At 51.4% G+C, this 142,584-nt stretch overlaps 1 protein-coding gene across 1 annotated transcript; it reads left to right on the plus strand.

Annotated features, from left to right (window-relative positions):
* Nucleotides 1-2,342: 2,342 nt before the first annotated feature.
* LOC147100949 (cyclin-dependent kinase 12-like) lies at nt 2,343-86,909 on the plus strand. The gene is made up of 14 exons (XM_085966054.1): nt 2,343-3,938; nt 27,230-28,219; nt 48,581-48,757; nt 50,013-50,152; nt 54,029-54,199; nt 60,801-60,990; nt 61,328-61,384; nt 67,558-67,659; nt 71,213-71,290; nt 71,862-71,978; nt 73,454-73,585; nt 74,812-75,014; nt 81,488-82,042; nt 84,051-86,909. Exons 1-14 carry the CDS (start codon nt 2,881-2,883, stop codon nt 84,803-84,805), a joined length of 4,725 nt encoding a protein of 1,574 aa, XP_085822180.1. The 5' UTR covers nt 2,343-2,880; the 3' UTR covers nt 84,806-86,909.
* Nucleotides 86,910-142,584: the final 55,675 nt, after the last annotated feature.

Here is a 142,584-nt window from a genome sequence, read left to right on the forward strand (position 1 = left end):
AATTCAGCTCCACTCTCGGGCCGCTCTTTATCCTCTCGCCGCTGTCACCGCTTTAATTCAGGTCCACTCTCGGGCCGCTCTTTATCCTCTCGCCGCTGTCACTGCTTTAATTCAGCTCCACTCTCGGGCCGCTCTTTACCCTCTCGCCGCTGTCACCGCTTTAATTCAGGTCCGCTCTCGGGCCGCTCTTTATCCTCTCGCCGCTCCCGCTGCTTTAATTCAGGTCCACTCTCGGGCCGCTCTTTATCCTCTCGCCGCTGTCACTGCTTTAATTCAGGTCCACTCTCGGGCCGCTCTTTATCCTCTCGCCGCTGTCACTGCTTTAATTCAGCTCCACTCTCGGGCCGCTCTTTATCCTCTCGCCGCTGTCACTGCTTTAATTCAGCTCCACTCTCGGGCCGCTCTTTATCCTCTCGCCGCTGTCACTGCTTTAATTCAGCTCCACTCTCGGGCCGCTCTTTATCCTCTCGCCGCTGCTTTAATTCAGCTCCGCTCTCGGGCCGCTCTTTATCCTCTCACCGCTGTCGCTGCTTTAATTCAGGTCCACTCTCGGGCCGCTCTTTACCCTCTCGCCGCTGCTTTAATTCAGGTCCACTCTCGGGCCGCTCTTTATCCTCTCACCGCTGTCGCTGCTTTAATTCAGGTCCACTCTCGGGCCGCTCTTTACCCTCTCGCCGCTGCTTTAATTCAGGTCCACTCTCGGGCCGCTCTTTACCCTCTCGCCGCTGCTTTAATTCAGCTCCGCTCTCGGGCCGCTCTTTATCCTCTCGCCGCTGTCACTGCTTTAATTCAGGTCCACTCTCGGGCCGCTCTTTATCCTCTCGCCGCTACCTCTGCCCCGGTGACCCTGTGTCTGTGTTTTGTGTGTTGGGGGGGGGGGTGAGTGTGTCTGTGTCTGAGTCATCCCATCCCCCTTCCCTTTCTCCTGTTCCTTTTTAAATACTGTTCATCTATAATTTGTCCAGTTCTGATGAAGGATCCACGCCTGAAATGTCAACTTGTCTCAGCCTCTGTTTGACCTGCTGAATGTTTCTTTGTGTTTCAGATTTGCAGTATCTGATTTTTTTTTGCCTTTTTCTCTTTGACGAAGTTTGTGGCCGTGTCTCCTTTGTCTGCTCACTCTTCCTTCACTCCAATATGAAGTGTTTGGGAATATTTAAGTGTTCAAGGTGTTTTATAAATAAAAGTTGTTGTTCAGACTCCTGGTGTATTTCCAGCCAATTCTGGTTTCTTTTTTGTCTTTTTTTGTTATTATATACTTATAGTTTGATTGACACAGAAATCCTATTTATAAAATCGAAAATCTGGCCTGTGCTGTTTAGCACTGACTGACCAGCGGCGCCAATCGGCCAGACTGCGGCATTGCAGCCGGCAGCGCCATCCTGTGCCAACAAAGAGGTACTGCAGCGCGTCTAAGTGCGGACATCGCCACCGGGTGTGTGGGATGAGTTACTGCAGCGGGTCTAAGGGCGGACAGCGCCACTGGGTGTGCGGGAAGAGGTACTGCAGCGCGTCTAAGTGCGGACATTGCCACCGGGTGTGCGGTATGAGGTACTGCAGCGGGCCTAAGAGCGGACAGCGCCACCGGGTGTGCGGGAAGAGGTACTGCAGCGCGTCTAAGTGCGGACATCGCCACCGGGTGTGCGGTATGAGGTACTGCAGCGGGTCTAAGGGCGGACAGCGCCACCGGGTGTGCGGGATGAGGTACTGCACCGTGTCTAAGCGCGGACACCGCCACCCGGTGTGCGGGAAGAGGTACTGCAGCGTGTCTAAGTGCGGACAGCGTCACCTGGTGTACGGGATGAGGTACTGCAGCGGATCTAAGGACGGACACCGCCACCTGGTGTACCGGATGAGGTACTGCAGCGGATCTGAGGGCGGACAGCGCCACCCGGTGTGCAGGATGAGGTAGTGCAGCGGATCTAATGACGGACAGCGTCACCTGGTGTGCGGGATGAGGTACTGCAGCGGATCTAAGGACGGACACCGCCACCTGGTGTACCGGATGAGGTACTGCAGCGGATCTGAGGGCGGACAGCGCCACCTGGTGTGCGGCATGAGGTACTGCAGCGTGCCTAAGGACGGACAGCGTCACCTGGTGTGCGGGATGAGGTACTGCAGCGTGCCTAAGGACGGACTGCGTCATCTGGTGTGCGGGATGAGGTACTGCAGCGTGCCTAAGGACGGACAGCGTCACCTGCTGTGCGGGATGAGGTACTGCAGCGTGTCTAAGCGCGGACATCGCCACCCGGTGTACCGGATGAGGTACTGCAGCGGGCGGACAGCGCCACCTTGCGGTTTTGTGAGAAAGGAGGCGGTCCGGAAGTAGATCTTTGACCCCTGCAGGATCTGGATTTCCGGTACTGAAGCCGCAATGGCGTCGGTGTTTCCAAAGCTGAAGGCAGGCTGCTGCCAGCAATCCGCCTCCATCGGCCTGAGTAGCGGCCAGAGAGGGGTCCAGGGCTTCTAACCCCATTGCAGAATGCCCTATATACACGCTGATAGAGCCATTTGCTGAGAATCAAAGCGATATTATTGATAAAAACTTAAATACCAGATACAAGTTTTTTTGCGTTCGTTAATCCAATTTGCCGGACTCCAACTCAACTCAAAACGAAATAAAATAAGTTTTTAATGTTTGGAAACGGCGCCCATTCTGTAAAAAATCTTCAGGAGCCAAAACATTGCCAAGAAAATCCAAGCCCCAGGCGCCAGTTCCTGTGCCTTAAAGTAAAGCCCGAAGTTGCTGCCAGTGGCAGCCCCGCAGAGTAAAGATTATGGAAGAAAAGGAACACTTGGGGTGAATGTTCAGACAGAGGATCAGGATCAGGGCCGCCGCCAGCACACTTTCACTCTCCTTTCCTTGCTGTTTTCTGTGGGATGCCGGGCTCGGAGCGAGCTGGGACTAAGGTGGACGGAGGCAGTGGCTCGGGCTCCCTGCAGCCCGGCCCCAGCAGCGGCAGAGAGCGGCGCAAAGCAGCGTCCAGGCACAAGCGACACCGAGCCAAGCACAGCCGGGACTCGCCAGGGGCGGCTGCGCAGCCTCCGCTCACCAAGGTGAAGTCTCTGGTGGAGTACGATGACATCAGCTCGGACTCCGACACTTTTTCTGAGGTCACCGAGCGGAGGGAGAAGGAAGAACGGACGAGCTCGGACAGAGCGCTTAAAGTTCACAAGCATCACCACCACCATCCGCATAAACGGGTTAAGGAGCACCACAAGTCGAAGGAGATGGAAAGGGTTAAAGAGCGGGCCAGGAGGCCGGAGTCTGGCAAATCCAGTACCAGCAGAGAAAGGACTTCTTCCAAAAGGCAGGTGATGGAGGACGAGGATGGCGGGAAGAAGGAGCAAACATCGCCATTCTTGAAACATGGCAGCAAGGAGACAAAGTCTGCCAAATCGTACAAAGAGAGGGGTAAGAGAGAGAAAGAGGAGCGATCAACGCACAAGGAGCGAGTGAAGAGCCAGAAGAAAAGCAAGGAAACGCCGCGAGGTTATCGAACGTCCCCCAGCCCGAAAAAGAAAAGCGGGAGCCCGAGGCGCAAGCGGTCATCGAGCCCCAATAGAGAAGACAGCCCCTTTGGGACATACAGCAAAGGATACGATGCCAGCCCTGTTTATAGGTCCCGGACTTCAAGTAATTACGATGGTTATCGGCGAAGTCCTGGTGATTCCAGCCGGAAACAGTCAGTGAGTCCACCCTACTACGGTTCCAGGGAGCCCGCTGCCTACCAAATCGGTTATAACGTGCGATCACCAAGTCCTTACGCCAGGAGGCAACGGTCTTCGAGCCCCTACAGCAGACACCGATCGCCCAGCTATGACAGACACAGCAGCTCGTACGAATACAGCGGGAGATCACCAAGTCCGTACGGCAGGAGGCGGTCACTCAGCCCGTACAGCACCAGACGGTCATTCAGCCAAAGCCCGGTGGCCAGGTACAGTCTGAACTTTACTAACCTATTACGATACAATTAACTGAAACAGATTTGTGTCAGTCCGTAGCTGTGAGTTGCATGCCCTGTTTATAGTGCGAGATGGTTGGGGGTAGTTAGGAGGTCTTAGTTCGGGGTCGGGTGAGACTTGCACCTACAGAATCTCAGATCTGGTGTTGTAGTCTCAGCCCCTAGAGTCACGGCCGGGGAATGAGGCAGTACCACACTGCCTTGCTGGCGGGTCTTGGGCCTAGTGCTAACTCTTGCGTCACTACTGTGACCCTGTTGTTGGCGGGGCGACGGGTTCAGTGTTTGAGGGGCGCCCTCTCCCCGCTCTGACTGGACTGGGGCAGCTTGAAGTGGCAGGAGGTTTATCGTCGCTTGAGGCCTGTATTGAGTTTCAGGCAATGTGTGTAATAATTTAGTTTCTTTTAGAGAGTGACAAAGAGAAGCGAGTGGCTGAGATGTCATCTTCACATCTTCAGAGCTCTGGTGTCAGGTTCCAAAAGTGACCTCCTTGTCTCTGTTGCTGCAGCACCTCCCACCACTCAAAACACTGGCTGGCCGAAGGCAGGTGGGGGAGGGGTGTGGAAGTGTCTGGATAACTGGAGCAGGAAGGCCGGGTCCTGGGCTTTACAGACCGAGCTCGTCACACAAATGTTATAAATTGGGGCTGGAAGTCGGATTGTGAGGGGCACTAGTGAGACCGCCATGTTAAAGGATCGTGTAGTGAGGTCACACCACGGCCGAGTGCTAATGCCCGGGTGTGGGCACATGGTGCCAGGGCATGGGTAGCCTTGAACCTCACTGACGTGATACCTGGTGCTGGACCAGGATACCCACAAGGGGGTCGCTGTGCACGAGGGAGTCGCTGGGCACAAAGGGGTCGCTGTGCGTGAGGGGGTCGCGGTGCGGGAGGGGGTCGCTGGGCGCGAGGAGGTCGCTGGGCGCGAGGGGGGACGCTGGGCGCGAGGGGGTCGCTGTGCGGGAGGGGGTCGCTGTGCGGGAGGGGGTCGCTGGGCGCGAGGGGAGTCGCTGGGCGCGAGGGGGACGCTGGGCGCGAGGGGGACGCTGGGCGCGAGGGGGACGCTGGGCGCGAGGGGGTCGCTGGGCGCGAGGGGGACGCTGGGCGCGAGGGGGCCGCTGGGCGGGAGGGGGTCGCTGGGCGGGAGGGGGGTCGCGGTGCGGGAGGGGAGTCGCTGTGCGGGAGGGGGTCGCTGTGCGGGAGGGGTCGCTGTGCGGGAGGGGGTCGCTGTGCGGGAGGGGGTCGCTGTGCGGGAGGGGTCGCTGTGCGGGAGGGGAGTCGCTGTGCGGGAGGGGTCGCTGTGCGGGAGGGGGTCGCTGTGCGGGAGGGGTCGCTGTGCGGGAGGGGGTCGCGGTGCGGGAGGTGGTCGCGGTGCGGGAGGGGGGTCGCGGTGCGGGAGGGGGGTCGCGGTGCGGGAGGGGGGTCGCGGTGCGGGAGGGGGTCGCTGTGCGGGAGGGGAGTCGCGGTGCGGGAGGGGGTCGCTGTGCGGGAGGGGTCGCTGTGCGGGAGGGGGTCGCTGTGCGGGAGGGGGTCGCTGTGCGGGAGGGGTCGCTGTGCGGGAGGGGTCGCTGTGCGGGAGGGGAGTCGCTGTGCGGGAGGGGTCGCTGTGCGGGAGGGGGTCGCTGTGCGGGAGGGGTCGCTGTGCGGGAGGGGGTCGCGGTGCGGGAGGTGGTCGCGGTGCGGGAGGGGGGTCGCGGTGCGGGAGGGGGGTCGCGGTGCGGGAGGGGGGTCACTGTGCACGAGGGGGTCATTGTGCACGATCAGGGTTACTACCTAACTGGACAATGGTGTTAATCCGTGACTCTGCCCAGTGTGTGGGTTTTAAACACGGTGATGAGATTTTTAAATTGGAGGCATTGTGAGCCTGAGAGCCAGGGTAGGTCAGCAAGGACGGGGTGATGGGAGAGCAGGACTTGGTGCGAGTTAGGATACGGGCAGCAGAGTTCTGGGTGTGCTGAAGTTTACGGAGGGTTGATGATGGGAGGCCAGGCAGGAGACTACTGGTTCCTTTGCTTTTTGTGGTCATTTGGACTTGGATGTAAGAAGTATGATTAAGAAGTTTGCAGATGATACAAAAATAGGCCGTGTGGTTGATAGTGAAGAAGAAAGCTGCAGACTGAGGAAAATAGCAATGGATTGGTCAGGTGGGTAGAACAGTAGCAAATGGAATTCAATCTGGAGAAGTGTGAGGTAATGCATTTGGGGAGGGCTAACAAGGAAAGGGAATACACTATAAATGGTAAGACACTGAGTAGTGCAGAAGATCAGAGGGACCTTGGAGTGCATGTCCACAGATCCCTGAAGGTAGCAGGCCAGGAAGATAAGGTGGTTAAGAAGCCATACAGAATGCTTGCCTTTATTAGCTGAGGTATAGAATATAAGAGCAGGGGGGTTGTGCTTGAACTGTATAAAACACTAGTTAGGCCTCAGCTAGAGTACTGCGTGCAGTTCTGGTCACCACATTACAGGAAGGATGTGATTGCACTGGAGAGGGTACAGAGGAGATTTATGAGGATGTTGCCTGTGCTGGGGAATTTTAGCTATGAGGAAAGATTGGATAGGCTGGGGTTGTTTTCTTTAGAACAGAGGAGGCTGAGGGGAGACTTAATTGAGGTGTATAAAATGATGAGGAGCCTAGATAGAGTTGATAGAAGGACCTGTTTCCCTTAGCAGAGGGGTCGATAACCAGGGGGACATAGATTTAAGTAATTGGCAGGAGGTTCAGAGGGGAGTTGAGGAGAAATTTCTTTCACCCGGATGGGGTGGGGTCTGGAACTCACTGCCTGAAAGGGTGGTAGAGGCAGAAACCCTCATCACATTTAAAAAGTACTTGGATATGTACCTGAAGTGCCGGAACCCACAGGGCTACGGACCAAGAGCTGGACAGTGGGATTAGGCTGGAGAGCTCTTTTTCGGCTGGCGCGGACAAGATGGGCCGAATGGCCTCCTTCTGTGCGGTAAACGTCTATGATTCTATGAGAGCCCTGGAATAGTTGAGTCTGGAATAGTGACGTCTGGAGGTAACAAAAGCATGGATGAGGGTTTCAGTGGCAGATGGTCTGAGGTGGGGCGGAGACGGTCGATGTTACGGAGTATACAGTGGTGTCCCCCAGGGGTCGGTGTTGGGACCACTGCTCATTTTGATAGAGATCAAAAGATTTTGGGATATTAAGGGAATCAAGGGATATGGGGACCGTGCAGGAAGTGGAGTTGAGGTAGAAGATCGGCCATGATCTTATTGAATGGCGGAGCAGGCTCGAGGGGCCGAATGGCGGAGCAGGCTCGAGGGGCCGAATGGCGGAGCAGACTCGAGGGGCCGAATGGCGGAGCAGGCTCGAGGGGCCGAATGGCGGAGCAGGCTCGAGGGGCCGAATGGCGGAGCAGACTCGAGGGGCCGAATGGCGGAGCAGGCTCGAGGGGCCGAATGGCGGAGCAGGCTCGAGGGGCCAGATGGCCGACTCCTGCTCCTAATACTTATGTTCTTACGTTTGCAGATGACAAGAAACTCAGAAATGTAGTAAACAGTGAGGAGGATAGTAACAGACTTCAGGAGGACACAGACAGACTGGGGAAGTGGGCAGACGCGTGGTGGATGTAAGAGAAGTGTGAATTGATGCATTTTGGAAGGAAGACTGAGGAGAGGCAATATAAACTAAAGGGTGAAATTATAAAGGGGGTGCAGGAACAGGAACCTGGGGGTATATGTAGACAAATCTTTGAAGATGGCAGGACAAGTTGTGTCAGATTCTGGGCACCACACTTTCGGAAGGATGTCAAGGCCTTGGAGAGGGTACAGAGGAGATTTACTAGAATGGTTCCAGGGATGAAGGATTTCAGTGATGTGGAGAAGCTGGGATTGTTCTCCTTAGAGCAGAGAAGATTAAGAGGAGATTTAATAGAGGTGTTCAAAATCATGTAGGGTTTTGATAGACTAAATAAGGAGAAACTGTTTCCAGTGGCAGAAGAGTCAGTAACCAGAGGACACAGATTTAAAGTAATTGACAAACGAACCAGAGGTGACAGGAGGGAAAACTCATTACACAGCGAGTTATTGTGATCTGGAAAGCGCCGAAAAAAGAGACTCCCATTTCTCCCGCGCCTTTCACGACCACCAGACGTCCAAAGCGCTTTACAGCCAATGAAGTACTTTTTTTTTTGCTGGTATTGTCACTGTTGTAATGTAGGAAACGCAGCAGCCAATTTGCACACAGCAAGCTCCCACAAACAGCAATGTGATAATGACCAGATCATCTGTTTAGTGATCTTGATTGAGGGATGAATATTGGCCCAGGACACCGGGGAGAACTCCCCAGCTCTTCTTCAAAATAGTGCCGTGGGATTTACGTCCACCTGAGAGAGCAGACGGGGCTTCGGTTTAATGCCTCATCTGAAAGACAGCATCCCCGACAGTGCAGCGCTCCCTCAGTACTGCCCCAACGACAGTGCAGCACTCCCTCAGTACTGCCCCTCCGACAGTGCAGCACTCCCTCAGTACTGCCCCTCCGACAGTGCAGTGCTCCCTCAGTACTGCCCCTCCGACAGTGCAGCGCTCCCACAGTACTGCCCCTCCGACAGTGCAGCGCTCCCTCAGTACTGCCCCTCCGACAGTGCGGCGCTCCCGCAGTACTGCCCCTCCGACAGTGCAGCGCTCCCTCAGTACTGCCACTCCGACAGTGCGGCACTCCCTCAGTACTGCCCCTCCGACAGTGCAGCGCTACCTCAGTACTGCCCCTTTGACAGTGCAGCGCTACCTCAGTACTGCCCCTCCGACAGTGCAGCATTCCCTCAGTACTGCCCCTCCGACAGTGCGGCGCTCCCTCAGTACTGCCCCTCCGACAGTGCGGCACTCCCTCAGTACAGCCCCAACGACAGTGCAGCGCTCCCTCAGTACTGCCCCTCCGACAGTGCGGCACTCCCTCAGTACAGCCCCAACGACAGTGCAGCGCTCCCTCAGTACTACCCCTCTGACAGTGCAGCGCTCCCTCAGTACTGCCCCTTCGACAGTGCAGCGCTCCCTCAGTACTTCTCCTCCGACAATGCAGCACTCCCTCAGTACTGCCCCTCCGACAGTGCTGCGCTCCCGCAGTACTGCCCCTCCGACAGTGCGGCACTCCCTCAGTACTGCCCCAATGACAGTGCAGCGCTCCCTCAGTACTGCCCCTCCGACATTGCGGCGCTCCCTCAGTACTGCCCCTCCGACAGTGCGGCGCTCCCTCAGTACTGCCCCTCCGACAGTGCGGCGCTCCCTCAGTACTGACCCAACGACAGTGCAGCGCTCCCTCAGTGCTGCCCCTCCGACCGACAGTGCAGCGCTCCCGCAGTACTACCCCTCCGACAGTGCAGCGCTCCCTCAGTACTGCCCCTTTGACAGTGCAGCGCTCCCTCAGTACTGCCCCTCCGACAGTGCAGCACTCCCTCGGTACTGCCCCTCCGACAGTGCAGCACTCCCTCGGTACTGCCCCTCCGACAGTGCGGCACTCCGACAGTGCGGCACTCCCTCAGTACTGCCCCTCCGACAGTGCAGCGCTCCCTCAGTACTGCCCCTCCAACAGTGCAGCGCTCCCGCAGTACTGCCCCTCCGACAGTGCAGCGCTCCCTCAGTACTGCCCCTTTGACAGTGCAGCGCTCCCTCAGTACTGCCCCTTTGACAGTGCAGCGCTCCCGCAGTACTGCCCCTCCGACAGTGCGGCACTCCCAGTGCGGCAGTCCCTCAGTACTGCCCCAACGACAGTGCAGCGCTCCCTCAGTACTGCCCCTCCGACAGTGCAGCGCTCCCTCAGTACTGCCCCTTCGACAGTGCAGCGCTCCCTCAGTACTGCCCCTTCGACAGTGCAGCGCTCCCTCAGTACTGCCCCTCTGACAGTGCAGCGCTCCCTCAGTACTGCCCCTCTGACAGTGCAGTGCTCCCACAGTACAGCCCCTCCGACAGTGCAGCGCTCCCTCAGTACTGCCCCTCCGACAGTGCAGCGCTCCCGCAGTACTGCCCCTCCGACAGTGCGGCACTCCCTCAGTACTGCCCCAACGACAGTGCAGCGCTCCCGCAGTACTGCCCCTCCGACAGTGCAGCGCTACCTCAGTACTGCCCCTCCGACAGTGCAGCGCTCCCTCAGTACTGCCCCTCCGACAGTGCAGCACTCTCTCAGTACTGCCCCTCCGACAGTGCAGCGCTCCCGCAGTACTGCCCCTCCGACAGTGCAGCGCTCCCTCAGTACTGCCCCTCTTGACAGTGCAGCGCTCCCTCAGTACTGCCCCTCCAACAGTGCAGCGCTCCTGCAGTACTGCCCCTCCGACAGTGCAGCGCTCCTGCAGTACTGCCCCTCCGACATTGCAGCGCTCCCGCAGTACTGCCCCTCCGACAGTGCAGCGCTCCCTCAGTACTGCCCCTTTGACAGTGCAGCGCTCCCTCAGTACTGCCGCTCCGACAGAGCAGCACTCCCTCAGTACTGCCCCTCCGACAGTACAGCGCTCCCGCAGTACTGCCCCTCCGACAGTGCGGCACTCCCTCAGTACTGCCCCTCCGACAGTGCAGCGCTACCTCAGTACTGCCCCTTTGACAGTGCAGCGCTCCCTCAGTACTGCCCCTCCGACAGTGCAGCACTCCCTCAGTACTGCCCCTCCGACAGTGCAGCGCTCCCGCAGTACTGCCCCTTTGACAGTGCAGCGCTCCCTCAGTACTTCTCCTCCGACAATGCAGCACTCCCTCAGTACTGCCCCTCCGACAGTGCTGCGCTCCCGCAGTACAGCCCCAACGACAGTGCAGTGCTCCCTCAGTACTGCCCCTCTGACAGTGCAGCGCTCCCTCAGTACTGCCCCTCCGACAGTGCTGCGCTCCCGCAGTACAGCCCCAACGACAGTGCAGCGCTCCCTCAGTACTGCCCCTCCGACAGTGCTGCGCTCCCGAAGTACTGCCCCTCCGACAGTGCGGTACTCCGACAGTGCGGCACTCCCTCAGCACTGCCCCAATGACAGTGCAGCGCTCCCTCAGTACTGCCCCTCCGACAGTGCGGCGCTCCCTCAGTACTGCCCCTCCGACAGTGCGGCACTCCCTCAGTACTGCCCCTCCGACAGTGCAGCGCTCCCTCAGTACTGCCCCTCCGACAGTGCAGCGCTCCCTCAGTACTGCCCCTTTGACAGTACAGCGCTCCCTCAGTACTGCCCCTCCGACAGTGCAGCGCTCCCGCAGTACTGCCCCTCTGACAGTGCAGCACTCCCTCAGTACTGCCCCTCCGACAGTGCAGTGCTCCCGCAGTACTGCCCCAACGACAGTGCGGCACTCCCACAGTACTGCCCCTTCGATAGTGGAGTGCTCCCGCAGTACTGCCCCTCTGACAGTGCAGCACTCCCTCAGTACTGCCCCTCCGACAGTGCAGTGCTCCCGCAGTACTGCCCCTCCAACAGTGCAGCGCTCCCTCAGTACTGCCCCTTTGACAGTGCAGCGCTCCCTCAGTACTGCCCCTCCGACAGTGCAGCGCTCCCTCAGTATTGCCCCTCCGACAGTGCAGCGCTCCCGCAGTACTGCCCCTCCGACAGTGCAGCACTCCCTCGGTACTGCCCCTCCGACAGTGCAGCGCTCCCTCGGTCCTGCCCCTCCGACAGTGCGGCACTCCGACAGTGCGGCACTCCCTCAGTACTGCCCCGCCGACAGTGCAGCGCTCCCTCAGTACTGCCCCTCTGACAGTGCAGCACTCCGACAGTGCGGCACTCCCTCAGTACTGCCCCTCCGACAGTGCAGCGCTCCCTCAGTGCTGCCCCTCCGACAGTGCGGCGCTCCCTCAGTATTGCACTGGAGTGTCAGCCTAGATTTTTGTGCTCAAGTCTCTGGAGTGGGACTTGAACCCACGACCTTCTGACTCAGAGGCGAGGGTGCTGCCCACTGAGCCACGGCTGACACTGCCTGAAAGGGCAGTGGAAACAGATTCAATAATTAACTTTCAAAAGGGAATTAGACAAATACTTGAAGGGGAAGTATTTGCAGGGCTATGGGGATAGGGAAGTGGGACTAATTGGAGCGCTCTTTCAAAGAGCTGGCACAGGCACAATGGACCGAATGGCCTCCTTTTCAGCATCGTTCTATGATTCTCTGTGGACGTAGGCAGTCTTGGTGATAGAGAGGATCTGAGGTTGGAAGCTCAGCTCCGGGTTGGAAAGGATGCAGAGGTTGCAAACAATCTGGCTTAGTTTGAGAGTGGCCAGGAAGGGGGACGGAATTGGTTGCTAGAATAGGGAGTTGTGGGAGCTGAGATAGACTTTTCTCTTGTAAATAGACATTTACAGTACAGAAGGAGGCCTACGCTATGAAGCCACGCTACATACTATCACCATCCCAGAGAAGGGTATGGGTGAAATCAGAGACCTCTGCCTGAGAGTAACACAGGCTCCTGAGTGGCTCACTCTGTCACCTCAGTTATTTTACAGCAGAAACTGTGAGCTGGCTGTTCAGTCAATGTGTTTGGGCAATGCAGGCTTTGCAAAGAAGTTTCTAATCCACTGTACAACATTTTGCAAACATTGACCCTGGCTGTTACTCATCCTTTAGCTGCACGGGTTATATCTGTTGTGTGTACACTATTGCACGGGTTATATCTGCTGTGTGTACACTATTACATGGGTTATATCTGCTGTGTGTACACTATTACACGGGTTATATCTGCTGTTTGTACACTATTACACGGGTTACATCTGTGTGTACACTATTACACAGGTTATATCTGCTGTGTGTACACTATTGCACGGGTTATATCTGCTGTGTGTACACTATTACACGGGTTATATCTGCTGTGTGTACACTATTGCACGGGTTATATCTGCTGTTTGTACACTATTACATGGGTTATATCTGCTGTGTGTACACTATTACACGGGTTATATCTGCTGTGTGTACACTATTACACAGGTTATATCTGCTGTTTGTACACTATTGCACGGGTTATATCTGCTGTGTGTACACTATTGCACGGGTTATATCTGCTGTGTGTACACTATTACACGGGTTATATCTGTGTGTACACTATTGCACAGGTTATATCTGCTGTGTGTACACTTACACGGGTTATATCTGTTGTGTGTACACTATTGCACGGGTTATATCTGCTGTGTGTACACTATTACACAGGTTATATCTGCTGTGTGTACACTATTGCACGGGTTATAGCTGTTGTGTGTACACTTGCACGGGTTATATCTGCTGTTTGTACACTAATACACAGGTTATATCTGTTGTGTGTACACTATTACACAGGTTATATCTGCTGTGTGTACACTATTACACGGGTTATATCTGCTGTGTGTACACTATTACACGGGTTATATCTGCTGTGTGTACACTATTACACGGGTTATATCTGCTGTGTGTACACTATTACACGGGTTATATCTGCTGTGTGTACACTATTACACGGGTTATATCTGCTGTGTGTACACTATTACACGGGTTATATCTGCTGTGTGTACACTATTACACGGGTTATATCTGCTGTGTGTACACTATTACACAGATGATCTCTGCCGGCAGTATAGTTTGTTTTGGGTTGGGTATGATTTTGCTGGAGTATTCTGCGTGTTCAGGTTATCTCTGTTGCACCAAGTTGCTCCAAGGTTTTCATAGAATCGTAGAAACGAACAGGAACATCGGAGCCCCTCGAGCCTGTTCCACCATTCAGTGAAATCATGGCTGATCTGTGACCTAACTCCATATACCCGCTTTTGCCCCATATCCCTTAATACCTTTGGTTAACAGAAATCTATCAATCTCAGATTTAAAATGAACAATTGATCTCGCATCAATTGCCGTTTGCGGAAGAGAGTTCTAAACCTCTCCCACCCTTTGTGTGTAGAAGTGTTTCCTAATTTCACTCCTGAAAGGTCTGACTCTAATTTTTAGACTCTGCCCCCCAGTCCTAGACTCCCCAACCAGCGGAAATAGTTTCTCTCTCTCCACCCTATCTCTTCCCCTTAATATCTTGAAAACTTCGATCACATCACCCCTTAACCTTCTAAATTCCAGGGAATACAACCCTAATTCGTGTAATCTCTCCTCGTAACTTAACCCTTGGAGCCCTGGTATCATTCTGGTAAACCTACGCTGCACTCCCTCCAAGGCCAATATATCCTTCCTAAGGTGTGGTGCCCAGAACTGCTCCCAGTGCTCCAGGTGTGGTCTAACCAGGGTTTCGTATACCTGGAGCATAACTTCTACCCCCTTGGATTCTAATCCTCTCGATATAAAGGCCAGCATTCCATTAGCCTCTTTGTTCATTTTCTGTAGCTGTTCCTGACATTTTAATGATCGATGTACCTGGACCCCCAAGTCTCTTTGGACATCCACTGTTTTTAGTTTTTCACCATTTAGAAAGTACCCTGTTCTATCCTTTTTAGTTCCAAAGTGGGTGACCCCACATTTGCCACAATTTTGCCCATTCACTTAATCTATCAATATCCCTTGCGATTTTAATAGCAAAGAAGGCGGCCATTCGGCCCCTCGTGCCTGTGCCAGCTCTTTGAACGAGTTCTCCAATTAGTCCCACTCCCTGCTCTTTCTCCTTAGCCCTGCAAATTTTTCCCCCTTCAAGTATTTATCTAATTCCCCTTTGAAAGTTACCATTGAATCTGCCCCCACCGCCCTTTCAGGCAGCGTGTTCCAGATCACAACAACTCGTTGCATAAAAAAAAATCTCCTCATCTCCCCCCTGTTTATTTTTTGCCAATCACCTTAAATCATGTTGTCTGGCTACTGACCCTTCTTCCAAGATTACCTTCCTTGCATCAAATTGTAGTTCAGACTGAGATGAGGTTGACAGTGAAGTAGAACTGCCCTTTGACCTGGTTTAGTGACCATTTATTGCACTGAATATCTGCTGCTGAAACCCTCCTCCTTGCCTTTATTACCTCGAGACTCGACTATTCCAACACACTCCTGGCAGTCCGCCCATCTTCCACCCGACATAAACTTGTGCTCTTCCAAAACTCTGCTGCCCTTCTCTTCACTCGCATCAAGTCCCGTTCACCCATCACCCCTGTGCTCGCTGACCTACATTGACTCCCGGTTGAGCAATGCCTCAATTTTAAAATCCTCAGCCTTGTTTTCAAATCCCTCCATGGCCTCGCCCCTCCCTATCTCTGTAACCTCCTCCAAGACTTCGAGATCTCTGCGCTCCTCCAGTTCTGGCCTCTTGTGCATCCCCGATTTTAATCGCTCCACCATTGGCGGCTGTGCCTTCAGCTGCCTGGGCCCTGAGCTCTGGAATTCCCTCCCTAAACCTCTCCGCCTCTCTCCTCCTTTAAAATGCTCCTTAAAACTGACCTCTTTGACCGAGCTTTTGGTCACCTGTTCTGATTCTCCTTATGTGGCTCGGTGTCAAAAATATTTTTATTGATCTCGCTCTTATTCAGCTCCTTGGGACGTTTTGCTACGTTAAATGCACTCCATAAATGTAAGTTGTTGAATTCGCATGGCCAGGGTTGGAGAGTGAACCAGGCTGAAGAGCTTCCTGTTTCTTGGGAAAACTGATTTAAGAAGGAGATAGATTTCTAGACACAAAAGACATCAAGGGGTATGGGGAGAGAGCGGGAATCTGGTATTGAGATCGAGGATCAGCCAGGATCACACTGAATGGCGGAGCAGGCTCGAAGGGCCAAATGGCCGACTCCTGCTCCTATTTTTCTATGTTTCTATATTTCTATTTGTTGATTTTCACACAGGAAATTCCAGGAGATCACTATTGGTTCAGGTTCAAAGCATAACCCTTGAGCAGAAGATTCTGGATATTGGTTCTGAGCAAAGGTTCAGGAAGTCAGGATCATTTTCTTTGAAAAAGCCGAGGTTTTGAGGTGGCCAAACTGACAGGTCTAACAGACTGATCCAGGGAAATGTTTCTTGTGGGGAGGGTCATAGAGTCATAATGGCACAGACGAACATAAGAAATAAGAGCAGGAGTCGGCCATACGGCCCCTCGAGCCAGCTCCACCATTCAATAAGATCATGGCTGATCATCGACCTCGACTCCACTTTCCTGCCCGATCTCCATATCCCTTGATTCCCCTAGAGTCCAAAAATCTATCGATCTCAGCCTTGAATATACTCAACGACTCAGCATTCACAGCCCTCTGGGGCAGAGAATTCCAAAGATTCACAACCCTCTGAGTGAAGAAATTCCTCCTCATCTCAGTCTTAAATTACCTACCCCTTATCCTGAGACTATGACCCCTGGTTCTAGACACTCCAGCCAGGGGGAACAGCCTCTCAGCATCTACCCTGTCAATCCCCCTCAGAATCTTGTGTGTTTCAATGAGATCACCTCTCATTCTTCTAAACTCCAGAGAGTATCGGCCCATTCTACACAATCTCTCCTCACAGGACAACCCTCTCATCCCAGGAATCAATCTAGTGAACCTTCGTTGCACCGCCTCCAAGGCAAGTATATCCTTCCTTAGATAAGGAGACCAGAACTGTGCCCAGTACTCCAGGTGTGGTCTCACCAAGGTCCTGTACAATTGGAGCAAGACTTCCTTACTCTTATACTCCAACCCCCTGCAATAAAGGCCAACATGCCATTTGCCTTCCTTATTGCTTGCTGTACCTGCAGGCTAGCTTTCTGTGTTTCTTGCACTAAGACACCCAAATCTCTCTGAACACCAACATTTGAAAGTTTCTCACCATTTAGAAAATATTCTGTTTTTCTATTCCTCCTACCAAAGTGAATAACCTCACATTTCCCCACATTATACTCCATCTGCCACCTTACTGCCACTCACTCAGTCTATCTATATCCCTTTGCAGACTCTTTGTGTTCTCCTCACAGCTTATTGTCCCACCTAGCTTTGTATCATCAGCAAACTTGGATACATTGCACTCGGTCCCTTCATCTAGGTCATTAATATAGATTGTAAATAGCTGAGGCCCCAACACTGATCCTTGCGGCACCCCGCTAGTTACAACCTGCCAACCTGAAAAAGATCCGTTTATCCCTGATCTCTGTTTTCTGTCCGTTAATCAATCCTCTATCCATGCTACTATATTACCCCAACCCCATGAGCCCTAATCTTGTGTAATAACCTTTTTATGTGACACCTTATCGAATGCCTTTTGGAAATCCAAATATACTACATCCACTGGTTCCCCTTTATCTACCCTGCTAGTTACATCCTCAAAAAACTCTAATAAATTTGTCAAACATGATTTCCCTTTTATAAAACCATGCTGACTCTGCCTGTTATGATTTTCTAAGTGTCCTGATACCACTTCCTTAACAATGGATTCCAGCATTTTCCCGATGACTGATGTCAGGCTAACTGGCCTGTAGTTCCCTGTTTTTTCTCTCCCTCCTTTCTTGAATAGCGGGGTTACATTTGCGACCTTCCAATCCGCTGGGACCATTCTAGCATCTAGGGAATTTTGGAAGATCAAAACCAATGCATCCATTATTTCTTGAGCCACCTCTTTTAGAACGCATTCGGCCCATCGAGTCGGTGCCGGCTCTCTGTAGAGCAATCCAGTCAGTCCCATTCCCCCGCTCTATCCCCGTAGTCCTGCAAGTTTATTTCCCCCAAGTGCCTATCCAGTCTCCCCTTGAAAACATTGAGTGTCTCCGCTTCCACCACTTCCGTCGGCAGCGAGTTCCAGACCCTCACCACTCGCTGCGTAAAAAGGTTTTTCCTCACATCCCCCCCTGTATCTCTTGCCCAAAACCTTAAATCTGTGTCCCCAGTCCTTGTACCATCAACTAGTTGGAACAGCCTTTCCCCGTCTAGCCTATCCAAACCCGTCATAATCTTGTACACCTCTATCAAATCAGCCCTCAACCTCCTTTGCTCTACTGAGAACAAATCCAGCTTCTCCAACCTGTCCTTGTAGCGAACATCCCCCATCCCCGGAACCATTTTGGTAAATCTCCTCTGCACTCTGTCAAGGGCCTTCACATCCTTCCTAAAGTGTGGTGACAAGAACTGGACGCAATACTCCAGTTGTGGCCTAACCAGCGCTTTATAAAGGTTCAGCATAACTTCTCTACTTTTGTACTCAATACCTCTATTTATGAAGCCTAAGATCCCATATGCTTTGTTAACCACTCTCTCAATATGTCCTGCCACCTTCAGGGACATATGCACATTAACTCCCAGGGACTTGTAATAATCCAGGGAAGGACATTGAAACAGGCAGTATAAATGGGATTGAGACAATTAGACATTTCTGGAGAGAGAAGAGATTGAGGAATATAGGGAAAAGGTGGGTAGATGGTGTTGAGAGATATGGGGAGAAGGTGGGTAAGTGGTGTTGAGAGATATGGGGAGAAGGTGGGTAAGTGGTGTTGAGAGATATGGGGAGAAGGTGGGTAAGTGGATTGAGGGGTATGGGGAATAGGTGGGGCTGAGGGATATGGAGAGAAGGTGGGTTGAGGGGTATGAGAAGAAGGTGGGGTTGAGGGATATGGGGAATAGGTGGGGTTAAAGGATATGGGGAGAAGATGGGTAGGTGGGGTTGAGGGATATGGTGAGTGGGTGGGTGGGGTTTAGGGATATGGTGAGTGGGTGGGTGGGGTTGAGGGATTTGTGGAGAAGGTGGGTAGGTGGGGTTTAGGGATATGGTGAGTGGGTGGGTGGGGTTGAGGGATATGGTGAGTGGGTGGGGTTGAGGGATTTGTGGAGAAGGTGGGTAGGTGGGGTTGTGGGATATGGTGAGTGGGTGGGTGGGGTTGAGGGATATGGTGAGTGGATAGGTGGGGTTTAGGGATATGGTGAGTGGGTGGGTGGGGTTGAGGGATATGGTGAGTGAGTGGGTGGGGTTGAGGGATATGGTGAGTGGATAGGTGGGGTTTAGGGATATGGTGGGTGGGTGGGGTTGAGGGATATGGTGAGTGGGTGGGTGGGGTTGAGGGATATGGTGAGTGGGTGGGGTTGAGGGATATGGTGAGTGGGTGGGTGGGGTTGAGGGATATGGTGAGTGGGTGGGTGGGGTTGAGGGATATGGTGAGTGGGTGGGTGGGGTTTAGGGATATGGTGGGTGGGTGGGGTTGAGGGATATGGTGAGTGGGTGGGGTTGAGGGATATGGTGAGTGGGTGGGTGGGGTTGAGGGATATGGTGAGTGGGTGGGTGGGGTTGAGGGATATGGTGAGTGGGTGGGTGGGGTTGAGGGATATGGTGAGTGGGTGGGTGGGGTTGAGGGATATGGTGAGTGGGTGGGTGGGGTTGAGGGATATGGTGAGTGGGTGGGTGGGGTTGAGGGATATGGTGAGTGGGTGGGGTTGAGGGATATGGTGAGTGGGTGGGTGGGGTTGAGGGATATGGTGAGTGGGTGGGTGGGTGGGGTTGAGGGATATGGTGAGTGGGTGGGTGGGGTTGAGGGATATGGTGAGTGGGTGGGTGGGGTTGAGGGATATGGTGAGTGGGTGGGGTTGAGGGATATGGTGAGTGGGTGGGTGGGGTTGAGGGATATGGTGAGTGGGTGGGTGGGGTTGAGGGATATGGTGAGTGGGTGGGGTTGAGGGATATGGTGAGTGGGTGGGTGGGGTTGAGGGATATGGTGAGTGGGTGGGTGGGGTTGAGGGATATGGTGAGTGGGTGGGGTTGAGGGATATGGTGAGTGGGTGGGTGGGGTTGAGGGATATGGAGAGAAGGTGGGTGGGGTTGAGGGATTTGTGGAGTAGGTGGGGTTGTGGGATATGGGGAGAAGGTGGGGGTTGAGTGATTGTTACCTCCTTGGGTTCAGTAGTGTCAGTTTCTCCCAATCTGAGCATATAACATTTCTGAGAGTTGACTCATAACCCAGGGATATAACAATAGCATTCCTTGTGATTAGGACATGATACTTGTGAATTTCACACGTGGATTTCTTCAATCTTTCTGATGGTGGACACTTGGATTCTTGGTGAGATCCCGCCACTGCCTCTGATTTGTCACACTGCCTGTCCGACATCCAGTTCTGGATTAGCAGAAATGTCCTCCAATTAAATATTGGAAAAACCGAAGCCATTGCCTTCGATCCCCACCACAAACTCTGTTCTCTAGCCACTAACTCCATCCCCCTCCCTGGACATTGTCTGAGGCTGAACCAGACCGTTTGCAACCTCAGTGCCCTACTTGACCCTGACCTGAGCTTCCGACCCCATATCCTCTCCATCACCAAGACCGCCTATTTCCACCTTCGTAACCTCGCCCGTCTCTGCCCCTGCCTCAGCTCATCTGCTGCAGAAACCCTCCTCCATGCCTTTGTTACCTCCAGACTCGACTATTCCAACACACTCCTGGCTGGCCTCCCACTTTGCATCCTCGTAGAATCATAGAATGATAGAGCACAGAACGAGCTCTCCAATTAGACACAACCCCCTGCTCTTTCCCCAGAGTCCTGCAAATTTACCCCCTTCAGGTATTTATCCAATTGCCTTTTGAAAGTTACTATTGAATCTGCTTCCACCGCCCTTTCAGGCAGCGCGTTCCAGATCACAACAACTTGCAGCGTAAACATTTTTTCCTCATCTCGCCTCTGGTACTTTTGCCAATTCCCTTCAATCTGTGTCCTCTGGTTACTGACCCTCCTGCCACTGGAAACAGTTTCTCCTTATTTACTCGATCAAAACCCATCATGAATTTGAACACCTCTATTAAATCTCCTCCTAGCCTTGTATGCTCTAAGGAGAACAAACCTAGCTACTCTAGTCTCTCCACATAACTAAAATCCCTCAACCCTGGTACCATTCTAGTAAATCTCCTCTCCAAGGTCTTGACATCCTTCGTGATGCCCAGAATTGAAGACAATACTCCAGCTGAGGCCTAACCAGTGATTTTTGAATGTTTAGCATCACTTCCTTCCTTTTGTAAAATGCCTCTGTTTATAAAGCCAAGGATCCCGTGTACTTTTTTAACAGCCTTCTCAACTTGTCCTGACCCCTTCAAAGATTTGCGTACATACATACACCCACAGGTCTCTCTGTTCTTGCATTCTTTTAAAATTGTACCATTGAGTTTATATTGCCACTCCTCATTCTTCCTTCCGCAATGAATCACTTCACTGTGTTAAATTGCATCTGCCATGTGTCTGCCCATTTCACCGGTCTGTCTACGTCCTCATTGGTCACTACATTTCTGAGTTTCGTGTCATCTGCAAACTTTGAAGTTATACCCTGTATACCCAAATCCAGATCATTAATGTATATCAAAATATTCCATAAACTTCAACTCATCCAAAGCTCTGCTGCCCGTATCCTAACTTGCACCTGTTCACCCATCACCCCCTGTGCTCACTGCCCCGTGTCCTAACTCACACCCAGTCCCGTTCACCCATCACCCCCTGTGCTCACTGCCCCGTGTCCTAACTCACACCCAGTCCCGTTCACCCATCACCCCCTGTGCTCACTGCCCAGTGTCCTAACTCGCACCCAGTCCCGTTCACCCAGCACCCCCTGTGCTCACTGCCCCGTGTCCTAACTCACACCCAGTCCCGTTCACCCATCACCCCCTGTGCTCACTGCCCCGTATCCTAACTCACACCCAGTCCCGTTCACCCATCACCCCCTGTACTCACTGCCCCGTGTCCGAACTCACACCCAGTCCCATTCACCCATCACCCCTGTGCTCACTGCCCCGTGTCCTAACTCACACCCAGTCCCGTTCACCATCACCCCCTGTGCTCACTGCCCCGTGTCCTAACTCACACCCAGTCCCATTCACCCATCACCCCCTGTGCTCACTGCCCCGTGTCCTAACTCGCACCCAGTCCCGTTCACCCATCACCCCCTGTGCTCACTGCCCCGTGTCCTAACTCACACCCAGTCCCGTTCACCCATCACCCCCTGTGCTCACTGCCCCGTGTCCTAACTCACACCCAGTCCCGTTCACCCATCGCCCCCTGTGCTCACTGCCTGTGTCCTAACTCACACCCAGTCCCGTTCACCCATCACCCCCTGTGCTCACTGCCCCGTGTCCTAACTCACACCCAGTCCCGTTCAGCCATCACCCCCTGTGCTCACTGCCCCGTGTCCTAACTCACACCCAGTCCCGTTCACCATCACCCCCTGTGCTCACTGCCCCGTGTCCTAACTCACACCCAGTCCCATTCACCCATCACCCCCTGTGCTCACTGCCCCGTGTCCTAACTCGCACCCAGTCCCGTTCACCCATCACCCCCTGTGCTCACTGCCCCGTGTCCTAACTCACACCCAGTCCCGTTCACCCATCACCCCCTGTGCTCACTGCCCCGTGTCCTAACTCACACCCAGTCCCGTTCACCCATCGCCCCCTGTGCTCACTGCCTGTGTCCTAACTCACACCCAGTCCCGTTCACCCATCACCCCCTGTGCTCACTGCCCCGTGTCCTAACTCACACCCAGTCCCGTTCAGCCATCACCCCCTGTGCTCACTGCCCCGTGTCCTAACTCACACCCAGTCCCGTTCACCCATCACCCACTGTGCTCACTGCCCCGTGTCCTAACTCACACCCAGTCCCGTTCACCCATCACCCCCTGTGCTCACTGCCCCGTGTCCTAACTCACACCCAGTCCCGTTCACCCATCGCCCCCTGTGCTCACTGCCTGTGTCCTAACTCACACCCAGTCCCGTTCACCCATCACCCGCTGTGCTCACTGCCCCGTGTCCTAACTCACACCCAGTCCCGTTCAGCCATCACCCCCTGTGCTCACTGCCCCGTGTCCTAACTCACACCCAGTCCCGTTCACCCATCACCCACTGTGCTCACTGCCCCGTGTCCTAACTCACACCCAGTCCCGTTCACCCATCGCCCCCTGTGCTCACTGCCCCGTGTCCTAACTCACACCCAGTCCTGTTCACCCATCACCCCCTGTGCTCACTGGCCCGTGTCCTAACTCACACCCAGTCCCGTTCAGCCATCACCCCCTGTGCTCACTGCCCCGTGTCCTAACTCACACCCAGTCCCGTTCACCCATCACCCCCTGTGCTCACTGCCCCGTGTCCTAACTCACACCCAGTCCCGTTCAGCCATCACCCCCTGTGCTCACTGCCCCGTGTCCTAACTCACACCCAGTCCCGTTCACCCATCACCCCCTGTGCTCACTGCCCCGTGTCCTAACTCACACCCAGTCCCGTTCAGCCATCACCCCCTGAGCTCACTGCCCGTGTCCTGACTCACACCCAGTCCCGTTCACCCATCACCCTCTGTGCTCACTGCCCCGTGTCCTAACTCACACCCAGTCCCGTTCACCCATCACCCCTGTGCTCACTGCCCCGTGTCCTAACTCACACCCAGTCCCGTTCACCCATCACACCCTGTGCTCACTGCCCCGTGTCCTAACTCACACCCAGTCCCGTTCACCCATCACCCCCTGTGCTCACTGCCCCGTGTCCTCTAGCACCCAGTCCCGTTCACCCATCACCCCCTGTGCTCACTGCCCCGTGTCCTCTCACACCCAGTCCCGTTCACCCATCACCCCCTGTGCTCACTGCCCCGTGTCCTCTCGCACCCAGTCCCGCAGTCCCGTTCACCCATCACCCCCTGTGCTCACTGCCCCGTGTCCTAACTCACACCCAGTCCCGTTCACCCATCACCCCTGTGCTCACTGCCCCATGTCCTAACTCACACCCAGTCCCGTTCACCCATCACACCCTGTGCTCACTGCCCCGTGTCCTAACTCACACCCAGTCCCGTTCACCCATCACCCCCTGTGCTCACTGCCCCGTGTCCTCTCGCACCCAGTCCCGTTCACCCATCACCCCCTGTGCTCACTGCCCCGTGTCCTCTCACACCCAGTCCCGTTCACCCATCACCCCCTGTGCTCACTGCCCCGTGTCCTCTCGCACCCAGTCCCGTTCACCCATCACCCCCTGTGCTCACTGCCCCGTGTCCTCTCACACCCAGTCCCGTTCACCCATCACCCCCTGTGCTCGCTGCCCCGTGTCCTAACTCACACCCAGTCCCGTTCACCCATCACCCCCTGTGCTCGCTGCCCCGTGTCCTAACTCACACCCAGTCCCGTTCACCCATCACCCCCTGTGCTCACTGCCCCGTGTCCTCTCACACCCAGTCCCGTTCACCCATCACCCCTGTGCTCACTGCCCCGTGTCCTCTCGCACCCAGTCCCGTTCCCCCATCACCCCCTGTGCTCACTGCCCCGTGTCCTCTCACACCCAGTCCCGTTCACCCATCGCCCCCTGTGCTCACTGCCCCGTGTCCTCTCACACCCAGTCCCGTTCACCCATCGCCCCCTGTGCTCACTGCCCCGTGTCCTCTCACACCCAGTCCCGTTCACCCATCACCCCCTGTGCTCACTGCCCCGTGTCCTGACTCACACCCAGTCCCGTTCACCCATCACCCCCTGTGCTCACTGCCCCGTGTCCTGACTCACACCCAGTCCCGTTCACCCATCACCCCCTGTGCTCACTGCCCCGTGTCCTGACTCACACCCAGTCCCGTTCACCCATCACCCCCTGTGCTCACTGCCCCGTGTCCTCTCACACCCAGTCCCGTTCACCCATCACCCCCTGTGCTCACTGCCCCGTGTCCTAACTCACACCCAGTCCCGTTCACCCATCACCCCCTGTGCTCACTGCCCCGTGTCCTCTCACACCCAGTCCCGTTCACCCATCACCCCTGTGCTCACTGCCCCGTGTCCTCTCGCACCCAGTCCCGTTCCCCCATCACCCCCTGTGCTCACTGCCCCGTGTCCTCTCACACCCAGTCCCGTTCACCCATCGCCCCCTGTGCTCACTGCCCCGTGTCCTCTCACACCCGGTCCCGTTCACCCATCGCCCCCTGTGCTCACTGCCCCGTGTCCTCTCACACCCAGTCCCGTTCACCCATCACCCCCTGTGCTCACTGCCCCGTGTCCTGACTCACACCCAGTCCCGTTCACCCATCACCCCCTGTGCTCACTGCCCCGTGTCCTGACTCACACCCAGTCCCGTTCACCCATCACCCCCTGTGCTCACTGCCCCGTGTCCTGACTCACACCCAGTCCCGTTCACCCATCACCCCCTGTGCTCACTGCCCCGTGTCCTCTCACACCCAGTCCCGTTCACCCATCACCCCCTGTGCTCACTGCCCCGTGTCCTAACTCACACCCAGTCCCATTCACCCATCACCCCCTGTGCTCACTGCCCCGTGTCCTCTCACACCCAGTCCCGTTCACCCATCACCCCCTGTGCTCACTGCCCCGTGTCCTCTCACACCCAGTCCCGTTCACCCATCACCCCTGTGCTCACTGCCCCGTGTCCTCTCACACCCAGTCCCGTTCACCCATCACCCCTGTGCTCACTGACCTACATTGGCTCCTGGTCCGGCAACGCCTTGAATTTAAAATTCTCAATCCCTCCGTGGCCTCACCCCTCCCTATCTCTGTAACCTCCTGAAGCCCTACAACCCTTCGAGATCTCTGCGCTCCTCCAATTCTGCCCACTTGAGCATCCTCGATTTTCATCGCTGCACCATTGACGGCCGTGCCTTCAGCTGCTGAGGCCCTAATGTCTAGAATTGCTTCCCTAAACCTATCCACCCCTCTCGCCTCCTTTAAGACGCTCCTTAAAACTCTTTACATTGAGTCTACAGCACAGAAACAGGCCATTCGGCCCATCTGGTCCGTGCCAGTGTTTCTGCTCCACACCAGCCTCCTCCCACCCTAGTTCACTCACCCTGTCACCATATCCTTCTATTCCTTTCTCCCTCATGTGTTTATCTAGCTTCCTCTTAACGGGCATCTGTACTCTTCACCTCAACCACCCCGTGTCCTAATTATCCCTTCTTTGGCTCGGTGCCAAATTTTGCTTTATAACGCTCCTGTGAAGCGCCTTGGGACATTTTACTATGTTAAAGGCACTATATAAATGAAAGTTGTGTTTATTTCTTCTCGGCTCCCTGATTTTGAAACATGGCTGCCCCGTTGAGTGTGTCCCGCAGACTCTGGTATTCTCTGTCCAAGGTGGGAGCAGATCGTGCAAGCAGAACACTGCCTGCAAATGTGCGCTGACAGTCCAGTTGGCACTCGGTTACGGTAACCAACCACCCCACGCCACTCAGAGCGCGTTAGAATACATAGCTCTCAGTTACAGTTCCATTGTAAGTAAATGAGAAGGGCACTAGGACCATGTGGAAGCTCCTTCTCAGTTGGCCAGGAATTGTCAGCGGGCTCACTCACATCTGAGCCTTGGCCTTGCTGCTGCGACGGTGAGTCTGCACTGCTGCTGCGACGGTGAGTCTGCACTGCTGCTGCGATATTTAGGGTCATTGTTGTTCGGACTCTGCGCGTCGAGAAGAAAATGAGACAAGGAGGCAAAAGCAGCAGGAGACGGGAGCAGGAGAGTTGTAAAGGGATGGAGAGGATCTGCAAGTGCAGGCATATTGGGAATATTCTGATTGGAGTACGCTCTGAGATGATGTAGGGGTTTTACAGGCAGAGAGGCAGAGGTCGCTAATGTAGCAGTGAACACAGCACTCCACGAGGTTGGATATTTCCATTCCGGCGGCAGTGTGTCAGTTATCTCCCTTTAAGAAGGAGCAGGATTGATATCTGGTGAAATCACAAACTGCAGGTTTGATGAATACAGGCCCATGGTCAAAGAGGCTCTAGAACACAGGCTCCAGTGCTGGCAGGGCCCAATGCAACCAGGTAGGATGTAGCATAGGACTAGGCATGCCTGGCCGAGAGGGGTGGGGCAAAAGCAAAGCTGCCCAGGTGGGGGGTGGCACGGTGAGTGTGAGGAGTTTAATCATTGTGTGTGTGTGTGAGTGTGTGTCAGTCAGTCAGTCACCTGGATTCAGCCTATAGACTGTGTGGCCACTCTCCTGTGCTCTGTGATGTTGCTTTATTGATCGTACTTTATAGTGTGCCTGTCGCTGGAGAACAAGAAGCGCGGGAACTTCACTGAGTCGCAGTGTGATCAGCAACTCTCGGCTGGGCCGGCTGTGAATGGAGACACAGAGTAATAATGTGTATAATGAAGTACAAGTGAAGTAGAAATGGGATGTAAATGGCCAAGGGGCTGTATTGGTGATGCCACAGGTCCAAACTGTTCCAAAGCCCCTGCGTTGCATTACTGTGAAGCAGTACATACCTCAGGTAGTGCGCGATGCACTTGTTTAAGCTGACTGAGAGGGGTGTATTGTGGAGATGTACTGTTTGGTTCGGCCTAGAATTGAATTTGCGATGGCAGAATTTGTGCACTGTCTATTAACCTGTTGAAGATTGTGAGTGCATACCCGTGTGTGCGCGGGCGTGCACACGCGTGTCTCGGTTCCCGGTTGTTATTTGACACATGCTGTTACGGAGGTGACTCGAATTGTTCAGATTTTAATGAGCCTTTTTCTCTTTGCAGGAGGTCGGCAAAGTCGAGGAGCCGGAGCCCGTTATACTCGAGGCACTCGCGGTCGCATAGCAAACACCGGCAGTCCCGATCGCGAAGTCGGCATTCGAGTATTTCACCGAGCCGATTTACCCTCAAGTCGAGCCTCGGCGCTGAGCTGAGCAAAACCAAGAGGGCGAGAGCTGCCGTTGCTGCCAAGACTGGTGCGAAAGACTCAAAAGAGCCTAAAGTGTCGGCTGGGAGTGTTTGTAAAACGAGCGCACACGGTGCTGGTTCCAGCAGCACGGCCTCTGTGACATCACTTAAAGACGTGAAGAAATCGACTAAAATAATTAAGAGCGAGAAGCCACTGTCACCCATTGAAACCTCAAACTCAGTGACTGTGAAGAAAGAGAAAGACATTGCTGAGGAGATGGTCCCAGAGATAAAAGTCATGACTGAAATAGCAGAGGATAAACCAGTGCTGTCCCCATTGGCAGTGGTGGTGAAAGAGGCGGTGAAATGTGAGTTGGGAACGCCGAAGGAGAAGAGTCTGCCGCCGTTACCAAACGAAAGCGATCCGGAAAAGCCTCCGCTTCCTCCTTCAGGTTCCGCTCCTCCGCCGTTACCTCCACCGTCTCCCCCGGTAACGCTGCCTCCAGCCCCAGTACAACCACCACCACCTCCCCTACCACCGGTGACTCTTAACCAATCACAGCCTCCGCCAGAGATTCTGACTGAACAGCCACCACCGATAACTGCGGTGCAGCTACCGCTGCTCCCAGTAACCTTGTCGTTACCATTACCGCTTCCACCTGTACCGGTACCTGTACCCATATTAGCTCCGGTACCGGTCTTGACACACTCACCGACCATCTCACAGCAACCGCCACCGCGGACCACAGTGTTGGGCAGTGCGCTCCCCATGCCACCGATGCTGAACTCAGTAATGCCCTTACTGACTTCAACACTGCCACCACTGCCCCTGCCTCCGCTCCTGCCCGGGGAGGATGAGATAGAAAGGTAAGAAATTTGTGTCGGGAAACATTGGCTACTGCATCAGCAGTCAGTACAAGCAGGGATTTATTCTCAAAGTTTTTGCAGATTGTCATCCCAGAACTAGCCTCCATTCTATGATTGTTCTTTTCTATCAGTCACTGTCAACACAGCTGCAATAAGTTCTTGTCTGGGACAGCAGAAAAGTTAAGTGAAAGAGATTGATTAAGAGGGGAAAAATAGAGTATGAGAGTAAACTTGCACGGAACATAAAAGCAGATTGTAAAAGCTTCTACAAGTATGTAAAAAGAAAAAGGTTAGCGAAGACAAATGTAGGTCCCTTACAGTCAGAAATGGGAGAATTTATAATGGGGAACAAGGAAATGGCATGGCAATTAAACAAATATTTTGGTTCTGTCTTCACGGAAGAGGACACAAATAACTTCCCAGAAATGCTAAGGAACCAAGGGTCTAGTGAGAAGGAGGAATTAAAGGAAATTAATATTATTAAAAAAGTAGTGCTGGAGAAATTAAATGGACTGAAAGCCGATAAATCCCCAGGGCCTGATAATCTGCATCCCAGAGTACTAAAAGAGGTAGCCATGGAAATAGTGGATGCATTGGTTGTCATCTTCCAAAATTCTATAGATTATGGAACAGTTCCTGCAGATTGGAGGGCGGCAAATGTAACCCCACTATTTAAAAAAGGAGAGAGGGAAAACAGGGAACTACAGACTGGTTAGCCTAACATTAGTAGTAGGGAAAATGCTAGAATCTATTATAAAGGATGTGTAACAGGACACTTAGAAAATATCAACGGGATTAGACAAAGTCAACATGGATTTATGAAAGGGAAATCGTGTTTGACAAACCTACTGGAGTTTTTTGAGGATGTAACTGGTAGAATAGATAAGGGAGAACCAGTGGATGTGGTGTATTTGGATTTTCAGAAGGCCTTTGATAAAGTCCCACATAAGAGGTTAGTGTGCAAAATTAAAGCACATGGGATTGGGGGTAATATACTGGCATAGATTGAAACTTGGTTAACAGACAGGAAACAGAGTAGGAATAAATGGGTCTTTTTCGGGGTGGCAGGCGGTGACTAGTGGGGTACCGCAGGGATCAGTGCTTGGGCCCCAGCTATTCACAATATATATCAATGATTTGGATGAGGGAACCAAATGTAATATTTCTAAGTTTGCTGACGACACAAAACTAGGTGGGATTGTGAGTTGTGAGGAGGATGCAAAGAGGCTTCAAGGCGATTTAGACAAGTTGAGTGAGTGGGCAAATACATGGCAGATGTAGTATAACGTGGATAAATGTGAAGTTATCCACTTCGGTAGGAAAAACAGAAAGGTAGAGTATTATTTAAATGGTGATAGATTGGGAAATGTTGATGTACAAAGGGACCTGGGTGTCCTTGTACACCAGTCACTGAAAGCAAACATGCAGGTGCAGCAAGCAGTTAGGAAGGCAAATGGTATGTTGGCCTTCATTGCAAGAGGATTTGAGTACAGGAGCAAGGATGTCTTACTACAGTTGTACAGGGCCTTGGTGAGACCACACCTGGAGTACTGTGTGCAGTTTTGGTCTCCTTAGCTAAGAAAGGATATACTTGCCATAGAGGGAGTGCAGCGAAGGTTCACCAGACTGATTCCTGGGATGGCAGGACTGTCGTATGAGGAGAGATTGGGTCGACTAGGCCTGTATTCACTAGAGTTTAGAAGAATGAGAGGGGATCTCATTGAAACGTATAAAATTCTGACAGGGCTAGACAGACTGGCTAGGAAGGGAGGATGTTTCCCCTGGCTGGGAGGTCTAGAACGAGGGGTCACAGTCTCAGGATAGGGGTAGGATATTTAGGACTGAGATGAGGAGAAATTCTTCACTCAGCGGATGGTGAACCTGTGGAATTCTCTACCACAGAAGGCTGTGGCCAAGTCATTGAATATATTTAAGAAGGAGATAAGATAGATTTCTAGATGCAAAAGGCGCCAAGGGGTATGGGGAGAGAGCAGGAATATGGTATTGAGATAGAGGATCAGCCATGGTCATATTGAATGGCGGAGCAGGCTCAAAGGGCCGAATGGCCTACTCCTGCTCCTATATTTCTGTGTTTCTATTCTATGAAAGGCAGAAGGTGGCATCTTTATTAATGGAGACTGTTGACAGTAATGGGGGAAACAGCGCAATTGTCTGACCATCACTGTGAACTCTCTGGGACCTAGCGACAGTAAAACCTCGCAAAGAAACATGATGGGGCGACATCAGATGAAACGAGTTTTATTGAATTGAAATGACAGAATTCTTCATGAACACCAGGTTGTTTGGGCCAGTGACACAGGTTTGCACTGAATGGGGAGGAGGGCAGGAGACAACACAGCTCCAAGGGCAAACAGATGGTCGGTACTAGGACCACTGCTTTTCTTGATCTATATTAATGACTTGGACATGGGTGTACAGGGCACAGTTTCAAAATTTGCAGATGACACAAGACTTTAAAATATAGTGAACAGTGAGGAGGAACGTGATAGATTTCAGGAAGACATAGACAGGCTGGTGAAATGGGCGGACACGTGGCAGATTAAATTTAATGCAGTAAAGTGCGAAGTGATACATTTTGGTAGGAAGAATGAGGAGAGGAAATATAAACTAAAAGGTACAATTCTAAAGGGGGTGCACAAACAGAGAGACCTGGGGTATGTGTGCACAAATTGTTGAAGGTGGCAGGACAGGTTGAGAAAGCAGTTAAAAAGGCTTACAGGATCCTGGGCTTCATAAATAGAGGTATAGAGTACAAAAGTGTGGAAATTATGATGAACCTGTATAAAACACTGGTTCGGCTCCAACTGGAGTGCTGTGTCAAATTCTGGGCAGCACACTTTAGGAAGGATGTGAAGGCCTTAGAGAGGGTGCAGAAAAGATTTACGAGAATGATTCCCGGGATGAGGGACTTCAGTAATGTTGATAGACTGGAAAAGCTGGGGTTGTGCTCCTTGGAACTGAGAAGATTGAGAAGAGATTTGATAGAGGTGTTCAAAATCATGAGGGGTCTGGACAAAGTAGATAGAGCGAAACTGTTCCCATTGGTGGAAGGGTCGAGAACCAGAGGACACAGATTTAAGGTGATTGGCAGAAGAACTAAAGGCGACGTAAGAAAAAACTTTTTTACACAGCGAGTGGTGAGGATCTGGAATGCACTGCCTGAAAGGGTGGTGGAGGCAGATTCAATCGTGGCTTTCAAAAGGGAGTTGGATAAGTACCTGAAGGAAAACAATTTGCAGGGCTACAGGGGAAGGGCAGGGGAGTGGGACTAGCTGAAGTGCTGTTGCAGAGAGCTGGCACAGGCTCGACAGGCTGAATGGCTTTCGTCTGTGCTGTAACCATTCTATGGTTCTAGAGGCCATAGTGCAGGGTACCGCCAAGAATGAAATGGTGAATCAAAGCATGGCAATTTGCTGGCACCAAACTTGGGTTTTAAAAGCTGAAGGAATATCTAGGATGGAGGAGGGGAAGGGGGTGGGAGAGATGGGGAGGGAGGGGAGGTGCCATGGGGAGTGGGAAGGAGGAAAGGGGGGGGGAGAAGGAGGGATGGGGCGGGGTTGGGAGAGGAGGGGCGGAGGCAGGGAGAGGAGAGGAGGGATGCGGGAGGGAGAGGAAAGGAGGGATGCAGGAGGGAGAGGAGAGGAGGGATGCGGGAGGGAGAGGAGAGGAGGGATGCGGGAGGGAGAGGAGAGCAGGGATGTGGGAGGGAGAGGAGAGGAGGGATGCGGGAAGGAGAGGAGGGGCGAGGCTGGTTGGAGGGGGAGGGAGGGTGCCACGTATTTCAGGTCCGCGGAGAGAATGAGTTGGATTGGGCGAAGATGAGACGTGATTTGGAGAACATTTATTAAATGGCCAAAAATAAATTGCATTATGACATTTAGAATGGAAACCTGTACACACACCTGGAAAAACCTGTACATGCTCCCGGGATGTTCTCTACACTCCCGGAATGGTCCGTGCTCACTCCCGGAATGGTCCGTGCTCACTCCCGGAATGGTCCGTGCTCACTCCCGGAATGGTCCGTGCTCACTCCCGGAATGGTCCGTGCTCACTCCCGGAATGGTCCGTGCTCACTCCCGGAATGTTCTCTACACTCCCGGAATGGTCCGTGCTCACTCCCGGAATGGTCCGTGCTCACTCCCGGAATGGTCCGCGCTCACTCCCGGAATGGTCCGCGCTCACTCCCGGAATGGTCCGCGCTCACTCCCGGAATGGTCCGCGCTCACTCCCGGAATGGTCCGCGCTCACTCCCGGAATGGTCCGCGCTCACTCCCGGAATGGTCCGCGCTCACTCCCGGAATGGTCCGCTCTCACTCCCGGAATGGTCCGCGCTCACTCCCGGAATGGTCCGCGCTCACTCCCGGAATGGTCCGCGCTCACTCCCGGAATGGTCCGCGCTCACTCCCGGAATGGCCCGAGCTCACTCCCGGAATGGCCCGAGCTCACTCCCGGAATGGCCCGAGCTCACTCCCGGAATGGCCCGAGCTCACTCCCGGAATGGCCCGCGCTCACTCCCGGAATGGCCCGCGCTCACTCCCGGAATGGCCCGCGCTCACTCCCGGAATGGTCCGCGCTCACTCCCGGAATGGTCACGGTTCACTCCCGGAATAGTCACGGTTCACTCCCGGAATGGTCCGTGCTCACTCCCGGAATGTTCTCTACACTCCCGGAATGGTCCGTGCTCACTCCCGGAATGTTCTCTACACTCCCGGAATGGTCCGCGCTCACTCCCGGAATGGTCCGCGCTCACTCCCGGAATGGTCCGCGCTCACTCCCGGAATGGTCCGCGCTCACTCCCGGAATGGTCCGCGCTCACTCCCGGAATGGTCCGCGCTCACTCCCGGAATGGTCCGCGCTCACTCCCGGAATGTTCTCTACACTCCCGAAATGGTCCTTGCTCACTCCCGGAATGTTCTCTACACTCCCGGAATGGTCCGCGCTCACTCCCGGAATGGTCCGCGCTCACTCCCGGGATGTTCTCTACACTCCCGGAATGGTCCGCGCTCACTCCCGGAATGGTCCGCGCTCACTCCCGGAATAGAAACATAGAAACATAGAGATAGGAACAGGAGTAGGCCATTCGGCCCTTCGAGCCTGCTCCGCCATTCAATGAGATCATGGCTGATCTTCGTCTGAGATCATAGCTGATCTTACCAGTTCAGTACCCCGTCCCCGCCTTTTCTCCGTAACCCTTAATCCCCTTAGCCTTCAGAAATATATCCAATTCTCTCTTGAAAATATTTATTGAATTAGCCTTCACAGCCCTCTGTGGCAGGGAATTCCACAGGCTCACCACTCTTTGAGTGAAGAAATTCTTCCTCATCTCTGTTTTAAATGATTTGCCCGCTATTTTTAGACTGTGGCCCCTGGTTCTGTGCTCCCCTGCCATTGGAAACATTCTCTCTGAATTCAGCCTGTCCAGGCCTGCCATAATTTTATATGTTTCGATGAGATCCCCTCTCAATCTTCTAAACTCCAGTGAGTACAAGCCCAAACTATTCAATCTCTCCTCGTAGGTCATTCCCGCCATTCCAGGTATCAGCCTGGTGAATCGCCGCTGCACTCTTTCCATGGCAAGAACATCCTTCCGCAGATGGGGCGACCAAAACTGTACACAATACTCCAGATGCGGTCTCACCAGCACCTTGTACAGCTGTAGTAAGGTATCACTATTCCTATACTCGAACCCCCTTATAATGAAGGCCAACATACCATTTGCCGCCTTAATCGCCTGTTGCACCTGCATGCTCTCCTTCAGTGACTGGTGCACAAGAACACCCAGGTCCCTCTGCACTTCCCCATCTCCCAATCTATTGCCATTTAGATAATAATCCACCCTCCTGTTTTTACCCCCAAAGTGGATAACCTCGCATTTATCCACATTATAGTGCATCTGCCACGTATCCGCCCATTCCCCCAACCTGTCCAAATCGCACTGTAGCCTCCTGACATCCTCATCAGAGCCCACCCCTCTTCCTAGTTTAGTGTCGTCAGCGAATTTGGAAATATTGCATCCAATTCCCTGATCCAGATCATTTATATATATTGTGAACAGCTGGGGTCCCAGGACAGATCCTTGCGGCACCCCGCTGGTCACTGCCTGCCACTCCGAAAACGAGCCGTTTATTCCAACTCTCTGTTTTCTATCCGCCAGCCAGTTCTCTATCCACGTTAATACTTTGCCCCCAATCCCATGAGCCTTAATTTTGCATGATAATCTTTTGTGTGGAACCTTATCGAAGGCTTTCTGGAAGTCAAGGTACACCACATCCACTGGCTCTCCCCCATCTATTTTACCAGTTACTTCCTCAAAAAATTCCAGCAGATTAGTCAAACACGATTTACCCTTTGTAAATCCATGTTGACTCTGTCCGATCCTTTCCCCATTTGTCAAGTGCTCCGCTATTTTATCCTTAATAATGGACTCTAGCATTTTGCCCACAACCGATGTAAGGCTTACTGGTCTATAATTCCCTGCTTTCTCTCTACCCCCCTTTTTAAATATTGGGGTAACATTAGCTACCCTCCAATCCACGGGTACTGTTCCCGAGTCAATGGAGTTCCGGAAGATGATCCTTAGAGCATCTGCTATCTCCAGGGCCACCTCCTTAAGTACCCTAGGATGTAGTTTATCAGGCCCCGGGGATTTGTCGGCCTTCAGTCCCCTCAACTTACCCAACACCATATCCCTAGAGATACTAATTTCTGTCAGCTCCTCCCTCTCATTAGTCCCTATGTTTGTCGATATTCCTGGGAGGTTATTTGTGTCCTCCTTTGTGAATACAGAACCAAAGTATGAGTTTAATTGGTCTGCCATTTCCTTATTCTCCATTATATATTCTCCCGAATCGGACTGCAAGGGACCGACTTGGGATTTTACCAGTCTTTTCCTCCTGATATACCGATAAAAGCTTTTGCAGTCTGTCTTTATGTTTGCTGCAAGTTTACTTTCGTATTCTATTTTCCCCTTCCTGATTAATCCCTTTGTCCTCTTTTGCTGTATCCTGTACTGCCCCCAATCTTCCGGTCTGGTGCTTTTTTTTGCCAGTTGATATGCCCTTTTTTTTGATTTTATGCTGTCCCTAATTTCCCTCGTTATCCACGGTTGAGTCACCTTTTTAGGTTTATTTTTATGCCAAACCGGTATAAACATGTTCTGGAATTCTTCCATTCTATCTTTGAATGCTTGCCATTGTCTATCCACTGTCAATCCCCCCAGAAACACCACCCAATCAATCTTACCCAATTCCCGTCTCATACCCTCGTAATTCCCTTTATTTAAGTTCTGGACCTTAGTCTCTGATTCAATTTCCTCACTCTCCATCTCGACTGAGAGCTCGATCATATTGTGATCGCTCTGACCCAAGGGGCCTCGTACAAGAAGATTGCTGATAAGTCCCTTCTCATTGCACAATACCCAGTCTAAAATGGCCTGATCTCGAGTCGGCTCCTCGACATATTGGTCCAGATAACCGTCCCGAAAACATTCCAGGAATTCCTCCTCCTCAGAATTTTTACTAATTTGGGTAGTCCAATCAATATGTAAATTAAAGTCACCCATGATGACAGCTGTGCTCTTATCGCACGCTTCTCTAATTTCCCTTTTTATGCCTTCCCTCACCTCCATATTACTATTTGGAGGCCTATATATCACACCCACTAACGTTTTCCTCCCCTTGCTATTTCTCATTTCTACCCATACAGATTCCGTTTCATCCGAGTTAATATCCTTCCTTTCCATTGCATTAATCCCCTCCTTTACCAGCAATGCTACCCCACCTCCCCTACCTTTTTGCCGATCCTTCCTAAATATTGTATATCCCTGGATGTTAAGTTCCCAGCCTTGCCCACCCTGCAGCCACGTTTCTGTAATCCCAATCAAATCATACTTGTTTACCTCTATTTCCACAACTAATTCATCCACCTTGTTCCTAATGCTTCTAGCATTAAGATACAAAGCCTTCAGGCTTGCTTTTTTCACACTCTCATTATGAATTAGTTTGGCCCTTTGTGTTTCTCTCCTTTGCTTATTGCTTCTCACCTTTCTACCATCTATTTCTAACTTCATATGACTTCCCTCTTTTCCACTACCTAGGTTCCCATCCCCCTGCCAAATTAGTTTAAATCCTCCCGAACCGCCCTAGAAAATATTACCCCGAGGACATCGGCTCCCTCACAGTTCAGGTGTAGACCGTCCCCTTGGTACAGGTCACTCCTCCCCAAGAACTGGTTCCAATGCCTCAAGAATTTAAATCCCTCTCCCTTGCACCACTGCTCAAGCCACGTATTTAGCTTATCTATCTTACTCTCTCTAAACTTATTAGCTCGTGGCACTGGTAGCAATCCAGAGATTACTACCTTTGAGGTCCTACTTTTCAATTTAGCTCCTAACTCCCTAAATTCAGCTTGTAGGACCTCCTCCCTCTTTTTACCTACATCGTTGGTACCTACATGTACCACGACAACTGGCTGATCCCCCTCCCCCTTCAGAATGCTCTGCACCCACTCCGAGACATCCTTGACCCTTGCACCAGGGAGGCAACATACCATCTTGGAGTCTCGGTCTCGGCCACAAAAACTCCTATCTATCCCCCTTACAATTGAATCCCCTATCACTATAGCCCTATCCCTCTTTTTCCCGCCCTTCTGCGCTCACTCCCGGAATGGTCCGCGCTCACTCCCGGAATGGTCCGCGCTCACTCCCGGAATGGTCCGCGCTCACTCCCGGAATGGTCCGCGCTCACTCCCGGAATGTTCTCTACACTCCCGAAATGGTCCTTGCTCACTCCCGGAATGTTCTCTACACTCCCGGAATGTTCTCTACACTCCCGGAATGGTCCGTGCTCACTCCCGGAATGGTCCGTGCTCACTCCCGGAATGGTCCGCGCTCACTCCCGGAATGGTCCGCGCTCACTCCCGGAATGGACGGCGCTCACTCCCGGAATGGTCCGCGCTCACTCCCGGAATGGTCCGCGCTCACTCCCGGAATGGTCCGCGCTCACTCCCGGAATGGTCCGCGCTCACTCCCGGAATGTTCTCTACACTCCCGGAATGTTCTCTACACTCCCGGAATGTTCTCTACACTCCCGAAATGGTCCTTGCTCACTCCCGGAATGTTCTCTACACTCCCGGAATGGTCCGTGCTCACTCCCGGAATGATCCGAGCTCACTCCCGGAATGGTCCGCGCTCACTCCCGGAATGGTCCGCGCTCACTCCCGGAATGGTCCGCGCTCACTCCCGGAGTGGTCCGCGCTCACTCCCGGAGTGGTCCGCGCTCACTCCCGGAGTGGTCCGCGCTCACTCCCGGAGTGGTCCGCGCTCACTCCCGGAGTGGCCCGCGCTCACTCCCGGAGTGGCCCGCGCTCACTCCCGGAGTGGCCCGCGCTCACTCCCGGAGTGGCCCGCGCTCACTCCCGGAGTGGCCCGCGCTCACTCCCGGAGTGGCCCGCGCTCACTCCCGGAGTGGCCCGCGCTCACTCCCGGAGTGGCCCGCGCTCACTCCCGGAGTGGCCCGCGCTCACTCCCGGAGTGGCCCGCGCTCACTCCCGGAGTGGCCCGCGCTCACTCCCGGAGTGGCCCGCGCTCACTCCCGGAGTGGCCCGCGCTCACTCCCGGAGTGGCCCGCGCTCACTCCCGGAGTGGCCCGCGCTCACTCCCGGAGTGGCCCGCGCTCACTCCCGGAGTGGCCCGCGCTCACTCCCGGAGTGGCCCGCGCTCACTCCCGGAGTGGCCCGCGCTCACTCCCGGAATGGCCCGCGCTCACTCCCGGAATGGCCCGCGCTCACTCCCGGAATGGCCCGCGCTCACTCCCGGAATGGCCCGCGCTCACTCCCGGAATGGTCCGCGTTCACTCCTGGAATGGTCTGTAGTTTCTTTGTCTTTGTGAACAGCCCTAACTGCCCCTCGACATTCCTGTTTACAATAACACCGAACACTCTGTGGTTTTGCGGAGCTGTGATTGCCCCGCCTCCTCCTCGGAGCAACACTTCTATCTGTCCATTTTCACATTGCCGGTGCTGCTAACGTGGCATCAACTGGGTTCTACTATTGCTTAACCTCATCTGTGGAGCTTGTCAGCCCTTGAGAGATGCTGCAATGAGGGGGGAGCTTTCAAACCTGTTCATAGAACTTCAAATCTAAGGACACCGTCCAGAGGATTCTCTCTCTGAAGAGAGAGACAGGGGCCCCAATTTTATGCCAGCCGTCGGGCGGCTTTTCAGGCAGCCGGGGTCCGAAAATCGCCGAAAAAGCGGGTCGCAACCCCCCCGCCTGATTCCCCGCCCCATCCGACTTTCGGACCACCGTTTCTCCGCGACCCGCCCGCCGCTGGCGGGACTGGCCGTCGGAACACTAATGATCAATTATTACCTTGTTTAAGGCGATTTTGGGGCTTTCCCCACATCAAACACGCCTGTGGGGATCCCCGCTGATGAAACCTGGCGTGAAGCTTGCCGGCTTGCTTGCTGTCAGCTGCAGGTCATTCGGGAAAGCTGCGATTTAATCGGAGAGCATTTGTATGTTGAAGGACCTTGTTGCTGCAGGCTTGGGGCTACTTCTTCAAGGCTTAGGCACAGCTGTGGAAGGTTGGAGCCTCACACACTTCTCCAATGTGATCTCCTGGGAAGCCCCTCTCGCCACCCTCCCTCAGCGCTTCCTCAGCGGAGGCATCTGCGAGAAGCATGGGACGCCTTTTTTTCCTTCCCTTCTTGCCATTACAGGATCTCCAGCAGCAGAGGTGGCAGAACCAGGAACAGCATGATGAGCACCAGGCTGCTGCTCACTCACCTGAAGCTGCACAGGCCAGAAGGGGCCAGCGCTTGGAGGTGGCTTGAGAGCACCTTGCTGCGCTTTAGGGGGCCATGGGGACCTGTTTCTGCACTGGCAGTCCTACTCAGAAGGACTTCCATGAAGATCTGGTTTCTCTGTTCAACAGATGGCCAACGCTCCTCAGGAGATGTCATTCTCTTATGAGCACTCACCATGTTTTCCGTACCCTGGCGAGTTATCTCCTCCATGGAGGTTGCCAACCTTTCCATGGTGATGCGTTCATGCGCCAATGACTCCACAAAGGCTCTGCTCATGGTCGCTATGGACTCCTCCATTCGCTCCACACTCGCAGCGACCCTGGAGACAAAACCTGCCAGAGACTCCTGCATCTGTGCATGGAGATCCATCACCTCTTCTCTTGCGGATGGACCCAGAGGCAGAGCTGAGCTGAGCTGGCAGAGTCCTGCGCCCTCCGACAAGGACTCTCCACTGCTGTCCCTGTCCAGAATCTGCTGAGGCTCACTTGTGAGCTGTGAAACACCAGGTGACAACACTACTCTATGTCCCGAAGGTCCCCCCGAGGTGTGAGTGTTTGCGCTGGTGCTGAGTGCGCTTACTTCTGCTGACGCTGCGCCCTCAGAGGTTGGAGCTTCCTCTGAGGAGTCTGGCTGCACAGCCTCTTCCTCCTCCACAGTGAGGACGGGGGCTCTGGATGGTACTGTGGGGGAGTAAAGGAAGGAGTTAGAGATGTAATGCCAAGGTTCTTCTGGTGACTCCCAGCGAGTTGGCATCTGCTCACACCTGCATCCATGCAGCATTGGTCTCAGTGGGAGGCCTCTTCCTCCCTGACCTAGGGAAGAGGACCTCCCTGTGGGCCCTAACCCCATCACCTCTTTTTCCGATACATTGATGACTGTATCGGTGCCGTTTCCTGCTCTCGCCCCGAACTTGACAATTTCATTCACTTTGCCTCCAATTTCCACCCTTCCCTCACCTTCACATGGTCCATCTCTGACTCTTCCCTTCCTCGACTTCTCCGTCTCCATCTCTGGGGATAGGTTATCGACCAATATTCACTACAAGCCCACTGACTCCCACAGCTACCTGGACTACACTTCCTCCCACCCCGCTTCCTGTAAGGACTTTATTCCATTCTCCCAGTTTCTCCGCCTCCGCCGTATCTGCTCCGACGATGCCACCTTCTACACCAGTGCTTCAGACATGTCTTCCTTTTTCCGCAACCGAGGATTCCCCTCTACCATGGTTGACACTGCCCTCGACCGTGTCGGTTCCATCTCCCGCACTTCTGCCCTCTCCCCTGCCCCTCCCTCCCGGAACCACGATCAGGTTCCCCTTGTCCTCACCTTTCACCCCACCAGCCTCCACATTCAACGGATCATCCTCCGGCATTTCCGCTACCTCCAAAGTGATCCCACCACCAAACGTATCTTCCCCTCCCCTCCCCTTTCAGCATTCCGTAGGGACCGCTCCCTCCGAGACACCCTAGTCCACTCCTCTATCACCCCAAACAGCCCTTCCCCTTTGCCTGGCACCTTCCCGTGCAAGCGGAGGGGATGTAACACCTGCCCCTATACCTCCCCCCTTCCCACTGTCCAGGGCCCCAAACACCCCTTCCAGGTGAAACAGCGATTTACTTGTACTTCTCGCAATCTAGTACACTGTATTCGCTGCTCACGATGCGGTCTCCTCTACACTGGGGGGACCAAACGCAGATTGAGTGACGGCTTTGCGGAACACCTCCGTTCAGTCCGTAAGGGTGACCCCGAGCTTCCGGTCGTCTGTCATTTTAATTCACCACTCCATTCCCACTCGGACCTCACCATCCTTGGCCTCTTGTACTGTTCCACGGAAGCTCAACGTAAACTCGAGGAACAGCACCTCATCTTCCGATTAGGCACTCTGCAGCCTTCCGGACTCAATATCGAGTTCAACAATTTCAGATCATAACCTCGGCCCCTATTACACATTTTTTCTTGTAATTTTTCCACTCCTTTCCCCCCCCCCCTTTTCCTTTTGTTTCTCTCTCACACCTGTCAGCTATCTCTTGCCCTGCCAGTACACGTCACACCTAATCTCAGCCTATTACCATCTCGTCTAGCTCTTTTGTTTCTTTCACTTCTTTTGTCCGATCGCAGCCCTGCCTTCGATCTAATTTCTTTTCTTTCCAGTTTTGAAGAAGGGTTCGACCCGAAACGTCAACTCAAATTTCTCTCCACGGATGTTGCCTGACCTGCTGAGTTTTTCCAGCATTTTCTGTTGTTATTTCCCATCCAATAATGCCTGCAGTGAAGCCTCGTCGAATTTGGAGGCAGCTCGGGGTCTGGCACTGGCCACAGCTGCTGCAGGCTCCTCTGCCATCCTGTATGGTTCGTTTGGAAGCCTTCAGAGGATGCAGTGCTTGCTGTGGACCTTGAAAGCACCACGAATGATGACATCATACTGTGGGGCTTTCTGACTAGAAATGGACAATGAGCAAGGCTGCCCACACGCTGGGAATTAATTGGCCACTTGAGGGAAAATTGCGTGGAGCTGGCTGACATTTTTTTGTGTGTCAGAACCCCACATTCGGGGAAACTCGACCATTTCCCACACAAGCCACAAAATCGGACCCAGGCGCTCTGAGAGGTGTGGAGTATGATGAAATGGACTGTGGGCTGAATGATGGTCTAGTCCATTATTCTGCGTTTAGACTGATCTTACTCCAGTACCGCGCGGTGCTGCGTTTAGACTGATCTTACTCCAGTACCGCGCGGTGCTGCGTTTAGACTGATCTTACTCCAGTACCGCGCGGTGCTGTGTTTAGACTGATCTTACTCCAGTACCGCGCGGTGCTGCGTTTAGACTGATCTTACTCCAGTACCGCGCGGTGCTGCGTTTAGACTGATCTTACTCCAGTACCGCGCGGTGCTGCGTTTAGACTGATCTTACTCCAGTACCGCGCGGTGCTGCGTTTAGACTGATCTTACTCCAGTACCGCGCGGTGCTGCGTTTAGACTGATCTTACTCCAGTACCGCGCGGTGCTGCGTTTAGACTGATCTTACTCCAGTACCGCGCGGTGCTGCGTTTAGACTGATCTTACTCCAGTACCCGCGCGGTGCTGCGTTTAGACTGATCTTACTCCAGTACCGCGCGGTGCTGCGTTTAGACTGATCTTACTCCAGTACCGCGCGGTGCTGCGTTTAGACTGATCTTACTCCAGTACCCGCGCGGTGCTGCGTTTAGACTGATCTTACTCCAGTACCGCGCGGTGCTGCGTTTAGACTGATCTTACTCCAGTACCGCGCGGTGCTGCGTTTAGACTGATCTTACTCCAGTACCCGCGCGGTGCTTGCGTTTAGACTGATCTTACTCCAGTACCGCGCGGTGCTGCGTTTAGACTGATCTTACTCCAGTACCGCGCGGTGCTGCGTTTAGACTGATCTTACTCCAGTACCGCGCGGTGCTGCGTTTAGACTGATCTTACTCCAGTACCCGCGCGGTGCTGCGTTTAGACTGATCTTACTCCAGTACCCGCGCGGTGCTGCGTTTAGACTGATCTTACTCCAGTACCGCGCGGTGCTGCGTTTAGACTGATCTTACTCCAGTACCGCGCGGTGCTGCGTTTAGACTGATCTTACTCCAGTACCGCGCGGTGCTGCGTTTAGACTGATCTTACTCCAGTACCGCGCGGTGCTGCGTTTAGACTGATCTTACTCCAGTACCCGCGCGGTGCTGCGTTTAGGACTGATCTTACTCCAGTACCGCGCGGTGCTGCGTTTAGACTGATCTTACTCCAGTACCGCGCGGTTGCTGCGTTTAGACTGATCTTACTCCAGTACCGCGCGGTTGCTGCGTTTAGACTGATCTTACTCCAGTACCGCGCGGTGCTGCGTTTAGACTGATCTTACTCCAGTACCGCGCGGTGCTGCGTTAGACTGATCTTACTCCAGTACCGCGCGGTGCTGCGTTTAGACTGATCTTACTCCAGTACCGCGGTGCTGCGTTTAGACTGATCTTACTCCAGTACCGCGCGGTGCTGCGTTTAGACTGATCTTACTCCAGTACCCGCGCGGTGCTGCGTTTAGACTGATCTTACTCCAGTACCGCGCGGTGCTGCGTTTAGACTGATCTTACTCCAGTACCGCGCGGTGCTGCGTTTAGACTGATCTTACTCCAGTACCGCGCGGTGCTGCGTTTAGACTGATCTTACTCCAGTACCGCGCGGTGCTGCGTTTAGACTGATCTTACTCCAGTACCGCGCGGTGCTGCGTTTAGACTGATCTTACTCCAGTACCGCGCGGTGCTGCGTTTAGACTGATCTTACTCCAGTACCGCGCGGTGCTGCGTTTAGACTGATCTTACTCCAGTACCGCGCGGTGCTGCGTTTAGACTGATCTTACTCCAGTACCGCGCGGTGCTGCGTTTAGACTGATCTTACTCCAGTACCGCGCGGTGCCGTGTTTAGACTGATCTTACTCCAGTACCGCGCGGTGCTGTGTTTAGACTGATCTAAGGTGGAGTGTACACCTCCGATCCAGACCTGGAATTCTGTGCTCGATTGTGTCTCATCTTCTCTCTGCCCTGTTTGTAAAAGGAGTTGAGAGTTCATCGCATGGATGCAGTGGACTGGTGAGTTGGCTTATAATGAGCTGTCTGAAATAAGGCAATAAACCCAGAGCAGACAGCTCACAGCAACAACTGGTGGCACGTTGATATGTGAGAGAGCAGAGGTGATATGTGATAAACACTCATTCCTGTGCAGTCAGCCACGCAAAGGGTGCAGCCAATTGCTCCAAAAAAATTGCATGTGTTTATAAAAAAGCATCGCACCTGGTAGAAGTAACGCTGGGGCGACCTGGGGGACACGGGTGTGGTGATGTTCAGAAGCTGGCTGTAGAAACGGAGCTCATCAGATTCCTCTTGGTGCAGAGCTAACCCTTTTATCGTGTAACGTTGTATACAGGTTTGAAAAGTAATTGTCTATATTTAGCTGTGACTAGCTGCTCCCAGTCCTTCACACAGCTGTGCTTTGCTCTTTGAGAGCAATCTGCAACTGTCAGGACTCCTAAAGCGGGGGAGTAACAGGGAGAGGCTCTACAACAGGCGGGAGAGTCTGACACGGGCGGGGGGAGAGTCTGACTCGAGGGGGGTGGTCGGGGGGGGGAGAGAGTAACATGGGGGGAGGGAGGAGAGTCTGACACGGGCGGGGGGGGAGAGAGTAACACGGGCGGGGGGAGAGAGTGTAACACGGGCGGGGGGAGAGAGTGTAACACGGGCGGGGGGAGAGAGTGTAACACGGGCGGGGGGAGAGAGTGTAACACGGGGCGGGGGGGAGGGAGAGTAACACGGGCGGGGGGAGGGAGAGTAACACGGGCAGGGGGAGGGAGAGTAACACGGGCGGGGGGAGAGAGTGTAACACGGGCAGGGGGGAGGGAGAGTAACTCGGGCGGGGGGAGAGAGTGTAACTCGGGCGGGGGGAGAGAGTGTAACACGGGGGGGGGAGGGAGAGTGTAACATGGGGGGGGAGGGAGAGTAACACGGGCGGGGGGAGGGAGAGAGTAACACGGGGGAGGGAGAGAGTAACACGGGGGGGAGAGAGAGTAACACGGGCGGGGGGGGAGAGTGTAACTCGGGGGGGGGGGGAGAGAGTAACACGGGGGAGGAGAGTAACACGGGGGGGAGGGAGAGAGTAACGGGGGGGAGAGAGTGTAACTCGGGGGGGGGGGTGGAGAGTAACACGGAGGGAGAGAGTAACACGGGGGGGAAAGTAATACGGGGGCGGGGGGGGAGAGTGTAACTCGGTGGGGGGGGGGGAGAGAGAGTAACACGGGCGGGGGGGGAGAGACTGTAACTCGGGCGGGGGGAGAAACTGTGCAGCATTCCTTGATGATCAGGCACAGATTAGGAATCCTTTGTTATGATACTGTCATGGTCCCAACAACTACTTTTTAAGAAATATAAACAGAAAATGCTGGAAATACTCAGTGGGTCAGGCAGCATCTGTGGAGAGAGAAACAGAGTTAACGTTTCAGGTCGATGACCTTTCATCAGAACTGGAAAAAAACAGGTTTTAAGCAAGTACAGAGCCAGGGAAAGGGAGGAGGGGAGGAATGAATCAAAGGGAAGGTCTGTGATAGGGTGGAAGGCAGGAGAGATTAAATGACAAAGGGGATGATGGTGCGAGGCAAAAGGAGATGGAAATGGGACAAGTAAAGAAACAAAAGACGGGTCTCGAGGAGGTGGAAATGGGAATATCAGAATCATCAACAAAACTGACATCCAAAAAAATGGGAGCAGTGGTTATAGTCTGAAATTGTTGAACTCAATATTGAGTCAGGAAGGCTGTAAAGTGCCTATTCGAAAAATGAGGTGCTGTTCGTCGAGTTTACGTTGAGCTTCATTGGAAGTCTAGGAGACAGAGGACGGAGAGGTCAGAGTGGGCGTGGAGCGGAGAATTAAAGTGACAGGCGACCGGAAGCTTGGGGCCACACTTGTGGACTGAATCTGCATTTGGTCTCCCCATCGTGAGTAGCGAATACAGTATACTAAATTGAAAAAAGTACAAGTAAATCGCTGTTTCACCTGGAAGGCCTGTTCACGGCCCTCGATGTTTGAAGGGAGATGGTAAAAGGGCAGGTGTTGCATCTCCTGCGCTTGCTCGGGAAGGTGACGTGGGAAAGGAGGGGACTGTTGGAGGTGATTGAGGAGTGGGTCAGGGTTTCACGGAGGGAGCGGTCCCTTCAGAATGCTGAAAGGGGAAGAGAGGGGAAGATGTGTTTGGTGGTAGGATCATGCTGGAGGTGGCGGAGGATGATCATTGAATGTGGAGGCTGGTGGGGTGAAAGGTGAAGACAAGGGGAATCCTATCGTAATCCTGGGAGGGAGAGGAAGGGGTGAGGGCTGAAGTGCGGGAAATGGAACGGACACAGTCGAGGGCCCTGTCAACCATGGTAGAGGAAAAAGGAAGTTATATCGGAAGCACTGGTATGGAAGGTGGCATCATCAGAACAGATGCGACAGAGACGGAGAAACTGGGAGAATGGAATAGAGTCGTGGGAGGAAGTGTAATCAAGGTAGCTGTGGGAGTCAGTGGGCTTATAGTGGATGTTTGTCGATAGCCTATCCCCAGAAATGGAGACCGAGAAGTTGAGGAAGGGAAGGGATGAGTCGCAGATGGACCATGTGAAGGCAAGGGAAGGGTGGAAATTGGAAGCAAAGTTGATGAAATGTTTGTGTTCGAGTGAGAGTGGGAAATGGCACTGATACAGGCATCAATGTACCATACATCAATGTATGGCCTACTCCTGCTCCTAATTCTTATATTCTTATGGAAAAAGAGGTGAGGGAGGGGACTGGAGTCCCCTTGGGACAAAGAATGTTCCACATATCCCACGAAATGGCAGGCATAGCTAGGGCCCATGTACGTTCCCATAGCAACACCTTTTACTTGGAGGAAGTGAGTCAAAGGAGAAGTTGTTCAATGTGAGAACAAGTTCAGCCAGGCGGAGGAGGGTGGTGCTGGATGGGGAGTGGTTGGGCCTCTGTTCAAGGAAGAAGCGGACCAACCTCATGCTGTCCTGGTCATGCATGGAGGTGCAGAGGGATTGGAGGTCCATGGTGAAAATCTTTTTTGAGATCCTTATGTAGTACAATGGATTACAGTTCATGTGTTTCTCTCTGTTCCAGATACGTTGCAATGTGATCACAACTGATCCTTAACATTGTGTTTTTTTATTGCTATTCACTGTGAAGCATTGCCTGCTGTTAATGGGGTAGGAGGGGTCCAGAGGGTGAAAGGCCATTGCTGACCCTGGGATATAGTGGGAGCCAGTCTCTCTCCCCCCCTGCCCCCCACAAGCAAAAGTACCAAGTCAAACCTGGCCAAGTACCTTTACCAGATATGATGGGATTCTGCACCCGTGCTGTCCTGTATTAGTGCCCCCCCCCCCCCCCAGCGGTCTCCCCGTGCTGTCCTGTATTAGTGCCCCCCCCCCCCCCCGCAGTCTCCCCGTGCTGTCCTGTATTAGTGACCCCCCCCGCGGTCTCCCCGTGCTGTCCTGTATTAGTGCCCCCCCCCCCCCCGCGGTCTCCCCGTGCTGTCCTGTATTAGTGACCCCCCCCCCCGCGGTCTCCCCGTGCTGTCCTGTATTAGTGACCCCCACCCGCGGTCTCCCCGTGCTGTCCTGTATTAGTGCCCCCCCCCCCCCCGCGGTCTCCCCGTGCTGTCCTGTATTAGTGCCCCCCCCCCCCCCCGCGGTCTCCCCGTGCTGTCCTGTATTAGTGCCCCCCCCCCCCGCGGTCTCCCCGTGCTGTCCTGTATTAGTGACCCCCCCCCCCCCGCGGTCTCCCCGTGCTGTCCTGTATTAGTGCCCACGGTCTCCCCGTGCTGTCCTGTATTAGTGCCCCCCCCCACCCCGCGGTCTCCCCGTGCTGTCCTGTATTAGTGCCCCCCCCCCCCCCCCACGGTCTCCCCATGCTGTCCTGTATTAGTGCCCCCGCGGTCTCCCCGTGCTGTCCTGTATTAGTGCCCCCCCCCCCACGGTCTCCCCGTGCTGTCCTGTATTAGTGCCCCCCCCCCCCCCCCACGGTCTCCCCGTGCTGTCCTGTATTAGTGCCCCCCCCCCACGGTCTCCCCGTGCTGTCCTGTATTAGTGCCCCCCCCCCCACGGTCTCCCCGTGCTCTCCTGTATTAGTGACCCCCCCCCCCCCAGCGGTCTCCCCGTGCTCTCCTGTATTAGTGCCCCCCCCCCCACGGTCTCCCCGTGCTGTCCTGTATTAGTGCCCCCCCCCCCCCCCCCCCCACGGTCTCCCCGTGCTGTCCTGTATTCGTGCCCCCCCCCCCCCCCCCCACGGTCTCCCCGTGCTGTCCTGTATTAGTCCCCCCCCCCACGGTCTCCCCGTGCTGTCCTGTATTAGTCCCCCCCCACGGTCTCCCCGTGCTGTCCTGTATTAGTGCCCCCCCCCCCCACGGTCTCCCCGTGCTCTCCTGTATTAGTCCCCCCCCACGGTCTCCCCGTGCTGTCCTGTATTAGTGCCCCCCCCCCCCCCACGGTCTCCCCGTGCTGTCCTGTATTAGTGCCCCCCCCCCCCCCAGCGGTCTCCCCGTGCTGTCCTGTATTAGTGCCCCCCACGGTCTCCCCGTGCTGTCCTGTATTAGTGCCCCCCCCCCCCAGTGGTCTCCCCCGTGCTGTCCTGTATTAGTGCCCCCACGGTCTCCCCGTGCTGTCCTGTATTAGTGCCCCCCCCCCCACCCCGCGGTCTCCCCGTGCTGTCCTGTATTAGTCCCCCCCCACGGTCTCCCCGTGGTGTCCTGTATTAGTGCCCCCCCCCCAGCGGTCTCCCCCGTGCTGTCCTGTATTAGTGCCCCCCCCCCCACGGTCTCCCCGTGCTGTCCTGTATTAGTGCCCCCCCCCCCCCCCGGCACTCTCCCCATGCTGTCCTGTATTAGTGCGCCCCCCCCCCAACGGTCTCCCCGTGCTGTCCTGTATTAGTACCCCCCCCCACGGTCTCCCCGTGCTGTCCTGTATTAATGCCCCCCCCCCCCCGTGCTGTAACACTGTTTCTGTTTCAGTCCTAAGGAGATCCATCCTGTAAAACCTGCCAAGAAAGACAGAGACCAAAGAACACGGCATTTACTGGCAGACCTCCCACTCCCCCCGGAGCTGCCGGGAACAGACCCCTCGCCGCCAGATTCACCGGAGCAGACGACCCCACCTCCGCCTCAACCAGCCCTTAAAAAGAGGCCCAAGTAAGCATATCGGAGGGAATGAGAGCTTAGTTACATCCCACTGATGTTGGGCCAGTGCTTGCAGTGGTTTTCTGAAGGGAACTTTCTGTAATTTGTCGCTCAGGCTGGGAGTCGGGATCTTTCTTAACTGTACGGATTACATGGGTTGTATGTGGAGTATCACCGTGAATCAGACTGTGATATAACATTGTCCTGATCAGCCGCATTGTGGGATCCCATTAACATCTGCAAGACAGAGCAGTGATATTGGAGGTGGAATGCTGGGTCAGGATTTCTGTAACCTGTCGGCCCTGTGTACGAATGGGGAAAGGTGCTGTCTGCACACTGGCTCCATCAGCGCTTTCCTTTTCTGTCAAACTGCACTTTCTCAGATGCAGGAAACAGTTCACTTCCATGAGGGCAAATCCTGGAGGCCCCAGGTACAGAGTCAGTGCGTGTGGAACTGTACCCCAGTGAGAGTCAGTGTCTGTGGAACTGTACCCCAGTGAGAGTCGGTGTCTGTGGAACTGTACCCCAGTGAGAGGCAGTGTCTGTGGAACTGTACCCCAGTGAGAGTCAGTGTCTGTGGAACTGTACCACAGTGAGAGTCAGTGTCTGTGGAACTGTACCCCAGTGAGAGTCAGTGTCTGTGGACCCGTACCCCAGTGAGAGTGGGTGTCTGTGGAACTGTACTGTACCCCAGTGAGAGTCAGTGTCTGTGGAACTGTACCCCAGTGAGGGTCAGTGTCTGTGGAACTGTACCCCAGTGAGAGGCAGTGTCTGTGGAACTGTACCCCAGTGAGAGTCAGTGTCTGTGGAACTGTACCCCAGTGAGTGTCGTTGTCTGTGGAACTGTACCCCAGTGAGAGTCAGTGTCTGTGGAACTGTACCCCAGTGAGAGTCAGTGTCTGTGGAACTGTACCCCAGTGAGTGTCAGTGTCTGTGGAACTGTACCCCAGTGAGTGTCAGTGTCTGTGGAACTGTACCCCAGTGAGAGTCAGTGTCTGTGGAACTGTACCCCAGTGAGAGTCGGTGCCTGTGGAACTGTACCCCAGTGAGAGTCAGTGTCTGTGGAACTGTACCCCGGTGAGAGTCAGTGTCTGTGGAACTGTACCCCAGTGAGAGTCAGTGTCTGTGGAACTGTACCCCAGTCAGAGTCACCTTCAGGAGAAGAGGTGCAAATATTGGACATATTGCTGTCGACGGGAGGGTTTACTGCTGTCGGTACTGGTTGGTTATTATTGCCACTCACAATTTTATGAACTTTTTTTTAAAGAATCTGTTGCCCCCGCTATGGTGAGAAAAAGGAGACTGAGAGCGACTGGGGCAAGCGGTGTGTGGATAAATTCGACATCATTGGAATCACTGGTGAAGGGACGTATGGGCAAGTTTACAAGGCCAAGGATAAGGACACAGGTAACTGGTGATTCAGAAGCTAGTGCTTTCTGACATACAGGCGCTACAGAACATTGTGTTTTGTGGGGGAAATTTCTGTGTTCAAGAGTTGCGATTTTCATTGCTTTGTGTTTTGGTGGGTGGGGGAATTACCTCTCGAGTGTTTGTGTGTTGATGGATTGTTTCTGCGGCCCTCAGCCAGCTGCTTATTGCTGCAGGTCAGAAGTTGCACTCTGGTCACCAAGCCCGCTGGACTGTGATCATAGCACCATAGGAACAGGAGGAGGCCATTCAGCCCCTCGAGCCTGTTCCGCCATTCAATGAGATCATGGCTGATCTCTGACTTAACTCCATATACCCGCCTTTGACCCATATCCCTTAATACCTTTGGTTAACAATAATCTATCAATCTCAGATTTAAAATTAACGACCCAGCATCAATTGCCGTTTGCGGAAGAGAGTTCCAAACCTCTCCCACCCTTTGTGTGTAGAAGTGTTTCCTAATTTCACTCCTGAAAGGTCTGGCTCTAATTTTTAGGCTATGTCCCCTAGTCGTTGACTCCTATAGGCCAGACCAGCAGATTTCCTTCCCTAAAGGACATCAGTGAACCAGATGGGTTTTTACGACAATCCGGTAGTTTCATGGTCACCATGACTGATACTAGTAATAATTCCCGATTTATTTAATTAACTGAATTTAAATTCCCCAGCTGCCGTGGTGGGATTTGAACTCACAGACTCTGGATCATTAGTCCTGGCCTCTGGATTACTAGTCCAGTAACATAACCACAATGCTACCATTCCCTCCGCGACTAGTTTGTGTAATCTCTCCTCGTAATTTAACCCTTGGAGTCCAGGTATCATTCTGGTAAACCCACGCTGCACTCCCTCCAAGGCCAGTATATCCTTCCTACGGTGTGGTGCCCAGAACTGCTCACAGTGCTCCAGGTGTGGTCTAACCAGGGCTTTGTACAGCTGGAGCATGATTTCTACACCTTTTTATTCTAGTCCTCTAGCGGATTGGAAAACCGCAAATGTAACTCCCCTATTCAAGAAAGGAGACAGAAAGCAGGAAACTATTGGCCAGTTAGCCTAACATCTGTCATTGGGAAAATGCTGGAATCCATTAAGTAATAGGACATGTAGAAAATCATAATACAGCCAAGCAGAGTCAACATGGTTTTATGAAAGAGAAATCGTGTTTGACAAATTTCCTAGAGTTCTTTGTGGATGTAACGATCAGGATGGATAAAGGGGAACCAGTAGATGTAGTATATTTGGATTTCCAGAAGGTATTCGATAAGGTGCCACATAAAAGGTTACTGCACAAGATAAGAGCTCATGGGGTTGGGGGTAATATATTAGCATGGATAGAGGATTGGCTAACTGACAGAAAACAGAGTTGAGATAAATGGGTCATTTTCAGGTTGGCAGGCTGTAACTAGTGGGGTGCCACAGGGATCAGTGCTGGGGCCTCAACTATTTACAATCTATATTAATGACTTGGATGAAGGGACCGAGTGTACTGTAGCCAAATTTGCGGATGATACAAAGATAGGTGGGAAAGCAAGTTGTGAGGAGGACACAGAGTCTGCAAAGGGATATCGACAGGCTAAGTGAGTGGGTAAAAATTTGGCAGATGGAGTATAATGTGGGAAAATGTGAGGTTATCCACTTTGGTAGGAAGAATAAAAAAGTAAATTATTATTTAAATAGACAGAGACTACAGAACGCTGCGGTACAGAGGGATCTGGGGGTCCTCGTACATGAAACACAAATAGTTAGCATGCAGGTACAGCAAGTAATTGGGAAAGCAAATGGAGTGTTGGCCTTTATTGCAAGGGGGATGGAGTATAAAAGTAGGGAAGTCCTGCTACAACTGTACAGGGCGCTGGTGAGACCACACCTGGAGTACTGTGTACAGTTTTGGTCTCCTTATTTAAGGAGGGATATACTTGCATTGGAGGCAGTTCAGAGAAGGTTCATTAGGTTGATTCCTGAGATGAAGGGGTTGTCTTATGAGCAAAGGTTGAGCAGGTTGGGCCGATATTCATTGGAGTTTAGAAGAATGAGAGGTGATCTACCCCAGAGAGCTGTGAAGGCGGAGTCATTGAATATATTCAAGGCGGAAATGGACAGATATTTGAGCTACAGGGGAGTCGAGGGTTATGGGGAGCGGTGGGGAAGTGGAGTTGAGGCTAAGATCTGATCAGCCATGATCTTATTGAATGACGGAACAGGCTCGAGGGCCCAAATGGCCTACTCCTCCTATTTCTTATGTTCTTAGATGTAAAGGCCAGCATTCCATTAGCCTTTTTGATTATTTTCTATATTTGTTCATGACATTTTAATGATCTGTGTACCTGGACCCCCAAGTAACTTTGGACCTCCACTGTCTTTAGCTTTTCACCATTTAGAAAGTACCCTGTTCTATCCTTTTTAGGTCCAAAGTGGATGACCTCACATTTACCTAGATTGAAATCCATTTGCCACAGTTTTGCCCATTCGCTTAATCTGTTAATATCTCTTTGTAATTTTATACTTCCATCTACACTGGTTACAATGCCGCCTATCTTTGTGTCATGAGCAAACTTGGATATGTGGCTTTCTATCCCATCATCTAAGTCGTTAATAAATACAGTGAATGGTTGAGGCCCCAACACACATCCCTGCAGGACACCACGAGTCACATCCTGCCAATTCGAGTAGCTACCCATTATCCCTAATCTCTGTCTCCTGCCGCTCAGCCAATTTCCTAACCAGGTCAATAATTTGCCCTCAATTCCATGGGCTTCAACTTTAGTTAACAGTCTCTTATGAGGGACTTTATCAAATGCCTTCTGGAATCCATATAAATAACATCCATAGACCTTCCCTTGTCCACTGCTTTAGTCCCCTCTTCAAAAAATTTAATCTGTTTCGTCAGGCACGACCTACCCTTTACAAATCCATGCTGGCTCTCTCTGATCAGCTGAAAATTTTCAAGGTGTTCAGTCACCCTATCCTTAATTATAGACTCTAGTAATTTCCCAACAACAGATGTTAGACTATAGTACTGTACAAACTAACCTCACAGATGATCATCCTTTGTAGAGCAGGTGAGCTAGTGAAGGCTTTCACTCTGAACTACCAGCACTGTTAAAGTGTCTGGGCTGGGTGGGGCAATGGCTTAGCACTGCCGTTTGACTCCATGGTACTTGGGTTTGGATCCCCTGTGTCTGGGTTAGTCCATGGTACAGTACAGTCCCCACCACGTAAACGGTCCCTGCTTAAAATGGGCAGTAGCTTGTATCAGTCAGAAAGCGATAATCAATTTGCATTAATATCAATTTCAAAGTTGCAGGTTAAAATGTTTTAAGCGCTCCGTTTATTTCAGGCAGAAGTAGTTGTGCTTATTCACTAGTTCACACCTTGTTAAGGTACAGTGAATACAAGAACAACCAGAAAGAAATAACACAAAAAGAATATACTGCAGATGCTGGAAATCTGAAATAAAACAGAAAATGCTGGAGATACTCAGCAGGTCAGGCAGCATTTGTGAAGAGAGAAACAGAGTTAACGTTTCAGGTCGATGACCTTGTGTCAGAAAGAAATAACACATGGTTCGAGTTCAGTTTCCTTTTGTGTAGTTGAGACCGTCTAATCGAATCCCCTTTAAATGGTGTGAGGTCACAGTTTGTACTTGGCACTGACTAAAGTTTAAATAAAGCTAGTTGCATTGAATGGAATCTAGTTTATTCAATAGCGATCTACAAAATTCCTGTGCTGTGGGGACTGTAACAGCGTTACTCCAGCCATGGTGTAAAGCGGGCACAATGCAGCCTCTATAAGCGCTGGGGACTGTACTTCCCCTGTGACTGGCCAGTCGGATAATGGAAACTCTTTCTCTTCTGATAGGTGAGATGGTTGCTCTTAAAAAGGTCCGGCTGGATAATGAAAAGGAGGGATTTCCCATCACGGCCATTCGAGAAATCAAGATCCTTCGTCAGCTCACTCACACCAGTGTGGTCAACATGAAGGAGATTGTGACAGACAAGCAAGATGCACTGGACTTCAAGAAGGATAAAGGTACATGAATAGATGTTAGCGCGGAGCGGAGGTTTCAGAGGAGCTCGTTCTTGTAACCCAAAGCATTGAGTGCCCACTTTCACCATTACCAATTACTCGCAATGCAGTTAGTACCAAGTTGTTATGGTTCAACTTCTTTGAAAAGTGATGTTGTGTGAGATGTGGGAGCAGTGACCAGTTTTGGATACTGATGGGGGAGATGGTTTCTCAGGGGAATGCAGCAAGAGCCAAGTCCGTGGCACTACGAGTGGCTCAGCTGCACAGGAGGGGAGGATAAAGAGTGGGAGAGCAATAGTGATAGGGGATTCTATCGTAAGGGGAACAGAGAGACGTTGCTGTGGCCACAGACCTGACTCCAGGATGGTATGTTGCCTCCCTGGTGCCAGGGTCAAGGATGTCACTGAATGGCTGCAGGGCATTCTGAAGGGGGAGGGCGAACAGTCAGATATCGTGGTTCACATTGGTACCAGCGACATGGGTAGAAAGAGGGATGAGGTCCTGCAACAAGAATTTAGGGAGCTAGGTAGCAGATTAAAAAGCAGGACTTCAAAGGTTGTAATCTCTGGATTACTCCCGGTGCCACGTGCTAGTGGGTATAGGAATAGGAGGTAAGAGCAGATGAATGCGTGGCTAAAGAGTTGGTGCAGGAGGGAGGGCTTTAGTTTCCTGGATCACTGGCTCTGCTTCTGGGGAAGGTGGGACCTGTACAAGTCGGACGGGTTGCACCTGAACCGGGACTTGACCAACATCCTTGCGGGGAGGTTGCTAGCACTGTTTGGGGGGGGGGGGCGGGGGGAAATGGGATACGGAGTGGAGCTATAGTAGGGGGTGATGCACAGCCAAATATAGAGGAAAAAGCAAGTCAGCCTGGAAGGCAGAGCAAATATGGAATGGCACAAGGGAGTATGGCAAGGCTGAATGGCATTTATTTTAATGCAAGGAGTCTTGCGAGTAAGGCAGATGAATTGAAGGTGTTGAACTTCAGGCGAGACAGAAGGGGGTGTAAATGAAGAGGGGGTGTCGCAATATTAATCAAGGAGTCAATTACTGCTGTAAGGAGGGATGATATCTTAGCAGGTTCCTCTAATGAGGCCATATGGGTAGAACTTAAAAACAAAAGGGGGGCAAGCACTTTGCTGGGAGAGTACTATAGGCCCCCAAACAGTCAGGGGGAGATAGAGGAACAGATATGTAGGCAAACCTCAGAGAGTGTAGGAATAATAGGGTCATAATAGTAGGGGATTTCAACTTCCCCAATATTAACTGGGATAGTCAGAGTGTGAGAGGCTTAGAGGGTGCGGAATTCTTAAAGTGCATCCAAGAGAGCTTTTTGAGCCAGCATGTAGAAAGTCCTACAAGAGAGGGGGCGGTACTGGACCTAATTCTAGGGAATGTAGCCGGGCAAGTGGTAGAAGTGTCAGTAGGAGAGCATTTTGGTGACAGTGACCATAATTCGGTGAGATTTAAGGTAGTCATGGAAAAGGACAAAAAAGGGACCGGAAATAAAGGTTCTAAATTGGGGGAAGGCCGATTTTAATATGATAAGGCAGGATCTGGCCAAAGTGGACTGGGATCAGCTACTTGTAGGAAAATCCACATCAGAGCAGTGGGAGTCTTTCAGAAAGGAAATAAGAGAGAGTGCAGCTCCAACATGTTCCCGTAAAGGTCAAGGGTGGGACCAACAAACCCAGGGAACCCTGGATGTCAAGGGATATACAAGAATGGATTAGGAAAAAAAGGGAGGCTTTTGGCAGATACAAAGTATAGAAAGTGCAGGGGGGGTACTTAAAAAAAGAAATTAGGAGAGTGAAAAGGGGGCATGAAAAAACACTGGCGGGCAAAATACAGGAAAATCCCAAGGTGTTTTATAAGTATATTAAGGGCAAGAGGATAACCAGGGAAAGAGTAGGGCCCATTAGGGGCCAAAGTGGCAATCTGTGTGTAGAGCCGGAAGATGTAGGTGAGGTTTTAAATGAATATTTTGCAACTGTGTTCACTATGGAGAAGGACGATGTAGGCATAGAAATCAGGCAGGGGGATTGTGATATACTTAAACAAATTAGTATTGAGAGGGAGGAGGTACTAGTGGTTTTAGCAGGCTAAAAGGTGGATAAATCCCCAGGCCCTGACGGGATGCATCCCAGGCTGCTGTGTGAGGCAAGGGAGGAGATTGCAGGGGCTCTGACACAAATTTTCAGAACCTCTCTGGCCACAGGGGAGGTGCCAGAGGACTGGAGAACAGCTAACGTAGTACCATTATTCAAGAAGGGTAGTAGGGATAAACCAGGGAATTACAGGCCAGTGAGCCTAACATCAGTGGTAGGGAGATTATTGGAAAACATTCTGAGGGACAGAATTAGTTTCCACTTGGAGAGGCAAGGATTAATCAAGGATAGTCAGCATGGCTTTGTCAGGGGGAGATCATGTCTAACCAATTTGATTGAATTTTTCTAGGGGGTGACTAGGTGTGTGGATGAGGGTAGTGCAGTTGCTGTAGTCCACATGGACTTCAGTAAGGCTTTTGACAAAGTCCCACATGGGAGACTGGTCAAGAAGGTAAGAGCCCATGGGATCCAGGGCAATTTGGCACATTGGATCTAAAATTGGCTTAGTGGCAGGAGGCAGAGGGTGATGGTCGAAGGTTGTTTTTGTGATTGGAAGCCTGTGTCCAGTGGTGTACCGCAGGGATCGGTGCTGGGTCCTTTGCTGTTTGTAGTGTACATTAATGATTTAGATATGAATGTAGGAGGTAGGATCAGTAAGTTCGCAGATGACACGAAAATTGGTGGGGTGGTAAATAGCGAGGAGGGAAGCCTCAGGCTACAGGACGATATAGACGGGATGATTAGATGGGCAGAACAGTGGCAAATGGAATTTAACCCTGAAAAGTGTGAGGTGATGCATTTTGGGAGGACTAACTAGGCAAGGGAATGCACAATGAATGGTAGGACCCTAGGAAAGACAGAGGATCAGAGGGACCTTGGTGTGCATGTACATAGATCCCTGAAGGCAGCAGGACAGGTAGGTAAGGTGGTTAAAAAGGCATATGGGATACTTGCCTTCATTAGCCGAGGCATAGAATATAAGAACAGGGAGGTTATGGTGGAGCTGTACAAAACACTAGTTAGGCCACAGGTGGAATACTGTGTGCAGATCTGGTCACCACACTATAGGAGGGATGTGATTGTATTGGAGAGGGTGCAGAGGAGATTCACCAGGATGTTACCTGGGCTGGAGCGCTTCAGCTATGAAGAGAGACTGGACAGGCTGGGGTTGTTTTCCTTAGACCAGAGAAGGCTGAGGGGGGACCTGATTGAGGTGTACAAAATTATGAGGGGCATAGATAGGGTAGATAGAAAGGAACTTTTCCCCTTAGTAGAGGGGTCAATAACCAGGGGGCATAGTTTCAAGGTAAGGGGCAGGAGGTTTAGAGGGGATTTGAGGAAAAACTTTTTCAGCCAAAGGGTGGTTGGAATCTGGAACTCACTGCCTGAAAGGGTGGTAGAGGCAGGAACCCTCACAACATTCAAGAAGCATTTAGATGAGCACTTGAAATGCCATAGCATACAAGGCTACGAACCAAGTGCTGGAAAATGGGATTAGAGTGGACAGGGCTTGATGGCCGGCGCGGACACGATGGGCCGAAGGGCCTCTTTCTGTGCTGTATAACTCTATGACTCTATTTTCTGAGGTCACAGTTGTGGTAGCAATGGCCATACAGTAGTGTTTGTCTTTGGGCCCAGTGTGTGTGGACTGTAGGGATCTGGGCCCAGGGATCGGACCCAGTGTGTGGACCCAGGGATCGGGCCCAGTAGTGGGCCCAGGGATCTGGCCCATGGATCGGACCCAGTGTGTGGGCCCAGGGATCTGGCCCATGGATCGGACCCAGTGTGTGGGCCCCGTGTGTGGGCCCAGGGATCGGACCCAGTGGTGGGCCCAGGGATCTGGCCCATGGATCGGATCCAGTGTGCGGGCCCAATGTGTGGGCCCAGGGATCGGATCCAGTGTGTGGGCCCAGGGATCGGGACCAGTGTGTGGGCCCAGGGATCGGGCCCAGTGTGTGGGCCCAGGGATCTGGCCCATGGATCGGACCCGGTGTGTGGGCCCAGGGATCGGACCCAGTGTGTGGGCCCAGGGATCGGGCCCAGTGTGTGGGCCCATGGATCGGACCCGGTGTGTGGGCCCAGGGATCGGACCCAGTGTGTGGGCCCAGGGATCGGGACCAGTGTGTGGGCCCATGGATCGGACCCAGTGTGTGGGCCCAGGGATCGGACCCAGTGTGTGGGCCCAGGGATCTGGCCCATGGATCGGACCCGGTGTGTGGGCCCAGGGATTGGACCCAGTGTGTGGGCCCAGGGATCGGGCCCAGTGTGTGGGCCCAGGGATCGGGCCCAGTGTGTGGGCCCAGGGATCGGGCCCAGTGTGTGGGCCCAGGGATCGGGCCCAGTGTGTGGGCCCAGGGATCGGACCCAGTGTGTGGGCCCAGGGATCGGGCCCAGTGTGTGGGCCCAGGGATCGGGCCCAGTGTGTGGGCCCAGGGATCGGGCCCAGTGTGTGGGCCCAGGGATCGGGCCCAGTGTGTGGGCCCATGGATCGGACCCAGTGTGTGGGCCCAGGGATCGGGCCCAGTGTGTGGGCCCAGGGATCTGGCCCATGGATCGGACCCGGTGTGTGGGCCCAGGGATCGGACCCAGTGTGTGGGCCCAGGGATCGGACCCAGTGTGTGGGCCCAGGGATCGGACCCAGTGTGTGGGCCCAGGGATCGGACCCAGTGTGTGGGCCCAGGGATCGGACCCAGTGTGTGGGCCCAGGGATCGGGCCCAGGGATCTGGCCCATGGATCGGACCCAGTGTGTGGGCCCAGGGATCGGGCCCAGTGTGTGGGCCCAGGGATCGGACCCAGTGTGTGGGCCCAGGGATCGGACCCAGTGTGTGGGCCCAGGGATCGGGCCCAGTGTGTGGGCCCAGGGATCGGGCCCAGTGTGTGGGCCCAGGGATCGGACCCAGTGTGTGGGCCATGGGATCGGGCCCAGTGTGTGGGCCCAGGGATCTGGCCCATGGATCGGACCCAGTGTGTGGGCCCAGGGATCGGGCCCAGTGTGTGGGCCCAGGGATCGGGCCCAGTGTGTGGGCCCATGGATCGGGCCCAGCGTGTGGGCCCAGGGATCGGACCCAGTGTGTGGACCCAGGGATCGGACCCAGTGTGTGGGCCCAGGGATCGGGCCCAGTGTGTGGGCCCAGGGATCGGACCCAGTGTGTGGGCCCAGGGATCGGGCCCAGTGTGTGGGCCCATGGATCGGGCCCAGCGTGTGGGCCCAGGGATCGGACCCAGTGTGTGGACCCAGGGATCGGACCCAGTGTGTGGGCCCAGGGATCGGGCCCAGTGTGTGGGCCCAGGGATCGGACCCAGTGTGTGGGCCCAGGGATCGGGCCCAGTGTGTGGGCCCAGGGATTGGACCCAGTGTGTGGGCCCAGGGATCGGGCCCAGTGTGTGGGCCCAGGGATCGGGCCCAGTGTGTGGGCCCAGGGATCGGGCCCAGTGTGTGGGCCCAGGGATCGGGCCCAGTGTGTGGGCCCAGGGATCGGACCCAGTGTGTGGGCCCAGGGATCGGGCCCAATGTGTGGGCCCAGGGATCGGGCCCAGTGTGTGGGCCCAGGGATCGGGCCCAGTGTGTGGGCCCAGGGATCGGACCCAGTGTGTGGGCCCAGGGATCGGGCCCGGTGTGTGGGCCCAGGGATCGGACCCGGTGTGTGGGCCCAGGGATCGGACCCGGTGTGTGGGCCCAGGGATCGGGCCCGGTGTGTGGGCCCAGGGATCGGGCCCGGTGTGTGGGCCCAGGGATCTGGCCCATGGATCGGACCCAGTGTGTGGGCCCAGGGATCGGGCCCAGTGTGTGGGCCCAGGGATCGGGCCCAGTGTGTAAACACTGTAGCTGCTCATTAATGGATTCAGAACTTGGGCTATTTTGCGTATGGCCATATAAAAACAGGGTGCGAAAATAAATGATGTTCACACCATCCATACAGCGGTGCAGGCTCGACATGTTCACCCCCTCCTGACCTCTCCCGTGAGAGAGATTACCCTCCATCTCTCCGGCAATCCAGCACAGCTCCAGGAGATCGGGAAACCTTTACCTTTTCAGAATTTTGACTAGCCGGAAATGTCCACCTCTTTCTGCAACTGTTTGAGGATCCCACCTGCAGCACGGAAATGAATGAGCAGTTAATACATTTCTAATGGTGTTGGGTGAGACACCGGGAGAACTCCCTGATCTGGTGTCACGGGATCTTTAACATGCAGCTGAGCGGCTGTCAGGTTTAACGTTGTGATCTGAAAGACTCTCAGTACTGCACTGAGGTGTCGGCCCAGATAATGGGCTCGAGTCCTGCAGTGGGGTTTGATCCCACAGTAACGGGTTCGTGGGGAAGGGTGACACTAACTGACCCGAGCTAACACTTAAAATTACAGCTGTAACTATTTGAGAATCTCATGCTACAGTTTACAAGTAATTTTCTTGCGAGCGTCCCTGTGCTGAATAAATGGTGACAGTTCGCTTGCTCGTGTTGTCTCCATCACTAATCTAATGGGATGTTTATGACAGGGGCCTTCTACCTGGTCTTTGAATACATGGACCACGACCTGATGGGTCTCCTGGAGTCAGGCCTGGTGCATTTCACTGAGGACCATATCAAATCCTTCATGAGGCAGCTGATGGACGGCCTGGATTACTGTCATAAGAAGAACTTCCTGCACCGTGACATTAAATGTTCCAACATACTCCTCAACAACAGGTACCAACCTGCAAGGTGGGGGGGGTGGGGGTGGGGGTGGAGTGGGTGCAGGGGGAGAGTAGGTTGGGGGGTAGTGGGGGTGGGTGGGTGGGTGGTGTGGGGGAGAGTAGGTTGGGGGGTAGTGGGGGTTGGTGTGGGTGTAGGGGGAGTCGGTTGGGCTGGGGGGGCTAGTGGGGGTGCGGGGGGCGGGTGGTGTAGGTGTGGGGGGAGTAGGTTGGGGGGCTGGGGGGTGTGGAGGGCGGGTGGTGTAGGTGTGGGGGGAGTAGGTTGGGGGGCTAGTGGGGGTGTGGAGGGGCGGGTGGAAACTGCTATCTAACTGCTTGTTCCCTTTATCCAGTGGACAGATCAAGCTGGCGGATTTTGGTTTGGCGCGATTGTACAACTCCGAGGAGAGGTGAGTTGCCTGCCACGGTGCTATTGTGTGCGCGAGCGGGGCGGCGAGCGTGTGTGAACGGAGACGGAGTGTTGCTGTCTCTTGATATTTTGGTATGTGAGGCTGCAGGATACTTTCCACGGAGCCTGTGGGATTTTTAGTAATGGCGTTAATCGGTGCCCATACAGGTCGTCAGAGACACCCACTCGTCACCACCGTGTGGGAGAGGATCTTCCAGCAATGCTTGTTCTGGGCTCTGGCCACCTGCTGCCTGACGCTGTTCAACAGAGCCGAATGTGTTGTTGAACAAATTTATCCTTAATGTTTGTACCTCCTCGTCTCCTCTCCGAATCTAGCTTTGACGTAGAGGCTTACAGTTTGTTAAGACTTGCACATTGTTTGGTGCTGCTGCTGCTAGATACAATATCCACCCCCTCCCCCACCCATGGCTGCAGTGTGCACCATCTACAGGATGAACTGCAGCAACTCGCCAAGTTTATTCCACAGCACCTCCAAGCCCCGCGACCTCTACCGCCAAGCAGGATAATAACAACATCATCATGGGAACACATAAGAACATAAGAAGTAGGAGCAGGAGTAGGCCATACGGCCCCTCGGGCCTGCTCCGCCATTCAATAGGATCATGGCTGATCCGAACCTAGACTCACGTCCGCTTCCCTGCCCGCTCCCCGTAACCCCTAATGCCCTTATCAGCTAGGAAACTGTCTATCTCCGTTTTAAATTTATTTAATGTCACAGCTTCCACAGCTCTCTGAGGTAGCAAATTCCATAGATTCACCACCCTCTGAGTGAAGAAGTTTCTCCTCATCTCAGTTTTGAAAGGGCAGCCCCTTATTCTAAGAGACTCATAAGTCAACCCCCTCATCTCCGGAATCAACCGAGTGAACCTTCTCTGAACTGCCTCGAGAGCAAGTATATCTTTTCTTAAATATGGAAACCAAAACTGTACGCAGTATTCCAGGTGTGGCCTCACCAGTACCCTGTATAACTGAAGCAAGACTTCCCTGCTTTTATACTCCATCCCCCTTGCAATAAAAGCAAAGATTCCATTGGCCGTCCTGATCACCTGCTGTACCTGCATACTAACCTGTGTTTCATGCACCAGGACCCCCAGATCCCTTTGTACTGCAGCACTTTGCAGTTTCTTTCCATTTAGATAATAACTTGCTCTTTGATTTTTTTCTGCCTAAGTGCATAACCTCACACTTTCCAATATTATATTCCATCTGCCAAATTTCTGCCCACTCACTTAGCCTGTCTATGTCCTTTTGCAGGTTTTTTATGTCCTCCTCACTCACTGCTTTCCCTCCCATCTTTGTATCATCGGCAAACTTGGATACGTTGCACTTGGTCCCCTCCTCCAAATCGTTAATATAGATTGTAAAGAGTTGGGGCCCCAGCACTGACCCCTGCGAAACACCACTAGTTACTGATTGCCAACCCAAGAATGAACCGTTTATCCCCACTCTCTGTTTTCTGTTAGATAGCCAATCTTCCACCCATGCCAGTACATTGCCCCCAATCCTGTGATTTTTTATCTTGTGCAGTAATCTTTTGTGTGGCACCTTGTGAAATGCCTGTTGGAAGTCCAAATACACCACATCCACTGGTTCCCCTTTATCCACCCTGTTTGTTACATCCTCAAAGAATTCGAGCAAATTTGTCAAACATGACTTCCCCTTCATAAAACCATGCTGACTCTGTCCGATTAAATTATGCTTATCCAAATGTCCTGTTACTGCTTCCTTAATAATGGACACCCTCCTGACTTGGACATACACGACCATTCCTTCATTGTCACTGAGTCAAATTCCTGTAATTCCCAACCCACCACCATTAGCAGAAGGGCTGCAGTGGTTCAAGGGGAAGCCTCACTACCACCAGCTTGGGATGGGCAATAAATGCGGCCTTGCCAGTGACACCCACAGTAACTGTTATGTAGGCAAGCGAGGCAGCAACGTCCCACAAACAACAATGCATTGAATGAGCAGCCAGTCTGTTTTTCGTGGTTTTGCTTGAAGGAGGACACCGGGAGAACTCCCTACAAATAGTATCGAGGTATCTTTAATAGCCACTGTGGGAGTGGGAAAGTCACAGGGCTTGTGTGAGGTTACAATCAGTAAAAGCTGTTAAAGGAATATTGCATAAATTCTTCTCACCGACTACCCCAAGTTGGACATGGGGACCTTACAGCTAAAATATGGCAGGATTTGACGAGTGGTGTCCCCAGGGACCTGTACTGGGGCCTCAGCTTTTCACTATATATTTATAAATGACTTAGATGAAGGAATAGAGAGCCGTGTGTATAAGTTTACTGACAAAACAAGCTCGGTGGCTCAGTAGGCAGTGTAGACAGGAGCAGGAAGTTGCAATGAAACATTGATAGATTCAGTGAGGGGGCAAAACTGTGGCAGATGGAGTTCAATGTGGGGAAGTGTGAGGTCGCCCACTGTGGACCTAAGAAATATTGATCAGAGTGTTTCCTAAACGGGGAGAATCTGGGAGCTGTGGGGGAGCCGAGAGAGTTAGGGGCCCAAGTTCAGAAATCACTAAACACTGGTGGACAGGGTCAAAAATAATTCAAAAGGCGAACGGAATGTTGGCCTTTATCTCCAGGGCTGGAATACAGAGGGGAGGAAGGGATGCTCCAGCTGTACAGAGCCTTGGTCAGACCCCCTCTGGAGTAACTGGGTTCAGTTCTGGGCCCCGCCCCTCAGGAAGGATATATTGGCCTCGGAGGGGGAGCAGCGCAGATTCACCAGAATGGTACCGGGGCTAAAAGGGTTAAATTACGAGGACAGGTTACACAGACTGGGCTTGTATTCCCTGGAATACAGAAGATTAAGGGGTGATCTGATCGAGGTGTTTAAGATGTTTAAAGGAGTTGATCGGGTGGATAGAGAGAAACTATTTCCTCTGGTGGGGGGAGTCCAGAACAAGGGGGCAGAATCTTAAAATTAGAGCCAGGCCGTTCAGGGGTGATGTCAGGAAGCATTTCTTCACACAATGGGTAGTGGAAATCTGGAACTCTCGCTCCCAAGAAGCTGTTGAGGTTGGGGGTCAATTGAAAATTCCAAAACAGAAGTGACTAGTGTCACACACACTCCGTGAGTGGCCCCTTCCCTCGCCACAGTTCCTCAGACCTGCTGCCGCCCCAGTTTAGATCAGCGAACTCGGACTGAACTTCAGGCCTGTGCTGGATACTGACACTGATCCAGATAAAAATTTCCCAATCTGCGTTAGAGAGTCTGACGACATTTATGTTGCAGGCCAGATGCAGGATAGCTGCCCGCATTAATCCATTCCCACACAGTTGCTGTGAGTCAGATCACTGAATTAAGACCTAAATATCTTGGATTTTGGGGCAGTTTTTTGCCATGTCCTCTCGGAAGTACATAAGAACATAAGAAATAGGAGCAGGAGTAGGCCAATCGGCCCCTCGAGCCTGCTCCGCCATTCAATAAGATCATGGCTGATCTGATCCTAACCGCCAATCTACTATCACAGAACCATCTCCTGAATCTAACAGAATTAGACACACGAAATAGGAGCAGGATCAGGCTACACGGCCCCTGGGCCCGCTCCACTACCCACAGGGCCATGACCGATCCGAACCTGGACTCATGTCCAAATTCCTGCCCGCTCCCCGTAACCTTTAATTCCCTTTACTTCTAGGAAACTGTCTATTTCTGTTTTAAATTTATGTAATGATGTAGCTTCTACAGTTTTTTGGGGCAGCATATTCCATGGACCTACCACCCTCTGAGTGAAGTAGTTCCTCCTCATCTCAGTTTTGAAAGAGCAGCCCATTATTCTAAGACTATGCCCCCTAGTTCTAGTTTCACCCATCATCGGGAACATCTTCCCCGCATCCACCCGATCCAACCCCTTCACAATCTTATATGTTTCAATAAGATCGCCTCTCATTCTTCTGAACTCCAATGAGTAGAGTCCCAATCTACTCAACCTCTCCTCATATGTCCATCCCCTCATCCCCGGAATTAACCGAGTGAACCTTCTTTGTACTGACTCGAGAGCAAGTATGTCCTTTCTTAAGTATGGACACCAAAACTGTACGCAGTATTCCAGGTGCGGTCTCACCAGTACCTTGTACAACTGAAGCAATACCTCCCTATTTTTATATTCTATCCCCCTAGCAATGAAAGCCAACATTCCATTGGCATTCTTAATCATTTGCTGCACCTGCATACTAACCTTTTGAGTTTCGTGCACCAGGACCCCCAGATCCCTTTGTACTTCAGTACTTTCCAGTTTCTTGCCATTAAGATAATAACTTGCTCTACGATTTTTCCTGCCAAAGTGCATAACCTAACACTTTCCAGTATTGTATTCCATCTGCCAAATCTCTGCCCACTTACGTAGCCTGTCTATGTCCCCTTGCAGGTTTTTTATGTCCTCCTCACTCACTACTTTCCCTCCCATCTTAGTATCATCTGCAAACTTTGATATGTTACACTCGGTCCCCTCCTCCAAATCGTTAATATAGATTGTAAAGAGTTGGGGACCCAGCACTGACCCCTGCGGAACACCACTAGTTACTGATTGCCAGTCTGAGAATGAACCATTTATCCCAACTCTCTGCCTTCTGTTAGATAGCCAATCCTCTATCCATGCCAGAATATTACCCCCAATCCCGTGATTTTTTATCTTAAGCAATAATCTTTTGTGTGGCACCTTGTCAAATGCCTTTTGGAAGTCTAAATACACTACGTCCACTGGTTCCCCTTTATCCACCCTATACGTTACTTCCTCAAAGAACTCCAGCAAATTTGTCAAACATGACTTCCCCTTCATAAAACCATGCTGACTTTGTCCTATTAAATTATGATTATCCAAATGTCCTGTTGCTGTCTCCTTAATAATGGACTCCAAAATTTTACCTACCACAGATGTTAGACTAACCAGTCTATAGTTTCCAGCCTTCTGTCTACTGCCCTTTTTAAATAAGGGTGTTACATTAGCAGTTTTCCAGTCTGCCGGGAACAGATGTTCCAAGTGTGTCAGAAATCCAATTCTCACTGCATTGAAGGCTGCTGAGACCCCACCCCCTTTCACCTGGGTATTCCTGCCAAAAACCTGCAATATTTCAGTTGTTTTGACACTGACTGGAACGTTTACTTGAGGTGACCACCTACAAATCCCAGGCAGCATTGCGCTCCGGATATGCTCGGGATGCGCTCGGATTGCGCTCTGGATACGCTCGGATTGCGCTCTGGATGCGCTCGGATTGCGCTCCGGATACGCTCGGATTGCGCTCTGGATGCGCTCGGATTGCGCTCCGGATGCGCTCGGATTGCGCTCCGGTTACGCTCCGGTTACGCTCGGATTGCGCTCCGGTTACGCTCGGATTGCGCTCCGGTTACGCTCGGATTGCGCTCCGGTTACGCTCGGATTGCGCTCCGGTTACGCTCGGATTGCGCTCCGGTTACGCTCGGATTGCGCTCCGGATACGCTCGGATTGCGCTCCGGATACGCTGGGATTGCGCTCCGGTTGCGCTCGGATTGCGCTCCGGTTGCGCTCCGATTGCGCTCGGATTGCGCTCGGATTGCGCTCCGGATGCGCTCGGATTGCGCTCCGGATACGCTCGGATTGCGCTGCGGATACGCTCGGATTGCGCTCTGGATACGCTCGGATTGCGCTCCGGATAGGCTCGGATTGCGCTCCGGATAGGCTCGGATTGCGCTCCGGATAGGCTCGGATTGCGCGCTCGGATGCGCTCGGATTGCGCCCCGGATGCGCTCGGATTGCGCCCCGGATGCGCTCGGACTGCGCCCCGGATGCGCTCGGACTGCGCTCCGGATGCGCTCGGACTGCCCTCCGGATGCGCTCGGACTGCCCTCCGGATGCGCTCGGACTGCGCTCCGGATTGCGCTCCGGATGCGCTCGGATTGCGCTCCGGATGCGCTCGGATTGCGCTCCGGATGCGCTCGGATTGCGCTCCGGATGCGCTCGGATTGCGCTCCGGATGCGCTCGGATTGCGCTCCGGATGCGCTCGGATTGCGCTCCGGATGTGCTGACGGGCAGTGGACATTGAGTGACTCTTTGTGCTTTGACCTTTGTGGAGTCAGCATTAATAGAATAGCATTGATGTAGAATATTGCCGCTTTGTTCAGAGAGAAGCACCTCAATTCTCCAACGTTTCTGTCCTAGCCGTCCGTACACTAACAAAGTCATCACACTGTGGTACCGACCTCCGGAGCTGCTGCTGGGGGAGGAGCGATACTCTCCGGCCATCGATGTTTGGAGCTGTGGGTAAGTGGCTGACACGTGGGTAACTGGGACTGAGGATTGGACACGTCCATCTGGCAAAGGCTTATTTATTCTTTTTCAAAATATATTCAAGATTCAAGATTATTTTATTGCCATATGTAACTGGTACAATGGAATGCTTATTCCCCACTCACTCCCACAATATAAGTATAAATATAAAAAGCAGAAGTAAAAACAAGTATAAATATAGAAACAATAAGCAAATAAGTATAGCAATGACAGTCCAAGTTGCAGGATATGATGAATAGTGCAAAAAGCCTCTATACCACTGGAAGTAATAGTAATGTAATATGATAAGTATATGGTAGTATAAGTATAATATATAAATAAGTATAAGTTAAAATGCAATGTGCAATGTACAAATTAGTTATAAGTTATATAAGTTAAGGTTGAGGTACAAGAGTCCTATGTGCACACAGTCTAGTGATCAAGAATGTTCTTGTGCGCTCACGGTTCAAGTGATATACAGTTCCAGGGTGGGAGGGAGAATGTGACTTTGATATGTGGGGCAGTGCGGTTAGCAGTTCAGTAGGCGCACTGCCTGTAGGTAGAAACTGTTCTTGAACCTGCTGGTCCTGGTTTGAATGCTGCGGTACCGACAACCGGACCGCAGGAGAGAGAACAGTTCGTGCCCAGGGTGGTTGGGGTCCTGGATGATGGATATTTTACAGTTCATTATTTTAAAGAGCCCAAAGCAAGAAATCAGGAAAGATGTGATGCTGTTGAGCTATTTTTAAAAAGGCAAAAGGCGATACTGCAGAAGATGGAGGAGCACAAGGAACACTGGGATAGGGTACTACAGAGGGAGGGGGAGAGAGGCACTGGGACAGGGCACTGCGGAGGGAGGGGGAGAGGCACTGGGACAGGGCACTGCGGAGGGAGGGGAGAGGCACTGGGACAGGGTACTGCGGAGGGAGGAGGAGAGGCACTGGGACAGGGTACTGCGGAGGGAGGGGGAGAGAGGCACTGGGACAGGGCACTGCGGAGGGAGGGGAGAGGCCCTGGGACAGGGTACTGCGGAGGGAGGAGGAGAGAGCCACTGGGACAGGGTACTGCGGAGGGAGGGGGAGAGAGGCACTGGGACAGGGCACTGCGGAGGGAGGGGGAGAGAGGCACTGGGACAGGGCACTGCGGAGGGAGGGGGAGAGAGGCACTGGGACAGGGCACTGCGGAGGGAGGGGGAGAGAGGCACTGGGACAGGGTACTGCGGAGGGAGGAGGAGAGGCACTGGGACAGGGCACTGCGGAGGGAGGAGGAGAGGCACTGGGACAGGGCACTGCGGAGGGAGGAGGAGAGGCACTGGGACAGGGCACTGCGGAGGGAGGAGGAGAGGCACTGGGACAGGGCACTGCGGAGCGAGGGGGAGAGGGACGGACAGGGTACTGCGGAGGGAGGGGAGAGGGACGGACAGGGTACTGCGGAGGGAGGGGGAGAGGGACGGACAGGGTACTGCGGAGCGAGGGGGGAGAGGGACGGACAGGGTACTGCGGAGCGAGGGGGAGAGGGACGGACAGGGTACTGCGGAGCGAGGAGGAGAGGGACGGACAGGGTACTGCGGAGCGAGGGGGAGAGGGACGGACAGGGTACTGCGGAGCGAGGAGGAGAGGGACGGACAGGGTACTGCGGAGCGAGGGGGAGAGGCACTGGGACAGGGTACTGCGGAGCGAGGAGGAGAGGGACGGACAGGGTACTGCGGAGCGAGGGGGAGAGGGACGGACAGGGTACTGCGGAGCGAGGAGGAGAGGGACGGACAGGGTACTGCGGAGCGAGGAGGAGAGGGACGGACAGGGTACTGCGGAGCGAGGAGGAGAGGGACGGACAGGGTACTGCGGAGCGAGGAGGAGAGAGGCACTGGGACAGGGTACTGCGGAGCGAGGGGGAGAGTGGGACAGGGTACTGCGGAGCGAGGGGGAGAGTGGGACAGGGTACTGCGGAGGGAGGGGGAGAGTGGGACAGGGTACTGCGGAGGGAGGAGGAGAGGGACGGACAGGGTACTGCGGAGCGAGGGGGAGAGGGACGGACAGGGTACTGCGGAGGGAGGGGGAGAGTGGGACAGGGTACTGCGGAGGGAGGAGGAGAGGGACGGGGAGGGTACTGTGGAGCGAGGGGGAGAGGGACGGACAGGGTACTGCGGAGGGAGGGGAGAGTGGGACAGGGTACTGCGGAGGGAGGGGGAGAGGGACGGGGAGGGCACTGCGGAGCGAGGGGGGAGAGGCCCTGGGACAGGGTACTGTGGAGGGAGGGGGAGAGGGACGGGGAGGGTACTGCGGAGGGAGGGGGAGAGGGACGGGGAGGGTACTGCGGAGGGAGGGGGAGAGGGACGGGGAGGGCACTGCGGAGGGAGGGGGAGAGGGGGACAGGGCACTGCGGAGGGAGGGGGAGAGGGACGGACAGGGCACTGCGGAGCGAGGGGGAGAGGGACGGGGAGGGTACTGCGGAGCGAGGGGGGAGGGACGGGGAGGGTACTGCGGAGCGAGGGGGAGAGGGACGGGGAGGGCACTGCGGAGCGAGGGGGAGAGGGACGGACAGGGCACTGCGGAGCGAGGGGGAGAGGGACGGACAGGGTACTGCGGAGGGAGGGGGAGAGGGACGGACAGGGCACTGCGGAGCGAGGGGGAGAGGGACGGGGAGGGTACTGCGGAGCGAGGGGGGAGTGAAAGGTTTGGTGGAGTGAGCTCCTGTCAGAGACCATATTAACCAGAGATAATCTGACGATGAGGTACAATAACAAGTGTCTGATACCAGGAGGAACAAGCTGTAAAAAGGAGAGATAATGTAGATCAGAGGGTTGGGGGAACAACAAGCATTTGGAATAGAAATTTGAGAAGGGAAAATGGGAGAGAATCTACAAATATGGACAATTTAAACCAGTCAAATGAGAGAACAGGTGAGGGCCCAGCAGTGAGAGGCAAGCAGCAGAGAATGATGCTGTCTTTGTCTGAAGAGTGAGTGCCGTGTGTCCACTCTCATTTACTGCATCTGTTGTATCAGAGGTTTGGCACACCATCATATTCCACAATTTTAAGGAGGATTTCCTGGTATTAAAGTGAGATTCAGCGATAAATTGTAGGTCACAACAACTTCGAAAACCTCCCCGTGCCACTGGAACTGTGTCTGATTACCGTGTGAGTGTGAGCGGGCTCCGAGTGTGAGCGGGCTCCGAGTGTGAGCGGGCTCCGAGTGTGAGCGGGCTCCGAGTGTGAGCGGGCTCCGAGTGTGAGCGGGCTCCGAGTGTGAGCGGGCTCCGAGTGTGAGCGGGCTCCGAGTGTGAGCGGGCTCCGAGTGTGAGCGGGCTCCGAGTGTGAGCTGGTTGTGAGTATGTGAACGGGGGCTCCGAGTGTGAGCGGGCTCCGAGTGTGAGCTGGTTGTGAGTATGTGAACGGGGGTTGTGAGTGTGAGCGGGCTCCGAGTGTGAGCGGGCTCCGAGTGTGAGCTGGTTGTGAGTATGTGAACGGGGGTTGTGAGTGTGAGCGGGTTGTGAGTGTGAGCGGGTTGTGAGTGTGAGCGGGTTGTTCATTCTCTGTTCTGCTTGCAGGTGTATCCTTGGGGAACTCTTCACTAAAAAACCAATCTTTCAGGCCAATCAGGAACTGGCACAGCTCGAGCTGATCAGGTAGGAGCTGATTTTCAGATGCTCTGTTAGTGATCAATGGCCATCCTGTAAATAACCCTTGCTGACTCAATGCATTACATAGGCTATCCCAATCTATTCGATCAGTAATTAAAGTATTATTGATAATGTCCCAACTGTTGCTTAAAGGGGCGACTGACAGCTCATCCATCAAGACAGCTCCTGCTGAACTGACGCAGGCAAAGACTGGAATGGCCACCTCCTCTCTGTAATCTTGCAGGTTCCATGACTTCATGTGGTTACACAGTGAGTGACCGTAACCCTGCTGAACAGCGGCATCATGCAGTTACATAACACATCCTAGGACGAGTGTACCGTTTGCTACAAATGTTCATACACATGAAGTTCAGTGTTTCAGTGCAGTGGCACTTGCACACTCACACTTGGACTGTTGTGATTGATTTCCAAAGCTGCACTTTATGGAGCGTGTTTTGCCCACAGGGTATTGGCCACTTCTCTGGCATCATTGAACGAGTGAATGATGTGTGAAAGGTTTCACTGAGGGTTACCTGGTTGGAGATAATCATTCTGCTCTCTGCTTTTGTTTTCTCAGTCGGTTATGTGGCAGCCCTTGCCCTGCTGCTTGGCCTGATGTCATTAAGCTGCCATATTTTCACACGATGAAACCGAAGAAGCAATATCGGAGACGCCTTCGTGAAGAGTTTGCATTGTAAGCTTCAATAACAGAGTCAGTGGAACAGCAGGAGCTCAGTGCAATGCATGTTAAAACTGTCCTGGCAGTGTTTGATGGGACAGTGTAGAGGGAGATTTGCTGTGTATATAACCCGTGCTGTTCCTGCCCTGGGAGTGTTTGATGGGACAGTGTAGAGGGAGCTTTACTCTGTATCTAACCCGTGCTGTACCTGCCCTGGGAGTGTTTGATGGGACAGTGTAGAGGGAGCTTTACTCTGTATATAACCCATGCTGTACCTGCCCTGGGAGTGTTTGATGGGACAGTGTAGAGGGAGCTTTACTCTGTATCTAACCCGTGCTGTACCTGCCCTGGGAGTGTTTGATGGGACAGTGTAGAGGGAGCTTTACTCTGTATCTAACCCGTGCTGTACCTGCCCTGGGAGTGTTTGATGGGACAGTGTAGAGGGAGCTTTACTCTGTATCTAACCCGTGCTGTACCTGCCCCGGGAGTATTTGATGGGACAGTGTAGAGGGAGCTTTACTCTGTATCTAACCCGTGCTGTACCTGCCCTGGGAGTGTTTGAAGAGACAGTGTAGCGGGAGCTTTACTCTGTATCTAACCCATGCTGTACCTGCCCTGGGAGTGTTTGAAGGGACAGTGTAGAGGGAGCTTTACTCTGTATCTAACCTGTGCTGTACCTGCCCTGGGAGTGTTTGATGGGACAGTGTAGAGGGAGCTTTACTCTCTATCTAACCCGTGCTGTACCTGCCCTGGGAGTGTTTGATGGGACAGTGTAGAGGGAGCTTTACTCTGTATCTAACCCGTGCTGTACCTGCCCTGGGAGTGTTTGATGGGACAGTGTAGAGGGAGCTTTACTCTGTATCTAACCCGTGCTGTACCTGCCCTGGGAGTGTTTGATGGGACAGTGTAGAGGGAGCTTTACTCTGTATCTAACTCACTACCTGCCTGGGAGTTAGCAGAAGGTTGGCAGCTGCGCTGCATGCAACCCCTATGATGCCACTTTGACCAGGCTGAAGTGTGAGCTACAAGGATGGCTTCTGCAATAGTTAGAAGAATTGTCACTGGAATGCACACAAAATAGATCAAATTTAAGCACCTTTACTGTACAATGTGACAAATGAAATGTGTTTTAATTTTTTATTCAAATTGTTGCCTCGTTTTCTTTTGCCGGGGTGGGCGTTGATGCATGGCATCTGTGGGTAGAACTCCTGTAAGTATAATTGGCTGGTTTCATTTGCGCGACAGCAGATGTTTAACATGGTGCATTGCCTGTGGCTGGTGACTGGTGGCTGGCATCACGCGGGCAGCTGACAACGCTCTGCATGAATCTTTCTGATGCTTTTCTTTGCCTTTGTTGTAACTTTGGGTTTTGAAGCCATGTTTGGTGTTCCTGAGACTGTCTGATATGGACCCAGTATCCCTGGGCTTTTGGTGTTAAATGCACTTGCTGTTTGTCAATGTAAGAATGTGGATATTTGCTATTTCTGCAGCATTCCGCTCCCTGCGCTGGACCTGCTTGACCATATGCTGACCCTCGACCCCAGCAAGCGCTGCACTGCTGAACAGACCCAGCAGAGCGATTTCTTGAAAAACGTGGACCCCACAAAAATGCCTCCTCCTGAGTAAGTATCGCTGCCGACAACTCGTCTGGATTTTTGTGAGTTAGGAAACCGCAGTATTTTACGTCTCTCCACTCCTTTCAACGTTTCACCATTTAGTGTCAATGTTCTCTCGTTCTTCCTCCCAGAATGTATCACCTCACATTTCTCCACATTCAATTTGACCTCTATCGTTCCAGTCTTCTTAGCTGTCTACACCCTCCTGATTCACTTACAGTCCTTGGCTCAGTTAACCAATCTCCCTGTTTATCTGTTGTCTGGAAAATTTGGGAAACACGGCAGCCAATTTGAACAGAGAAAGATCCCACAAACAGCAATGAGATAAATGACCAGTTCATACGTTTTGATGGTGTTGGTTGAGGGGGGAGTGTTGAGCAGTACACCGGGACAGCTGATCTTCGAACAGTGCCATTGGATCTTTTACATCCGCCTCAACAGGTCCCAATGGCCTCAGCTCAACATCTCATCCTAAGACAGCACCACTGACCGTGCAGCACTCCCTCAGTACTGCCCCTCCGACAGTGCAGCACTCCCTCAGTACTGCCCCTCCGACAGTGCGGCGCTCCCTCAGTACTGCCCCTCCGACAGTGCAGCATTCCCTCAGTACTGCCCCTCCGACAGTGCAGCGCTCCCTCAGTACTGCCCCTCCGACAGTGCAGCATTCCCTCAGTACTGCCCCTCCGACAGTGCGGCGCTCCCTCAGTACTGCCCCTCCGACAGTGCGGTGCTCCCTCAGTACTGCCCCTCCGACAGTGCAGCGCTCCCTCAGTACTGCCCCTCCGACAGTGCAGCGCTCCCTCAGTACTGCCCCTCCGACAGTGCAGCATTCCCTCAGTACTGCCCCTCCGACAGTGCAGCGCTCCCTCAGTACTGCCTCTCTGACAGTGCAGCATTCCCTCAGTACTGCCCCTCCGACAGTGCAGCATTCCCTCAGTACTGCCCCTCCGACAGTGCAGCAACAGAATTGTTAGGGATTGGGAATTGTGTAGGATTGTTGGGGATGGGGATGACTGAGTTGTATGTATGTCACAATCAGTTTGTACTCGGTAAGGGGAGAGATTGAGACATTGGGAGAGGCCTGCAGGCAGAAACTGGGATTTGAGTGCAGCTGGTTCAGTGTTTGGACAGATGTAATACGCTCTCAGTCACTTCTATTGCATGTGAAATTGCTTTAATTTGTCTGTCTTCTGGTAATTTTTAGTGTGTGCTTTTTAAAAACTATTTTCCAGCCTTCCTCACTGGCAGGATTGCCACGAGCTTTGGAGTAAAAAACGTCGACGACAGAAGCAAGCAGGAATCATCGAAGATCCGCCTGTGCAAAAGACAGCTCGTAAAGACACGGCGATCAGCACTGACGACAGCAGGAACAGCACACCGCAGACTGCACCACCGGCGCAGAGTAAAGCGCACAGCAGCACCACAGACGTGGGCGGTGAGTCCGTCGAAGGACACTGAGTGAAAATGACCACTGCAGCCGATTAGACAACCCAGAGACGTTGCGGGAAACTTTACGGGAGAATTGGATATTTGTATTTCTGGGAGTGGGTGATTGATGTTTAAGAGGTTTTGGGGCCAGTAAGATAGACAGCAGAGTACAGCCGTTCCATCCCATGTATAGGTCCCTCCCTATCAGCAACACAGCTATGCCTGGATGGCAATTTCTGGGATTCTTCTGGAGCTGCTCCAAGTGTAACCATTGCTGATACCCATTGGTTGACTCACAGTATCAGGGTGGACTGAAATGGGGGGAGTGAAGTGCATTTATATAGCGCTTTTCACACCCTTGGGTCGTTCGATAGCCCGAGCGCTTTTCACACCCTTGGGTAGAATGGTTACAGCATGGAAGGAGACCATTCGGCCCGTCGAGCCCGTGCCGGCTCTCTGCAAGAGCACTTCAGCTCATCCCACTCCCCCGCCCTTTCCCCGGAGCCCTGCAAAAAAATTTCCTTCAGCTACTTATCCAAATCCCTTTTGAAAGTCACGGTTGCCTCCACCACCCTTTCAGGCAGTGAATTAATTCCAGATCCTAACCACTCGCTGTGTAAACAAGGTTTTCCTCATGTCGCCTTTGGTTCTTCTGCCAATCACCTTAAATCTGTGTCCTCTGGTTCTCGACCCTTCCACCAATGGGAACAGTCTCTCTCTATCTACTCTGTCCAGACCCCTCATGATTTTGAACACCTCTATCAAATCTCCTCTCAACCTTCTCTGCTCCAAGGAGAACAACCCCAGCTTCTCCAGTCTATCCACGTAACTGAAGTCCCTCATCCCTGGAATCATTCTCGTTAATCTTTTCTGCACTCTCTCTAAGGTCTTCATATCCTTCCTAAAGTGCAGTGCCCAGAATGGGACACAATACGCCAGCTGTGGCCAAGCCAGTGTTTTATACAGCTTCATCATAATTTCCTTGCTTTTGTACTCTGCCTCTATTTATGAAGCCCAGGATCCCGTATACTTTTTTTTACGAGAGGTCACAGTCTCAAGATACGGGGTAGGACATTTAGGACTGAGATGAGAAATTTCTTTACTCAGAGGGTGGTGAACCTTTGGAATTCTCTACCACAGAAGGCTGTGGAGGCCAAGTCACTAAATATATTTAAGAAGGAGATAGATAGATTTCTAAACACAAAAGGCATAAAGGGGTATGGGGAGAGTGCGGGAATATGGTATTGAGATAGAGGATCAGCCATGATCGTGTTGAATGGCGGAGCAGGCTCGAAGGGCCATAGAAACATAGAAGATAGGAGCAGGAGTAGGCCATTCGGCCCCTCGAGCCTGCTCCGCCATTCAATGAGATCATGGCTGATCATCCAAATTCAGTACCCTGTCCCTGCCTTCTCCCCATATCCCTTGATCCCTTTAGCCTTAAGAAATATATCTAACTCTTTCTTGAATATATTTAATGAATTGCCCTCCACTGCCTTCTGTGGTAGAGAATTCCACAGGTTCACCACTCTCTGGGTGAAGTAATTCCTCCTCATCTCTGTCCTAAATGACTTACCCCTTATCCTTAGACTGTGACCCCTGGTTCTGGACTCCCCGGCCATCGGGAACATCCTTCCTGCATCTCGTCTGTCTAGTCCTGTTAGAATTTTATAAGTTTCAATGAGATCCCCTCTCATTCTTCTAAACTCCAGCGAGTATAAGCCCAATCGACCCAATCTCTCCTCATATGTCATTCCTGCCATCCCAGGTATCAGTCTGGTGAATCTTCGCTGCACTCTCTCCATGGCAAGAACATCCTTCCTCAGATAAGGCGGCCAAAACTGCACACAATACTCAAGGTGTGGTCTCACCAAGGCCCTGTACAACTGCAGCAAGACATCCTTGTTCCTGTACTCAAATCCTCTCACTACGAAGGCCAACATACCATTTGCCTTCTTAACCGCCTACTGCACCTGCATGCTTACCTTCAGCGACTGGTGCACAAGGACACCCAGGTCTCGTTGCACTTCCCCTTCTCCCAATCTATTGCCGTTCAGATAATCTGCCTTCCTGTTTTTGCCACCAAAGTGGATAATCTCGCATGTATCCACATTATACTGCATCTGCCATGCTTCTGCCCAATCATCCAACCTGTCCAAATCATACTGGAGTTTCTCGGCATCCTCCTCACAGCACACACGCCCACCCAGCTTTGTGTCGTCTGCAAACTTGGAGATATTACATCTAGTTCCCTCGTCTAGATCATTTATATATATATATTGTGAATAATAGGGGTCCTAGGACCGATCCCTGCGGTACCCCACTACTAGTCACTGCCTGCCACTCGGAAAAAGACCCGTTTATTCCAACTCTTTGCATCCTGTCTGCCAACCAGTTCTCTATCCAAGTCAGTACCTTGCCCCCAATCCCATGTGCCTTAACTTTACACGCTAATCTCTTATGCAGGACCTTATCGAAAGCCTTCTGAAAGTCCAAATACACCACATCCACTGGTTCTCCCTTATCTATTCTACCAGTTACATCCTCAAAAAATTCCAGTAGATTAGTCAAGCACGATTTACCTTTTGTAAATCCATGTTGACTTTGTCCGATCCTGTCACTGTTTTCCAAGTGCTCTGCTATTACATCTTTTATAATGGACTCTAGCATTTTCCCCACTACCGATGTCAGGCTTACCGGTCTGTAATTCCCCGTTTTCCCTCTACCACCTTTTTTGAATAGTGGGGTTACATTAGCTACCCTCCAATCCATGGGAACTGTTCCAGAGCTATTTTTCTATGTTTCTATGTTAACCGCTTTCTCAACCTGCCCTGCCACCTTCAATGATTTGTGCACACATACCCCCAGGTCTCTCTGTTCATGCACCCTCTTTAGGATTGTACCCTTTAGTTTATATTGCCTCTCCTCATTCTTCCTACCAAAATATATCACTTCGCACTTTTCTGCGTTAAATTTCATCTGCCACGTGTCCGCCCATTTCACCAGCCTGTCTATGTCCTCCTGAAGTCTATCACTATCCTCCTCACTGTTCACTATACTTCCAAGTTTTGTGTCACCTGCAAATTTTGAAATTGTGCCCTGTACACCCAAGTCCAAGTCATTAATATATATCAAGAAAAGCAGTGGTCCTGGTACCGACCCCTGGGGAACACCACTGTATACCTTCCTCCAGTGCAAAAAAAAGAACCGTTCACTACTACTCTCTGTTTCCTGTCACTTAGCCAATTTTGTATCCATGCTGCCACTGTCCCTTTTATTCCGTGGGCTTCAACTTTGCTTGCAAGCCTATTATGTGGCACGTTATCAAACGCCTTTTGAAAGTCCATGTACATCACATCAACCGCATTGCCCTCATCAACCCTCATCAAAAAACTTCAAATTAGTTAAACACGATTTGCCTTTAACAGATCCGTGCTGGCTTTTCTTATTTAATCCAGACTTGTCCAAGTGATTGTTAATTTTGTCCCTGATTATCGTTTATAAAAGCTTCCCCACTACTGAGGTTAAACTGACTGGCCTGTAGTTGCTGGGTTTATCCTTACACCCTTTTTTGAACAAGGTTGTAACATTTGCAATTCTCCAGTCCTCTGGCACCAGCCCTGTATCTAAGGAGGATTGGAAGGTTATGGCCAGTAACTCCGCAATTTCTACCTTAACTTCCCTCAGTGTCCTAGGATGCATCCCATCGGGTACTGGTGACTTATGTCATTTAAGCCAGCATTTTTAGTAGCTCCTCTTTATCAATTTTTATCTCATCCAGTATCTCCACTACCTCCTCCTTCACTATGGCTTTGGCAGCGTCTTCTTCCTTGGTGAAGACAGATGCAAAGTACTAATTTAGTACCTCAGCCATGCCCTCTGCCTCCAAGCGTAGGTCTCCTTTTTGGTCCCTAATTGGCCCCACCCCTCCTGTTACTACTCGTTTACTAATTATATGCCTATAGAAGACTTTGGAATTCTCATTTATGGTAGCTGCCTATCTATTCTCATGCTCTCTCTTTTCTGTTTCACTTCCCCTCTGAACATTCTATATTCAGCCTGATTCTCACTTGTATTCTCAACCTGACATCTGTCATACTCGCTCTTTTTCTGCTTCATCTTACTCTCTATCTCTTTCATCATCCAGGGAGCTCTGACTTCAGTTGCCCTACCTTTCCCCCTTGTGGGAATGTACCTCGACTGTAACTGAACCATCTCCTCTTTAAAAGCAGCCCATTGTTCGATTACAGTTTTGTCTGCCAATCTTTGATTCCAGTTTACCCAGGCCAGATCCGTTCTCAACCCACTGAAATTGGTCTTCCTCCAATTAAGTATTTTTACTCTAGATTGCTCCCTGTTCTTTTCCATATCTAATCTAAACCTTATGATACTATGATCACTGTTCCCTAAATGTTCCCCTACTGACACTTGCTCCACCTCATTCCCCAGAACCAAATCCAGCTATGCCTCCTTTCTCGTCGTCCGATAGCGCTACACAACCAATTAGTTCTAAAATATCATCAATGTTGTCGGCAAAACAGCCATTGACTAAATGAAAAGAAGATATCTCCTACTTAGTGGAAACATTTTACAGAATTTTTCTCCTGTTAGCCTTTATTGTGGTTGTTGCCCCTACAAGATCCTTTCACTGTTAGTAAAGTTACTAGTCGATGTTCCATAGGGGGTCGTAACTTAGTGTAGTGCTCAGGTGAAGCAGGATTAGAGAAATAATTCGACCAGGACACCTACAAGTCAATCCACATTTTGAAGTCATACATTCTTCATTTTTATTGATTATTACTGATATTTTCTACCGTTATAAATTCTTATGTCCATATATATCTAATGGAACTGCCCATGCCTAATGACACCGCCTGATGTGCTGGTGCTGCAGCACTGCCACTGGCGGGAGTGTGCAATTACAGCGTGACCGATTTACATAGACAGTTTCCATCATAAATGTAGAATTGGCGAATTACAATGAAAAACCTTGACAGGAAATATGTGCAGACACAAGATTTTTAATTAATATATAGATATAGATAAACGGTTTTACATAGTACAAGCTGGCTAAATCAGTGTTGTGCAATAGCAATCACTGACTAGCCACAGATGCGGCAATGACAACACCATTTTAGCCTGTGCACTAATTTTAGTTAAAAACACCTTACACACAATACAAGTAAATGTCCTTAACGTGTGTGTTCACTTAACAAACATCGATCACCATTCAGTAACCAAGGAAGTAAAGCGCTCACAACTGTCAAAAAAACACTCGCGCACTCTGCTTTTTGTCATTTTACCAACACACACACAATCATAGAATGGTTACAGCACAGAAGGAGGCCATTCGGCCTGTCGAGCCCGCGTCAGCTCTCTGCAACAGCACTTTAGCTAGTCCCACTCCCCTGCCCTTTCCCCGTAGCCCTGCAATTTTTTTTCCTTCAGATACTTATCCAATTCCCTTTTGAAAGCCGTGATTGAATCTGCCTCCACCACCCTCTCAGGCAGTGAATTCCAGATCATAACCACTCGCTGCGTAAACAAGTTTTTCCTCATGTCGCCTTTGGTTCTTTTGCCAATCACCTTAAATCTGTGTCCTCTGGTTCTCAACCCTTCCACCAATGGGAACAGTTTCTCTATATCTACTCTGTCCAGACCCCTCATGATTTTGAACACCTCGATCAAATCTCCTCTCAACCTTCTCAGCTCCAAGGCGAACAACCCCAGCTTCTCCAGTCTATCCACATAACTGAAGTCCCTCATCCCTGGAACCATTCTTGTAAATCTCCTCTGCACCCTCTCCAAGGCCTTCACACCCTTCCTAAAGTGCGGTGCCCAGAATTGGACACAATACTCCAGTTGAGGCTGAACCAGTGTTTTATAAAGGTTCATCATAACTTCCTTGCTTTTGTATTCGATGCCTCTATTTATGAAGCCCAGGATCCCATGTGCTTTTTTAACTGTTTTCTCAACCTGCCCTGCCACCTTCAACGATTTGTGCACATATACCCCCAGGTCTCTCTGTTTCTGCGCCCCCTTTAGGATTGTACCCTTTAGTTTATATTGCCTCTCCTCATTTTTCCTACCAAAATGTATCACTTCGCACTTTTCTGCATTAAATTTCATCTGCCATGTGTCCGCCCATTTCACCAGCCTGTCTGTGTCTTCTTGAAATCTCACTCTCCTCCTCACTGTTCACTGTACTTCCACAAAAAGGTTAAAGTTCACATGCACAATCCATGCGAAAATGAGTATTGAGATCACATGACCCTTTGATGGTGTCTGTTACTCATTTATTATTTGCTCATCAAACATGTGATTAGCCACATGTGGCTAGTGGCTAACGTATTGGACAGCCCTGGGCGGAATGCACCTAGCACTCATTTTAAATATGTATAAAGCGAATTTACTCTGACAGATGGAGCCTGTGTTCAGAGTGATCAGAGAGAGTTTTGAACCTTGCTTTGTTTTGTGTAGGCATCAGAGACGCTGCACAACAACTAAACCAGAATGAGTTAGCGGTGCTGCTCAACCTGCTACAGACACAGACCAATCTCAGCCTCACCCAGCTGGCACAAGCGTTGAACGTCAGCACTAACCCAGAGACACAGCAGCAGTGGAACGTCCTTAGCCAATCACTCGTGGCTCTAGCCGAGGCCACCAGCCAGCAACAGGACGCTCAGCCTCCCACAGCGACCCATCCTCCACCTCCACCGCCTCCACCTGCACCGTCCATCCAGCCTCCTCTGACAGCAGCACCGACCCCACCTGCTCCGACACCCGTACCACCGACACCAGCGCCTCTTCCACAGGTCCTTGCCACCCTCCCGCAGGTGGCACCCACCCAGCCGTCTCAGTCCATATCGCAGGCGACTGACACCCAGACTGACACACAGAACTTGCTGACCATTTTACTGAGTCAGCTGATTAAATCTCAGGAAGCCACTGCTGCGCCCGAGGAAAGTAACGGCATCAAAGCGAATGATGGACCACAGCAGCCGCAGACTCTCACTGCCACTACTGACGCCACAGGTAACTACCGCTTCCGACTGGTGCATATCGCCCCTCGTTACTTTTCAATAAGTCGCACAGCCCGCCTTTCTCTGCTGGTTCATCCCACTAACGCTGGCGGACCCCACTAACACTAGCGGACCCCGCGAATGCTGGACCCCCCTCCCACTAACGCTGGTGAACAGTCTGATATAGCACCCCGCTATATACCTCCAGACAACCTGCACCCCTTGTTCCGTGTTTGTCACAAAGTCCTTATCAAGGGTTTAATGTCCTCAAAATTTCAAAGCTGCTGCTGGGGTTTGACATCATTTAGCAGTAGCAGTGCAATATTTGAGTTTGAGCTTGGGCCAGTGTTCGGTGGGTGGGCCCAGGGTTGGGTGGGCGGGGCTGGGTTTCGGTGGGCGGGGCCCAGTGTTTAGTGGGTGGGGCCGGGGTTGGGTGGGCGGGGTTCGGTGGGCGGGGCCCGGGGTTCGGTGGGCAAGGTTCGGTGGGCGGGGTTCGGGGGCGGGGCCTGGTGGGTGGGGCCAGGGTTCGGTGGGTGGGGCCAGGGTTCGGTGGGTGGGGCCCGGAGTTCGGTGGGCGGGGCCCGGAGTTCGGTGGGCGGGCCATGGATTTGGTGGGTGGGGCCCGGGGTTCGGTGGGTGGGGCCCAGGATTGGGTGGGCGGGGGCCCAGGCTTTGGTGGGCGGGGGTTGGGTGGGCGGGGCCAGGGTTTGGTGTGTGTGGTTCGGTGGGCGGGGCCCTGGGTTTGGTGGGCGGGGTTGGGTGGGCGGGGCCAGGGTTGGGTGGGCGGGGCCCAGGGTTTGGTGGGCGTGGTTCGGTGGGCGGGGCCCCAGGGTTCGGTGGGTGGGGCCAGGGTTCGGTGGGCGTGGTTCTGTGGGCGGGCCCCGGGGTTGGGTGGGCGGGGCCCAGGGTTCAGTGGGCGGGGCCAAGGGTTCGGTGGGCGGGGCCAGTGTAGTTGGGACAGACCAAGAGCAGGAGGTTCTGACTCAGCTGATGCTCCAACTGTCTACAGAGGCTCGGGTTCAGGGAAGGGGAAAGGTTCATGGGAATTAACACACAGAACCAGGCCATTCGGCCCAACCACAGTCCATACATTGATCCTCCATGAGGAGTATCCCAATCCCATGTTCCTACCCTGCCTACAGATCCCTTCATTCCCCTTTCCTTCAGCCGCCTCTCAAAGCTGTTCTTCAATGTGACGCAGTTTCTGCTTCAATCACGAACTCCGGTTGCACATGTCACCGCCTCACAATCCTCTGTGTAAAAATGTTTCTTCTCTATCCTCAACTCTCTGTCCCCTCGTTCTAGACCCTCAATCACTGGAAACAACCTGTTTCTATCTGTTCGGTCCCATCCCTTCATAATTTTAAACATTTCTATCAAATCACCCCATAACTTGTAACACAAACAGTCTGAATTTTCCAAGTCTTTCTTCATATTTCCTCACACCAGGCAGCCTCCTGGTGAATCTGCACTGTTCCCTCTCTAAAGCTTCAACATCCTTCCTATAATGTGGACCCAAAACTGCACACAGTCTCCAACTGTGGTCTTACTGAGGTTTATATAGATTCTCCGTTACATCTCGACTTTTATATTCCATTCCTCTTGCCATAAAAGCTAGTTTTCCATTAACTTTTTATGGCCTTATCCACTCGAGATGCTGCTTTTGCTGTCCTTTGAACCGGAATCCCTCTGCTCCCCCACATCACCCAGTCAGTATAATTCTGACCTGTATTTTTATTACCAGAATGTCCCACTCACATTTACTTCGATTGAATTCCATCGGCCAGTGCCCATTCCATCTGTTGCTGTCCCGGCAGCTTCCTCAGTGGGAGAGTCAGGACAGGCATTGGCTCACCATGGCTTGGCCAGTCACCGCTCAGCGTTTGGGTTCAGACATGAATGGCGGGCGTTTGGTTGAAGAAGGTGGAGTGGCCGTGGAAGTAAATCACAGCCGTGGGGGGGTTCTGGCCAGTGGTGAACAGGAACGTGGCAATAACCAGTACCTCGTATTTTCTGTCTAGATGGTGCTGCCCTCACTAAACCGGAGAAAAAGGTTCCTGTGCCTCCTTCTGCACTCAATCAAACTCGAATTCTTCCTCCAGACCAGCGACCACCGGAGCCCCCTGGCCCCCCGCCCGCCTTGGGCGATACCGATTGTCGAATGAATCTGGGAGTGAGCCCCTCCACCAAGGACCCTAACGCAGGAGTGAAAGCTGCTTTGCTGCAGCTGCTCAACAAAGAGGAACCGCAGGAGAACGACAGACAGACCAGAGTGGCCGAGTATGGCAGCTCACATTTAGCAAACAGCTATGGTACAGACGGGTTCAGGAATAATGTCAGTACGAGTGAAAGGAGAGACTCTGAAATGGCTGGGCACACGCTACAGGACAGCAAATCTGCCGTGTGTGGCAGCACCTCCCAACAACTGGCCCAATCCAGGACACTGTCTAGCTCAATAAGTGAGTTTGGAGAATCCAGTACGTACAAGGACATGGGTGCGATGCAGTTTACAGCAGACCAGGATCACCGGTTTAACTTTACTAGAGTTACTTTACCAGCTCTGGTAACTGGCACAGAAGGTAGCAATAGCACAAGCATGCCTGCAGATGTCAAACCTCCGAACTACAGCTACAGCAGCCCGATGCCAGGAAGTGCTGTGCCCGGCAGCTCACTGACTGGGCTGAGCTGGAATGCAGCATCGCGGGGCTCAGGGTATAACAGGGCACACGGCAGAATAGCAGCCAGAGGTGGCAGAGGGAGGGGTGTACCATACTAACCCCAGGACTCACCTTTAGTGCTTTCTTACTATCATGTCCTTGGAGAGAACCGACTGTCATCACCTTTGACAGGATTGAGCAAATCCACTCCCCCACATCCATTCCTGACGAGGCGGGGACTGGCCACAGGGGGATTATTTGGCTTACAAGGAGCCATCTGCAGTGTGTGAACTGGAGGCCCTTTATCTTAGGGTGAGGAATCTTTCATTGTAAAGTTACACTGTCGGGGAGATTTCCCCACGACCTATATAATCAATTTGAAAACATTTATGTCCTTGATGACTATGGGACAATACTGAAATGAAATGATCTGAGGGAGCAATTCTAGCCGTGTTGGCATGTCAAGATGCAACAATACGGGTTGTGGGAAGTCTGTGGAATTGGAGTGGGCTTGAAGTAAAGCCCAAGGTATAATATGTAGAGTAATCCCTAAAGTGGAAAGATTATTAGCAAGCCTGCTGTCAGAGAAATACACTGGAATCTGCTTAGCAGACTGGCTTGTATCATCCGTTTATTATAAAGGTTTCAAACCCCGGACCATTTCCTCCTCATTTCTCTGTACCTGAGCCTCAGTGGAAGCCACTTTATGTTGTGTTATTTTCTAAGTTACAAGCATCTCAGCAAATCTGCAATTAAACCTGAACAATGTTCCCACCTGGCCTAAGGTGTGACTTCCTTTACCTGTGAGCGGGTTCAGTCAGTGACCCAAATATTGCTGCGCTTCTCCATCACTGTCAGTCAGTGCCCTTTCCATTCTCACCGGTCAATTCCTATCCCACTCTCCTCATCGATCCCGCTCCTGATTCCCATCCCACTCTCCTCATCGATCCCGCTCCTGATTCCCATCCCACTCTCCTCATCGATCCCGCTCCTGATTCCCATCCCCCATCCCACTCTCTCATCAATCCCGCTCCTGATTCCCATCCCTCTCTCACCAATCCCGCTCCTGATTCCCATCCCACTCTCCTCATCGATCCCGCTCCTGATTCCCATCCCTCATCGATCCCGCTCCTGATTCCCATCCCCCATCCCACTCTCCTCATCGATCCCGCTCCTGATTCCCATCCCCCATCCCACTCTCCTCATCGATCCCGCTCCTGATTCCCATCCCTCTCATCAATCCCGCTCCTGATTCCCATCCCTCTCTCATCAATCCCGCTCCTGATTCCCATCCCACTCCCCCCATCGATCCCGCTCCTAATTCCCATCCCTCTCTCATCGATCCCGCTCCTGATTCCCATCCCACTCTCCTCATCGATCCCGCTCCTGATTCCCATCCCCCATCCCCCTCTCCTCATCGATCCCGCTCCTGATTCCCATCCCCATCCCTCCTCATCGATCCAGCTCTTAATTCCCATCCCCCTCTCCTCATCGATCCCGCTCCTAATTCCCATCCCCCTCTCCTCATCGATCCCGCTCCTGATTCCCATCCCTCTCTCATCAATCCCGCTCCTGATTCCCATCCCACTCTCCTCATCGATCCTGCTCCTGATTCCCATCCCTCTCTCATCAATCCTGCTCCTGATTCCCATCCCTCCTCATCGATCCAGCTCCTAATTCCTATCCCTCCCTCCTCATCGATCCCGCTCCTGATCCCCACCCCTCTATCCTCATAAATCCATGTATTTCTTCAGTTCTTTATTCACTTTTTTTAATGTTCTACCATTTCACATTCTGCTAAATTGCCACATAATCCTAAATGTTGTTTTAAGAATTACCCTGCATTTCCAATCTCTTTACGCTTTCAAGCTGTGGGTTTTATGTTGGACCATCTCTTGTGTGACCTGAATTGCATGAGCTGCCCGTAGTCCCCATTCACCGCCTCCTGTGGGGAGTTTCTGCACAGAATGTCACAGGAGCCCCCAGTGGCAGCAAGGGGGGCCTTCGGGAGTGTGCAGGGGTCTCCCTGGGACCTACACATTTAGAGTGATGTGGCAGTTCAGTGCAGTAGCCTCCCCTTTAACACCATGTGTCTGGGTGGGCTCCACATTAAGACACGGTTTAGTTGCTATAGTAATAAATTACTGTTCTGAGGATAAGGTTACTGAATTTTTTTTCAGCTTTTAGTAAATTTTACTTTAATAAAAAAAATAATAAATTCGACTGCCGAGTGTTTGTGTTGGAGTGCCTGTTCTGAGCTCCCGGCACTGGGAGCACGATCTGAAGACTGCGCTGGGTCCTATTCCACTTTCTAGACTTCCTTCGCCACAGAGCTGTGTAAATATTGACGTCCCACTGGCCAATGGGCCTTCTGGCATTGCTGAAAATTGGACAGGAGTGGACCCGTCAATCACACCGACCTGGTAAACTCGGTAACCGTGGCAACGCCGGTTAACTTGTTAGTTGAAAAAACTTGTGACATCCTTCTCCCCACTTCAAACAGAATTTCACCCCCTCTCTGGGGGTGAGCCATTGTCTTTGATCCCCGCCACTAACTCCGTTCCCCAGCCACTGACTCCATCCTTCTCTCTGGCATCTGTCTGAGGCTGAACCACACTGTTCGCAACCTTGGTGTCATATTTGACCCTGAGATGAGCTTCCGACCACATATCCGCTCCAGCACTAAGACCGCCTATTTCCACCTCCATAACATCGCCCGTCTCCGCCCCTGCTTCAGCTCATCCTCTGCTGAAACCTTCATCCATGCCTTTGTTACTTCTAGACTTGCCTTTTCCAACGCACTCCTGGCAGGCCTCCCACATTGCACCCTCCGTAAACTTGAGATCATCCAAAACTCTGCTGCCCGTGTCCTAACTCGCACCAAGTCCCGTTCACCCATCACCCCTGTGCTCGCTGACCTACATTGGCTCCCAGTTAAGCAATGACTCGATTTTAAAATTCTCATCCTTGTTTCCAAATCCCTCCATGGCCTCACTCCTCCCTATCTCTGTAATCTCCTCCAGTCCTATAACACTCCATATCTGTGCTCCTCTAATTCTGGCCTCTTGAGCATCCCTGATTTTAATCGCTCCACCATTGGCGGCCGTGCCTTCAGCTGCCTGGGCCCCGAGCTCTGGAATTCCGGTCCTAAGCCTCTCCACCTCTCTATCTCTCCTCCTGTAAGATGCTTATTAAAACCTACCTCTGAACAAGCTTTTGGTCATCTGCCCTAATACCTCCTTATGGCTCGGTGTCAAATTCTGTTTGATAATCGCTCCTGTGAAGCGTCTTGGGACGTTTTACCACTTAGTTCTCCATCAAACCGGGTTTCACCGCTCCCCCACCCCATCAAACCGGGTTTCACCGCTCCCCCGCCCCATCAAACCGGGTTTCACCGCTCCCCCGCCCCATCAAACCGGGTTTCACCGCTCCCCCGCCCCATCAAACCGGGCTTCACCGCTCCCCACCCCATCAAGCTGGGTTTCACCGCTCCCCCACCCGACCCCAGGGTTTCACCGCTCCCCCCACCCCATAAAACCGGGTTTCACCGCTCCCCCACCCCATCAAACTGGGTTTCACCACTCCCCCACCCGACCCCAGGGTTTCACCGCTCCCCACCCCACCCGACCCCAGGGTTTCACCGCTCCCCCCACCCCATCAAACCGGGTTTCACCGCTCCCCCGCCCCATCAAACCGGGTTTCACCGCTCCCCCGCCCCATCAAACCGGGTTTCACCGCTCCCCACCCCATCAAACCGAGTTTCACCGCTCCCCACCCCATCAAACCGGGTTTCACCGCTCCCCACCCCATCAAACCGGGTTTCACCGCTCCCTCACCCCATCACACCGGGTTTCACCGCTCCCCCACCCCATCAAACTGGGTTTCACCGCTCCCCCACCCCATCAAACAGGGTTTCACCGCTCCCCCACCCCATCAAACAGGGTTTCACTGCTCCCCCACCCCATCAAACTGGGTTTCACCGCTCCCCCACCCCATCAAACCAGGTTTACCCGCTCCCCCACCCCATCAAACCGGGTTTCACCGCTCCCCCGCCCCATCAAACCAGGTTTACCCGCTCCCCCACCCCATCAAACCGGGTTTCACTGCTCCCCACCGAATCAAACCAGGTTTCACCGCTCCCCCCACCCCATCAAACCGGGTTTCACCGCTCCCCCGCCCCATCAAACCGTGTTTCACCGCTCCCCCACCCCATCAAACAGGGTTTCACCGCTCCCCCACCCCATCAAACTGGGTTTCACCGCTCCCCCACCCCACCCCAGGGTTTCACCGCTCCCCCACCCCATCAAACCAGGTTTACCCGCTCCCCCACCCCATCAAACCGGGTTTCACCGCTCCCCCACCCCATCAAACCGGGTTTCACCGCTCCCCCACCCCATCAAACAGGGTTTCACCGCTCCCCCACCCCATCAAACAGGGTTTCACCACTCCCCCACCCCATCAAACAGGGTTTCACCGCTCCCCCACCCCATCAAACCGGGTTTCACCGCTCCCCCACCCCATCAAACAGGGTTTCACCACTCCCCCACCCCATCAAACAGGGTTTCACCGCTCCCCCACCCCATCAAACCGTGTTTCACCGCTCCCCCGCCCCATCAAACCGGGTTTCACCGCTCCCCCACCCCATCAAACAGGGTTTCACCGCTCCCCCGCCCCATCAAACCGGGTTTCACCGCTCCCCCGCCCCATCAAACCGGGTTTCACCGCTCCCCACCCCATCAAACCGGGTTTCACCGCTCCCCCACCCCATCAAACCGGGTTTCACCGCTCCCCCACCCCATCAAACTGGGTTTCACCACTCCCCCACCCCACCCCAGGGTTTCACCGCTCCCCCACCCCATCAAACCGTGTTTCACCGCTCCCCCGCCCCATCAAACCGGGTTTCACCGCTCCCCCACCCCATCAAACAGGGTTTCACCGCTCCCCCACCCCATCAAACAGGGTTTCACCGCTCCCCCACCCCATCAAACCGGGTTTCACCGCTCCCCCACCCCATCAAACTGGGTTTCACCACTCCCCCACCCCATCAAACAGGGTTTCACCGCTCCCCCACCCCATCAAACAGGGTTTCACCGCTCCCCCACCCCATCAAACTGGGTTTCACCACTCCCCCACCCCATCAAACCGGGTTTCACCGCTCCCCCACCCCATCAAACTGGGTTTCACCACTCCCCCACCCCACCCCAGGGTTTCACCGCTCCCCCACCCCATCAAACCGGGTTTCACCGCTCCCCCGCCCCATCAAACCGGGTTTCACCGCTCCCCCACCCCACCCCAGGGTTTCACCGCTCCCCCAACCCATCAAACCGGGTTTCACCGCTCCCCCACCCCATCAAACTTAGAATGTGTCTGTTGGGATATGATAGAATTACAATGTGTCTTAAAGTTTCAAAACTGTGTTTATTCTCCTGTTCGTTCACAGGTGGAGGAGACTGGATGAGGATGGTTAGGATGAAATATAATTTTTCTGTACCTTTTAGTTTGCGGCCTTAACATTTTTGGTGGTTAGCCTCTGACTTAACACAAATTTGCTTCTAAACAGAACAGCTGATCAATGGAAAATGACAAAGTGATTCAGATCTTTCTCTGCCCATCTCATTCTTAATTAGCAAAACCCTGAGCTCGGGATCAAACGTTTCACTTTCACGCTTATCATTTTTGCCGTCGTTTTGCAGAATTTTATCCAAACCTTTGTGAGGCAGGTGATGCTGAGAGGATCAGTCCCCGGTCTGGGAGGGTCACTCCCCGGTCTGGGAGGGTCACTCCCCGGTCAGGGAGGGTCACTCCCCGGGTCTGGGAGGGTCACTCCCCGGTCTGGGTGAGTCATTCCCAGGTCTGGGTGAGTCATTCCCAGTTCTAGTTAAGTTAGTTTAGTTTAGTTTAGTTTAAGTTTAGATTAGTCTAGACAAAGTAGAGAAGGAAAAGACCGCCAGAAAGACTACCAAAGAAAAAAAAACCCAGAGGAAAATAGAGGAAAAAAAAAGCCAAAGCAAAAAAAAAAAGCCAAAGCAAAAAAAAAAAAGAAGCAAGAGAAGAACTACACAAACCAGTGAACGGCAGCCACACGGGGCTTCAGCAGCGGTGGTTGAGTCGGCGGCATCGGGACCGAGTTCGAGGTGGCGAGGTGACTCGGGCCGCGGTCCAGCAACCGGCACAGCCGAGGGGACTCGGGCCGCATCCCAGAAATCGGAACGCAGCCCGGCAACGGGCACAGCGGAGAGGACTCGGGCCGCATCCCAGAAATCGGCACAGCCGAGGAGATCCGGAACGCAGCCCGGCAATCGGCACAGCGGAGAGGACTCGGGCCGCATCGCAGAAATTGGCACAGCCGAGGAGATTCGGAACGCAGCCCGGAAATCCAGCAATCGGCACAGCCGAGGGGACTCGGGCCACAGCCCAACAATCCAGCACGGGAAAGGCCCGAGGAGCCAGGCCAGCAGGCACAGAGACCTCTGAGGAGAAGGAGAGCAACCAGAAGGCTCGCAACCAAGACCGTGAGTACAGGGCCCAGGGAGGGAGGCCCAGGGAAAGGCCCGAGGAGCCAGGCCGAAACAGAGGCCCAGAGACCTCTGAGGGGGAGGGGAACAGCCCGAAGGCACCGGGAAACAGCGGCTCACAGACTCAGACCTGAGAAGGGTGAACCCAGGAGCCGAGGCCCAGGGACCACGGGGTCGGAGAGGGGGACCGGGAAAGTTCGCGAACAGGGAGAGGGTAACACCAAACCCGGGGCCCCAGAAAAGCTTATTCTAAGATCAACAATACTTTACCAAAAATGAGCGAATCAGAAGATCCACAACAGCCCCGCTTCCAGATTCCCCCCAACACCACAAAAAAAGCTATAAAAACGATCAAGCATGCTCAGATGAGAGAAAAACCAGAAACTCTCTTTACTGACTGTTACAACAATGGGACAAAAAGTAACCTCATATTCTACTCAGATCAGCCAGCGGCTTGGATCAGAGCAATAAAATCACACTATACCAGTGTTAAGCTAAAAAATACCGCAAATGGGTCCATAATGAAAATTAACACACCAGGAGACAGTTCAATCACGACTGTCAACGCGTACAATACCGGAACAATATTAGTGCAAGGCAACCTCGACAAATTTGCAACGGCCTTCAGGACACTGAAAAGATCAACTACGAGGGGAATGAACAGCCCCAGAGTGGCCCGCACTCCCCCCAACATTGACAACTTACCAGGAGAAAATCTGCATGGTCAAGGGATGAACGAGCCACACAGTTCAAACCAGACACTAACCCCGGGGAACCACAGCCACACGATACAACTGACAAACCCCAGCATAACTACCACGGAGGAAGCCACACATAGTTCCCCTACCATTCCCAGCCCACCAAGAGAAGAGCAGCATAGCCAGGAAGTGAGTGAGCCTTCCAGGGCCGACCAGCCTAGCCAGGAAGTGAGTGAGCCTTCCAGGGCCGACCAGACACATACCCCGGGATCACACAGCCAGATACAACCAAAAGATAAATTTAATCAATTAGAGATAGAGATGGTTAAACTTAGAGAGGAGGTCCTCAAATTGAATGACAAACAAAAGCAGGAGAGGGAGAGACACAAGAGAGAGCTGAATAGACTTGATAACCAGGTGAATCTACTTAAGAATCAGGTGAAAGAGCTGCAGGAAAAAGAAGAGAGCCATAGAGGAGAGAAAACACCATTAGACCAGCAACCAGAGACTAGAGATAAGACAAGACAGAGCCAGACGGAACGGCTGCACTCCCACACGGAACAAAAGCAACAGACACACAATACAAGGGGTGCCACACAGACCGACCAGCATGCTGACTCGCAATCTTCCCCCACCACCATGGAACCACAAGCGAGCCGCTCACAAGAGGTACGCACACACCAGACACCCCAGCCCAGCACACACACTATGAGTCCAGGCGAAAGCCACCAGACAGTAAACACAAACAAGGCTGACGTCGTAATACTCATAGACTCAAATGGGAAATTTCTATGGGAGAAAAAGCTCTTCCCTAGAAGTAAAGTAGAAAAGATTTGGTGCCCAACAACAGACAGAGCCATGGGATGGCTGACCAAAGCCAGATTAGGCTCCCCCCAACACATAATAATACACACGGGCACAAATGACCTAAAGGCCAAACAGAAAGAGGTAGCAACATCGCTCAGAGCAATGATTAGGAAGGCAAGCAGTACATTTCCAAACACTAGAATCACTGTTTCCACAATATTGCCGAGAACAGACTTCAACAACAACACAATTCATGAGATAAATGCCAGCATAGCAACAGAATGCGAATCAAACCACAACGTACACCTGGCCCAACACCCCACCCTCGATGAAGAATGTCTTTACGACCACGTCCACATCCAAAGGCAAAAAATATCGATCTTTGCTAAAGCCCTGAAGGACGTCGCTTTTAACCGGGTCCATACCCAGACTCCAAGAGGACCCCCCCCCGACCACCAGAGATCAGCGGGGTACATATCAGGAACACTACAAAGACCACCACCACACCAACCGAGACCGGAGAGGATCCCCATGCAAAACAACATTATCAGACCTGCACCACTCCTGTCCCACAGGGGAATAGGACCGCTACCAGCCAGACAGAGGGAGAGATGCACAGGACGTACGCAATACCTCAGACAGAAACAATCCATTAAGAGACAATAAGCAGATGTGCAGCAGCATCTACTTCCGCCTTATGGATCAAGGACTAATTAATAGAAAGAACTGTAACCAAATTGTATTAACTTTTGTAGACAACTGGGGTGATCTTTTTTTTCCCCACACTTAGACATGACAAACACGTACCACTCTTTAACCTATCATAGAAAAAGATAAAACTTAACATGAAATCCTTATATATTTCGACCTGGAATATCCAAGGTCTACGCTCTTCAGTGCGAGAAGTGAAGAGTAGGACCCCAGAGTTCATAGAGGAAACTAAAGATCTAGATATTATCATTTTACAGGAAACTTGGTATAAAGGAAAAGGACACACCGGCTGTCCCCAAGGGTACACTGAGCTAGTGGTCCCCTCCAATAAATTACCAAGTGTAACCCAAGGCAGAGACTCCGGAGGCATACTGATCTGGTTTAAAACAGAACTTAAGAATTACATCAAATTTATAAAAAAGGGCGAAAACCATATGTGGCTCAAACTTGAGAGGGAGATTATCTCAAACACCCAAGATGTCTACATTTGCGCACTTTATATCCCTCCAATCGATTCCCCGTACTACAAAGAGGACACCTTCTCCAACATGGAGGGGGAAATTATCCAATACCAGGCCCAGGGGAACGTGTTGATCTGTGGGGACCTCAATTCAAGAACGGGCGAAGAACCAGACTTCACCAATAATCAGGGAAACAATTACGTATTCGGGAATAACCACTTTGACATCCCTCCCCTTCCATACAGGCATAACTGCGACAAGCAGTCAAATACCAACGGTAAACAGCTACTACAGCTCTGTCGAAACCTGGGTCTGTACATTGTCAATGGTAGGTTCATAGGAGACCTCCTAGGAAGATCGACCTACTGCTCACCTCTTGGCTGCAGCACAGTAGACTATATGATTACAGACTTGGACCCATCCTCTTTCAGAGCATTCACAGTCAAACCACAAACAACACTGTCAGATCACAGCCAAATTACTATGTTTCTCAAAAAGACAGAAACAAACAACATAGAAACACAACCCAGTAAACTGTACAACACCAAAAAATCATACAGATGGGCCAAAAACGACACGGAAAAATACCAGAAAACAATTAGCAATGCATCAACTCAAGCTCTCTTAGACACCTTTCTGGATAACATATACACTCACAATAAAGAAGGCGTAAACCGGGCAGTTAGTAAACTAAACAATATTTTTGATAATTTGGCAACAAATGCAAACTTGAAAGCTCGCAAGAACAAACCCAAAACAAAAAACTATGAAAAATGGTTTGACCATGATTGCCATAACATGAGGAAAAAACTTAGAAAACTATCAAACCAAAAACACAGACATCCAGAAAACGAGGAATTACGCCTTACTTATTGTCAGATGCTAACACAATACAGAAACACACTCAGGACCAAAAAAGAGCAATTTATTAAGAATACACTCAGCTCCATGGAGGAATCCATTGAGTCGAATTGTTTCTGGGACAACTTGAAAACACTACACAAAAAACAACACGACAATTTGTCCATTCAAAATGGGGACACATGGGTAAACCACTTTGAAAAATTATACCAGAAAAACACACTAAGACCAGAGCAACACCAAATACGCAAAAAACTGGAAAAGCTTGAAATGGCCATAAAAGATAACCAAAACCCGCTAGACGCCATAATAACAGAAAAAGAACTTCTTGAAAAACTCAAGGACCTGCGACCAGGAAAAGCTTGCGGGACAGACGGCATACTAAACGAGATGATTAAACACGCAGACGACAAACTGAAACTGGCTATCCTAAAACTCTTCAACTTGGTTCTGAGTGTCGGTTATTTCCCTGACATCTGGAACAAAGGACTCATAACACCCATATACAAAAGTGGGGACAAAATCGACCCAAACAACTATCGAGGCATCTGTGTAAACAGTAACCTGGGGAAGGTATTCTGTAGCATCATAAACAAAAGACTTATAAACTTCCTTGAAGAGCACAATGTCTTGAGTAAAAGCCAAATTGGATTCCTGCCAAACTATAGAACATCCGATCATATCTTCACCCTACAGACCCTAATTGACAAACACGTTCACCATAACAAAAGCAAAATCTACGCATGCTTTGTAGATTTCCAGAAGGCTTTCGACTCCATCTGGCATGACGGTTTATTCCTGAAACTTATCGAAAGCGGGGTAGGAGGTAAAACATATGATGTAATTAAATCAATGTATACAAACAATAAATGTGCAGTTAAAATTGGAGACAAACAAACAAAATACTTCCCACAGGGGCGGGGGGTGACGCAGGGCTCGCCAATCTCACCGACACTCTTTAATATTTACATTAATGGATTGGCAAAACTACTTGAACAATCTACAGCACCCGGCCTCACCCTATATGAATCCAAGGTTAAATTCCTCCTCTATGCCGACGACCTGGTTCTGCTGTCACCAACTAAGGAGGGTCTACAGCAGAACCTGGACCTGCTGGAGTCGTACTGCCAGACTTGGGCCCTGACAATAAATCCCCAAAAAACCAAAGTCCTTGTGTTCCAGCAAAGATCCAAACAACATGGACCCACAATAAATTTCACAGTAGGAACAACCAAAATTGAACAAACCACTCACTACACATACTTGGGCTTAAAAATCAGTTCTACGGGAAACTTCAAACTGGCTGTGAATGAACTGAAAGAGAAAGCAAGAAGGGCTTTCTATGCCATCAAAAAATCAATCCAAATAGAAATCCCAATTAGCATTTGGCTCAAAATTTTCAAATCAGTAATTGAACCAATTGCACTCTATGGCAGTGAGGTCTGGGGACCACTAACACAACAAGATTTTGCAAAATGGGACAAACACCCAATTGAGATCCTACATGCGGAATTCTGTAAAAGTATCCTCCGGACTCAAAGGAAAACAGTAAACAACGCATGCAGGGCGGAACTAGGCCAATACCCATTAATAATCACTATCCAAAAAAGAGCCACCAAATTTTGGAATCACCTACAAATGAGCAACCCCCAATGCTATCACTACGACGCCCTGAAATGCCAAGAGCTGACCATAAAGAAGAATACCCTCAGTCAACTAGTCCTGGGACTCAATAAAGTAACTAATAACAATACTAACAATAACCAGTCCCAGGACAGTGACAGGGTAACACAAAGAATTCGACCCAACACAATCGTCGCTAAGCAAAAGGAAAAATATCTGTCATATTGGGCAGAAACAACAAAAACCCAAAGCAAACTCAATTGCTACTTGGCCCTAAACAGACAATACAACATAGCTGATTACCTGACCATGGTAAAGGATAACAAACTGAGAAGAACCTTGACAAGGTACAGACTTAGCGAACATAGCCTAGCGATCGAAAAAGGCAGACCAGGCTGCCAAGAGAAGACAGGATATGCTCTCACTGCAGTCAGGGAGTAGTTGAGACAGAGATGCACTTCCTCACAGCCTGTGGAAAATATCAGGGCATCAGAGAGAATTTCTATCAAAAATTCTCACAAATATGCCCTGAATTCAGAAATCTGACTGACAACCAAAAACTCCCATTCCTACTGGGGGAGGAGAGAAGCTGTGTAACACTGGCGGCACACTATGTTACAGCTTGCCATGAACAGAGGGACAACCAGTAAACTAAGACAAGAGTATATATAAACAAGGCAAAAATATATTTATAAACTCAGGGATATACCTGTTTATACACTGTATGAATGGAACCGCGTTTATGTGTTCAACCATAAATGTATTTTGATGCTTTGGCAACATAAGATGTACCTTATCATGCCAATAAAGCGATTTGTATTGTATTGTATTGTATTGTCTGCGCCCGGTCTGGGAGGGTCGCTCCCCGGTCTGGAAGGGTCGCTCCCCGGTCAGGGAGGGTCACTCCCCGGGTCTGGGAGGGTCACTCCCCGGTCTGGGTGAGTCATTCCCAGGTCTGGGAGGGTCTGCGCCCGGTCTGGGAGGGTCGCTCCCCGGTCTGGGAGGGTCAGTCTGCGGTCTGGGAGGGTCAGTCCCGGGTCTGGGAGGGTCAGTCCCCGGTCAGGGAGGGTCAGTCCCCGGGTCTGGGAGGGTCAGTCCCCGGTCAGGGAGGGTCAGTCCCCGGGTCTGGGAGGGTCAGTCCCCGGTCAGGGAGGGTCACTCCCCGGTCTGGGAGGGTCTGCGCCCGGTCTGGGAGGGTCACTCCCCGGTCTGGGAGGGTCTGCGCCCGGTCTGGGAGGGTCACTCCCCGGTCTGGGAGGGTCACTCCCCGGTCTGGGTGAGTCATTCCCCGGTCTGGGAGGGTCTGCGCCCGGTCTGGGAGGGTCACTCCCCGGTCTGGGTGAGTCACTCCCCGGTCTGGGAGGGTCGCTCCCCGGTCTGGGAGGGTCTGCGCCTAGTCTGTGCTGCCAGGCTCTGAATGAAGAGATTGCTATTCATTATTTATCCTCCAACCTAATCTCAGACTCGGTCTGGTGTTGGACTGGGCGAAGCTGGTGACTCGGTGAGTATTGATGGACCTGGAGCAGACCAAGACCCGGAGTAGAACAGGCTCATTTCCAGCGTCTGAGAATCAGTAAAAGAAAAACATCTCTTTGGGTTGCTGTTTTTTAATTTTCTATTTGTTTCAATGGCGCCATCTCCCCACTCCCACCTCCAGGGGACGCCTTTTCCCTGCCTTGAGCGGAAAAAAGTTTTAAACTTTAACTTGGGGAATCTATGAGACTCTCCCGCCCGGGACCCCCCGACTCTCCCGCCCGGGACCTTGGTTCTCTTTAGCGCGACAGATCGTCCACCCAAACCTGAATACTGAAGTTTGATGCAATTTGGATTAAATTGAAACCAGTTCTGTGTTTATGCTCTGATCCCAGGGCGATTTATTTTTTTGCTGACTTACACTGAAATCTCATCTCTTGAAACGTCCCAAATGCAACTTTACAGCAGCTTAGGGGCAACCAATAGAAAAGGAGGGAAGTTCAGGAGATGACCAACAGGTGGAGGGTCTGAGAATGTCGGGGAGGAGGCTGAATGATGAGGCGGGGACTTAAATTGCAGCAGTCTCTGTTACAGACTTACTAGAATGCACCATAGTTGTGTACTTTACATCAAACTGGCCTACTACCATTTCTGTGTAACAAAGTGACACAGACAGCAGAGAAGAGGTGCAGTGGGATTTGGGATTGAGGAGTATAGAAAGTGCAGGGGTGAAATTAAAGGAAATTAGGAAAGCAAAGAGAGGGCATGAACAAATATTGGCAGTAAACTCAAGGAAAACCCAAAGATGTTTTATAAATACATTAAGAGCAAGAGGATAACTAAGAGTAGGACCTATTAGGGACCATAAAGGTAACCTATGTGTGAAGGCGGAAGACGTGGGTATGGTTCTTAATGAATACTTTGCGTCTGTTTTCACAAAAGAGAGGGACGATGCAGACATTGCGATCAGGGAGGAGTGTGAAATATTAGATGAAATAAACATAGTGAAAGAGGAAGTATTAAGGAGTTTAGCATCTTTGAAAGTGGATAAATCCCCAGGCCTGGATGAAATGTATCCCAGACTGAAGAGAAGTAAGAGTGGAAATAGCAGAAGCTCTGACCATCATTTTCCAATCCTCTCTGGCTACAGATGTGGTGCTGGAGGACTGCTAATGTGGTACCCTTGTTTAAAATGGGAGAAAGGAATAGACTGAGTAATTACAGGCCAGTCAGCCTAACCTCGGTGGTGGGAAAATTATTGGAAAAAATTTTGAGGGACAGGATAAATCTTCATTTAGAAAGACACGGATTAATCAGGGGCAGTCAGCGTGGATTTGTTAAGGGAAGGTCGTGTCTGACTAACTTGATTGAATTTTTTGAGGAGGTAATGGGGCAGTAATTCCTCCCCAAACGCGTGAGTACGGAAGGGGTACTCACACGCCTGGCCAGAGGAAATGCCGGTTTTCAGCATGCACAGCGCATGCGCTGAAAACCGGCATTTCCTCTCCTCTAACCCAAGAGTTGAAGAGGCTAGCGCGTGCACTGTAGGGGGCAGTGCGTGCGTCTTGGATTTCCTCTGTTTTGGGGGATTTGCACATGTGTAAAGGCCTCCGGTCTTTACGCTTGTAAAAAGCACACGTAAGTATTTATTTTTACAGGTAAGTGGTGTTTTAGTGTAATTTAGAATTTTTTTTCCACAGGTTTATATTTTAGAGAATCTACAATAAGGTAAGTTTAGTTTAAGACCCTTTTAAAAATTTATTTTTTTCAAAAAAAAAAATTGTTTAAATTTTTTTTTTTTACTTATTTATACTTAATTTAATGATTGGGATGTTTTTTAAATTTTTATTTAAAGTTTAAATAGTGTTTTGGGCCCCCGTAGTTTTCATGAGTTTGACAGTTCTTACTCTCAAACTCATGAATGAACCTTCCCCTCCCCTGATTGGTTGTACAGTGCTCACCTGATCCCAGCCAGCACATCGCACTAACTACGCCGCTGGATCAGGTAAGCACTGCGCGCTGACATCTGAACTGGGCCTGTGACAGGAAATGCAAGCAGGCCCGGGCTTCAGATGTCAGCGCACAGGGTGAGTGCAGATCGGGGGCTTGCACGCGCGGCAAGCCCCCGACACCAAGCTCTGGGCCAATAAGGAGGGTCGATGAGGGTAGTGCATTTGATACAGTCTATATGGATTTTAGCAAGGCTTTTGATAAGGTCCCGCATGGCAGACTGGTCATGAAAGTAAAAGCCCATGGGATCCAAGGCAAAGTGGCAAGTTGGATCCAAGATTGGCTCAGAGGCAGGAAACAAAGGGTACTGGTCGAAGGGTGTTTTTGTGACTGGAAGGCTGTTTCCAGTGGGGTTCCGCAGGGCTCAGTACTGGGTCCTTTGCTGTTTGTGGTATATATCAATGATGATTTGGACTTGAATGTAGGAAGTATAATTAAGAAGTTTACAGATGATACAAAAATTGGCCATGTGGTTGATAACGAAGAAGAAAGCTGTAGACTGCAGGGAGATATCAATGGATTGGTCAGGTGGGCAGAGCAGTGGCAAATGGAATTCAATGTGGAGAAGTGTGAGGTAATGCATTTGGGGAGGGCTAAGAAGGCAAGGGAATACACAATAAATGGTAGGACACTGAGAAGTGCAGAAGATCAGAGGGATCTTGGAGTGCATGTCCACAGATCCCTGAAGGTAGCAGGACAGGTAGACAAGGTGGTTAAGAAGACATACGGGATACTTGCCTTTATTAGCCGAGGCATAGAATACAAGAGCAGGGGGGTTATGCTAGAACTGTATAAAACACTAGTTAGGCCGCAGCTAGAGTACTGCGTGCAGTTCTGGTCACCACATTACAGGAAGGATGTGATTGCACGAGAGGGGGTGCAGAGGAGATTTACGAGGATGTTGCCTGGGCTGGGGAATTTTATCTATGAGGAAAGATTGGATCGGCTGGGGTTGTTTTCTTTGGAACAGAGGAGGCTGAGGGGAGACCTAATTGAGGTGTATAAAATTATGAGGGGCCGAGATAGAGTGGATAGGAAGGACCGCTTTCCCTTAGCAGAGGGGTCAATAACCAGGGGGCATAGATTTAAAGTAATTGGTAGGAGGTTTAGAGGGGATTGAGGAGAATAAATTTCACCCAGAGGGTGGTGAGGGACTGGAACTCGCTGCCTGAAAGGGTGGTAGAGGCAGAGACCCTCATCACATTTAAAAAGTACTTGGATATGCACTTGAAGTGCCGTAACCTACAGGGCTACGGACCAAGAGCTGGAAAGTGGGATTAGGCTGGAGAGCTCTTTGTCAGCTGGCGCGGACAAAATGGGCCAAATACAGGGCTATGGGGAGAGCGGGGCAGTGGGATAAGTTTGGGATTGATACAGGGCTGTGGGGAGAGCGGGGCAGTGGGATTAGTTTGGGATTGATACAGGGCTGTGGGGAGAGCGGGGCAGTGGGATTAGTTTGGGATTGATACAGGGCTGTGGGGAGAGCGGGGCAGTGGGATTAGTTTGGGATTGATACAGGGCTGTGGGGAGAGCGGGGCAGTGGGATTAGTTTGGGATTGATACAGGGCTATGGGGAAAGAGCAGGGCAGTGGGATTAGTTTGGGATTGATACAGTGCTATGGGGAGAGCGAGGCAGTGGGATTAGTTTGGGATTGATACAGGGCTTTGGGGAGAGAGCGAGGCAGCGTGATTAGTTTGGGATTGATACAGGGCTATGGGGAGATAGCGGGGCAGTGGGATTAGTTTGGGATTGATACAGGTCTGTGGGGAGAGAGCAGGGCTGTGGGATTAGTTTGGGATTGATAAAGGACTCTGGGGAGAGCAGGACAGTGGGATTAGTTTGGGATTGATTCAGAGCTGTGGGGAGATGGGGGCAGTGGTAGTAGTTTGGGATTGATATGGGGCTATGGGGAGAGCGAGGCAGTGGGATTAGTTTGAGATTGATACAGGGCTATGGGGAGAGAGCGGGGCAGTGGGACTGGTTTGGGATTGATACAGGGCTATGAGGAGAGAGTGGGGCAGTGGGATTAGTTTGAGATTGATACAGGGCTATGGGGAGAGAGCATGGCAGTGGGATTAGTTTGGGATTGATAGGGCTATGGGGAGAGAGTGGGGCAGTGGGATTGGTTTGGGATTGATACAGGGCTATGGGGAGAGAGCAGGACAGTGGGATTAGTTTGGGATTGATACAGGGCTATGAGGAGAGAGCGGGGCAGTGGGATTAGTTTGAGATTGATACAGGGCTGTGGGGAGATGGGGGCAGTGGTAGTAGTTTGGGATTGATATGGGGCTATGGGGAGAGCGAGGCAGTGGGGTTAGTTTGAGATTGATACAGGGCTATGGGGAGAGAGCGGGGCAGTGGCATTGGTTTGGGATTGATACAGGGCTATGAGGAGAGAGCGGGGCAGTGGGATTAGTTTGAGATTGATACAGGGCTATGGGGAGAGAGCGTGGCAGTGGGATTAGTTTGTGATTGATACAGGGCTATGGGGAGAGAGCGGGGCAGTGGGATTAGTTTGGGATTGATGCAGCAGGACAGTGGGATTGGTTTGGGATTGTTCCAGGCTATAGGGAGAGAGGGGGGCAGTGGGATTAGTTTGGGATTGATACAGGGCTATGGGGAGAGAGCGGGACAGTGGGATTAGTTTGGGATTGGTCCAGGGCTATGGGGAGAGAGCGGGGTAGTGGGATTAGTTTGGGATTGATACAGCAGGACAGTGGGATTGGTTTGGGATTGTTCCAGGCTATAGGGAGAGAGGGGGGCAGTGGGATTAGTTTGGGATTGATACAGGGCTATGGGGAGAGAGCGGGACAGTGGGATTAGTTTGGGATTGATACAGCAGGACAGTGGGATTAGTTTGGGATTCATCCAGGGCCATGTGGAGAGAGCGGGGCAGTCGGATTACTTTGGGATTGATACAGGGCTATGGGGAGAGAGTGGGTCAGTGGGATTAGTTTGGGATTGATACAAGGCTACGGGGAGAGAGCGCGGCAGTGGGATTAGTTTGGGATTAATACAGCAGGACAATGGGATTAGTTTGGGATTGGTACTGCACTGTGGGGAGAGAGCGGGGCAGCGGGATTAATTTGGGCTTGATACAGGGCTATGGGGAGAGAGCGGGGCAGTGGGATTTGTAACGTCCCTGTGTAATTGAGACACGGACTGCAGAAGTTGGTTATAACAGGTGTTTACTGAATGGAGACAAAACTGGAACTACTATACAAAGTTACTACACAGGCTTATATACAGGGGTGGTCACTACTGGTACTGCAGTATACAGGGGCTGCAGAATATCGTTCCTTCTTCAAGGTACATACACTACAGGATTAGTTTGGGATTGATACAGGGCTATTGGGAGAGAGCGGGGCAGTGGGATTAGTTTGGGATTGATACAGGTCTGTGGGGAGAGAGCAGCGCTGTGGGATTAGTTTGGGATTGATACAGGACTCTGGGGAGAGAGCAGGGCAGTGGGATTAGTTTGGGATTGATACAGGGCTATGGGGAGAGAGCGGGGCAGTGGGATTCGTTTGGGATTGATGCAGGGCTATGGGGAGAGAGCAGGGCAGTGGGATTAGGTTGGGATTGATGCAGCACTGTGGTGAGAGAGTGGGGCTGTGGGATTTGTTTGGGATTGATACAGGACTCTGGGGAGAGAGCAGAGCAGTGTGATTAGTTTGAGATTGATACAGGGCTATGGGGAGAGAGCGGGGCAGTGGGATTAGTTTGAGATTGATACAGGGCTATGGGGAGAGAGCGGGGCAGTGGGATTAGTTTGAGATTGATACAGGGCTATGTGGAGAGAGTGGGGCAGTGGGATTGGTTTGGGATTGATACAGGGCTATGAGGAGAGAGCGGGGCAGTGGGATTAGCTTGGGATTAATACAGGGCTGTGGGGAGAGCAGGACAGTGGGAGTAGTTTGGGATTGATACAGCAGGACAGTGGGATTAGTTTGGGATTGGCCCAGGACTATGGGGAGAGAGCGGGTCAGTGGGATTAGTTTGGAATTGATACAGGGCTGTGGGGAGAGCGGGACAGTGGGAGTAGTTTGGGATTGATACAGGGCTGTGGGGAGAGAGCGGGGCAGTGGGATTAGTTTGGGATTGATACAGGGCTATGGGGCGAGAGCAGGGCAGTGGGATTAGTTTGGGATTGATGCAGGGCTCTGGGGAGAGAGCGGGACAGTGGGATTAGTTTGGGATTGATACAGGGCTATGGGGAGAGAGCGGGACAGTGGGATTAGTTTGGGATTGATAGGGCTATGGGGAGAGAGTGGGGCAGTGGGATTAGTTTGGGATTGATACAGGACTCTGGGGAGAGAGCGGGGCAGTGGGATTAGTTTGGGATTGATACAGGGCTATGGGGAGAGAGCGGGGCAGTGGGATTAGTTTGGGGTTGGTCCAGAGCTATGGGGAGAGAGCAGGGTAGTGGGATTAGCTTGGGATTAATACAGGGCTGTGGGGAGAGCAGGACAGTGGGAGTAGTTTGGGATTGATACAGCAGGACAGTGGGATTAGTTTGGGATTGGCCCAGGACTATGGGGAGAGAGCGGGTCAGTGGGATTAGTTTGGAATTGATACAGGGCTGTGGGGAGAGCGGGACAGTGGGAGTAGTTTGGGATTGATACAGGGCTGTGGGGAGAGAGCGGGGCAGTGGGATTAGTTTGGGATTGATACAGGGCTATGGGGCGAGAGTAGGGCAGTGGGATTAGTGTGGAATTGATACAGGGCTATGGGGAGAGTGTGGGGCAGTGGGATTAGTTTGGGATTGATGCAGGGCTCTGGGGAGAGAGCGGGACAGTGGGATTAGTTTGGGATTGATACAGGGCTATGGGGAAAGAGCGGGGCAGTGGGATTAGTTTGGGATTGATACAGAGCTATGGGGAGAGAGCGGGGCAGTGAGATTAGTTTGGGATTGATACAGGGCTATGGGGAGAGAGTGGGGCAGTGGAATTAATTTGGGATTAATACAGGACTATGGGAAGAGAGCGGGGCAGTGGGATTCAATTGGGGATTGATACAGGGCTATGGGGAGAGAGCGGGGCAGTGGGATTAGGTTGGTATTGATGCAGGACTGTGGAGAGAGCAGAGCAGTGGGATTAGTTTGGGATTGATACAGTGCTGTAGGGAGAGAGCGGGGCAGTGGGATTAGTTTGGGATTAATACAGGGCTATGGGGAGAGAGCAGGACAGTGGGATTAGTTTGGGATTGATACAGGGCTATGAGGAGAGAGCGGGGCAGTGGGATTAGTTTGAGATTGATACAGGGCTGTGGGGAGATGGGGGCAGTGGTAGTAGTTTGGGATTGATATGGGGCTATGGGGAGAGCGAGGCAGTGGGATTAGTTTGAGATTGATACAGGGCTATGAGGAGAGAGTGGGGCAGTGGGATTAGTTTGGGATTGATACAAGGCTGTGGGGAGAGAGCGGGGCTGTGGGATTTGTTTGGGATTGATACAGGACTCGGGAGAGAGCGGGGCAGTGGGATTAGTTTGGGATTGATACAGGGCTATGGGGAGAGAGTGGGGCAGTGGGATTAGTTTGGGATTGATACAGGGCTATGGGGAGAGAGTGGGGCAGTGGTATTAGTTTGGAATTGATACAGCAGGACAGTGGGATTAGTTTGGGATTCGTCCAGGGCTATGGGGAGAGAGTGGCGCAGTGGGATTCGTTTGGGATTGATACAGGGCTATGGGGAGAGAGCGGGGCAGTAGGATTAGTTTGGGATTGATACAGGGCTGTGGGGAGAGAACAGTGCAGTCGGATCAGTTTGGGATTGATACAGGGCTATGGGGAGAGAGCAGGGCAGTGGGATTAGTTTGGGATTGATACAGGGCTGTGGGGAGAGAACATTGCAGTGGGATTAGTTTGGGATTGATACAGGGCTATGAGGAGAGAGCGGGTTGTGGGATTAGTTTGGGATTGATACAGTGCTGTAGGGAGAGAGCAGGGCAGTGGGATTAGTTTGGGATTGATTCAGGGTTGTGGGGAGAGCGGGGCAGTGGGATTAGTTTGGGATTGATGCAGGGCAGTGGGATAAATAACCTTCTATGATTCTGTTGAAGGGGCCCTACCCTAAACATTAGTCTCTCTTTTCTGTCACAGGTGCTGTTGAACCTGAAGTCAAGTTCCAAGATAGTTTTATTTTCCTTTTAATCTGAGACTCAAATGTCCAGCCTGTCACTCAGTTAAAAATGGGAGTGAAGGTGAGTCAGCAGCTGGCTGACGATTAACCTGAAATGTGAACACACGCCTAGTCCAGGTGCAGGGACCAGTGAGACTCTGGTGTAAACTCTCAGCGACTGTCCCGTTACATTGCCTGGCCCTGCAATCTGTGCCACTCCAGCCCCCATTAAATGGTGAAAGCTGGGCAGTCTGTCAATGACAGACAGAGGCACGCGGTGGGGTGTGAGATGGTTTGTGCACAGCAGAGGGCAGTGTTGGCTGCAATGAGCTGACTGGCACTGGCCCCTCGATCAGACCTTTCATGGGAATTTATTTTTTCTCTTCCAATATTTCTTTTTCTTGCTTGAATGAAAAACCCTTCCCAAAAAGGCGAAGCATCTAATGGGGTTGTGAAATTATGATGTGTTTTTTGGGAAAATAGTGAGAGTTTGTCAGTGAATCAGTATCTGGGGTACAGATTGAGGATGATCTCTGGGAGAGTGAAGGTGGAGTCAGATTTTCACACAGAGGTTTATTACAACAGGGCATGTGTCAGACAAGGGGCGAGTGAGGCCGAGATTGTAGTCCTGAGTTTAACTCGCTCGCCGCTGTGGGAACAGGTGATGAGATCCCACAAATGGCGAGGATACATTTCCTGGCACATTCCACCCATCGCCAGCTTGTGGGGCTCGGGTACCTGGCCAGCAGAAACCTCTGGAATATGCTAATCAGGGACCAAAAAACTGAGAGGGCCCTGCCATTTTTGTACAGTATGTCTGTGTGTCAGTGTCTGTGTGTCAGTGTGTGTCAGTGTCAGTGTGTGTCAGTGTCAGTGTGTGTCAGTGTGTGTCAGTGTCTGTGTGTGTCTGTGTGTGTCAGTGTGTGTCAGTGTCAGTGTGTGTCAGTGTCTGTGTGTGTCAGTGTCTGTGTGTGTCAGTGTCTGTGTGTGTCAGTGTCAGTGTGTGTCAGTGTCTGTGTGTGTGTGTCAGTGTCTGTGTGTGTCAGTGTCTGTGTGTGTCAGTGTGTGTCAGTGTCAGTGTCTGTGTGTGTCAGTGTCTGTGTGTCAGTGTCTGTGTGTGTGTGTCTGTGTGTGTCAGTGTCTGTGTGTGTCAGTGTCTGTGTGTGTCAGTGTCTGTGTGTGTCAGTGTCTGTGTGTGTCAGTGTCAGTGTGTGTCAGTGTCTGTGTGTGTGTGTCAGTGTCTGTGTGTGTCAGTGTCTGTGTGTGTCAGTGTGTGTCAGTGTGTGTCAGTGTCAGTGTGTGTCAGTGTCTGTGTGTGTCAGTGTCTGTGTGTGTCAGTGTGTGTCAGTGTGTGTCAGTGTCTGTGTGTGTCAGTGTCTGTGTGTGTCAGTGTCTGTGTGTGTCAGTGTCTGTGTGTGTCAGTGTCAGTGTGTGTCAGTGTCAGTGTGTGTCAGTGTCAGTGTCTGTGTGTGTCAGTGTCTGTGTGTCAGTGTCTGTGTGTCAGTGTCTGTGTGTCTGTGTGTCAGTGTCTGTGTGTGTCAGTGTCTGTGTGTGTCAGTGTCAGTGTCTGTGTGTGTCAGTGTCAGTGTCAGTGTCTGTGTGTGTCAGTGTCTGTGTGTGTCAGTGTCTGTGTGTGTCAGTGTCAGTGTGTGTCAGTGTCAGTGTGTGTCAGTGTCAGTGTCTGTGTGTGTCAGTGTCAGTGTGTGTCAGTGTGTGTCAGTGTCAGTGTCTGTGTGTGTCAGTGTCTGTGTGTGTCAGTGTGTGTGTGTGTCAGTGTCAGTGTGTGTCAGTGTGTGTCAGTGTGTGTCAGTGTCAGTGTCTGTGTGTGTCAGTGTCTGTGTGTGTCAGTGTCTGTGTGTGTCAGTGTCAGTGTGTGTCAGTGTGTGTGTCAGTGTCTGTGTGTCAGTGTCAGTGTGTGTCAGTGTCAGTGTGTGTCAGTGTCAGTGTGTGTCAGTGTGTGTGTCAGTGTCTGTGTGTCAGTGTCAGTGTGTGTCAGTGTCAGTGTGTGTCAGTGTGTGTCAGTGTCAGTGTGTGTCAGTGTCAGTGTCTGTGTGTGTCAGTGTCTGTGTGTGTCAGTGTCTGTGTGTGTCAGTGTCTGTGTGTGTCAGTGTCTGTGTGTGTCAGTGTCTGTGTGTGTCAGTGTCAGTGTCTGTGTGTGTCAGTGTCTGTGCGTCAGTGTCAGTGTCAGTGTGTGTCAGTGTCAGTGTCTGTGTGTGTCAGTGTCTGTGTGTCAGTGTCTGTGTGTGTCAGTGTCAGTATCTGTGTGTGTCAGTGTCTGTGTGTGTCAGTGTCTGTGTGTGTCAGTGTCAGTGTGTGTCAGTGTCAGTGTCTGTGTGTGTCAGTGTCAGTGTGTGTCAGTGTGTGTCAGTGTCTGTGTGTCAGTGTCTGTGTGTCAGTGTGTGTCAGTGTCAGTGTGTGTCAGTGTCTGTGTGTGTCAGTGTCTGTGTGTGTCAGTGTCTGTGTGTGTCAGTGTCTGTGTGTGTCAGTGCCTGTGTGTGTCAGAGTCAGTGTGTGTCTGTGTCAGTGTCTGTGTGTGTCAGTGTGTGTCAGTGTCTGTGTGTGTCAGTGTCAGTGTGTGTCAGTGTCTGTGTGTGTCTGTGTGTGTCAGTGTCAGTGTCTGTGTGTGTCAGTGTCTGTGTGTGTCAGTGTCAGTGTGTGTCAGTGTGTGTCAGTGTCAGTGTCTGTGTGTGTCAGTGTCAGTGTCTGTGTGTCAGTGTCTGTGTGTGTCTGTGTGTGTCAGTGTCAGTGTCTGTGTGTGTCAGTGTCTGTGTGTGTCAGTGTCAGTGTGTGTCAGTGTGTGTCAGTGTCAGTGTCTGTGTGTGTCAGTGTCAGTGTCTGTGTGTGTGTGTCTGTGTGTGTCAGTGTCACTGTGTGTCAGTGTCAGTGTCTGTGTGTGTCAGTGTCAGTGTGTGTCAGTGTCTGTGTGTGTCAGTGTCAGTGTCTGTGTGTGTCAGTGTCTGTCAGTGTCTGTGTGTGTCAGTGTCTGTGTGTGTCAGTGTCTGTGTGTGTCAGTGTCTGTGTGTGTCAGTGTCTGTGCGTGTCAGTGTCAGTGTGTGTCAGTGTCAGTGTCTGTGTGTGTCAGTGTCAGTGTGTGTCAGTGTCTGTGTGTGTCAGTGTCTGTGTGTCAGTGTCTGTGTGTCAGTGTCTGTGTGTCAGTGTCTGTGTGTCAGTGTCTGTGTGTCAGTGTCTGTGTGTCAGTGTCTGTGTGTGTCAGTGTCTGTGTGTGTCAGTGTCTGTGTGTGTCAGTGTCAGTGAGTGTCTGTGTGTGTCAGTGTCAGTGTGTGTCAGTGTGTGTCAGTGTCTGTGTGTCAGTGTCTGTGTGTCAGTGTCTGTGTGTGTCAGTGTCTGTGTGTGTCAGTGTCTGTGTGTGTCAGTGTCAGTGAGTGTCTGTGTGTGTCAGTGTCAGTGTGTGTCAGTGTGTGTCAGTGTCAGTGTCTGTGTGTGTCAGTGTCAGTGTCAGTGTCTGTGTGTGTCAGTGTCTGTGTGTGTCAGTGTCTGTGTGTGTCAGTGTCAGTGTGTGTCAGTGTGTGTCAGTGTCAGTGTGTGTCAGTGTCTGTGTGTGTCAGTGTCAGTGTGTGTCAGTGTCAGTGTCTGTGTGTGTCAGTGTCTGTGTGTGTCAGTGTCTGTGTGTGTCAGTGTCTGTGTGTGTCAGTGTCAGTGTCTGTGTGTGTCAGTGTCTGTGTGTGTCAGTGTCAGTGTGTGTCAGTGTGTGTCAGTGTCAGTGTCTGTGTGTGTCAGTGTGTGTCAGTGTCTGTGTGTCAGTGTCTGTGTGTCAGTGTCTGTGTGTCAGTGTCTGTGTGTGTCAGTGTCTGTGTGTGTCAGTGTCAGTGTGTGTCAGTGTCAGTGTGTGTCAGTGTCAGTGTCTGTGTGTGTCAGTGTCTGTGTGTGTCAGTGTCTGTGTGTGTCAGTGTCTGTGTGTCAGTGTCAGTGTGTGTCAGTGTCAGTGTCTGTGTGTGTCAGTGTCTGTGTGTCAGTGTCTGTGTGTCAGTGTCTGTGTGTCAGTGTCTGTGTGTCAGTGTCTGTGTGTCAGTGTCTGTGTGTGTCAGTGTCTGTGTGTGTCAGTGTCAGTGTGTGTCAGTGTCAGTGTGTGTCAGTGTCAGTGTCTGTGTGTGTCAGTGTCTGTGTGTGTCAGTGTCTGTGTGTGTCAGTGTCTGTGTGTCAGTGTCAGTGTGTGTCAGTGTCAGTGTCTGTGTGTGTCAGTGTCTGTGTGTCAGTGTCTGTGTGTCAGTGTCTGTGTGTGTCAGTGTCTGTGTGTGTCAGTGTCTGTGTGTGTCAGTGTCTGTGTGTGTCAGTGTCAGTGTCTGTGTGTCAGTGTCAGTGTGTGTCAGTGTGTGTCAGTGTCAGTGTCTGTGTGTGTCAGTGTCTGTGCGTCAGTGTCAGTGTGTGTCAGTGTCAGTGTGTGTCAGTGTCAGTGTCTGTGTGTGTCAGTGTCTGTGTGTGTCAGTGTCTGTGTGTGTCAGTGTCAGTATCTGTGTGTGTCAGTGTCTGTGTGTGTCAGTGTCTGTGTGTGTCAGTGTCAGTGTCTGTGTGTGTCAGTGTCAGTGTCTGTGTGTGTCAGTGTCTGTGTGTGTCAGTGTCTGTGTGTGTCAGTGCCAGTGTGTGTCAGTGTCAGTGTGTGTCAGTGTGTGTCAGTGTGTGTCAGTGTCTGTGTGTGTCAGTGTCAGTGTCTGTGTGTGTCAGTGTCTGTGCGTCAGTGTCAGTGTCAGTGTGTGTCAGTGTCAGTGTCTGTGTGTGTCAGTGTCTGTGTGTGTCAGTGTCTGTGTGTGTCAGTGTCTGTGTGTGTCAGTGTCTGTGTGTGTCAGTGTCTGTGTGTGTCAGTGTCAGTGTGTGTCAGTGTCAGTGTGTGTCAGTGTCAGTGTCAGTGTCTGTGTGTGTCAGTGTCAGTGTGTGTCAGTGTCAGTGTGTGTCAGTGTGTGTCAGTGTCAGTGTGTGTCAGTGTGTGTCAGTGTGTGTCAGTGTCTGTGTGTGTCAGTGTCAGTGTGTGTCAGTGTCAGTGTGTGTCAGTGTCTGTGTGTCAGTGTCTGTGTGTCAGTGTCAGTGTGTGTCAGTGTCTGTGTGTGTCAGTGTCTGTGTGTGTCAGTGTCTGTGTGTGTCAGTGTCAGTGTCAGTGTGTGTCAGTGTCAGTGTCAGTGTCTGTGTGTGTCAGTGTCTGTGCGTCAGTGTCAGTGTCAGTGTGTGTCAGTTTCTGTGTGTGTCAGTGTCTGTGTGTGTCAGTGTCAGTGTGTGTCAGTGTCAGTGTGTGTGTGTGTCAGTGTCTGTGTGTGTCAGTGTCTGTGCGTCAGTGTCAGTGTGTGTCAGTGTCAGTGTCTGTGTGTGTCAGTGTCTGTGTGTGTCAGTGTCAGTATCTGTGTGTGTCAGTGTCTGTGTGTGTCAGTGTCTGTGTGTGTCAGTGTCTGTGTGTGTCAGTGTCTGTGTGTGTCAGTGTCTGTGTGTGTCAGTGTCAGTGTGTGTCAGTGTCAGTGTGTGTCAGTGTGTGTCAGTGTCTGTGTGTCAGTGTCAGTGTGTGTCAGTGTGTGTCAGTGTCAGTGTCTGTGTGTGTCAGTGTCTGTGTGTGTCAGTGGCAGTGTCTGTGTGTGTCAGTGTCTGTGTGTGTCAGTGCCTGTGTGTGTCAGTGTGTGTCAGTGTCAGTGTGTGTCAGTGTGTGTCAGTGTCAGTGTGTGTCAGTGTCAGTGTGTGTCAGTGTCAGTGTGTGTCAGTGTCAGTGTGTGTCAGTGTGTGTCAGTGTCTGTGTCTGTGTGTGTCAGTGTCTGTGTGTGTCAGTGTCTGTGTGTGTCAGTGTCAGTGTGTGTCAGTGTCAGTGTGTGTCAGTGTGTGTCAGTGTCTGTGTGTCAGTGTCAGTGTGTGTCAGTGTGTGTCAGTGTCAGTGTCTGTGTGTGTCAGTGTCAGTGTGTGTCAGTGTCTGTGTGTGTCAGTGGCAGTGTCTGTGTGTGTCAGTGTCTGTGTGTGTCAGTGCCTGTGTGTGTCAGTGTCAGTGTGTGTCAGTGTGTGTCAGTGTGTGTGTCAGTGTCAGTGTGTGTCAGTGTCAGTGTGTGTCAGTGTCAGTGTGTGTCAGTGTCAGTGTGTGTCAGTGTCTGTGTGTGTCAGTGTGTGTCAGTGTCAGTGTCTGTGTGTGTCAGTGTCAGTGTGTGTCAGTGTCTGTGTGTGTCTGTGTGTGTCAGTGTCTGTGTGTGTCAGTGTCAGTGTCTGTGTGTGTCAGTGTCAGTGTGTGTCAGTGTCTGTGTGTGTCAGTGTCAGTGTGTGTCAGTGTCTGTGTGTGTCAGTGTCAGTGTGTGTCAGTGTCAGTGTGTGTCAGTGTCAGTGTCTGTGTGTGTCAGTGTCAGTGCCTGTGTGTCAGTGTCTGTGTGTGTGTGTCTGTGTGTGTCAGTGTCAGGGTGTGTCAGTGTCAGTGTCTGTGTGTGTCAGTGTCAGTGTGTGTCAGTGTCTGTGTGTGTGTGTCAGTGTCAGTGTCTGTGTGTGTCAGTGTCTGTGTGTGTCAGTGTCTGTGTGTCAGTGTCTGTCAGTGTGTGTCAGTGTCTGTGTGTGTCAGTGTCTGTGTGTGTCAGTGTCTGTGTGTGTCAGTGTCTGTGTGTGTCAGTGTCAGTGTGTGTCAGTGTCTGTGTGTGTCAGTGTCTGTGTGTGTCAGTGTCTGTGTGTCAGTGTCTGTGTGTCAGTGTCTGTGTGTCAGTGTCTGTGTGTCAGTGTCTGTGTGTCAGTGTCTGTGTGTCAGTGTCTGTGTGTGTCAGTGTCTGTGTGTGTCAGTGTCAGTGAGTGTCTGTGTGTGTCAGTGTCAGTGTGTGTCAGTGTGTGTCAGTGTCAGTGTCTGTGTGTGTCAGTGTCAGTGTCTGTGTGTGTCAGTGTCTGTGTGTGTCAGTGTCTGTGTGTGTCAGTGTGTGTCAGTGTCAGTGTGTGTCAGTGTCAGTGTCTGTGTGTGTCAGTGTCAGTGTGTGTCAGTGTCTGTGTGTGTCAGTGTCTGTGTGTGTCAGTGTCAGTGTGTGTCAGTGTGTGTCAGTGTGTGTCAGTGTCAGTGTCTGTGTGTGTCAGTGTCAGTGTGTGTCAGTGTCTGTGTGTCAGTGTCTGTGTGTCAGTGTCTGTGTGTCAGTGTCAGTGTGTGTCAGTGTCAGTGTGTGTCAGTGTGTGTCAGTGTGTGTCAGTGTCAGTGTCTGTGTGTGTCAGTGTCTGTGTGTGTCAGTGTCAGTGTGTGTCAGTGTGTGTCAGTGTGTGTCAGTGTCAGTGTCTGTGTGTGTCAGTGTCAGTGTGTGTCAGTGTCTGTGTGTCAGTGTCTGTGTGTCAGTGTCTGTGTGTCAGTGTCTGTGTGTCAGTGTCAGTGTGTGTCAGTGTCAGTGTGTGTCAGTGTGTGTCAGTGTGTGTCAGTGTCAGTGTCTGTGTGTGTCAGTGTCTGTGTGTGTCAGTGTCTGTGTGTGTCAGTGTCTGTGTGTGTCAGTGTCAGTGTCTGTGTGTGTCAGTGTCTGTGTGTGTCAGTGTCTGTGTGTGTCAGTGTCAGTGTGTGTCAGTGTCAGTGTGTGTCAGTGTCAGTGTGTGTCAGTGTCTGTGTGTCAGTGTCTGTGTCAGTGTCAGTGTGTGTCAGTGTCAGTGTCTGTGTGTGTCAGTGTCTGTGTGTGTCAGTGTCTGTGTGTGTCAGTGTCTGTGTGTGTCAGTGTCTGTGTGTCAGTGTCTTTGTGTGTCAGTGTCTGTGTGTGTCAGTGTCAGTGTGTGTCAGTGTCAGTGTGTGTCAGTGTCAGTGTGTGTCAGTGTCAGTGTGTGTCAGTGTCTGTGTGTCAGTGTCAGTGTCTGTGTGTGTCAGTGTCTGTGCGTCAGTGTCAGTGTCAGTGTGTGTCAGTGTCAGTGTGTGTCAGTGTCAGTGTCTGTGTGTGTCAGTGTCTGTGTGTGTCAGTGTCTGTGTGTGTCAGTGTCAGTATCTGTGTGTGTCAGTATCTGTGTGTGTCAGTGTCTGTGTGTGTCAGTGTCTGTGTGTGTCAGTGTCAGTGTCTGTGTCTGTGTGTGTCAGTGTCTGTGTGTGTCAGTGTCAGTGTGTGTCAGTGTCAGTGTCTGTGTGTCAGTGTCAGTGTCAGTGTGTGTCAGTGTCAGTGTGTGTCAGTGTCAGTGTCAGTGTGTGTCAGTGTCAGTATCTGTGTGTGTCAGTGTCTGTGTGTGTCAGTGTCTGTGTGTGTCAGTGTCAGTGTCTGTGTGTGTCAGTGTCTGTGTGTGTCAGTGTCTGTGTGTGTCAGTGCCTGTGTGTGTCAGTGCCTGTGTGTGTCAGTGTGTGTCAGTGTCAGTGTGTGTCAGTGTCAGTGTGTGTCAGTGTCAGTGTGTGTCAGTGTCAGTGTGTGTCAGTGTGTGTCAGTGTCAGTGTGTGTCAGTGTCAGTGTCTGTGTGTGTCAGTGTCTGTGCGTCAGTGTCAGTGTGTGTCAGTGTCAGTGTCTGTGTGTGTCAGTGTCTGTGTGTGTCAGTGTCTGTGTGTGTCAGTGTCAGTGTCTGTGTGTGTCAGTGTCAGTGTGTGTGTCAGTGTCTGTGTCTGTGTGTGTCAGTGTCAGTGTGTGTCAGTGTCAGTGTGTGTCAGTGTCAGTGTGTGTCAGTGTCAGTGTGTGTCAGTGTGTGTCAGTGTCAGTGTCTGTGTGTGTCAGTGTCAGTGTGTGTCAGTGTCTGTGTGTCAGTGTGTCAGTGTCAGTGTGTGTCAGTGTCAGTGTCAGTGTCTGTGTGTGTCAGTGTTTCAGTGTCAGTGTGTGTCAGTGTGTGTCAGTGTCTGTGTGTGTCAGTGTCAGTGTCTGTGTGTGTCAGTGTCTGTGCGTCAGTGTCAGTGTCAGTGTGTGTCAGTGTCAGTGTCTGTGTGTGTCAGTGTCTGTGTGTGTCAGTGTCTGTGTGTGTCAGTGTCTGTGTGTGTCAGTGTCAGTGTCTGTGTGTGTCAGTGTCTGTGTGTGTCAGTGTCAGTGTGTGTCAGTGTGTGTCTGTGTGTGTCAGTGTCAGTGTGTGTCAGTGTCTGTGTGTCAGTGTCAGTGTCAGTGTGTGTCAGTGTCAGTGTCAGTGTGTGTCAGTGTCAGTGTCAGTGTCTGTGTGTGTCAGTGTCTGTGTGTGTCAGTGTCTGTGTGTGTCAGTGTCAGTGTCAGTGTCTGTGTGTGTCAGTGTCTGTGTGTGTCAGTGCCTGTGTGTGTCAGTGTGTGTCAGTGTCAGTGTGTGTCAGTGTGTGTCAGTGTCTGTCAGTGTCTGTGTGTGTCAGTGTCAGTGTCTGTGTGTGTCAGTGTCTGTGCGTCAGTGTCAGTGTCAGTGTGTGTCAGTGTCAGTGTGTGTCAGTGTCTGTGTGTGTCAGTGTCTGTGTGTGTCAGTGTCTGTGTGTGTCAGTGTCTGTGTGTGTCAGTGTCTGTGTGTGTCAGTGTCAGTGTGTGTCAGTGTCAGTGTGTGTCAGTGTGTGTCAGTGTCAGTGTCAGTGTCTGTGTGTGTCAGTGTCTGTGTGTCAGTGTCTGTGTGTGTCAGTGTCTGTGTGTGTCAGTGTCTGTGTGTGTCAGTGTCAGTGTGTGTCAGTGTCAGTGTGTGTCAGTGTCAGTGTGTGTCAGTGTGTGTCAGTGTGTGTCAGTGTCAGTGTGTGTGTCAGTGTCAGTGTCAGTGTCTGTGTGTGTCAGTGTCTGTGTGTGTCAGTGCCTGTGTGTGTCAGTGTCAGTGTGTGTCAGTGTGTGTCAGTGTCAGTGTCTGTGTGTGTCAGTGTCAGTGTCTGTGTGTGTCAGTGTCTGTGTGTGTCAGTGTCAGTATCTGTGTGTGTCAGTGTCTGTGTGTGTCAGTGTCAGTGTCTGTGTGTCAGTGTCTGTGTGTGTCAGTGTCTGTGTGTGTCAGTGTCAGTGTGTGTCAGTGTCAGTGTGTGTCAGTGTCAGTGTGTGTCAGTGTCTGTGTGTCAGTGTCAGTGTCTGTGTGTGTCAGTGTCTGTGCGTCAGTGTCAGTGTCTGTGTGTGTCAGTGTCAGTGTGTGTCAGTGTATGTGTGTGTGTGTCAGTGTCAGTGTCTGTGTGTCAGTGTCTGTGTGTCAGTGTCTGTGTGTGTCAGTGTCAGTGTGTGTCAGTGTCTGTCAGTGTCTGTGTGTGTCAGTGTCAGTGTCTGTGTGTGTCAGTGTCTGTGCGTCAGTGTCAGTGTCAGTGTGTGTCAGTGTCAGTGTCTGTGTGTGTCAGTGTCTGTGTGTGTCAGTGTCTGTGTGTGTCAGTGTCAGTGTGTGTCAGTGTCAGTGTGTGTCAGTGTGTGTCAGTGTCAGTGTCTGTGTGTGTCAGTGTCTGTGTGTCAGTGTCTGTGTGTGTCAGTGTCTGTGTGTGTCAGTGTCAGTGTGTGTCAGTGTCAGTGTGTGTCAGTGTCAGTGTGTGTCAGTGTGTGTCAGTGTCAGTGTCTGTGTGTGTCAGTGTCAGTGTCAGTGTCTGTGTGTGTCAGTGTCTGTGTGTGTCAGTGTCTGTGTGTGTCAGTGCCTGTGTGTGTCAGTGTCAGTGTGTGTCAGTGTGTGTCAGTGTGTGTCAGTGTCAGTGTCTGTGTGTGTCAGTGTCAGTGTCAGTGTGTGTCAGTGTCAGTGTCTGTCTGTGTGTGTCAGTGTCTGTGTGTGTCAGTGTCTGTGTGTGTCAGTGTCAGTATCTGTGTGTGTCAGTGTCTGTGTGTGTCAGTGTCAGTGTCTGTGTGTCAGTGTCTGTGTGTGTCAGTGTCTGTGTGTGTCAGTGTCAGTGTGTGTCAGTGTCAGTGTGTGTCAGTGTCAGTGTGTGTCAGTGTCTGTGTGTCAGTGTCAGTGTCTGTGTGTGTCAGTGTCTGTGCGTCAGTGTCAGTGTCTGTGTGTGTCAGTGTCAGTGTGTGTCAGTGTATGTGTGTGTGTGTCAGTGTCAGTGTCTGTGTGTCAGTGTCTGTGTGTCAGTGTCTGTGTGTGTCAGTGTCAGTGTGTGTCAGTGTCTGTCAGTGTCTGTGTGTGTCAGTGTCTGTGTGTGTCAGTGTCTGTGTGTGTCAGTGTCTGTGTGTGTCAGTGTCTGTGTGTGTCAGTGTCAGTGTGTGTCAGTGTCAGTGTCTGTGTGTGTCAGTGTCAGTGTGTGTCAGTGTCAGTGTGTGTCAGTGTCTGTGTGTGTCAGTGTCTGTGTGTCAGTGTCTGTGTGTCAGTGTCTGTGTGTCAGTGTCTGTGTGTCAGTGTCTGTGTGTGTCAGTGTCTGTGTGTGTCAGTGTCAGTGTGTGTCAGTGTCAGTGTGTGTCAGTGTCAGTGTGTGTCAGTGTCTGTGTGTCAGTGTCAGTGTCTGTGTGTGTCAGTGTCTGTGCGTCAGTGTCAGTGTCAGTGTGTGTCAGTGTCAGTGTCTGTGTGTGTCAGTGTCTGTGTGTGTCAGTGTCTGTGTGTGTCAGTGTCAGTATCTGTGTGTGTCAGTGTCTGTGTGTGTCAGTGTCTGTGTGTGTCAGTGTCTGTGTGTGTCAGTGTCTGTGTCTGTGTGTGTCAGTGTCTGTGTGTGTCAGTGTCTGTGTGTGTCAGTGTCTGTGTGTGTCAGTGTCAGTGTGTGTCAGTGTTTGTCAGTGTGTGTCAGTGTCAGTGTCTGTGTGTGTCAGTGTGTGTCAGTGTCTGTGTGTCAGTGTCTGTGTGTCAGTGTCAGTGTCTGTGTGTGTCAGTGTCTGTGTGTGTCAGTGTCTGTGTGTGTCAGTGTCAGTGTCTGTGTGTGTCAGTGTCTGTTTGTGTCAGTGTCTGTGTGTGTCAGTGTCTGTGTGTGTCAGTGTCAGTGTGTGTCAGTGTCAGTGTGTGTCAGTGTCAGTGTCTGTGTGTGTCAGTGTCTGTGTGTGTCAGTGTCTGTGTGTGTCAGTGTCTGTGTGTGTCAGTGTCTGTGTGTGTCAGTGTCTGTGTGTGTCAGTGCCTGTGTGTGTCAGTGCCTGTGTGTGTCAGTGCCTGTGTGTGTCAGTGTCAGTGTGTGTCAGTGTCAGTGTGTGTCAGTGTCAGTGTGTGTCAGTGTGTGTCAGTGTCTGTCAGTGTCTGTGTGTGTCAGTGTCAGTGTCTGTGCGTCAGTGTCAGTGTGTGTCAGTGTCAGTGTCTGTGTGTGTCAGTGTCTGTGTGTGTCAGTGTCTGTGTGTGTCAGTGTCAGTGTCTGTGTGTGTCAGTGTCTGTGTGTGTCAGTGTCTGTGTGTGTCAGTGTCTGTGTCTGTCAGTGTCAGTGTGTGTCAGTGTCAGTGTGTGTCAGTGTGTGTCAGTGTCAGTGTCAGTGTCTGTGTGTGTCAGTGTCAGTGTCTGTGTGTGTCAGTGTCAGTGTGTGTCAGTGTCAGTGTCAGTGTGTGTCAGTGTCAGTGTCAGTGTGTGTCAGTGTCTGTGTGTCAGTGTGTCAGTGTCAGTGTGTGTCAGTGTCAGTGTCTGTGTGTGTCAGTGTCTGTGTGTGTCAGTGTTTCAGTGTCAGTGTGTGTCAGTGTGTGTCAGTGTCTGTGTGTGTCAGTGTCAGTGTGTGTCAGTGTCTGTGCGTCAGTGTCAGTGTCAGTGTGTGTCAGTGTCAGTGTCTGTGTGTGTCAGTGTCTGTGTGTGTCAGTGTCTGTGTGTGTCAGTGTCTGTGTGTGTCAGTGTCAGTGTGTGTCTGTGTGTGTCAGTGTCAGTGTGTGTCAGTGTCTGTGTGTCAGTGTGTGTCAGTGTCAGTGTGTGTCAGTGTCAGTGTCAGTGTCTGTGTGTGTCAGTGTCTGTGTGTGTCAGTGTCAGTGTCAGTGTCTGTGTGTGTCAGTGCCTGTGTGTGTCAGTGTGTGTCAGTGTCAGTGTGTGTCAGTGTCAGTGTGTGTCAGTGTGTGTCAGTGTCTGTGTGTGTCAGTGTCAGTGTCTGTGTGTGTCAGTGTCTGTGCGTCAGTGTCAGTGTCAGTGTGTGTCAGTGTCAGTGTCTGTGTGTGTCAGTGTCTGTGTGTGTCAGTGTCTGTGTGTGTCAGTGTCAGTGTCTGTGTGTGTCAGTGTCTGTGTGTGTCAGTGTCTGTGTGTGTCAGTGTCTGTGTGTGTCAGTGTCAGTGTGTGTCAGTGTCAGTGTGTGTCAGTGTCAGTGTGTGTCAGTGTCAGTGTGTGTCAGTGTCAGTGTGTGTCAGTGTCAGTGTCTGTGTGTGTCAGTGTCTGTGTGTGTCAGTGTGTGTCAGTGTCAGTGTGTGTCAGTGTCAGTGTGTGTCAGTGTCAGTGTCTGTGTGTGTCAGTGTCTGTGTGTGTCAGTGTCAGTGTGTGTCAGTGTCAGTGTGTGTCAGTGTCAGTGTGTGTCAGTGTGTGTCAGTGTCTGTGTGTGTCAGTGTCAGTGTGTGTCAGTGTCAGTGTGTGTCAGTGTCAGTGTCTGTGTGTGTCAGTGTCTGTGTGTGTCAGTGTCTGTGTGTGTCAGTGTCTGTGTGTGTCAGTGTCAGTGTGTGTCAGTGTCAGTGTCTGTGTGTGTCAGTGTCAGTGTCTGTGTGTGTCAGTGTCTGTGTGTGTCAGTGTCTGTGTGTGTCAGTGTCTGTGTGTGTCAGTGCCTGTGTGTGTCAGTGTCAGTGTCAGTGTGTGTCAGTGTCAGTGTGTGTCAGTGTCAGTGTGTGTCAGTGTCAGTGTCTGTGTGTGTCAGTGTCTGTGCGTCAGTGTCAGTGTCAGTGTGTGTCAGTGTCAGTGTCTGTCTGTGTGTGTCAGTGTCTGTGTGTGTCAGTGTCAGTGTCAGTATCTGTGTGTGTCAGTGTCTGTGTGTGTCAGTGTCTGTGTGTGTCAGTGTCTGTGTGTGTCAGTGTCTGTGTGTGTCAGTGTCAATGTGTGTCAGTGTGTGTCAGTGTCAGTGTCTGTGTGTGTCAGTGTCAGTGTGTGTCTGTGTCAGTGTCTGTGTGTCAGTGTCAGTGTGTGTCAGTGTGTGTCAGTGTCAGTGTCTGTGTGTGTCAGTGTCTGTGTGTGTCAGTGGCAGTGTCTGTGTGTGTCAGTGTCTGTGTGTGTCAGTGTCTGTGTGTGTCAGTGTCTGTGTGTGTCAGTGCCTGTGTGTGTCAGTGTCAGTGTGTGTCAGTGTCTGTGTGTGTGTGTCAGTGTCAGTGTCTGTGTGTGTCAGTGTCTGTGTGTGTCAGTGTCTGTGTGTGTCAGTGTCTGTCAGTGTGTGTCAGTGTCTGTCAGTGTCTGTGTGTGTCTGTGTCTGTGTGTGTCAGTGTCTGTGTGTGTCAGTGTCTGTGTGTGTCAGTGTCTGTGTGTGTCAGTGTCAGTGTCAGTGTCTGTGTGTGTCAGTGTCAGTGTGTGTCAGTGTCTGTGTGTGTCAGTGTCTGTGTGTCAGTGTCTGTGTGTCAGTGTCTGTGTGTCAGTGTCTGTGTGTCAGTGTCTGTGTGTGTCAGTGTCTGTGTGTGTCAGTGTCTGTGTGTGTCAGTGTCAGTGAGTGTCTGTGTGTGTCAGTGTCAGTGTGTGTCAGTGTGTGTCAGTGTCAGTGTCTGTGTGTGTCAGTGTCTGTGTGTGTCAGTGTCTGTGTGTGTCAGTGTCTGTGTGTGTCAGTGTGTGTCAGTGTCAGTGTGTGTCAGTGTCAGTGTCTGTGTGTGTCAGTGTCAGTGTGTGTCAGTGTCAGTGTGTGTCAGTGTCAGTGTCTGTGTGTGTCAGTGTCTGTGTGTGTCAGTGTCAGTGTGTGTCAGTGTGTGTCAGTGTCAGTGTCTGTGTGTGTCAGTGTCAGTGTGTGTCTGTGTGTCAGTGTCTGTGTGTCAGTGTCAGTGTGTGTCAGTGTCAGTGTGTGTCAGTGTCAGTGTGTGTCAGTGTGTGTCAGTGTCAGTGTCTGTGTGTGTCAGTGTCTGTGTGTGTCAGTGTCTGTGTGTGTCAGTGTCTGTGTGTGTCAGTGTCAGTGTCTGTGTGTGTCAGTGTCTGTGTGTGTCAGTGTCTGTGTGTGTCAGTGTCTGTGTGTGTCAGTGTCAGTGTGTGTCAGTGTCTGTGTGTCAGTGTCAGTGTGTGTCAGTGTCAGTGTGTGTCAGTGTCAGTGTCTGTGTGTGTCAGTGTCTGTGTGTGTCAGTGTCTGTGTGTGTCAGTGTCTGTGTGTGTCAGTGTCTGTGTGTCAGTGTCTGTGTGTGTCAGTATCTGTGTGTGTCAGTGTCTGTGTGTGTCAGTGTCAGTGTGTGTCAGTGTCAGTGTGTGTCAGTGTCAGTGTGTGTCAGTGTGTGTCAGTGTCTGTGTGTGTCAGTGTCTGTGCGTCAGTGTCAGTGTGTGTCAGTGTCAGTGTGTGTCAGTGTCAGTGTCTGTGTGTGTCAGTGTCTGTGTGTGTCAGTGTCTGTGTGTGTCAGTGTCTGTGTGTGTCAGTGTCAGTATCTGTGTGTGTCAGTGTCAGTGTCTGTGTCTGTGTGTGTCAGTGTCTGTGTGTGTCAGTGTCTGTGTGTGTCAGTGTCTGTGTGTGTCAGTGTCAGTGTGTGTCAGTGTGTGTCAGTGTGTGTCAGTGTCAGTGTGTGTCAGTGTCTGTGTGTCAGTGTCTGTGTGTCAGTGTGTGTCAGTGTGTGTCAGTGTCAGTGTCTGTGTGTGTCAGTGTCTGTGTGTGTCAGTGTCTGTGTGTGTCAGTGTCTGTGTGTGTCAGTGTCAGTGTCTGTGTGTGTCAGTGTCTGTGTGTGTCAGTGTCTGTGTGTGTCAGTGCCTGTGTGTGTCAGTGTCAGTGTCAGTGTGTGTCAGTGTGTGTCAGTGTCAGTGTCTGTGTGTGTCAGTGTCTGTGCGTCAGTGTCAGTGTGTGTCAGTGTCTGTGTGTGTCAGTGTCTGTGTGTGTCAGTGTCTGTGTGTGTCAGTGTCAGTGTCTGTGTATGTCAGTGTCTGTGTGTGTCAGTGTCTGTGTGTGTCAGTGTCTGTGTGTGTCAGTGTCAGTGTGTGTCAGTGTCAGTGTGTGTCAGTGTCAGTGTCAGTGTGTGTGTCAGTGTCAGTGTGTGTCAGTGTCAGTGTGTGTCAGTGTGTGTCAGTGTCAGTGTCAGTGTCTGTGTGTGTCAGTGTCAGTGTGTGTCAGTGTCTGTGTGTCAGTGTCAGTGTCAGTGTGTGTCAGTGTCAGTGTGTGTCAGTGTCAGTGTCAGTGTCTGTGTGTGTCAGTGTCTGTGTGTGTCAGTGTCTGTGTGTGTCAGTGTCAGTGTGTGTCAGTGTGTGTCAGTGTGTGTCAGTGTCTGTGTGTGTCAGTGTCAGTGTCTGTGTGTGTCAGTGTCTGTGCGTCAGTGTCAGTGTCAGTGTGTGTCAGTGTCAGTGTCTGTGTGTGTCAGTGTCTGTGTGTGTCAGTGTCTGTGTGTGTCAGTGTCAGTGTCTGTGTGTGTCAGTGTCTGTGTGTGTCAGTGTCTGTGTGTGTCAGTGTCAGTGTGTGTCAGTGTCAGTGTGTGTCAGTGTCAGTGTGTGTCAGTGTGTGTCAGTGTGTGTCAGTGTCTGTGTGTGTCAGTGTCAGTGTCAGTGTGTGTCAGTGTCAGTGTGTGTCAGTGTCTGTGTGTGTCAGTGTCTGTGTGTGTCAGTGTCAGTGTCTGTGTGTGTCAGTGTCTGTGTGTCAGTGTCAGTGTGTGTCAGTGTGTGTCAGTGTCTGTGTGTGTCAGTGTCTGTGTGTGTCAGTGTCAGTGTCTGTGTGTCAGTGTCTGTGTGTGTCAGTGTCTGTGTGTGTCAGTGTCAGTGTGTGTCAGTGTGTGTCAGTGTCAGTGTGAGTGTGTGTCAGTGTCAGTGTGTGTCAGTGTCAGTGTCAGTGTGTGTCAGTGTCAGTGTCTGTGTGTGTCAGTGTCTGTGTGTGTCAGTGTCTGTGTGTGTCAGTGTCTGTGTGTGTCAGTGTGTGTGTCAGTGTCTGTGTGTGTCAGTGTCAGTGTCTGTGTGTGTCAGTGTGTGTCAGTGTGTGTCAGTGTGTGTCTGTGTGTGTCAGTGTCTGTGTGTGTCAGTGTGTGTCAGTGTCTGTGTGTCAGTGTCAGTGTCAGTGTGTGTCAGTGTCAGTGTCTGTGTGTGTCAGTGTCTGTGTGTGTCAGTGTCTGTGTGTGTCAGTGTCTGTGTGTGTCAGTGTCAGTGTCTGTGTGTCAGTGTCTGTGTGTCAGTGTCTGTGTGTCAGTGTCTGTGTGTGTCAGTGTCTGTGTGTGTCAGTGTCTGTGTGTGTCAGTGTCTGTGTGTGTCAGTGTCAGTGAGTGTCAGTGTCTGTGTGTGTCAGTGTCTGTGTGTGTCAGTGTGAGTGTGTGTCAGTGTCAGTGTGTGTCAGTGTCAGTGTCAGTGTCAGTGAGTGTCAGTGTCAGTGTGTGTCAGTGTCTGTGTGTGTCAGTGTCAGTGTCTGTGTGTGTCAGTGTCAGTGTCTGTGTGTGTCAGTGTCTGTGTGTGTCAGTGTCAGTGTCTGTGTGTCAGTGTCTGTGTGTGTCAGTGTCTGTGTGTGTCAGTGTCTGTGTGTGTCAGTGTCAGTGTGTGTCAGTGTCAGTGTCTGTGTGTGTCAGTGTCAGTGTGTGTGTCAGTGTCTGTGTGTGTCAGTGTCAGTGTCTGTGTGTGTCAGTGTCAGTGTGTGTCAGTGTCAGTGTCAGTGTGTGTCAGTGTCTGTGTGTGTCAGTGTCTGTGTGTCAGTGTCTGTGTGTCAGTGTCTGTGTGTCAGTGTCTGTGTGTCAGTGTCTGTGTGTCAGTGTCTGTGTGAGTGTTAGTGTCTGTGTGTCAGTGTCTGTGTGTCAGTGTCTGTGTGAGTGTCAGTGTCTGTGTGTCAGTGTCTGTGTGTCAGTGTCTGTGTGTCAGTGTCTGTGTGTCAGTGTCTGTGTGTCAGTGTCTGTGTGTCAGTGTCTGTGTCTGTGTGTGTGTCAGTGTTAGACAGATTCCCTGAGTGACTAGCATGTCGATGCACCCATGAAAACTGTCCCGTCATGGTCCTGCTCTCCGTGTGACTCTCCCCATTGAGAGCTCGCGCCTTTTTAAAATTCACTCTCGGGATATGGGCGTGGCTGGTAATGCTGGCATTTATTGTGAGTGTCTTGTAATGTCTCAGTTCCTCCTCCTTGAATCACTGGTAACAGTTTGATACAAACAGTGTCTCGCTCGGACATTTCAGAGGGCAGTTAAGAGTCAACCACATTGTGGGTCTGGAGTCACATATCGGCCAGACCGGGTAAGGACGGCAGATTTCCTTCCCTAAAGGACATTAGTGAACCAGATGGGTTTTTCGACAATCCGATAGTTTCATGGTCACTGATACTGATACTAGCTTTTTATTTCCAGATTTTATTCGTCCTCAGCACAGGAGAGGGGGAAATTGGGGAAATCTTTCTGGGTCCTGTCCAAGCTCCTGTTGATGGGTTTTCAGGTAAACACACTGAGGGGCCGAGACCCAACGTCGTAGTGCAGCACAATATGGGAGCAAAGCAAAGTTAGCAACGGCTAAACTGGTCGGACCTTATCCTGGGCAGCCCTGGCGCTGCCTGTGGTGGTCACAGGGCCTCATTTCAATATTGACAAGTTCTTGCATCCATTTCAGATCCAGACTCCTCAATCTATTGCAGAGATCATCGGAGGCTGCTCAAAAAAGGTCCCAAATCTTTGTGAAATTTACTTTATTATGGAGTTGGAAGAAGCAGGAGTCGGTCCCTCCCCCCCCCAAAAAAAACTCTTCCCCCACTCCCCTCCTCACCCCCCAAAAAAAACCCTCCCCCCCCACTCCCCCACAACCCCCCCTCCCCCACTCCCCCTCCCCTGTCCCCCTCCCCTCCCCCACTGCCCCTCCCCTCCCCCACTCCCTCTCCCCCGCTCCCACTCCCCCTCCCCTCCCCCACTCCCCCTCCCCTGCCCCCTCCCTTCCCCTACTCCCCTCCCCTCCCCTACTCCCCCCCTCCCCTACTCCCCCCCTCCCCTACTCCCACTCCCTCCCCTGCTCCCACTCCCCCTCCCTCCCCCGCTCCCACTCCCCCTCCCTCCCCCGCTCCCACTCCCCCTCCCTCCCCCGCTCCCACTCCCTCTCCCCTCCCCCGCTCCCACTCCCGCTCCCACTCCCCCTCCCTCCCCTGCTCCCACTCCCCTCCCCCGCTCCCACTCCTCCTCCCTCCCCTCCCCCACAACCCCTCCCCTCTACCTCCCTGCCCCCGCTCCTACTCTCCTCCCCCTCCCCCCGCTCCCACTTCCCTCCCCCCGCTCCCACTTCCCTCCCCTGTCCTACCTCCACTCCCCTTCCCCCGCTCCCCCTCCGTTTCCCCTGTTCTCCCTCCCCTTCCCCCCCACGCTCCCACTCCCCTCCCCCACTTGCCCTCCCCTCCCCTACAGCCCCTCCCCCTTCCTCTCACCCTCCCCTCCGCCTCACCTCCCACTCCCCCTTCCCCGCCCCCCTGCCCATCACACCCCTCCCTATCTACCCTCTCCGAATTTGCCTCTTGCCATCGCCTGCTCCCCAACGACCCCCCCTCCTCATTACTTAGTTTGACCCTCGGGCCTCTCCGTTCTCGTCCCTGGGCATCGCAGCATTCGTGTCCGTTTTGGGTTGTGCTCTTAATCTCTCTCCATGACACTGAATGAACCCGGTTCTCAGAGTCTGATCCACTTCCACCATCCTGTGAGGAATCTCGAACCTGCTCTGGGCTTGTGAATTCTGTGTCGTCCAATCCTGGGCTCAGTGTCCAAGGTAGACAGCTCCCGCCTCACTGTTCGGAAGAGCTGGATTCTGAGTTTTCTCCGTGTTGAAGGTAAGTTCAGTGAGTTGCTGACTGGCGTTAGATTCCGCTCCTGTGTCTGAGACGTTCGGATTCCGAGTGAGAAGGACCCAGCTGATGAAATTTAATAACTAAACCCAGAGTGTTGGCGCGGCAGATTGGAGAAGGAAGCTTGGCTCAGGTTCAGAGCTCAGCTCACAGCTGAGCCAAGGAAACAAACGGAAATGGCACATTTTCACCTGGCGTTTAATTGGATCTGTTTTTAATTAATGGCCTTTGGGGATGAGTAGCAGACAATGAGCTGCAGAATAGGAACAGGGGATGAATTTGGAGCGGGGATTGGACTATAGGGCCTGGTTGCTTCATGAGTTTCCATCAATCAAACGATAGTTTCAGCAGCGAACGAGAGGAGGAAGTGAGAGAGGAGAGAAAATAAGTTAAACACGTCCCACCCCGCTGGCCCCGAATCCCCTCCCTCCCCGAATCCCGAATCCCCCTTCCCCGAATCCCCCTTCCCCGAATCCCCCTCTCCCCGAATCCCACCTCCCCCGAATCCCCCTCCCCCAATCCCCCTCCCCCAATCCCCCTCCCCCGAATCCCCTCCCTCCCCGAATCCCCCTCCCCCAATCCCCCTTCCCCGAATCCCCCTCCCCGAATCCCCCTCCCCCAATCCCCCTCTCCCCGAATCCCCCTCTCCCCGAATCCCCCTCTCCCCGAATCCCACCTCCCCCGAATCCCCCTCCCCCGAATCCCCCTCCCCCGAATCCCCCTACCCCCGAATCCCCCTCTCTCCGAATCTCCCCGAACCCCCCCGAATCCGAATCCCCCTCCCCCCGAATCCCCCTCCCCCCGAATCCCCCTCCCCCCGAATCCCCCGCTCCCCGAATCCCCCGCTCCCCGAATCCCCCGCTCCCCGAATCCCCCGCTCCCCGAATCCCCCGCTCCCCGAATCCCCCGCTCCCCGAATCCCCCTCGCCCCGAATCCCCCTCGCCCCGAATCCCCCCGAATCCCTCTCGCCCCGAATCCCCCTCTCCCCGAATCCCCCTCCCCCGAATCCCCCTCCCCCCGAATCCCCCTCCCCCCGAATCCCCCTCCCCCCGAATCCCCCTCCCCCGAATCCCCCTCGCCCCGAATCCCCCGCTCCCCGAATCCCCCTCTCCCCGAATCCCCCTCTCCCCGAATCCCCCTCCCCCCGAATCCCCCTCCCCCCGAATCCCCCTCGCCCCGAATCCCCCGCTCCCCGAATGCCCCTCCCCCCGAATGCCCCTCCCCCCGAATCCCCCTCCCCCCGAATCCCCCGCTCCCCGAATCCCCCTCCCCCCGAATCCCCCTCCCCCCGAATCCCCCGCTCCCCGAATCCCCCTCTCCCCGAATCCCCCGCTCCCCGAATCCCCCGCTCCCCGAATCCCTCTCTCCCCGAATCCCCCGCTCCCCGAATCCCCCGCTCCCCGAATCCCCCGCTCCCCGAATCCCTCTCTCCCCGAATCCCCCCTCTCCCCGAATCCCCCCTCTCCCCGAATCCCCCCTCTCCCCGAATCCCCCTCTCCCCGAATCCCCCTCTCCCCGAATCCCCCACTCCCCGAATCCCTCTCTCCCCGAATCCCTCTCTCCCCGAATCCCTCTCTCCCCGAATCCCTCTCTCCCCGAATCCCCCACTCCCCGAATCCCCCCGAATCCCTCTCTCCCCGAATCCCCCTCTCCCCGAATCCCCCTCTCCCCGAATCCCCCTCTCCCCGAATCCCCCTCTCCCCGAATCCCCCCTCTCCCCGAATCCCCCCTCTCCCCGAATCCCCCCTCTCCCCGAATCCCCCCTCTCCCCGAATCCCCCCTCTCCCCGAATCCCCCTCTCCCCGAATCCCCCTCTCCCCGAATCCCCCATCTCCCCGAATCCCCCTCTCCCTGAATTCCCCCTCTCGCCCCAAACCCATCCCCCCACCCCAGTAGCGGGGTGCAGCTCGCAGGAGGCACTACTCGCAACATTGGATGTACAGACAGAGACGGAGTTTCTGTGAAGTGTCCAAATGGCAGAGACTCAGGAGTCTCAGGGTGTTGTGTCAGGTGGTGGCAGAAATCTGCAGCCTCCTAGAAGAAGACCTGCTGGACCTGGTGGCCACACGTTTCCAGTGGCTGTCAAAGTCACCACCGCCCTCAACTTTTTTGCCTCCGATCCTTCCAGGGCCCTGCTGGAGACACATCCGGGATCTCCCAGTCGACGGGTCACCAACGCATAAGACAGGTGACTGATGGGTTGTTTGCCAGGGCCGGCAATCATGTGAGCTTTTCCTACGATGACACCAGTCAGAATGAGCGGGCACTTGGGTTTGCAGCTCTGGCTGGCTTCCCACAGGTGCAGGGCGTCGTCGACTGGACACACATGGCCATCCGGGCACCCTCAGAACAACCAGGAGTATTCATCAACTGCAAGGGCTTCCACTCCATCAATGTACAGCTGATGGGTAACCACAAAAAAAAATTCTGCGCAAGATTTGCGGGCAGCTGCCATGATGCTTTTGTCCTGCGGCAGTCCAAGCTCCCTGATGTCTTTGGACCTGCGAGCCGACTTAAGGGATGGCTCCTAGGAGACAAAGGACACCCACTTCAAAATTGTCTGATGACTCCTGTCAGAAACCCGATGAATGAAGCCCAACAGCGCTACAGTGACTGCCATATTGCCACCAGATGTGTGATTCAACAAGCCATCGGCATGCTGAAGATGCGCTTCAGGTGCCTGGACAGATCTGGAGGCGCCCTTCAGTATGCACCTGCCAGGGTGTCCAGAATGGTCATGGTTTACTGCGCTCTTCCTAACATTATGCAGCAGCGAGGTTTGGCCTGTAGGAGGAACAAGGCGCTGGGCTCAGATCCGCTGAATGATTCCGAGGAGGAGGAAGGCGATGAGGGCAATGCACCACCAGCTGCAGACATTGCACCCTTATTAATGCAAGGTTCACTTAGATTGCACCAGTGGACCGATGTCAGAAGCACATGCAATGCCCACTCTTCCCGCGCTGTGCACCCCCCCCCCACCCCCGCCATGCCACTGATACAACACAGTCCTGCAAACAACCAGCCACCCCTTGCACATTCCCCATTCATGTCTTCTCATTCATCATCAAACAAGTTAAAAGGTGACTTGCCACCCAGCAACCAAGTATGGGCAAGACGGGAAAGTGGTGCAAAAGAATAATATTTATGTGCTTTAACTAAACCACAGAAACTTAACAACACAACATTTTCTCAGACACCCATGTGCAACTACAAAGCCTTACTCTTACTTTTCCTACCACTCCTACATGGTGCAAACCCTATGGCTTGAGCAGAGGTAGAGGCAGGCTGCTCAGACCCCTGCTCTGACTGCTGAGGTGCTCTTGGCCGCCGACCTCTGGGTTTTGGAGCCTGTGAGGGCCCCACCTGAGTCCTGTGATGGTGCACAATTGGAAGGAATCCACTCCTCTGAGGAACAATAGAGATGCCATTACACTACTAGGTGTATTCTATAGGCTGCCAACTAGTGAGAAGGATATAGAGGAGCAAACTTGCAGGGAAATTACAGAGAGGTGCAAAAACTATAGAGCAGTGATAATGGGGGACATCAATTATCCTAATATAGACTGGGATAGTAATAGTGTAAAGGGCAGAGAAGGGGAACATTGAGTGTCTCCGCTTCCACCACTTCCGTCGGCAGTGAGTTCCAGGTCCTCACCACTCGCTGCGTAAAAAAGTTTTTCCTCACGTCCCCCCTGTATCTCTTGCCCCGAAACCTTAAATCTGTGTCCCCTAGTCCTTGTACCATCAACTAGTGGGAACAGCCTTTCCCCGTCTAGCCTATCCAAACCCATCATAATCTTGTAACCTCTATCAAATCACCCCTCAACCTCCTTTGCTCTAATGAAAACAAATCCAGCTTCTCCAACCTGTCCTTGTAGCGAAGATTTCCCAACCCCGGAACCATTCTGGTAAATCTCCTCTGCACCCTCTCAAGGGCCTTCACATCCTTCCTAAAGTGTGGTGACCAGAACTGGACGCAATACTCCAGTTGTGGCCTAACCAGCGCTTTATAAAGGTTCAGCATAACTTCTCTACTTTTTTACTCAATACCTCTGTTTATGAAGCCCAAGATCCCATATGCTTTGTTAACCACTCTCTCAATATGTCCTGCCACCTTCAGGGACCTATGCAGATTAACTCCCAGGTCCCTCTGTCCCTGCACACTCTTTAAAACTGTGCCATTAAGTGTATATTGCTTCTCCCTGTTCCTTCTGCCAAAATGCATCACCTCACACTTCTCTGTATTAAATTCCATCTGCCACTTGTCTGCCCATTCTGCTAGCCTTTCTATGTCCTGCTGCAGTCAGTTGGTATCATCATCACTGTTTGCCACACCCCCAAGTTTGGTGTCATTGGCAAATTTAGAAATCCTACTCTGTATTCCAATATCCAGGTCATTTATATATTTCAAAAAAAGCAGTGGCCCCAGCACTGACCCTTGGGGAACACCACTGTCCACAATCCTCCAGTCTGAAAAACAGCCATTTACCACAACTCACTGTTTTCTATCCTTAAGCCAATTTGTTTTCCAAGCTGCCACTGACCCACCTATTCCATGAGCCTCAATTTTTTTTATAGCCTCAATTTTGTTAACCAGCCTTCTGTGTGGTACTTTGTCAAACGCCTTCCTAAAATCCATGTAGACAACATCCATTGCATTCCCTTCATCAATCCTCTCTATTACTTCATCAAAACATTCACTTAGATTAGTCAAACACGATCTGCCTTTTACAAATCCGTGTTGGCTCTCCTTAATTAGCTTAAACCTCTCCAAGTGCCTGTTAATTTTTCCCTTGATTATTGTTTCTAAAACTTTACCCACCGCTGATGTTAAACTGACCGGCCTGTAGTTACTAGGGTTGTCCTTACACCCGTTCTTGAACAATGGTGTTGTGGCAAAGCCACCAAGAGGCTCTTGCAGTAATGTATATAATTGCCTTTAACGGGTTTGTTACCTGTAAATGTTTGCTCTGTATAAATAGCGCGGGTTCGGTAAAATGTCGATCCAGCACGATGACGTCATCACGCAGGTCACGTGACATTCCCAACGGCGGGAAACGTCATGACGTCAGAGGGGAGAGGCGTGTCCTTTCAGTCCTCGTGGAACCAAGTATTGTACAGACCTGTTTAGAGTTTCTCCTGCATTTTTGTTTGTAACTTTTACCAGTGCATTAAACCACGTTTGGTTAACTGCTAGTTTCAATCTCAGTACTTTCGTTAGGAGTTGAGAACTCCTACAGTGTCACTTTCCAATCCTCAGGCACCTCCCCCTCATCTCGGGAAGATTGGAAAATTATGGCAAGCCCTTCCGCTATCTCCACCCCCAATTCTCTTAGCAACCTGGGATGCAAGCCATCTGGACCAGACAACTTATCCACTCTAAGCATACCCAGCCTTTCTAGTACATCCTGTCTATCAATTTTCACCCCTTCCATTGCTTCTACCTTTTCCACTTCGACCGATATTTTGTCAGCATCCACCTCCTTAGTAAACACTGATACAAAGGACTCATCGAGTATTCTAGCCTTGCCCTGCGCCTCTAAGCATATATCACCTTCTTTGTCTCTAATAGGCCCCACCCCGCCTCTTACTTACCCGCTTACTGTTTACATGCCGGTAGAAGATTTTTGGATTCCCATTTATGTTAACCGCCATTCTACTCTCATATTCTCTCTTTGCCAATCTTATTTTCATCTTCACTTCCCCTCTCAACTTATTGTATTTGGTCTGGTTCTGCCTTGAAGAATTCACCTGACATTTATCATACACCCTCTTTTTTTGTTTCATCAGCTTCTCTATCTCTCTCGCCATCCAAGGAGCCCTTGCTTTGGTTCCCTTACCCTTCCCTCTTGTTGGAATGTACCTAGCCTGTACTTGGAACATCTCCTCCTTAAAGATCACCCATTGTTCCATTACAGGCTTTCCTGTCAGTCTTTGGTTCCATTTTACCCTGGCTCGATCCTTTCGCATCCCATTGAAGTTAGCCCTATTCCAGTTTAGAAGTTCCACTCTAGATTGTTCCTTGCTCCTCTCCATTGCTAATCTAAATCTTATGATACGATGATCTCTCGTCCCCAAGTGTTCTCCCACAGACACTTGGTCGACCTGGCCCGCCTCATTCCCCAGCACCAGATCCAGCAATATGTCCTTCCTAGTTGGGCCAAGAATATACTGGTCAAGGAATTCTCCTGAACACATTTCAGAAATTCCTCCCCCTCCTTTCCCTTTACCCTTGCATTATCCCAATCGATATTTGGGTCAATAAAGTCCCCCAATATCACTACTCTATAGCTCTTGCATATCTCTGCGATTTCCCTACAGATTTGCTCCTCTAACTCCCTCTCAGTATTTGGAGGCCTGTAGAATACCCCCAATAGCGTGATCATACCCTTTTTTGCTCCTCAACTCTAACCAAATGGATTCTGTCCTTGTCCCCTCAAGAACATCCTCCCTTTCCAACACTATAATGTCTTCCTTAATCAGCACTTCCACCCCACCTCCCTTTTTTCCTTCCCTATCTTTTCTGAACACCTTGTACCCTTGAATATTAAGTGCCCAGTCCTCACCGTTTTTAAGCCACGTTTCCGTTATTGCCACAACATCACATTGCCACACGGCTAATTGTGCTTGTAGCTCACCAACCTTATTCACCACACTTTGTGCATTTACTTACATGCATTCTAAACCCATTTTTGAATCTTTTCGTAGTCTTTCTTAGTCTGCTCCTATCTAATATGGTACTACTTCTGCCTCTAGTACTTTCTTCTCTCGTACTATCCAACACACTCACTCTTTTATGCACCTTATTCCTCTTTTCTACTCCTATATGCTGGTGCCCATCCCCCTGCCAAGCTAGTTTAAACCCTCCCCAGCAGCACTAACAAACCTCCCCGAGAGAATATTGGTCCCGGCTCCGTTGAGGTGTAACCTGTTCGGCTTGTACAGGTCCCACCTCCCCCAGAAACGGTCCCAATGCCTCAGGAATCTAAAGCCCTCCCTCCAGCACCATCTCTCCAGCCACGCATTCATCTGTTCTATCCTCCTATTCCTGTACTCACTAGCACGTGGCACCGGGAGTAATCCGGAGATTACTACCTTTGAGGTCCTGCTTTTTAATCTCTCTCCTAGCTCCCTATAGTCTGCCTGCAGGACCTCATCCCTCCTTCTGCCCATGTCGTTGGTACCGATATGGACCACGACCTCTGGCTGTTCACCCTCCCCCCTCAGAGTGTTCTGCAGCCGTTCAGTGACATCCTTGACCCTGGCACCAGGGTGGCAACATACCATCCTGGAGTCATGCCTGTGTCCACAGAAACGCCTATCTGTTCCCCTAACTAATAAATCCCCTATCACTATTGCTCTTCCACTCTTCTTCCTCCTTCCCTGTGCAGCTGAGCCACCCGTGATGCCGTGGCCTTGGCTCTGGCTGCTCCCCCCAGAGGAACCATCGCCCTCACCAGTTTCCAGAACTGTGAACCGGTTAGCGAGCGAGATGCACTCTGGGGAGTCCTGCCCTACCTGCCTGATCCTCCTCCTCTGTCTGGCGGCCACCCATTCCCCCTCTGCCTGCACATTCTGAGGCTGCGGGGTGACCACTTCTAGAAATGTGCTTGACATGAATCAGTCATTCATGAAAGAAAGACTTATGAAATAATACTGAGCGGCCTACGGGTGGCGCTGTCCAGGGAGAGTATAAATACTCGGGCACGGGCCCAGCTTGTGCAGGACATTCTTAACAGGAACTAGTGAAGGACACAACTAGACCTCCATGTTGTAAAGCAGTTGATTAAAGCTTGTTTATCGTTTAGACTAAGTGCCTAGTGGTGACTCCAGCTGCCGCTCAAACTCCGAAACCTGGAGCTCGATTTGCTGCAGTTGGCGACACTTCCTGCACATGTGGTCGTCCAGGCCGCAAGAAGCGTCCAGGACTTCCCACATGACACAGGATGTGCAAATCACGGGACTGAGCTGCCCTGCCATAACTCTATTACTTTAACTAGTTAAGCTATAAATTTCGTACAGTATGTTATAGTTTCCCGCTCCTACTATAAACCAGTGTCTCAGCTCAAACAGAAAAACAACCTTAATACTCACCAACCAATCATTTACCTGCTGTCATGTGACATCACAGCTTGGTTCAGCCGCCCTCTCCGAATAAACAGTGACTCTGTACAGTTACACAGTGAGTGACCCTTACCCTGAATAAACAGTGACTCTGTACAGTTACACTGTGAGTGACCCTTACCCTGAATAAACAGTGACTCTGTACAGTTACACAGTGAGTGACCCTTACCCTAAATAAACAGTGATTCTGTACAGTTACACAGTGAGTGACCCTTACCCTGAATAAACAGTGACTCTGTACAGTTACACAGTGAGTGACCCTTACCCTGAATAAACAGTGACTCTGTACAGTTACACAGTGAGTGACCCTTACCCTGAATAAACAGTGACTCTGTACAGTTACACAGTGAGTGACCCTTACCCAGAATAAACAGTGACTCTGTACAGTTAGTGAGTGACCCTTACCCTGAATAAACAGTGACTCTGTACAGTTACACAGTGAGTGACCCTTACCCTGAATAAACAGTGACTCTGTACAATTACACAGTGAGTGAGCCTTACCCTGAATAAACAGTGACTCTGTACAGTTACACAGTGAGTGACCCTTACCCTGAATAAACAGTGACTCTATACAGTTACACAGTGAGTGACCCTTACCCTGAATAAACAGTGACTCTGGACAGTTACAGTGAGTGACCCTTACCCTGAATAAACAGTGACTCTATACAGTTACACAGTGAGTGACCCTTACCCTGAATAAACAGTGACTCTGTACAGTTACAGTGAGTGACCCTTACCCTGAATAAACAGTGACTCTGTACATTTACGCTGTGAGTGACTCTTACCCTGAATAAACAGTGACTCTGTACAGTTACAGTGAGTGACCCTTACCCTGAATAAACAGTGACTCTGTACATTTACGCTGTGAGTGACCCTTACCCTGAATAAACAGTGACTCTATACAGTTACACAGTGAGTGACCCTTACCCTGAATAAACAGTGACTCTGTACATTTACGCTGTGAGTGACTCTTACCCTGAATAAACAGTGACTCTGAACAGTTACAGTGAGTGACCCTTACCCTGAATAAACAATGGCCCAGTAATTCCTCTCTGAACACGTGAGTACGGTCGGGGTACTCACGCATCTGGCCGGAGGAAATGCCCGTGTTCAGCATGCACAGCGCATGCGGGGAAAACCGGCATTTCCAGCCCTCTGATCGAAGGGGTTCAGAGGCACAGCGCGTGCGACTGCACAGGCAGCGCTTGCGCAGTGAACATCGTCGATTTCATTCATGGATTCAGTGAGGGTAAGTCCTTACAAGTTACACTTGATAAAAGCATGTGTAAAGTTGCTCCAAGGCTGCGGAGGAAGATATATTTTATCGTGGAGCTTCTGAAAGGCAATATTTTTGTTTGGGAAAGGGAGGAAAGTTATTTTAAGAAATGCTGAGATAAGTTTTAAAGTTTAAATTTTTTTTTTAAACGGATTTTCAGTACGGTAGGTAGAAGGAGCAATTGTGGCTGTGTGAATTGAATGTGAGAATGAGTGTTCTAAAATGAGTAATGTAACATTTCCAACACTTTTAAGAAAGAAACTTTTCATCAGTAATAAGTAATTATGTATGTATGTCCGCATATATTCCTTTACGTGTATGTATGTATGTTTTATATTCCTTTACTTATGTGTATGAATGTATGTTTTTAATTATGATTTTCCAATAAGTTACTTTCTCTGAAAGTCATAATTAAATACATACATTCATACACATAAGTAAAGGAATATATACATACACGCAAAGGAATATATACAGACATACATACATAATTACTTAAAAGAATATATTACTGATGAAAAGTTTCTTTCTTAAAAATGTTGGAGTCATTTTCACATTTAATAAACACAGCAAATTCAATTCACATAGCCACAATTGATCCTTCTACCTACAGTACTAAAAACCCGTTTTAAAAAAGAAAAATAAACTTTAAAACTTACCTCAGCATTTCTTATAATAACTTTCCTCCCTTTCCCAAACAAAAATATTGCCTTTCAGAAGCTCCACGATAAGAAATATCTTCCTCCGCAGCCTCTGGAGCAACCGTACTCATGCTTTTTTCATGTGTAAGTTGTAAGGACTTGACCTCACTGAAAGCATGAATGAAAGCGGCGAATTTTACTGCGCACGCACTGCCTGTACAGTCGCACGCGTTCTGCCTCTGAACCCCTTCGTTCAGAGGACAGGAAATGCCAGTTTTCCCCGCATGCGCTGTGCATGCTGAAAACCGGCATTTCCTCCGGCCAGACACGTAAGTACCCCAACCGTACTCGCGCGTTTGGAAGGGAATTACTGGGCCAACATTTTACATGTCAATAAAATGAAAAATTTAACAATTGCACGATTTGCCCCCTCGCATCTGCGACTGAGGGTCCAAGGAGGTGCATTGCGCAAGAGGTCATCGTCGTACGTATCCTCACACTGTTCCCTTTCGGGAACAGTATGAAGTGGTGGAAGGATTTCTGGCCACGTTAACGCTCCTTCCGTGACCATAACCATCTTCATACCAGCCATTAGGGTGGTTAGTCCTATGGCGTGAGGGTTTTACGGGCTCCCACAACCCATCTGAGGGGGGGGGGGCCACCCACACCCGCGGACGCAAGTATCCCGCTGGATGTCCACCCAGAATTTATAGTTGGAGCTCCGACTCCACTTGCCGGGACTGTCTGGAGCAGGGTTCGAAACCCTACTCCTTCTGGCCCAGCGGCGGGGATGCTTACCGCTACGCAAAAGGCCCACTCCGTGCAAAAGGTGACACCCACACGTTTCCTGCGCCTTTTCCCTCCCCGTGACTGGAGCCCTATGCTGCCACTTGAAAGACCAAGCTATCACCTGTCCTTTTTGCGGCGCCTTTGACTTCTCATTACCAATGATGAGCAGGCGCTGCGCCTCCACCTCATTGAGGAGATTGCTGAGGTCATCATCAGTTCAATTGTGAGTTCTTTTAATGCCGTGAATTGTGCTCATTCCAGCCATTTCACGTTGCTAATCGGATTGGGCCTTTGGCGTAGCGGTAGGATCCCCGCCGCTGGGCCAGACGGGGTAGGGTTTCGAACCCCGCTCCAGACAGTCCCGGCAAGTGGAGTCGGAGCTCCGGCTCTAAATTCTGGGTTGACATCCAGTTGGATATTTGCGTCTGTGGGTGTGGGTGGCCCCCCCTCCTTGTATAGCTTGTGGGAGCCCGTAAAACCCTCCCGCCATAGGACTAACCACCCGAATGGCTGGTTCAAAGATGGTTACGGTCACGGAATGAGCGTTAATCACGGCCATAAATCCTTCCACCACTTCATACAGTTCCCCAAAGGGAACAGTGTGAAGACACGTATGACGACGACATTGCTAAATAAATAAATGGAATAAAAAAAATTCTTTTAGGGCTTTTAAAAGTCTTTAAATTGCTTTAATTCTGTTTAAAACTACTTCAGATTCTTCAAAATAATGTAAACGTTTTTAAAAGTTTATAAAAGTTACCAAAAGCTTCATAAAAATACCAAAAACCTATTTAAAATGCTGCTTTGCATGTAAAAATGCTTAGCAGCTTGTGAGAAACATTGGGGGCGTGCCTAATAAACTGAGACCTCAAGGGGCGTGTCCCAGTTGCACTGCGCGCTCCAGGCTTCGCGCTGGCTGCACTCCTGGGCGGCGTGACGTCAGACACTGCCCGGGTGTCAACATTTTAAAACAGCAATTCCAGGCGTCCCTGAAGCTCAACGGCCGACGCGTCGGGTAAGTGCATATCGGGGGCTTACACGCGCGGCATGCCCCCGACCCGAATTTCTGGGCCAATGACTCTGTACAGTTACAGTGAGTGACCCCTAGGCTGAATAAACAGTGACTCTCTACAGTTAGATTGAGTGACCGTTACCCTGAATAAACAGTGACTCTGTACAGTTACACAGTGAGTGATCCTTGCCGTGAATAAACAGTGACTCTGTACAGTTACACTGTGAGTGATCCTTGCCGTGAATAAACAGTGACTCTGTACAGTTATACTGTGAGTGACCCTTACCCTGAATAAACAGTGACTCTGTACAGTTACACAGTGAGTGACCCTTACCCTGAATAAACAGTGACTCTGTACAGTTAGTGAGTGACCCTTACCTTGAATAAACAGTGACTCTGTACAGTTACACAGTGAGTGACCCTTACCCCAAATAAACAGTGACTCTGTACAGTTAGTGAGTGACCCTTACCTTGAATAAACAGTGACTCTGTACAGTTACACAGTGAGTGACCCTTACCCTGAATAAACAGTGACTCTGTACAGTTACAGAGTGAGTGATCCTTACCCTGAATAAACAGTGACTCTGTACAGTTACAGTGAGTGACCCTTACCCTGAATAAACAGTGACTCTGTACAGTTAGTGAGTGACCCTTACCCTGAAAAAACTAACTCTGTACAGTTACATTGAGTGACCCTTACCCTGAATAAACAGTGATTCTGTAGTTAGTGAGTGACCCTTACCCTGAATAAACAGAGACTCTGTACAGTTACAGTGAGTGACCCTTACCCTGAATAAACAGTGACTCTGCACAGTTACAGTGAGTGACCCTTACCCTGAATAAACAGTGACTCTGTACAGTTACAGTGAGTGACCCTTACCCTGAATAAACAATGACTCTGTACAGTTACAGTGAGTGACCCTTACCCTGAATAAACAGTGACTCTGCACAGTTACAGTGAGTGACCCTTACCCTGAATAAACAGTGACTCTGTACAGTTACAGTGAGTGACCCTTACCCTGAATAAACAGTGACTCTGCACAGTTACAGTGAGTGACCCTTACCCTGAATAAACAGTGACTCTGTACAGTTACAGTGAGTGACCCTTACCCTGAATAAACAATGACTCTGTACAGTTACACAGTGAGTGACCCTTACCCTGAATAAACAGTGACTCTGTACAGTTACAGTGAGTGAACCTTACCCTGAATAAACTGACTCTGTACAGTTACAGTGAGTGACCCTTACCCTGAATAAACAGTGACTCTGTACAGTTACAGTGAGTGACCCTTACCCTGAATAAACAGTGACTCTGTACAGTTACACAGTGTGTGACCCTTACCCTGAATAAACAGTGACTCTGTACAGTTACAGTGAGTGACCCTTACCCTGAATAAACAGAGACTCTGTACAGTTACAGTGAGTGACACTTACCCTGAATAAACAGTGACTCTGTACAGTTAGTGAGTGACCCTTACCCTGAATAAACAGTGACTCTGTACAGTTACACAGTGAGTGACCCTTACCCTGAATAAACAGTGACTCTGTACAGTTACAGTGAGTGACCCTTACCCTGAATAAACAGTGACTCTGTACAGTTACAGTGAGTGACCCTTACCCTGAATAAACAGTGACTCTGTACAGTTAGTGAGTGACCCTTACCCTGAATAAACTAACTCTGTACAGTTACATTGAGTGACCCTTACCCTGAATAAACAGTGACTCTGTACAGTTACAGTGAGTGACCCTTACCCTGAATAAACAGTGACTCTGTACAGTTACACAGTGAGTGAACCTTACCCTGAATAAACAGTGACTCTGTACAATTACACAGTGAGTGAGCCTCACCCTGAATAAACAGTGACTCTGTACAGTTACAGTGAGTGACCCTTACCCTGAATAAACAGTGACTGCAAGGTTACAGTGAGTGACCCTTACCCTGAATAAACAGTGACTCTGTACAGTTACACAGTGAGTGAATCTTACCCTGAATAAACAGTGACTCTGAACAGTTACAGTGAGTGACCCTTACCCTGAATAAACAATGACTTTGTACAGTTACAGTGAGTGACCCCTAGGCTGATTAAACAGTGACTCTCTACAGTTACATTGAGTGACCGTTACCATGAATAAACAGTGACTCTGTACAGTTACACAGTGAGTGATCCTTGCCCTGAATAAACAGTGACTCTGTACAGTTACACAGTGAGTGACCCTTACCTTGAATAAACAGTGACTCTGTACAGTTACACAGTGAGTGACCCTTACCCTGAATAAGCAGTGACTCTGGACAGTTACAGAGTGAGTGATCCTTACCCTGAATAAACAGTGACTCTGTACAGTTACAGCGAGTGACCCTTACCCTGAATAAAGAGTGACTTTGTACAGTTACAGTGAGTGACCCTTACCCTGAATAAACAGTGACTCTGTACATTTACGCTGTGAGTGACCCTTACCCTGAATAAACAGTGACTCTATACAGTTACACAGTGAGTGACCCTTAGCCTGAATAAACAGTGACTCTGTACAGTTACAGTGAGTGACCCTTACCCTGAATAAACAGTGACTCTGTACAGTTACACAGTGAGTGACACATACCCTGAATAAACAGTGACTCTGTACAGTTACACAGTGAGTGATCCTTACCCTGAATAAACAGTGACTCTGTACAGTTACAGTGAGTGACCCTTACCCTGAATAAACAGTGACTGCAAGGTTACAGTGAGTGACCCTTACCCTGAATAAACAGTGACTCTGTACAGTTACACAGTGAGTGAATTTTACCCTGAATAAACAGTGACTCTGAACAGTTACAGTGAGTGACCCTTACCCCGAATAAACAATGACTCTGTACAGTTACAGTGAGTGACCCCAGGCTGAATAAACAGTGACTCTCTACAGTTACATTGAGTGACCGTCACCCTGAATAAACAGTGACTCTGTACAGTTACACAGTGAGTGATCCTTGCCCTGAATAAACAGTGACTCTGTACAGTTACACAGCGAGTGACCCTTACCTTGAATAAAGAGTGACTCTGTACAGTTACACAGTGAGTGACCCTTACCCTGAATAAACAGTGACTCTGTACAGTTACAGTGAGTGACCCTTACCCTGAATAAAGAGCGACTCTGTACAGTTACAGTGAGTGACCCTTACCCTGAATAAACAGTGACTCTGTACAGTTACAGTGAGTGACCCTTACCCTGAATAAAGAGCGACTCTGTACAGTTACAGTGAGTGACCCTTACCCTGAATAAAGAGCGACTCTGTACAGTTACAGTGAGTGACCCTTACCCTGAATAAACAGTGACTCTGTACAGTTACACAGTGAGTGACCCTTACCCTGAATAAACAGTGACTCTGTACAGTTACACAGTGAGTGACCCTTACCCTGAATAAACAGTGACTCTGTGCAGTTACACAGTGAGTGACCCTTACCCTGAATAAACAGTGATTCTGTACAGTTACAGTGAGTGACCCTTACCCTGAATAAAGAGCGACTCTGTACAGTTACAGTGAGTGACCCTTACCCTGAATAAACAGAGACTCTGTACAGTTAGTGAGTGATCCTTACCCTGAATAAACAGTGACTCTGTACAGTTACAGTGAGTGACGTTTACCCTGAATAAACAGTGACTCTGTACAGTTACAGTGAGTGACCCTTACCCTGAATAAACAGTGACTCCAAGGTTACAGTGAGTGACCCTCACCCTGAATAAACAGTGACTCTGCACAGTTACACAGTGAGTGAATCTTACCCTGAATAAAGTGACTCTGAACAGTTACAGTGAGTGACCTTTACCCCGAATAAACAATGACTCTGTACAGTTACAGTGAGTGACCCCTAGGCTGAATAAACAGTGACTCTCTGCAGTTACATTGAGTGACCGTTACCCTGAATAAACAGTGACTCTGTACAGTTACACAGCGAGTGATCCTTGCCCTGAATAAACAGTGACTCTGTACAGTTACACAGTGAGTGACCTTTACCTTGAATAAACAGTGACTCTGTACAGTTACACAGTGAGTGACCCTTACCCTGAATAAACAGTGACTCTGTACCGTTACAGAGTGAGTGATCCTTACCCTGAATAAACAGTGACTCTGTACAGTTACAGTGAGTGACCCTTACCCTGAATAAACAGTGACTCTGTACAGTTACACAGTGTGACCCTTACCCTGAATAAACTGTGACTCTGTACATTTACAATGAGTGACCCTTACCCTGAATAAACAGTGACTCTGTACATTTACAATGAGTGACCCTTACCCTGAATAAACAGTGACTCTGTACAGTTACACAGTGAATGACCCGTACCCTGAATAAACAGTGACTCTGTACAGTTACACAGTGAGTGACCCTTACCCTGAATAAACAGTAACTCTGTACAGTTACACAGTGAGTGACCCATACCCTGAATAAACAGTGACTCTGTACAGTTACACAGTGAGTGACACTTACCCTGAATAAACAGTGACTCTGTACAGTTACACAATGAGTGATCCTTACCCTGAATAAACAGTAACTCTGTACAGTTACAGTGAGTGACCCTTACCCTGAATAAACAGTGACTGCAAGGTTACAGTGAGTGACCCTTACCCTGAATAAACAGTGACTCTGTACAGTTACACAGTGAGTGACCCTTACCTTGAATAAACAGTGACTCTGTACAGTTACACAGTGAGTGACCCTTACCCTGAATAAACAGTGACTCTGTACAGTTACACAGTGAGTGACCCTTACCCTGAATAAACAGTGACTCTGTACAGTTACAGTGAGTGACCCTTACCCTGAATAAACAGTGACTCTGGACAGTTACAATGAGTGACCCTTAGCCTGAATAAACAGTGACTCTGTACAGTTACACAGTGTGACCCTTACCCTGAATAAACTGTGACTCTGTACATTTACAATGAGTGACCCTTACCCTGAATAAACAGTGACTCTGTACATTTCCAATGAGTGACCCTTACCCTGAATAAACAGTGACTCTGTACAGTTACACAGTGAGTGACCCTTACCCTGAATAAACAGTGACTCTGTACAGTTACACAGTGAGTGACCCTTACCCTGAATAAGCAGTGACTCTGTACAGTTACACAGTGAATGACCCGTACCCTGAATAAATAGTGACTCTGTACAGTTACAGTGAGTGACCCTTACCCTGAATAAACAGTGACTCTGTACAGTACAGTGAGTGACCCTTACCCTGAATAAACAGTAACTCTCTACAGTTACGCAGTGAGTGATCCTTACCCTGAATAAACAG

The sequence above is a fragment of the Somniosus microcephalus genome, chromosome 24, assembly GCF_052327205.1.
Source record: "Somniosus microcephalus isolate GS21.2 chromosome 24, FLI_Smic_1.0, whole genome shotgun sequence".
NCBI classification, from domain to species: Eukaryota; Metazoa; Chordata; class Chondrichthyes; order Squaliformes; family Somniosidae; genus Somniosus; species Somniosus microcephalus.

Excerpts from the sequence above, each read along its gene's own strand:
- LOC147100949 (XM_085966054.1), top strand. The coding sequence starts at position 2,881 with ATGCCGGGCTCGGAGCGAGCTGGGACTAAGGTGGACGGAGGCAGTGGC. Across the intron at positions 3,939-27,229 it reads AGCCAAAGCCCGGTGGCCAG|GAGGTCGGCAAAGTCGAGGA; the intron begins GTACAGTCTGAA and ends TTCTCTTTGCAG. Across the intron at positions 54,200-60,800 it reads GGACTTCAAGAAGGATAAAG|GGGCCTTCTACCTGGTCTTT; the intron begins GTACATGAATAG and ends TGTTTATGACAG.